At 38.7% G+C, this 144179-nt stretch overlaps 3 protein-coding genes across 3 annotated transcripts in view; 2 read left to right on the forward strand and 1 right to left on the reverse strand.

The window, feature by feature from the left end:
• The first annotated feature begins 10151 nt into the window (after positions 1-10151).
• On the forward strand, positions 10152-78626 carry SMCHD1 (structural maintenance of chromosomes flexible hinge domain containing 1). The gene is made up of 48 exons (XM_084213308.1): positions 10152-10417; positions 21529-21604; positions 22051-22212; positions 24771-24853; positions 24963-25093; positions 26641-26755; positions 26908-27027; positions 29912-30078; positions 32282-32375; positions 32625-32835; positions 33686-33803; positions 33891-34074; positions 34597-34794; positions 34878-34991; positions 35438-35544; positions 35722-35804; positions 35958-36071; positions 38339-38416; positions 38492-38611; positions 43906-44050; positions 44266-44362; positions 45955-46027; positions 47667-47806; positions 48782-48916; positions 49736-49963; positions 50652-50800; positions 51513-51601; positions 52727-52845; positions 53485-53652; positions 54702-54827; positions 56747-56826; positions 58131-58288; positions 59934-60049; positions 60434-60495; positions 62486-62573; positions 62979-63110; positions 64277-64426; positions 67784-67910; positions 68081-68200; positions 69470-69555; positions 70579-70701; positions 70912-71102; positions 71870-71979; positions 73334-73404; positions 74286-74457; positions 76340-76498; positions 77183-77306; positions 78305-78626. The coding sequence occupies exons 1-48, from the start codon at positions 10238-10240 to the stop codon at positions 78405-78407; spliced, it is 6096 nt and encodes a 2031-aa protein (XP_084069434.1). The 5' UTR covers positions 10152-10237; the 3' UTR covers positions 78408-78626.
• Positions 78627-97199: 18573 nt separating this feature from the next.
• EMILIN2 (elastin microfibril interfacer 2) lies at positions 97200-128017 on the forward strand. The gene is made up of 8 exons (XM_084220374.1): positions 97200-97377; positions 97475-97597; positions 111207-111382; positions 113142-115073; positions 120459-120782; positions 121359-121397; positions 126900-127037; positions 127604-128017. The coding sequence occupies exons 1-8, from the start codon at positions 97250-97252 to the stop codon at positions 127939-127941; spliced, it is 3198 nt and encodes a 1065-aa protein (XP_084076500.1). The 5' UTR covers positions 97200-97249; the 3' UTR covers positions 127942-128017.
• A 7715-nt stretch (positions 128018-135732) lies between these two features.
• Positions 135733-144179, reverse strand: part of LPIN2 (lipin 2) — a 43807-nt gene continuing 35360 nt past the window's right edge. The window contains exons 15-20 of the mRNA XM_084204246.1: positions 144136-144179; positions 143609-143695; positions 142110-142262; positions 140945-141059; positions 140159-140262; positions 135733-139843 (exon numbers count right to left, since the gene is read on the reverse strand). The exon at positions 144136-144179 is cut by the window's right edge and continues 105 nt beyond it. Of these exons, the coding sequence (XP_084060372.1) occupies positions 139699-139843; positions 140159-140262; positions 140945-141059; positions 142110-142262; positions 143609-143695; positions 144136-144179 (648 nt within the window). The 3' untranslated portion in view covers positions 135733-139698. The remainder of the gene's footprint in view (positions 139844-140158; positions 140263-140944; positions 141060-142109; positions 142263-143608; positions 143696-144135) is intronic.

Genomic DNA, 144179 nt, shown 5'->3' on the forward strand with positions numbered 1-144179 from the left:
ATTGGTCTCTATGTCAGTTAAGCTAAGCTGCCTTTAGAATCACCTAAAATTTGGATCTAGGTTATGTAAAACACTATGGGTCTGTGTGTTGTAATCTAACAGATCAACATCAGCCAATGTTTACTAGGTACTATGTCTTCACAATTAAAAATTGAGGGAATTTTTTAATCCTTGTTCAACCTGTTTTCACTGTGATATTGAAAGTCAGGCAATTATTTTTGATTTGTGTTCTGGAATATGGCTTCTAAGTTTAGGCAGTAGGCACTAGAACATAATTACTGCTCTTGGTTTTGGTTTTGTTTCTTTATTGGAATATAAAGTCTTAATGAGTGTACCACGGCACCTGTACATTTCAGTAGTACGAGTCATTTTTAAATGTTGGCTCTTGTATGGATACAATTGCCTCATTTAGTGCTAGTGTACATTTTGTACAGTTTAATGTGTCAATTTTTGTATTCTTACACTCAATAAAATTTCTTATGCCTGTTTCTGTAAAAGACTGATCCTTACTGCAAGTGTAGAAATATGACATAAAATCCCAATCATCTGACTTTCCTTGAGGAACTAGATAATCCTTTTAGCAGCGGATACTAATTCCCTGGCTCTCCTTCCTGTTGAATGTGCATTGTGTAGGGGAAAAATAAAATACAGAAACATCTTCATGTAAGTTTTAGAGGAATAAAAATTGCTTTAACATTTTTAAAAATAGATGGCTTTTTAAAAATTCTTAGGAACATAGGGCCAAGCTGCTTTAACAATGATTTATGTAGTGTCCTTTTGGCATTAATGTCACCAACCAGCCTTTTGCTATCTTCATATTACATAAGTATTTCCTTTGCATGACCACTCTTGCATTTGCTTTATTATTATTATTTAGCTATAAAAAATAACATGCTGTAGAAGCATGCTGGAAGTCTGTAGCTTTCTTTTCTCTAGGGCATGTTGTTTTTTCATATTTTGTTGTCAGAAACTCTCATCACCATCAAGAATGTGGTAGTTCTTTTTTTGGAGTATGTCTTGAGTACATCATGTAGATTCATTCAGGTTGGAAAGGGCTTCTAATTTCATTGAGTCCAACTGTTAATCCACACTGCCCAGTGCACTACTCAACCATGTCTCTGAGTGCCACATCCTCATGACTTATAAATGCCTCCAGGGCTGGTGATTCAACCGCTTCCTTGAGCAGCTGTGAAGAAACTTTTCCTAATAGCCAATTTAAACCTCCTCTGTTGCAACCTGTGCCTGCTCAGGCTTTAACTTTGCAGTGTCTTATATGAGGCTTCTGCAATGCTCTTCATTGATTTTGCCAACATAAAGCATGGCATGCCTATGCAAGCCTTTAGTTCTCTTAACTGGGTAACCATTTGTGCCCTGTGGTTCTGTAATACTTCCAATAGTTTGCCTGCTCTGGCCTTTTACGGGAGCTCTCATCCCTGCTCCAACTTATGTGATAGAATTTAAAAAACAGCTATTTTTTTTTTTAATGTTCTTTTTTGAAAGAGTAAGGAAGAAGAAAAATCAGTAGCTGAAGACATTCCCTTTTCACTAACAGGGGAAACTCCCTCAGTGCAATGCTCTGGTGAAAAAGGAAAATTCTGGTCTCTCATGCTAAATGACTGTAAAGCAACGGAGATTTTGTTAAGAAGGGTATTGCCTATTCATTGCTAATCTACAGGTTATTTGTTATGCAACTATTCTGAGCACTGCAAACAATCTGAAGAGACTATATATATAATCTTTCCATTCTTCTTTGGGGTGCACTTGTTTGTTTTAATACTGGAAACCTTAATGTGTCCTTTAGAGCCAGTTAACCTTCGTCTTTTGGCAGTAGTACAGAACAGGGAATTTACCTGTTTTTTCAATACTTCCTGTCTACAGATTTTTGGCTGTGAAAAGGTCCTGGTATGATGAAATCATGTATTATTGAGTCTTTTATGCTTGCAAAGCTCTCCACCATATAGGGCTATTGAATCTTCATGAAGATTTTACATTTTATGTGCTTGTTGGAAGTTTTGATAGTATTCATTCCTTTTTAAGAAATGGAAGAAGCACAGAAGACACAAAGGCCTCAGTGTCCCCCACTGGATGAGGGACTATCAATGTCTTAGCCAATATAATGGCTAAAGGTTGTGCACTGACATCTTCAGTCCTCTACCAGGAGATTTGCAGAGCCCAATCACTCAGCCTGAGGAAACTCTTGATTTTGCAGGTTTTTTGTTGTTTTTCTTTTTTTTTCTTGGTTTTGGTTTGGTTTTTTTTGTTTGTTTGTTTGTTTTTGGTGGTTTTTTTTTTTTTATAGGACTTGATCTGTTTACAGAATTTTTCTAGACATTAAAGACATCAGGTCTGTTGTCCACTACTGCCCACTGGAGAGTGGACCTTTTTTGAACCCTGGTTCATAAAGGTCTACCAGTCCCAGTATTTGCCTGAGGTAGACAGGATCACATTGTCTGCACTGTCCCTCCATTACAGAAGTTCTTATCGAGAGCTTCATGAGAACAGGGAGCCTTTGTGGTGTGTGGTCTGTATGTTGTTTTCCCTAGCACTTCATACATGAGACCACAGTTTTAATGGGCAGTGACCTGGTAAGCATTTTAGTCTCAAGAACCCTTTGCACAACGCAAAGATTTAAAAGGACATCTGTTACTCTAATTTCACCTCTAAAGAAACATTTATTGGTCTGGAAAGACTCCAAAGCAGAAGGAAAGGTGATGGAATGTGTATAAGTATTTTGAAACAAGTGAGATGTATGTAATTTTATTTCACTTTTCCTACCAGGATTCAGAATAGTATATGCCTTTGCATTGCTAGAAGTCATGTGGTTCTGAGAACACTGAGCACTAGCACAGTCATGCATGACAACTGGTATGCCCAGCTGAAAGGCATTCACTATTCTGCCTTGAAAAGAGCATCTGGAGTTACTAGTTCTAATTATCTGGAAGGTCTTGATTAGCAATGGAAATTACATTACATTTGAAATGCAGAGTGAACACCAAATAATGGGGTCTGCTTGACTACTGCTGGGTCGTGACCATCTTCTTCCCCCTCCCAAAGGTTAGGCCATCACTCGTAACAAAGTCATAAGGAAAGTTGCAGAGTTGAGTCATGTAAGACAAGAAAGGGAAAACAGTCACAGGTTGCAGGGTTCAGGTAAGTTTAGGTATTTTAAGAGAAAACCACTCACTTGAAAGATAAAGGATTGTAAAGGTATAAACAAGAAATCAAGGAATGACAACTCAGCATTAATGAGGATCTCTTCCAGCAATTGTTGCATGGTTTGATTCCGCAGAAGCTACTTCTCAGATTTTTTATTATGGGTTCTGAGAACATAAATACTTAGCCTAGAAGCTCCTTAAATACCTTTTGTCTTTTGTATGTGCTTGTATTGGGTTTGCATGGCCAGGTTTTGGCAGCAGGGGGACTACAGGGGTGGCTTCTGTGAGAAGCTGCTGGAGGATTCCTCCATCTCCAGCAGAGCCAATATCCAAAGCAGCTCCAAGATGGATGTGCCGCTGGCCAAGGCTGGGCCAATCAGAAATGGTGGCAACACCTCTGTGATAACATATTTAAAAAGAAAAAAGCAAAGGTTATTGTACAGCAGAAATTGTAGCCAGATAAGAGCATAGTGAGAATATGAGAGAGGAACAACCCTGTTAGCACCAAGGTCAATGGAAAAGGAGGGGAAGGAGGTGCTCCAGGTCTGAGATTCCTCTGCAGCCCAAGATGAGAACCATGCTGAAGCAGGCTGTCCTCCTGCAGCCCACAGCAATGCTGAGATCCACCTGCAGCCCATGGAAGAGACCAACACCAGGACAGGTAGATGCCCAAACAAGGCTGTGAACCCATGGGAAACCCATGCTGGAATAGGCTCCTGCCAGGGACCTGTGCAGAGAGGAGCCCACACCGGAGCAGGTTTCATGGTATGACTAGTGACTCTGTGGGGGGCCCACAATGGAGCAGGCTGTGCCTAAAGGACTGCACACTGTGAAAAGGCGACCTACATTCCAGCAGTTTGCAGAGAGCTGTTTCCTGTGGAAGGGACCCCACGCTGGAGCAGGGGAAGGACTCATCTTACTGATCAGCATCAGGAATAATGTGTGATGAACTGACTGTAACCCCCATTCCCTGTCTCCTTGTGCCACAGAAGGGAGGAGGTAGAGCTGGGAAGGAGAGACGTGTGGGGGGAAGGTGTTTTTAATGTTTATTTTACTTCTCATTTTACTTCTTACCTGCTCAGATTCAGTTAGTAATAAATTTAATTAATATCCCCAATTGGAGTGTCTTGTGCCCGTGGCTGTATTTGGTGAGTGATCTCTCCCTGGCCTTACCCCAGTCCATGAATTCATTGCATTTTCTCTCCCCTGCCCAGCTGCAGAGGGGAGTGAGAAACCGGCTTTGGTGGGGGCCTGGCATCCGGCCAGCGTCAACACACCACAGTGCTACAACAAAAACTGCATGATACATGCTTGAACAATTTCTGCATGGCAAAACACGCCCATAGTGACAATGGCAATGGTTACTGTGTGACTATCCCAAAATCTGGAGTACGAGGCAATACCATGCAGAGACGTATCACAAATAACTAAGCAGTCAACTGGGGTTGCCTGGGCTTTTTTGGAGTCCATGGTGCCACTGCTACTGGAGCTTGTGATAACATCACTCCTTGAAGGTTCAGGAGAAAGCAGCCAGAGGAAGGGAAAGGGTAAAAAGAAGAGCGTAAATAGGAGTGTTAAAAGCAAGCAAAGTAATAGGAAGAGAAAAAAGAGGAAGCACCCTTCCAAAAAAAAAAAAGGAAATACTAGTGACGCTCAGCTACAGAACACCTGGAAGATTCTCAGCTAAGACCACAGAACAACAATAGCAATTTGAATGGAAATGCATAGGGTCTTCCATATGAGGCAGGATTTTCTCAATGCAATGTATTTATCAAGTTTTCCTGTTTCTTGCACATTTTACAGGAGAGAATTATGTATTTGATCCCAGTCCTTTAAGAGTGTGATTGGAGGGATTTCTTTAGACATGATCTTAAAAATCATTGCATTCATAGCATCAACAGCGTTTTATTAGAACAGTAATGCTTGAAGACATGAATCTTATAGTGCAACAGCCTTTCCACAAATTAAAAATTGCTTTCACCCAATGTGCATTTGCCAGATACATGTTCTCATGTATTTGTTCGAGAATCATTCATGTTTCTCTGTCTATAGAGGAAGAAAGTTTTTAAGGTTTGGTACATCCTTATTAATTTAACTCTGGAACTCACAAGGTACAGTGGACTGCCATCAAACTTATTTCATGAACACTGAATATTTGGCTGCATTCATTTGCCCTTGTCAGAGGTGAATGAAAAGAGCTTCTTGCTGAGAGCAGCTTCTTGCTGAGCTTTTCAGAGAAGTTCCCTGCTATTGCTATGGTTTCCCTCAAATAGTCACATGACAATCCTAGGAGAGCTGACAGGATAAATACTACAAGTATCCATCTAGTGTGGTGTCCTCCTTACAAATATGTCTTTGGAAAATACTGCAAAACACTACAATGATCAGATATGGAATAACTTGTTTTCCAACTTAAACTCTTCTTACTCAATAATATTTGGACATTTTATTTTAAGACCAAAGTATATGATTTCTATGTCTCCTGGGAATAATTTCATTCTTAATTTTTCTAGTCCTTTATCTCTTTTCTATTCATAGAAAGAAAAATTGTTTTAAAACTCACTAATTATTCATTCTCATTACATATTTCAGAGCTCAATCCAATGTTTTATGAAGAGTAGATCTTCCTGTCAGTTCTGCACGTTTCTTAATGTAACTCCATGTTCCTCCTTGTTTTGTGATATATACTAGAAGGTCCTGATTATCTTTTCTGTTTTTATAGTTTTAACCATAATACTTTCTTAGTTTGAAAATCCCAGTGATCTTAGGCATTCTTTCCACAACTACTTATAGTCTATCTGTAATCATCAGAGCCTTTATTTCTACTGGATTTTAACGAGCATGCAACTTCATATTTTTCTTAATGAAGTACACAATGAACAGTGAGAATTTACATGAGTTTTACTCACAAAGCCCAGCTGACAGACTTAATTTGGATCACAGGAGATTGAACTAATGGTTTGTTGTCCCTCCCCCTTCTTCACCATCTCTCTCTCAGTTGCCTTCAATTTTTAAAATTTAATTTTATATTTTATCACATCAGTCAGGTATTTCAGAACCATGGACTGTGTTTACAGTCCTCTCAACTTGCCTAAGTGGATTGTGTTTCACAAATTTTGTCACTTTATTTGCTCACTAATTTTTGCCAAGTTACTGAGAAGCAAATAAAAAAAAATATTAGCTAGCACTTCAGTAACCCACTTCTCTATACCTATCTCAGTTTTCATGTTATGATGATTATTCATTGTTTTATTCTATGATTTGGTTTCTGTCTCAGATGATTTGGTTTTCTGAATAGTGATGCTATTGTTTCACACCTCAGTGGCTCAAATAATGATGTTCTTTTGTTTCACACCTCAGGGGTTCTCACTAAGGTATTTTTTCTAACAGGCCAGGTCAGGCCAGGTCAAAGGTTCACAGAGCTCTAAATCCAAGATGCCACCTCCTCTTACATATAAAACCTTTGTTACCTTAAGGAGGAACAGCATTTTTATTGGATCATTTGGAATTGGTAGCATTGCACCTACAAGGCATATGTAGGCAGTAGTATCCAGTATCACTCAATAGACTGTGCCACTGCAACAAGCTACTAGAGAGGCTGTGCACTTTCTTCTAGTTAAACTACAGCATTTTTCATTATGTGTATACAAAATATTTACTACCTAAAAATGTTCAGCGCTGGAACTTAGTTAATATTTGCTCTCAATTAAATATTTGCCATCAATAAAAAAAAGAAATCAGGCATTTAATTTATTTTTTGAACAAAAAAAAAAAATTAAGTACATGCAGGATATAACAATAAATACATCCTTGCACACATATACATAAAAAAAAAATTTCCTGAGCATCATCTGGAATATCAAATTGCAAGATGAACAAATTATTTGATACTCTACTGTTACTATTAATTTTGAAAAATAACATGATATCTGACCTTAGAATACAGTAGATGAATATAAATTTCTTTTTCAGGACAAAAAATTATTTTTCACAAGGATTAAAATGATTATTCAGTTGTTCAAGAACAAAATACTTCATACTGCAAAATGAAAACTTTGCAACTGCAGGTGCGCTTTAAACCAGCTTGGAGACAGGCTGAAGGGCGAGGAACTTATTTTCATGTAAATTAAGTGCCTACATTTCAGGTAGAAACATCCCCCCCACCTTGCAATATTCATTTTGAAACTAGATTAAATAGTTCATCAAGTTTTTTTCCCAAAGCACTTAGCATTCCAAAATGGAAGTGCTGTCTTAACTACACTGTAAAACTAAATTTTGTTTGATGAACTCATAAAGTAAAAAGGTTTGATACACTCTTCCAAATTTTATCAAGTCATCATTTAGAGGGGTTTAGACTCACAGCCTATATAAAAACTCTCAAGAGACCCTTTCTCCCTTAACTGCTCAGTACAAATGTTCTTCATTCTCACAAAACTCCACACTGCTCAGTTCCACTATGCAATTTGCTTTCTTGTAGTCTAACTGGGCCCAGAGAATGGTGGAGTTACATCCCGACGATGGCCAGTCACAAGCAGTGCTCTGCAGGGCTCGGGGCTGGGGCCTGTCCTGTTTAGTATCTTCACTGACAACCCTGGTGATCAAGCGAACCCTCAGCCACTTTGCACCAAGATGTGCAGGACTGTTGATCTGCTGGACAGGAAGAAGACTGCAGAGAGATCTGAACAGATCTGCAGAGAGATTGATGGGCTGAGGACAGTGGTCTGAGGTTCAACTAGGCTAAGTGCTGGATCCTGCCCTTGGGTCACAGCAACCCCAGGCAGTGCTAGAGGCTTGGGAAAGAGTCACTGGAAGGCTGCCCAGAGGAAGAGGACCTGGGGGTGCTGGTTGGCAGCAGCTGAACATGAGCCAGGGTGTGCCCAAGTGGCCAAGAAGGCCAAGGGCATCCTGGCCTGGGTCAGCAACAGTGTGGCCAGCAGGACAGTATACCCTGTACTGGGCACTGGCAAGGACACACCTCAAATCCTGTGATCTGTTTGGGCCCCTCACTACACAAAGGACATTGAGGTGCTGGAGCGTGTCCAGAGAAGGACAATGGAGCTGATGAAGGATCTGACACACAAATCTTATGAGAAACAGCAGAGGGTGCTGGGGTTGTTAAGCCTGGAGAAAAGGAGGCTCAGGGGAGGCCTTATCCCTCTCTCCAACCACCTGAAAGGAGGCTGGAGCCATGTGGTGGTCAGTCCCTTCTCCCAAAACACAAGTGGCAGGACAAGAGGATATAGCCTCAAGCTGTGCCAAGAGAGGTTGAGGCTGGACATCAAGATGACCTTGGAAGTGTTCAAAAGGCTAGATTTTTTTGTTCCTCATTTGTTACCTCTACTGACAAACCTCCCCTACATGCCATGATCAATCCTTTCCTCAAAACCAAGACTCCTTGGAACAGAAGCAGCTACACTTTTGTGAGGGTTGGATGAGTGGATAGCGGGGTAGATTGAAAAGTAGGGGACTGACAGATCCCAGAAGGTCATGCTCAGTGGCTTAGGAGGCCTATCATTAGTGTTGTCCCCCAAAACTGAATACTGGCTCCAGTACTGTTTAATTTGTCCATCAATGACTTGATGATGGATGAAGGGACAGAGGCCTCCTCAGCAAGTTAACTGGTAACACAAAGCTGGGAGGAGTGGCTGATACCTACCCCAGAGGGCTGTGCTGCCCTTCAGAAGGACCTCAAGAGGGTGGAGAAATGGACAAAGAACCTTCTGAAGTTCAACCAAGGTACACACAGGTTCTGGCATGGGAAGAATAACCCCCTGCACCAGCACAAGCTGGGGGTTGACCTGCTGAAAAGCAGCTCTGCAAAGAAGACCTGGTGGACAACAAGCTGTCCATGAGCCAGCAGGGCCCTTGTGGCCAAGAAGGCCAATGGAATCCTGGGGTACATTAGGAAGAGAGTATCGCTAACAGGTCAAGGAACGTGATCCTACTCCTCTATTCAAGCCCAATGGGGCCACAACTGGCGTTCTATGTCCACTTCTGGGCTCCTCAATACAAGATATGGAGCTCGGGCAGTGAATATAGTGGAGGGCAACAAAGACGATTGAGGGACTGGAGCACCTCTCTTACGAGGACAGATCTGGGCCTGTTCAGCCACAGGAAGAGACAAGTGAGAGACAGCCCAACCAATGTGTGCATGTATCTAAAGGGGAGTGCCAAGAGGATGGAGTCAGGCTCTCCTCGGTGGTCCCAAGCAGTAAGGCAAGAGGCAATGGGCAGAAACTGATGCACAGGAGGTTCCATCTGAACACGAGGAAGAACAGAAGGTGACTGTACAGTGGAACAGACTGCCCAGAGAGGTTGTGGAGTTTCTCCCACTGGAGACACTCAAGAACCATGTGGGCACAATTCTTTGCTCTGGGATGACCATGTTTGAGCACAGATTTGACCAGGTGACCCACTCTGGTCCCTTCCAACCTGACCGTTCTGAGATTCTGTTATTACGTAAAACAACGCTGTTGGGATCCGGACAGGTCGCTTTGTTTTACGGCAGACGAAGCGGGACTTCACACCCCTGGTCCCTCCCTGGCCGCTGCCCGGGCCGCGCCCGCCGGTGACAGGGCCGCGCCCGCCGGTCCCGCTCGCGCGGCGGGTCCCGCGCCACCGCTCGCGCCGCGCGCAACGGCCGGCGGGCGGCGAACGCGGGCGCAGCACGCGCTGCCATGGCCCAGCCCGCCTGCGCTTCCTGCGTCGACGATGACGATCCCGATCCCATTCCCGACCCCGCTCCTGCTCCACCCGGCGGCGGAAGTGGCACCACCGCCACTTCCGCACCACCGAAGTGTTACTTTTGTTTCCAGGCACTCCCCACCCGCCTGCCCGGCGCCCCCTCGCACCACTCCCCATGGCCAGCAACGCGGTCACCGCCGTCCCTCTCCTTTCCTCCCTCCCACCCTCTCTTTCCGGCCCTCCACGGCGCCTCCTTCCTCAGCTTCCGGGCCGGCTCCGCCTCCTCCTTCCCCTGCCAGGACGTATTTTGCCGGGCGGGGGCGCTAGCGGGCCCGGCAGCAGCAGCCGTCGCTGCCGCCATCGCTGCAGGACGGTTTCAGTCTCCTCAGCTCCCCAACATGGCAGCAGCGGCGGGAAGCGGCCGCTCACCTCGCAGGCCGGCGTTGCTGACCCCTCGCGGCAACGGAGACCGCACCGTGTTCCTCTTCGACCGGCGCCGGGAGCAGGCGGACCCGGACGAGAAAGTGCTCAGCTACGGCAAGGACAACTACCGCGCTTTCCGCAGCGCCGTCTGCCAGGTACGCGGCAGGGCGGGCGCGTCGGGCGCGGCGGTGGCGTTGTTTCACGAGTGAGCGTCCGTCTCTGAGGCGCTGGGGCTGGGGGGCGGCCGGGGCGGGGCGGGGGTGTCACAGCCTGCTCGGGAGCCGCCGCGCCCGCCGCCTACCCCCCAGCTTTGTTGCCGGGATAGGTGGGCCGCCATGGCGGAGAGCCCGCGGTCGCCCCGTCGCCGTCGCCTTTCTCTCGCAGCCCGAGAGGCCGGTGCGGGGCGGCGGCGGGAGCAGCCCCTGGCGGCGGGCGGGAAGGCAGCGGGTGTTCCCCGAGCGCCCCCGCGCGGGGAACGGCGGCGGCGGGCGCGGTGCCGCGCTCTGGAGGGCGTTTGTAGCTGACGCGGTGGTTAGTGTTCGGTCGCAGCGCCGGCTCGGAGGTCTCAAAGGTCTCTTCCAACCTAGATGGTTCTGTGACTCTGTTTCTGCTGTCCAAAGTGTTGGCGATGGGCGCCGTTTCCTGTCTGCAGCGGTGTCTGCCATTTAAATACCGTGTCTGGCGGCGCCTTTGCCCTGTCGCGTGTCCTTTCGTTTCTTTTCCCGTCGTAACGCGAAACGAAACTTACTCCGTCTTTGCAGTTTGAGAAGGTGGAGATTGTTTTCCTCGTACGAGCTGTTTCCAGTAGTTTGCTGGCGCTGCCAGTAGGCATCGCCCGTTTCTGTCATGGTTTCGTTTTCTGAGCGAGTGGTAAATGCTGTAAACCTCTTAGCTGCCAGCATGTTTTACCATGTGAAAAGCGCAGGAAAATGATCTCTGAATTTCTGTACTAATTTAGTCTGTTAAAAAAAATAATTTTAGTTTAATTACCCACTACAATTTGCACTTCGTTTTCTAGCATGTAAATTCTATTTTTTACATATAGATGGGATATAAATACCTGGTTTACATTTTAATAAATAAAATTATTTCTAATTTTTTTAAAAAATTATCGATTATCTATGAACAATATAAGTACTACCAAGTATCACTTTTATATGTAATATATCATGATGAAATATATAATTAATATAATTATACGTGGTGATAATAAATTATTATATATAAGATACAGGCAGAATATTTTTGAGGAAAAAATAACTAAATAAGTAGTGTATAAGTTGTTCTGTGTCTGGACAGTGTTTAATGTAATGGCTTCCTACTGTGATGGAAGCTTTGAGTTGCTAGTGTCAGCAGGGATAGCTGTCACCTGTGATTGCAGAGTTCTGTGTCCAAAATGGCATAGTCTTGGTCTTAAGGCAGAGTCATCTTCACTAGAAGTGTCCAAAAAAGGAGTAGAGGTGGCACTTTGTGATATGATATGGTTTAGAGAGTGTGAAGTCTCGGAAGACTTGCACTTTTTGATTCTGTACTCATAAATAAAGGAATTGTGGAGTGTTAGCACATTGCTTTGTCTGATCGGTGCCCGATAAAGAAATGAATGCTGTACAGTGTAACATTCTGAGAAGCTAGACGGTGGGGTGGGTTCATGACCTTCCAAGGGTTTGTATCTCCTGTTAGTAATTTATGAGTGTTACATAATTTTCTCCAAGAATTGTCTAAATTGATACAACTTCACCTAGCAAAAAGCTGCAAGAATACTAAGTATTTTCAGTAGTGAGGCAAATAAGTGCCGGATGAACCCACCCCTCTTTCTCTTAAATTTTGTAATTAATCAATGGGCTGAGTTTAACGCTAATTTACAATTTGTTCTAAAACGGAGTCTGTCTTTTTCTGTATTTTTTTACATATACTGCACACTGCAGTGATTTAATATTTCTGTGTGTCTTCATGGTGTTCAGTAGTTCACACAGCTTTTGGCATATTTGCAGTTTTATTAAGAACTAAGCCATCATCACCAGCTGTGACATTTTGGGTACAAACAGCTTCGGGGATTTTTTTTACCAGAGAAATGTATTGACGTTTTGAAGTCGGTACCTTCATGCTCTTAGGCAGACTTCTCGCATGGGCAGCAGAGCGTTTGAGAAGCCTGATTCTGCAAAGCAGACCTTGCTGTGTTTGATTGTGCTGCCTGTGAAAGTAAAATTTTCAAGTATAGTTTTTTTTGTATGTTTAATATCACAAGCCTTGTCACCAGTTCTGGTGGCTGTTTTGGATGTTAAGGATAATAGGGTCTGTGCTCTTACAAACTTATGCAGCAAGAACCTCAGCTGATTATTCTCTTAAAGAAATAATGTGTTTACCATCGGTGAGTGCAGCCAGAGGTGCCCCTGTCACTGCTAGTTTCGGTGTGGCCCTTTGCACTTTGGAGCTGCCATCATCTGATGTGTGGGGCATCTGACTCTGAAAGGATGCTGAGACAGATGGATTAGCATGACCTGTAAATGTTGGTACAATGAAAACTGGACAGGCAGAGGGTTGGGATGTTTGCTATCTCATGTCTCCCACTCCAACAATATTCAAGTTCTAGAACTTGTAGAAGAACATTGTGGCATCTCAGTGCTCCAAGAGCTTTGTAAATTATGTTACTCTGAGTGTTGTACTCCAAAGTTCTCAATTTCTGGCATCTTGAAAGTTGCAACTAATTACTTTTAGGATAAAGTGATGAGTGGGTTCACCGGCTTGGAACAGACTTTCCTAGGTTTGTGGTGCTGAAAACGGCTGGGAAGTGATGGAAGCTCAGGAAGAACAATTCTTTTGTTAAGCGGATTTTGAGTTGGTTCAGACTAAGGTGAAGTGGAATATTGTAGTGCTTTTAGACAATTAAAGCTGTTAAGCACTGTCAGGCTGCTTGATTGGGCAGATATTGAATATGCAGCAGTGTTGTTTCCACGGGTCTCCTGTCTGGCGGCTCAGCCTCAGTACAGGCTCAGCTTTCAATGGGCTTCGATTGGCAATTTGTCATGCATCTGAATGATGTGCCTGCAGCAGCAAAGGTGCTCCCACGTGGTCAGGCTGACAAGGATGCCAGAAATATTAAGCTGTTGGAACTATTTATGTTGTTAACATCTTCCTATGGCACAAGAGGATTCTTCTGGATAGAACTGGATGTGTAAGAGTCAAATCCTACCAAAAAAAAAAAAAAAAGAAATTAAACCAGATTGTGGTATGTGATGATCCTGATTTGAAAATATTAAGTACCTGAAGGTCTTCGGCTGCTACTTCTGAGGCTTAGGGGTTTTTTTCATAATGCAGAGAGAAGGTATTTTCTTGTTTGTGGAGCAAAATTGATGCAGCCACTTCAGAGGTTGATTTAGGAGCTTATGCATGTCATGTCTGTTGTCATATAAAATATTCCTCTATTATTACTAAAATATTCTTAATTTTTAAATTTTTGGGGTGTTTTTTTTTAAGCAAATATTTTTTTACTATCCCCTAAGCAGTTAATGAATGTCTGTGTAGTTGGAAGGGGCTTTATATATTGATAAATTAGCCTTTTATTCTCAATGTTGCAGGAGGGAAGATTTAGAGAAAAAAATCTTATAGGAGGATGGAGCTTATATAGTCTTCATTGTAGTGATGTCATCCTTGTAGTGATCAATCCTAAAGCAAAAACCTCTTAATTTAGAATAATGCTAGCTTGAGTATTTCATTTGTGCCCTGTGAAGCAGTCATATAATTTCAGTCTGCAGAACAATGAAGTTTTAAGGTGAATAAGGGGGTTAAATGCTGTGTTTTGCTTCCTCTTGGCTGTACTGTTTCCTCCTTTTTGTTGTCTTCTCTTAGGTCTGTGCCCCACTGCTTGTCCTGATTTTTTAGAGTATAATTCAAAAATACTTAGTAGCAATAAGCAAAATGTAGCTAAACTGTTGGCAGCTAATCTGAGGTTCCTTCCTCGCCTTATCCAGGTGCACAGTGGAGCTGGAACACTTCAGTTTGTTGCCGAGATGGCAGAAATCCTCCAGGCACTTAGGTCATGCTCCTTTGATAGCAGAAAGGTGTCTGTGCTGAAAACTGCACAGAAGTTTTGCCATGTGTAAAAGGATTTTTAAGAGGCTTTGAGGTGAACTACCAGTCTGAAGACAGTTAATGGTACTAAGATTAGGGTTACTACTTGTATAGGAACCAAACTCATTGGTAAACGCTTCCTTAGTTCTTCTGAAGCTTCTCCTCATTGTTGTGATCTCCCTGTGTAAAAAAAAGAAAGCATAGATCTGTAATCTGTATAAAAAGTAAATATCTGTAATTAAAGCAAATACTCAACAAGTATCACAATAAAACAAATTTTTTTGCTTTTGGTCTTTTGTCACTTCTTTTCTTGAGCTTCCCGTTGTATCCTAACCTGTCTATTTACTATTTAAATGGATGATTTTGCCAATCCACCCAAATATATTCCAGTGTCTCAATGAGCCAAGAGGCAGATAAGGATATTCATTCAGATGGTGTATGGAAAATAAGCATAGGTGTAATATCAAATCAAGACAAGAAATAAGTGAAAATTTTGGTAAATATTTGCTTACAATGCATAGTAAATAAAGTATAATCAAATTATTTGCAATCAAAGAAAAAATATTAGGGACTTCTGCAAGTTTGTATCACCAAAACATCGTTCAGATAAAGGCTTAATAGAGATATTTCCATTAATGATGAAATCAGTCCATCTTGCAAAAATTGTATTTCTGTATTTTAAGCCCTACATTTGTTTAGCAATTCTGTGTAACTAGAAACTAAAAATAGATGTATTTTAAACATGCTATGCATATGCAAAGCAAGTTTCTCCTTGATTTTTAAAGACACTGTTGGAAATACTGTAAGATCCAGCAATGCTGTAATTTTTTTTTTCCAACACTATCACACTGTATTTCAGACTTCACTGAAATTGTTACTGATGTTTTGATGGGAAGAAGGATGCAGTTTGCCTACCTCTGTGCACTTAAGTACAGCCTTGAATGTATCAGTTGATTTGGAAAACTGAGTGGCTTGTAGGTTCCTGGTCAAATTTGAGTGTTGACAACACAGTGAGATGAAGAGTATCTGTGGTCTTCAGGATTAGTTATCCAGGTGCAGTTGTTAGATGTGACTAAATATTTTTTGGTCTTGAAGAGTGGTTTCTGAATTCTTGTTCCTTTAACAAATGGTGCCATACAAAGTATTTTGGTAGGAGAAGCTGGCATGAAGTTATGTTCAAATTTTGGCTGATAGCTGCACTGAATATTTGTGATTGTGATTTTAGACCTGGTAGTTTGTGAAGGTCTTGTGGAAGTTACTGTCTAGACTCAGACTAGTAACATGCTCTTCGGAGAAATTCTGGGGTCCCAAGCTTCTTTCTGCTTCTAAAAGTTGCAAATCTTGAAAAGATGTCTGAGTTAACGCATCATTCTGGACAAATACACTTGTGACTTCTGTAGAGATCTTGTGTCATACCATTTGCCTCTTTGCTTTTTTTCTTTTTCCATCAAAATTGTGATAAAACTTTAAGACACCTCAAAAACCTATTCTATTACTGAATCTTGTGATACATAGCAATGTTTTAAGTGTTTCTGTTAAACTCTTAGTTCTTAACTTAGTTCTTAACTTCTAAACATCTTGTATTGATGACTTTTTGTAAATGTTTAGAAGAGTATCAACTGAACTTCTGAAAGTAGTGAAGCTTTTAAGTATGACAGATGACGAGGACCTTGAAGTTCTGCAAATGTTATCCTCTGTGATTTGTTCCTTAGATGGAGATGGTGCTGTCAATAAAGGATGGTTGGAAAATATTTTAGAGTGTTAGTGTTCATTGCTAGGTTTTGTCTGCAGATAGTCTCTAAAAACCATTTGACTAGAAGATAGGAGATCCTGTGTATTTCTGTAATATACAAATTTTTGCTTTTAGCTCTAAAAAATGCTTAGAAATAATTTCTACCTTTATTTTTAATTTCAGCTACTTTTCTAGAGACTTTTGGATTCCTCTTTCTGTTGGTGTCCAAAGATATTATGTATAAAGTTTGTGTTGTGACATTAGGGAAGCTTATTGAGATTATGATTAGTAATGACTGTTATCATCCTTGCCCTGCTATCATGAATGCTTAGTCCCAGGTCCTCCCTAAGACATCCTCAGCAAGTTGTCATTGTGTTGAGAACTGTCCTAGCAGTGGATTAGAAAAGTTTATTTGATTAGCATTCCTGTGAGGCATGTACAGTTGTTGTTATAAATTTCTGGCAAGGTCTCCACTTAATCTTTTTATATTTTAGTTTTCATATTTGCTACTTCTATTAATTACCTTAATGTTATATAGTTGTATGAATAATTGAGAGGGATGATACAAAAGACAGTTCTTTGCTTGAAAATCTGGGATTTGAGAATGAACTAGTTTCCCTTAAATGAGTACTATCATTTCATCCATTTGTTGATGTAAGACATTTCTCTCAATTTGGACTGATAAATCTTCACTAAGTGGGCTAATTAACTGATAAAATGCATGTCTTTCAGATGATAATTTGGTAAATGACATGAGATATTCAGTTAATCGATGCAAAATTACAGAAGGCTACAGGCTTCTCAGTGTTTGGATGTGGCTCTTAGGTTCATTTTTCCAGATTCCTGGACAAGATTTTGTAAAGATTTTTGCTGGATCAATTTGAAATACCGAAAAAGATATATTGCCTTTTGCCATGTTGGGTAGCTAAGTGTATAACTATGAAGAAGAGCATTGAAAATGGCCTTGTCAGATTTCTTTAACTAATACAGTTCAGGTTCCCCTTTAGAGGTTTGCATTGGCAGTACAGTTCTAGTAGTCAGAAAAAATACTTCTTGGCTGTGGAAGGTGACTCCATGGATGTTATGTTTCTGTTATCCTTTGGCTGCTTCACTAAGGCCTGCAGCCATTTATTCTTATTATTCTCATGTGCGGTCTGCTTGGATTGGTTACAGTAGGAGGATGCAGAATTTTAAGGGTACAGAAGTTACATATTGTAGGGAACAACTGTTTGTGTTGGAAAGGTTTGGATTCCAAAGGGTTAAACTTCTTTTCTGAAGATATTGTCGTTTTGGCTTCACTGTTCTACCTTGGTCATGTTGGAGAGTGTTCTATTCATTCAGTTTTAAAAGTCACCACCAGAAGGACCCGAGGAAACAGGCCAATGACTCTGTCCTTACAGCATGTTATTTCTCCTTCACTTACCGCCTCAAGCGTATTCATGTGACTGCAAGCTGTGGTGGTACACACACAAAGTTGAATATTTGCTCTTTGAACACCTTTTCCAAGGCAGATAGTAAATCCAGAGGCAAAATCTATGTTGACTTCATGTTGAGTGTTTTAGTTGGCTCAGTAGGCAGGTAAGACTTGCTGTGCATGTGTAGATCAAGTACCAGTAAAATTTTTGAGCTTTTGTGCTCATATGTGAAAGAGAAAAGAAACAGAGACCTGTTTGAAATGTAAGCTGCTGAGGAGTTATCTATGGTTTGAGGGGTTGTGTTTTTGTTTTGAGGTTTGTCAGGGTTTTTTTGGTTTATAAAGGAAACCTGTGACCGTAGCTGGTACATAAACTGAACCTTGCTTCTTGATTCAGATTTAGTTCACTCACACTTGTGTCATACCTGTAAAGTGCTCTGCTGAAAGCTTCTTGGGCATGTGACATTGTCTCAAGCTCCTTTAACATTATATAAATCTCATGTCTTAAACATCTACCAGTCGATTGAGAGCTATTAACTTTATTTATCATTAAACATAGGTGGTGCTCCAAACTGATCCTCCAGTTACAAGGAGGGCATTTTTCTTGTTTGTACAGGCAGCTTTCTTGTTTCTGTATCATTCCATGGGTTTAAGGACTGATTTCCTGCTGTGTGCAAAACAGGCTAAACTCAGGTTTTGCTTTTCTTAATTTAACTTATTGCCTGTTAACACAAAACTCCTGATGATTGATTGTGAAGGAAATTAATCACTTAGAGAAGTGATGCATTTCCTTCCCCTTTTCCAATACACCATTCTTTTCCCATTCCTAGTCTTAATTTATCCTTGTTCTCCCAATGCACATCTCATGGTCAATCCCAATTCCTTTGGTTAGGCAACAGGTGGTGTGAGACATCAGGGCATGTACAGGACTTTATTCTGCTGCTCTTACTGTTTGTTTTCCTGCTATGATGAATTGCCATAGGTCTCAGCTCCATGGGAGTAGGAGGACAGAGAGAGGAAATTCTGTGCCCTGATGTGGGTCCTCCATGGGGCTCAGCGCCTTTGGGACCCTCACTGCTCTGGTATGGAGAACATCCTCTCAATGGGTCTGTCCCTGGTGTTGTCTCCTGATGCATCTCCTCTGTTGCTTCTCTTTGGTCTCTTCTATTTCTTCCCTGATAAGTTATAGCGGAAGCACCATGTGCCCTTCTGGTGGGAATTTGTAGGAGGAGTGAGTTATATATTTGGATTTGAGAGCTATCTGGAGCTGGCTATATCTGTCTCAGGGCAATTGATTGCCTCTTCTTACACTGGTCACCCCTGCAGCTCTCTGACATCAAAGCCTGGCAACGTATGCTCAGCATGCTTCCAAGTGTGGTTTAGCAACTAATTTGGTTTTCAGTCAACGGCTATGGTTGTTTTCCCAGAATATTAAAATTTTGGTTTGTTCACATAATCTATACTTTTCAGGCTTTTGATGTAATTTTTCTCTTCTCTATGCACATTACAGTTCATCTTTGTACCATTTTAACTCTTGCATTTGCATGTAGCAATAGTACATAACCAACAGTTTACGGATCCTTGCCTTGTCATATGTCTGCCTTTTTTAGCTTGTGGATTTATTTGGAGTTTGTGTTGTTTTTTCCCCAACATCTCTTCTTTTGTACACAAAAAGATAAAAGCTTTCACTTTGTTGTTTGAATGCATTAACCTCCAAACATGCTGTCACACTGAATGTGCAGAGGCATTTCTGAGCATAGTGATTGTACTCTTGAAGATTTTGGTGACAGTGAAAGCTTCATCATGGTTGCATGTCTGGATTATCATAGAATAACTCACAGATTTATCATATGAATGTGTTTCTGGGTTGTCTCATGAATCTTATAAAATTGAATTGTGTGCATCATCAGTACTTATTTGGAAAAGGGCACCGTGCTGGGCTGAAAAAGACACGGCACTGAAACCGGAACTTCCTACCAACAGAAGATATCATGATATCTCTTACATGCACAAATCTTACTGAGAAATTAAACACTTGACCAAACATGGTCAGAACTGAATGAAAATCACCAACTGTACAAGTAAATTGCCCAGTATGTTCACTTCAATTCAGGAATGACCAACAGCTTCTCGTTCTGGAAATTAATACTGGCACAGGTGTGCAGCTGCTTCACTGCTACCTGGCATAGTGGGAAAAGACAGGGACTAGGATAACCAAGAATGTAGGAGAGAGGGAAGGAGGAAGTGAAACAAGTAAGTCTTATACAGAAGTGAAGCATTCAAACTGAGTAATCCCCAAAGTTTACAAAGGACATAGCCTGTCAAACCGTGGCATGGACAAGAAAAAACAGTAATCTGCAGTCCAGACTGCCAAACTTGGTTTGTGTACCTACTTGTGAAGTGGAAAAGGACCTGCTGTCATTGAACACTGAAGTGCTGGGTTCACCCAGGAAATTAAAGCATAGCCTGCCAGGCTGTTTGGGTTAGTTTAGTTGAGGCTCTCTGGTAGAGAACCAGAAGGATGAGGCTGTCCCTGCTTCCATAGCAGGCTGCTGTCTTGTACATGCACTAGCTGATCCTAACTTCTAGCTGCCTTAAAGTAAATACTGCACTCTTCATAAGGGTGTGAGAGCAGAAGAGCCTTTGGGAGACTGAGAAAACAAGGAAGCTGTAGTTATAGCTGGAGGGAAAGATGCTTGTCTGTGCTTTCAAATGTAGAACTCTACAGTTACTCTATATTAACCACTGACCTGAAACGGCACAGTAGGATGTCAGCTTTCTAAAATCCATATATTTTAATGCTTACTTTTCTTGCTCTGAGCAGTTTTATAGTTTTTGCTGTACAGATTTCCTGTACAATATGTGGAAATTTGTGTAATGTGACAGGTAAAATGGAAGTGATCTGAATTCAGAAGAGTTACAAAGTATTACTCTGGGTTCTTAAGTCTGAATGTCAGTCTTTGTGTCATCTGCATTTGTTTCACTTGCACCAAGTGAAACAAATACTATGTCAAGTACTATGAGAAGTTCAACATTTTTCCTAATTTTGCTGATGGATAATAACTGTAGCTTTAATGTGGTCACAGGGAGAAAGTAACTGAAATATGGAAAGTAGGCTCTTAATGAAACCATAAGTAGTGTTTAAAAATATTTTCATGAGTCTGAGTAATAGGGATGGAAAGAGAGATGTGGGAAATGATGAGGACAAGCTGCTGCAGAGAATGCTAGAGCTTCCTTCAGGGAAGAATCTGGCTAAAAGTGCGTAAGGTACCTGTCTGAATTGTCACTGTAAGACTGACTGGATTGATGGAGTTTCATGAGACCAGGGTTGATTTTTACTTGAGTTTCATAGACTGGAAAGGCAGGAGAAGGTACAGATATTTATTTTATTATTTTGGGAAAGAGATTAGTGTTGGACATCAGGCTGCAAAAATGAAAGTAAAAGTAGGAGCATTTAAATGCATGTAGAAAGCAGGATAAAAAGTCTAAAGCTACAGTAAACACATTCAAAAGAAGGCATCAAAGTGGCAAAGATTGTTTAGGTTCAGAAAAATAAACTTCAGTGTTTTAACAGTAAAGAATTTTTCTGAAAGAAATATTTATTGGTTTTTTAGATGTGTGATATAATTGAAGAACAAAGACTTTAATATCCAACATTAAGGAATATTAGGTTGGTTTGGTGACTCAGGAGTGCAGTCAAATATGGGACACCCTCTAGATCATAACTATTGTTGTTGTAGTTTCGCGGTCTTGTTCCTCTGCCCTCAAGGGGATTATCTATAAGACAGTTCTTCCTCCTTAAAATTCCTGTTGCTCACTAGAGCATATTTTCTTTTATGCAGGTAAAAGAACAAGCCACCCTAGTATGGACAGATTTGGCTAAATTGAGAAAACAAGCGATCCTAAGTTCAGCTGTGTTCTAAGAGATTATGTGATTACTCATCAGTAGCTTGTGACAAAGTAAATAGACAGTGCCTTTTTTTGTTTTAATGCATCTGAATAGTTTTTGAACTACTTAGTTATCATAACTAAATAACCTTCAATTTTTATAGGCATTTGGCATACCTTCTGATGAAACCTTTGTTATCACCACAACAAATAGGAAGGAAATTACAGAAGATAACTTCAGTAAGTATCTTAGATAGCAAAATAATTACAGTTATTTCTTCTATTGATCATAAAGGTTGCATGATAACTGTTTGTGCTCTGTGACATACAATAATTAACTGAAAGTACAGATCCTGTAATAGTTTGCCAAAAATTGTTTAAAAATTAGTTTCACAAACATGTTTTTGATGAGTTCGTATGATGACAGTTATGCTAAGTATCTTCTGCCACAAAGTCTGTAAATGATAGGAAAAAATGATATATACATAGCTGTCACCTGAGAAAACTTGCATTCTAAAGCTTGGAAATGTGAAAAGATATTAATTTAAATGTTGCTGTTAAATGCTGAACAGGCAACGCCTAGGACAATACACAGATTACCTGTGGCTAAGCCCGTGCTTGTTTTGAGAGCTGAAGTTGCCTGATGAGTGCTCTTCAACCTACTTTATATTTCATCTTCACTGCAGGAGAGCTTGTTCACGATGGAGTTACTTTATATCTGCTACAGTCAGTTGATCAAATGTTGCTTTTGGCAACCAAGGAGCGAATCGACTTTCTGCCCCACTATGACACACTTGTCAAAAGTGGCATGTACGAGTACTATGCCAGCGAGGGCCAAAATCCTTTGCGTAAGTATTGCAAAAGTAATCTTGTGTAAATGATGTTTATATGAATATAATGTGGTTATGAGCAATTCAACTTAAAATTATAGCTGCTAAAAAATAGTCTTAACTGTAAAAGAAAAATTAACTGTGTTCTTTATACAAATTTTTCTTTATTTATAGAGATACCTCCTCAAATACTTGTTCAAGAAGTTTGAGTATTTTAGAAGTAAAATAACTTTAGCCTGAATAATCTTGTGCATATCATTCAGACAGATCAGCATTTGTGTTACCAGGTTTTTGTCTCCTGTACTAAACTGTAGACTTTGTGCTTGAATTTCATGAACAGTTTTGTATGAGCTACTATAGAATGTTGTGTGCCCTCCCATCTGGGGTGCTACAGAGCTTAACTTGCCAACAAGAGCAAGTATTTCTTTTAAAAAATGCTGCTTTAATTAGTTTTTATCTAAGTGGTGCATGAAATATATAACCAGCATTTGTGTTGTTTTATTGAATAAATTACTTTCTGTTTATGTCTTCTCTGAAAATTCTGTCTGTGGCTGTGATTACCTTCTAAGTACTGTGTACCTCGTAGCTACAGCAGGTTAAAAATTGCACAGAAAAAAATGCAAAAACATTATCAAGAATCAAGCATGATACCATTTCTGTTGTTTTAAAACAATATTAAAAATGTTTATAAATAGCAGCTATTATTTTTAAGGACCAGTCTTTCCCCTTTCCTCTTTGTGCACATCATTTGTTCTGTGTCCCAGCAAAGGCACTGTTTTGGTTCAGGTTTGGTGGTACTGTTGAGTCAGTGGTACATCTATCCCTGTGCACAGGAATTGCTGCGTGGGCCACTCAGAGCAAGCATTCTGTGGAGATCTGCGCTTTACTCCTGCCAGCATGCAGTAGTGGACCTGTTGCTTTCCAACACGGAGAAAACGGAAAGGCCAAGCTGGGCTGGTCTGTAGCGACCACACCCTGGTGGAATTAGATTAAATAGGCAAGCCTAAAGTATTGTAAGGACTCTAAACCTTAGGAAAAGACCTTTCAGTTGTTAAAGGGTGTGGTGCATGGGACACCGGGAAACACCCTTGGGGATAAAGGAGTAGAAGAGTGCTTGCAGTTACTTAAATGACATTTAAGAGCGCAAGAACTATTGATTTCTATGTGGAAGAAATCAGAAAGGCAGGAGAATAGCATGGCTAAGTAAAGACCTCCTGGTCAAACTAAAACACAAGCGGAAATTGCACAGCTGGTGGAAGCAAGCTAGAGAATAATAGCAAGCTAGAGAATAATATAGCAATAATAACTAGCAAGCAAGCTAGAGAATAATATAGGGATATTGCCTGGGAATGTACGGATGAGATCAGGAACGCTAAGGTACAGCTGGAGCAAATTTGGCAAGGGATGTGAGGAGGGATAATAAGAGTTTTACAAATACATTAGAAAAGGATGACAAAAAAAAGGTTGCACCCTAAATAAATAAAATGTGAGGTGAGGAGGTCTAGGGGCAGCTGACATGGAGAAGACTGAAGTAGTAAACCAATGCCTAACCAATTCCGAGTGTTGATGAAGGACCATTATTCTTTGCTATGGAGTAGTAAATATGGATCACGTAACTGATGCTCAACTACTCTGTTTGTAATGAAGAAAATTGCAAAAAGTGCAGAACTGTTTTTGTACTTCAGTGAAAGTTTGAGGGGAAAATGTCATGTGCTTCAGTGTTGCTGTGTTCCACTAATACTCAAGGGTTTTCTTTTGCACGTCTGAAGTGTGTGGCCAGTGTAAATCACACTGTAGCATTCTGAAGAACTCTGCAAATTGTAGGGAATAAGGTTTCCTTTTTAGAGAGACTGGATGGAAATGTCTGTTCACTAAAGCTGGTTAGTCAGATTGAGTTAATCTGAATTTGATGTATTTTTTTCAGATTAAATGCAATTTTCCAGTAAACTTAGGTACTTTTACTTTAATTAGGTAAGTGCTCCAAGCATTAATGGTTAGAAATAACAAATTTGTGCAAGCAATTTGCCTGACTATTTCTGCAGTGTATTGTCATAGATCTTTCAGAAATTTAGTTGTATTTACCATTCACTGAAATCCTTCAACCATTTCTACAATTTTCCTTGTTTTTTATAAAAAATTAACATTGTAGCTTAGATGTTTCACAAAATTTCAGTTCAGGTTTCTTCAGTTCATTCTTCTATCACTTTATTTTAACAAGTCAAAGTCCATTTTTTATGTACTTTTGACTCACGTATGAATCATAAAAATTAATTTCTAATAGTGAAAGGGACAAATCTGTCTTTTGTTAAGGAGACAGTTTATCATTGTTCTTTCTAATAATTGTGATCTTACCATTAAGAGATATGAGAGATTCAGTGATGAAACAAATCATAAAGTACATGTAGAAAAGCTATTTTATTTTTTAAACAAGATATTATTTGATTTTGATTGTTCTGACAGGGTTTAGGTCTTGTCTGTGTTTAGGTAATGTGTTTTCCTAATTGTTGAAAGAAACTACTATAAGTGGGTGTCTGTTTTCTGAGCACTAATAGGGTTATTTTTGTCAATTTCTTTAGCATTTGCCCTTGCTGAATTGATTGACAATTCTCTGTCAGCTACCTCTCAAAATACTGGCATTCGGAGTATACAGATAAAATTGGTAAGATAAAAATACTTCAATGTTTTCAGATGTAGTTTGCATTATCCTTTTTTTTTTTTCCTGTTGCTCCTTGTTGATTTGTGCTGTTTGTTTGTCTTTCCCCAAACAGTTGTTTGATGATTCCCAAGGAAAACCAGCTGTTGCTGTGATTGATAATGGAAGTGGAATGACTTCTAAACAGCTTAACAACTGGGCTGTATATAGATTGTCAAAGTTTACAAGACAAGGTGACTTTGAAAGGTTAGCAAGTTCTGAATATTTCTACAACAATTAGCAAGCTCTGCTAATTGCTTTTATATGCTTTTAAGCATATGCTTAAAAGCATATAAAAATATGCTTTTAAGGCATAGCTGTATACCAACACTTAGCTAAACCTTGTCATTTTATGATTACATAAATAGACCCATACTTTTTCTAAGTAGGCAATATAGAAGCTTTATGACACAAAACTGCTCTTCTCTGATTGTGAAACACTGAATGCTTTTTTGTTCTTGAGACCTTTTCTAAACTGTCTTTTGCTTGCCTGCATACAATTCTGGTCATGCTATATCCTGCAGGGGATTTTTGTACTATGTTCATCTATTACCTGAAAACCTTTCAGTAGTGCATTAAATGATACATTCAATATCTGTTAAGCTACTGCAGTAACAGATAAACAGATCCATGGTTTTAGTTCAAATTTTCTTTTTTTTAAATTTCAATTTTAATTCTGTATAATGTATTATAAATTACACCTGGAGATGTCTATTTTTTGATGTAGGCTACGCTAAATAAATGTTTTGCATTTAAAGAAGAAAGTGGAGGTTCTATGGTGGGTTTTGCTACTTATATGAATTAACTTTATGGTTTTAAGTCCGTTCTCAAGAGATGTTCTACCTGCACAGCCAGACTTAATCCTAGTGTATAAAATTCCACAAAATCAGTTATGTACAGTTTTTGAGCTTTGGTCACATTTTAAATACCTTAAGCCTAGGATAATAAATGTGAAGATGATAATTACAGTCTCAGTCATAACTAATTTGTCATATGAGCAGGTAGTGTAAAAAGTAGTAGGGCTGTGGGAAGTGATAATATAGCTGGGGGAATTGAAAATATCTCCAAATAGAAAGTTAATGTCTTTTAAGCATCTGGAGATAAGTGCATAAAATGTGATTCTGGGTCATTTGTAAAGAAATTCACTGCTTTTTGAAATTGCTGTAGGCAAGTTTGGTAACAGAAATGTATAGTATTCCTAAAATGCAGATTTAAACTGTGGATTACTACCACTTAATGGAAACAGAGGTCTAAATTATAGTAGGATACCATCTACACCTTATTTTCATTTGGGACAGCTGTGATTTAAAAATAAATGCTTTCCTAAACTAGATAAGGCCATTCAAGGTGACTTAAAAAACATGGACTTTCACTGCTGATAGCATATGTTATCTCTCCCATTATTTCCCACTTTGACTTAAAAGTATTTTTATGAAAGGATGCTGTCAGAAAGATCAGGCTTGCTTTTTAAGCCATTTTCATTTAATAATATTTGATTTGTAAGAAGGGGCAGAAATGTTTTATGAGACGACTTAGGAAAATACTTACTCTGTCATCGTCCTTTTAAAAAGAGTACATCAAGAATTTCAGGCACGTATGTTTTAATCTTGCAGTTTTAAAAGGTATAAAGTTAAGGATTTTTTAACAAAATGCCAGGAGGAAGAATTTAATTGAAGCTTTAGATCGGAAATATCTTTGGGTTTTTAAATTACTTTTGTCTTGAAAAAATTTATTAAAGACACTCTTATTCTCAGTGATCACTCAGGATATGTACGCCCTTTGCCAGTGCCTCGTAGTTTAAATAGTGATATTTCATATTTTGGAGTTGGAGGCAAGCAAGCTGTGTTCTTCGTGGGACAGTCTGCCAGAGTAAGTCAATGTCTGACTTGAATTTTATTTTAGAACGTTGGCACATAATCAGATTGTTACTTCCTAACTTTTAATCACAGCATTAAGGTATTTTATTATGTTAATTTTAAGTCTTATTCTGATTTTAAATGCCTTTTCTTTAATAAAATCAGATGATAAGCAAACCTGCAGCATCTCAGGATGTTCATGAACTTGTCCTTTCTAAAGAGGATTTTGAAAAGAAGGAGAAAAACAAAGAAGCAATATATACTGGATTCATTCGAAACAGAAAGGTAAATAACCTTAAGATTCTCACATTTGTAATTGAAAGCCTTTTCCAGGTTAATGTGATTTAACTGTGTAATATTCCTGTACTACTTATCTGGGGATGTCTTCATCTTATTGGATCATTTGCACCCTGTAGTATAAAAGGACTGTGAGACACTAAAGATAATTTATGCCTTATTTTTATGTGATGCTTTTTCCTCTTTTCATTTAAGGTTAAATGACAGAAATGCATTATAGATTTACATGTCAGGTTAAGAAAAATGCTTAAAAATACTTTTCTAAGTACAGCAAATTTTTTTGTTGTGTATGAAACAAAATGAATTTTCTCTGAAGCAGTAAGGAATAAGTTAGGGAACCAAATTGTACTTCTTTAGAAACATGTTAAGACTAACCTGCACATGGGAGAAAAGTCCAGCCAGACCAGCAAAACCAATTGGTTTTAGAAATATTCATAAATATTGTAAAATAAATGAACTGTTTAGCTGAAAACTAAACTCAACAGTCCTGATGCTTTTCATGAAGACAAAGAGCCTAAGTAAAAAAGCTGTAAGATAAAGGAGGAAGACTGAAAAGAACTGTTCTTTGGACATTTTTGGGCAAGGAGGGAGAGGCAAAGATGTAGCTAAGGGTGCAGATGGGAGGAAAAATGGGTGGTGTGTGTTACAAGGTAGTCAGACATTGAGCCCGTATCGGTGGGTTATATCAGTGTTCTTGGTGTTTCGTATGGATGAGAAAGGAATAGTAGGTAATAAGGTTTTTATCATGCCAATTCTGGGTCAGTGAGTTGCAACAAAAAAAAAAAAATGAATTTCCAGTTTTGTTTTTATTCTCTCTACAATATCAGACTCAAAAAATAGAAACTGAAAATAAAAGCTGACAAAATCTGCTTTATTGTAAAGGGTACAAATGCTTTCCCTGCTTGATATTAAAGAGAAAGGTTGGATGATATAAAGTAGAAGACAAACTGGCAGGCATAAGTTGGAAGAAAGTAGCTGAATGAGATGCATAGGTATTACTAAAGAGTTCAAGAAGCTGGTACAATCGACTGTTTGAAAAGTTTCGGTAATAATATAAAATCAAAGTTATATTGACACTGTTAAAAATGCAAGTAGAGTTCTATTTAGAGTTAAAAGATAACTTGTAACTATCCAAGAGGGAGGAGATGATGTGAAAAGTAATAGAAGTGAAGTGTGAAGATAATAGAGGTTCCCCTAAAAGATTCCTAAAACTCAGGTTTAGGATTTTTTTTTGCAAATCATTGAAATACCTAGGCGAGTTCATTATATTGGTGTGAAGTAAAATGTGTGAATTCATCTTGCTAATGACTTGAAAAATGGTCTGCACTTCACATACATCAGCAAGAGAATACTGTGGCAGAAGTAGAAATTTTAAATTGATTAAGAGAAGAATAATTGAGCCTTTGAGCCATTCAGTTGGTGAAGGAAGTTACTTTTGCAAAGAAATCAAGATGTTATTAATATTAAACAGAAAGAACTTTAGAACAAGGCCCTAACACTGAAGAGAAGTGGTATTAATGGTATCCTTGCTGGTCATCTTTCCTTGATGGGTAATAGGCACCTGTCTTCACTGCAGTCACTTCTCTGGGCCATTGAATATTGCAAAGAGTAAAATAGTAATTGCAAAAGTAAATAGTAATTTTCTAGTTGAGATAGATCCTAGGAATGTAGGGGAAGGTCCCATGGTAGTTTGTCACCTGTAGTTGGAAGGCAGCCAAATAATTTGGGAGTGATATTTTGGAGGCTCTTTCAGTCTGTAAATTTCTTCTGTGCTGTAGAAAGCGGCGCTTGTTCAGCATCAGTGTGCAGCTTCTAGGTTTGTTAGATCACATGGAGATGAGGACCAAGCAGCTCTGGCTTTTCTTTATTATTGCCAATCCCATCACTAGCATCAAATAGTCCAGGCTATGCTGTGGGGAAGAAAAAGAGATGTAGTCTTCTTTGACAAAAAGTCTCAAAAATTGTTTAATTATCCTTTTAGCTAAGGAGAGCTCTTTGATTCCCTGGGGAAAGTAAGTCTTGATAGAACACCCTTAACTATTTCACCTAACTATGGTTAGGTAGGACATGTCTCCTTTCATGTCTTAGTGATGTGGGGTTTGTCTGCTTTCCTGCAAAATAAGGCATGTAGCTGCATTTACTACAACATATATTCTCAATTGTAGCAATTGTTTGCATTCACTAGAAAGATTTTAATCTGTATTTTAAAAATAGGGTTTTTTTCTGGATGTATCAAATGTAAGGGATTACTCACTGGTCCAGTGTGAAGCATGACATCAACCACTGTGTTTCTCTGCACTTTAGAAAACTGTCAAAAGAGCAAAATGCATCCCCTCAGGAAAAGACAATCAGTAGTTTCTGGAATCAAGAATCTCTCTAATGTAGAGTTAGACTACTTGACATTTCATCTGAAATTGAAGAGTCACCTTTTTTTTCTTTTATAACAAAAGTGTTTCTTCTGCTTCAGTTTCTGCTGTAGAAAGCAGCCTATCCCTTTAAAAGCCAATAACTTTTTTTGGCTTTTTTTTCTTAAAGAGGACTTAATGTCTTGCACGCTTAATGCTTCCTCTTGATGGATGAGAACATGGATATCACACAGTGCTACATTCAACATGATTAAATGCATTTTGAGGCGGCACACTTTAAGTGCTGTGATGAAAATGAGTTGAAAATGAACTGGATTAGTGATTTCCCATTCTCAGCTTGTTGACTTTAATTTGGAAACCTTTATTTTAAGCTTTAATCCTTTGTGATACTTAGCATCATGTGTTCTGTATTACTTTTCTGTTATGTTTTTTAATCCCTTTCAAGTTGATGGGAGTTCAGAAATTCAGTTTACATCCCTGCTCTTATTATTTTACTCTTTTTGTAGCCATCTGATTCTACTCACATCACAAGTGATGATGAAAGATTTCTTCATAATCTAATATTAGAAGAAAGGGATAAAGAGAGTTTCACAGCAGTTGTCATTACAGGTGTACAACCAGATCACATGCAGTACTTGAAAAACTACTTTCATCTTTGGACAAGGCAGCTGGCGTAAGTTGGTGATTTAAAAGATTTGATTTTAAAATGGGCTACTAACAAAGTCAAAGAATTATGAACTGCTTGGTTTTCGTACTTTGGCCTTATTCTTTTTCAGGCTGTTGATACTACAGTTAGCCTCCCTATCTAACCAATTTTACAGAAATTAACACAACTGAATGGGGCACCCCCAAAAAAAAATGTGACTAATTGATGACTGATACATAATTCACAATAATTTTTACATACATATCCATACATATCCACTGTAATTTTTAGTAGCCTATTAATTTAATGGTGTATTACTAATGTAAGAAGTTGTTTATCTAATTACTAATAACTTCATTAGTTACTTGCTCACAGCTGTGCTCCTAACCTTGGTACCTAGTTTTGTATTTACAGTTTTAGGGGATCTTTTGGTTGGTTGACTTTTTTAAACAACAATAAAAGAAAGTACTGCTCTTCATCCCAGTTTAAGAGGGAGAAGGATATATGACACTATCTGCTCTGTACTGTAATAATGTCATCAGTGGGCCTGCAGAGCCTGGAGATACCTGTGAATAGTTTGGGCTTGCCTGTTATGATGATGGATCCATCTGTGAATGTAAACTGAAAAACAAAGTTGTAGACCAATTTTGAAATCTGGCAAACTAGAGAACTTTGTTTTTGAACGATGATTTCATTTTTGTGATACCTATAATAATAGATGTACTTAAAAAGAGGATTAATATAAGAATTAGGTAATATCTTACTATGTGAAGTATCATTCAGTGTTGCACATAAAAACTTGTTCCTGAAACCATTTTTAACCTCATGAAAATATAGGGTGCCTCTACCTGCAGAAGATAATTTGGATCCCTCATTAGCTTCCAGGTGCTCCTCAAGCGAACACTCACACTTACGTGTGTGTTAGTTCTTTCCAGCCATCTCTTGAAGTGAAAGAGCTGCCTCTGAGGTGGAACCCAGGTGCAATTATTCAGATATGTGCCCTGTAGCTGTTACAGTAAAACCACTCATTTAGCCTTCCAGTGCTACACAGTCCTGTGTCACTCTTTCAGCTGTAATGGCCCTTTTCCCCTCAAACACCTCCCCGTTCCCTTCTGCCGTGCCCTTTGCCACACGTGCACGATACTAGTTTCATTCCGCTTTCATGCGCTGCAGCACAGCCCTCGTTAGTTTGGATGCTTTGAAGTGAGATGAACCCCTAAAATAACAATGTCTTAAGGCCCGGAGGCTGCCTTTTGAAGTCTGGAAGAAATGCACACAAAATACTAAACAATTTGGACATACCATAAAATCCTGAGTAATGAGACCAGGAGGAGCTTTTTTTTCTGGGAACCAGGATTTCTCTTTGGGAAACATTCAGTGCAGTGGAGGTCAAAGGCAAACAGCTATCAACTTCCAGGTGCATTTGACTTTAGTCATGCACTCAGTCCCTTGACTAGTACAATCTCATTTATTCTCCAAACCATCCCCCAGAGGTTTAAGGATTCAGTCTTTGAAGTTGGAAGAACTAGCTAGCTTGCTGAAAAGTTGAAGTAAATGGAGCTAAGTTCCTCAGTTTTCTCAAACTGCATATCTCTATGAAATGATTTAATCTATTTGACAACGTGGATTTTTGGAAGTTTCTTAAATGAGGAAAAATGCCAATTAGAAAGCAATGTTTACAACTGAAAAATTATTTCTATTATGCAGATCACATCCATGACTCCTACCTATATTCAAATTTACGTACTAATGTAACAATAGTGATTGCTTGTTACATATTTCTATTATTATTAGATGATTGATATAAAATGGGTATCAGAGACAAAGTGTGGAAAGATTTGTGGCTCTAGTTCTTTCTGATTTCCAGAGTGCAGAATAATTTACAGTAGTTTTTTTAGTTTACCCTTTGATGTAAAGGATCTGTAGCCATGTAACAATTGTATTTTTTTTCACTTACTCATTTTTTTCAAATTTGTTTCTAATTATTTTACCCAAAAATTGGTCCTAGTGTGATTGTGCATGACAGAGATGAGAAGAATGAAAAGGAGTCACTTCCTTTAGTAAATCTTTTTTATCAGATATATGTTGTCAAGGAGCTGATTTAACAGTGCAACAAAGCAGTTATATTTTAATAAAAATGCAAACTTTATTTAGATTTTTTTTTTAATTATAATGTGCAATTTTTAAATTTCACTTGCTCTTTTGGTTTTTTTTCTGATATGTATTTCAGACATATCTATCACTATTATATCCATGGACCAAAAGGAAATGAAGCTAATGCTGTAACAAAAGAGATAAGCCCTTTCAACAACATTGATATTCAGGTAAGGGATTTTATACATGTTAGTCGAAAGTCCGATTTGATGGCAACTTATTTTATATTGTGCCTGTGTCTCTGTAATCATGCATTTTAAAATACAACATTCAAGATGTGTATGTAGTTTAATTTTTTGAAGTAATTCTGTTTAGCATTGCAGTGTAGGAACTAACTCCTTTGCTAACAGTCATTCAAAGTGCTTATTACTGTAAGTCTTTTGCTCTAAGGAAAATCAACTTGTTTTCCTTTTTTCCAGATTTCAATGTTCGAAAAGGGAAAAGTACCAAAGATTGTCAATTTGAGGGAGATCAAAGATGACATGCAGACATTGTATATAAACACTTCAGCAGATAGTTTTGAGTTCAAGGCACATGTTGAAGAAGAAGGTATAGTTGAAGGCATCATCCGATACCATCCCTTCCTTTATGATAAAGAAACATACCCTGATGATCCATGTTTTCCATCAAGTAAGTGAAATGTTTTGCTGCTTGTCAGTCCTACATAGACAGTCCTACTACACTAAATATTTTAATGAAATAAAAATCAGAACAACTTTAAGTTGAAGTGCAAGTATTTCCTGATTTAGGTTGTGACAGAGCAGAAAAGTTTGCATTCTTTTGGATGAACAGATCTTGTGAATTGGCTGTTATGGCAATTCATTCCTGTAAACTTGATCTTTGGCATAACACCATCTGATTCCAAATTATAAACTCTTACGGAATGTACTCCAGTTGAAACTTTGCACTTTCTTGACTGCATCCTTGCTCCAACAAAGTAATAAAATATGAGCAGTTAATTCAAGAGATTTCAAGAGATACAGATTCAAGAGATTCTAGTATCGAAGTACTGCAAAGGGCAACATATAATCTGAAGTCTTTAGTTTAAAATTTGTTTTACTCAGTTGTGAGTTTTCATATGCTAGGGTTTTTAAAATCCTTTGTGCCTATTTTTTTTTTTTTGACAAAACAAATCTTGAGTTAATTGGTACAAGATTTCATGATAGTAGAAGAATATCAGTTGAAACAAAGGAAAGAGTAACACTCAAATTTTAAAGTTTCAAATTTGGTAATATTTAACTTCCATTTAGAATTTTTCTTTACCTTCCTTAGTTTTTCTGCTTACTATTTCTAAAACAGGAGGAAATAATGTAATATTGTATGTAATGAACTTGATATAATGTGCATTGCTACTGTGCTGAATGTAATAACAATAGTACTTCTTCATTAAGATTGCTATGGGTTTTGATATTATATTAGTTTTTTAAGGAAATATATTCAAGCACACTATCTTTCTTTTTTTTTTTTTTATCTTATCAAGGATTAAATGATGATGATGACGATGACTGTTTTTTAGTAGAAAAAGGTGCCAGAGGGAAAAGGCCTATTTTTGAATGTTTTTGGAATGGACGATTAATACCATACACAACTGTGGAAGAGTAAGTGGTGATGTGTTTGTACAGTCTCGTTCTATAACATAAACCTCTCTGTATGAAAAAGGATTGTAATGACTTTCTTCTTTTAAGTTTTGACTGGTGCGCTCCTCCAAAGAAGAGAGGATTGGCACCAATTGAATGCTACAACAGAATTTCTGGTGCATTGTTTACCAATGATAAGTTCCAGGTCAGCACAAACAAACTCACTTTCATGGACCTGGAGCTGAAGCTAAAGGATAAGAATACACTGTTCACAAGAATCTTCAATGGACAGGTAATTACTGCATTCTGTTAAGTGTTTCTTCTTGATGAAGTTCAGTGCATGTAATACAGAAACCTTTGCTCACTGATTATTTGTTCACATCTCTCTGCTTTAGTGAGTAGTAAAGCTGAATCTTTAAATCCGAAAAATTAAGAGTCAGTATTTTTCCTTTTATTTTCCTGAACAATTACTTTATTTAGTTGTTATATGACAGTTTTTGTGGGAAGACTCTCTTCCTAAAGGAATATGGCTGCTGGGGGAAGCACTTTTTTTTGACTTGAAGTGTAGCTTTCCTAGAATTTTTTAAAGTTTTCAAACTGAAGAATCCTTTCTTTTCTTTGTGTCTTTATTTCTGTTTCTGTGTTTCTTTCTTTTTCTTTTCTGTTTGTTCTTTTGCTTTTCTGTATGTCATTTTGGCTTTTGGTTTGAGTACAGTATCTCTGTACTCTTAAAATTGTTCAGGTTTCTGATGTGGTCAGAATCAATTTTTATAATACATTGTTAATATGTACTTATTTTGTAATCTCTTTATAGGAGCAGCGAATGAAAATTGACAGAGAATTTGCTCTGTGGCTCAAAGACTGTCATGAAAAATATGACAAACAGATAAAATTCACAGTCTTTAAAGGAATGACTGTGCGTACTGATGTATCATCCAAAAGAATGCAGAGCCCTTGGACAATGTATGCGGCAATAGAGTGGGATGGAAAAACATACAAAACTGGACAGCTGGTAAGCTAGTTAAACCCTATAAAAGGCAGATACTGTGCATTTGATGCAGGAGTAATGAATTAATTGGTGTCTTCTGCTTATAGGTGAAAACTACTAAGACTCATCCAATATTCTATGGAAGCATTGAGAAATTTTACTTGTATGGGGACCATGATGGGGATATATTTGCCACTGGGGGAGAGGTTCAAATTGCTTTGGTAAGAAAAAATACAGAAAGGATTCACACAGCTAGTGTGGTTATTAAATCTTTAAACATAATCCCTTGTCTCACCTGATTAAATTACTTTAAATAACAGTAAATTCCTTTAATGTAATTTTTTACAATCAGCAGTCTAGAAATACTCAACTTCAGCTTTGATGTGAATATATTAAAATTATTATTCATTATGAACAAGTTGGTTTATTAAGGTCTGTGTATGAAATAAAGTATCACAGTTAGTATCACTAGTATATTGTGCATCCATTTGTAACTCTTGGGATTTCAGCAAATTTCAAAACAGTGTCTTGTAGGTTCACCAGGTAATATTTTTAGCATATTGCATTATGTCTGTGTTGACTTGTTTAGTCCCTTGATTGGGAGGTCTTTCTCATCTGACATATTTAAAGTCTGGCCATTTATAACTGCATTGAATTTTTATTTCAGGAGCCACAGGCATTGTATGCTGAAACAAAAATTATTCCAATCTCAAAACTTGACAGAACAGTGTCTGACAAAGTCGTTAAAAAATACATAGAGGATGAAATGGCAAGGTAAGCACTAAGTAACAGTTACATAATTGTGGAGTTCCTAATTATAGTTTTTGTACTTAATCAGGAATCAAACAAAGTTCAGTTTTATTCCCAAATGGGAAAGCAGTCAGGTAAATTGCTCTTTATTTTAACTTACTGAAAAAATGTTCACCCCTTTTTTTTTTTTTTTTTTATTAGACTTCCTGACAAATTATCAGTAACATGGCCGGAAGGAGATGAGTTGTTACCAAATGAAACAAGACTTGCTGGTACACCAATAGGTGTGTTTTTTTTCTTCCAAACACTAAAGTATTAAATACCGATTTAAAAATATATTGTGCACCCTTGTTAAAAAGACAAGCATACAGAAATCTCTGATCACTTTTAATCCACAACATATTTTAAAAGACTGTCATTTTTCATTTTAAATTCAGGAGCATTAAGAATAGAAATTTTAAATAAAAAAGGAGAAGCAATGCAAAAACTTCCAGGTACAAGCCACGGAGGTTCAAAGAAACTTCTTGTTGAACTCAAAGTTATTTTGCACTGTGAGTATTTCATTATATTTAATTGTATTTTTATTATTTCTAAAGTGCATAATGGATAATATGGTATTTCATTGTATAATATATGTATATATTTAAAATACATATTAGAATTTGGTAAATGGATGTGGTAGTTAGACAATACTCCATCAGTGCATGTAGCATTTCAAAGCGACTTTTCATAAAATGACAACTGCCTCAATACCATGCGTTACTCCTGCATTTGATGCAGGAGTAATGAATTATATCTTAATGCTGTATTTTGATTACATCTTCTGTCACAAGTAAGGATGGCCTATCAATTCCAGCCTGTTCTACTTAACCTGGATAAAATGGATGATGTTTCTGTAGTTAGCGTAGCAATTTACATGAGATGTATAAAAGTGGGGATCAGACTTGTTTAGTATCTGACATAAATTCACTTCAGAATTTTTTTTAAAAATCAAGGTGTTTTTTTTTTATTTACTGTGGAGGACTGGTTTGTGGTTTCCATTTTGTGGGTGCTTCACTTGATGTTCTCACATTGCATTGTTAAGAATTGCGTTCTGTTGAAGGCAGCTGAAATCACTCAAGTTTTGTTTTGAATGCAGAATTAGAACACTGAATTCTCTGAAAACTCCAATTCTGCACATGTCAAACGTATTTGAAACTTGTAGAAACCTAACATCATCTTTCTTTCCATATACCATAGGAAAATCCAATTCCTTTATCTGTTAGGAGATGTAAAAATGGCTTTCTGAGCACTGAGCTTATTATAATGATACATGTCAAGGAAACCAAATGGTTTCCTAATCAAATCTTAGCTACAGTTCAGTGTACATGTCATGAGGCTACACATGGTATTTTAATGGCACTTGTTTATGGGAGCTGGCTGCTGTGCATGACCATTGTCCAGCATAGTGTACTGGGGCATAAAGAGGTTGGAATTGAACAAAAGCTGTTCATTTAATCTAGATTATCAAATTGTCCCCTATTAGCATGTGTGACAAACCAGTGTTTTCTAAGCTTAATAAGATATGGCATGCTGATGTCAGGAAGTATGGACTTGAGAGAGACCTGGTGTTTCTATTGTTCTGTTTTGTCAGGGTCATTCCTAGGGTCACTGAAAAGTCTGCCTTCAGACCTTTCATGTCCCCTGACCCATTTATTGATGGAAATTTGTACTTTTTACTGTTTCTATGGCTTCCTGTGTTAGCTTTTTTCTCTACTCAGCTGAAGAATCAGTAGTGTAATCCTCATATTCTTCACCAGAACAATGAATAAGTCCGATAAGTGATGATTGGGCATAGCACACCTAGCAAAACTCAAATCTTTAATTGTATAAATGAAAGAAATATGGTTACACCCATACAAAGGCCAAGAGCAAATATAATGTACAAAAAGTTTCTCTTCTCTTTTGAAGAGTGGAATACTTAGTGAACTGTAGTATGGGCTACCAAGAGACCCGAGCTATGAGAAACCTGCTCTTATTGTACAAGCTTCAGTTCACAATTAGGGTTTGAATTAGGGTAAGAGAATGATAAAGTCTCGTTGACAGCTCTTACTTTATCTTATGTATGCCATTTGGGGCAAGGACAGGGTCTTGAAACAGTTTTCCTTAGCTATAAAACAATATGTATTTCTACTGCATTTATTTTTATTCTGTGTAGTCTTATTGCAGTCACATTCAGTATTCTGAAGTGTGTTTTGGGGGAAAATAAAAAATATTAGTACCTCTTGACACTTCCAACAATAAATCTGACTTCTGTATTTATCTTAGGTTATAGAACCAGTCACTGAAACTGCCTCAGTGTTTCAGTGTGTTCTATTTTTGTATGTGTCTTAATTCTGCAGAGGTTTATAAAGACAGATAGTACAATTTGGAGCAAAACAGGACTTTTTTTTAATTTCAGTTATATTCTCTGTCAACTGCACATTTTTATCATTGCTCCCATTTAATTTTGCTGCAGTTATTTGTCAGTTTGATCCATTGCCAGCATGGAGTGCAGAGTGCTCATACTTACAGGGAGGGTACAACCAAAGAGCTAACAAAATTCAACTTTACAAACCTTTTACTTTTCAGTGCAATGTGCCTGAGACTAGCAAGTTTTGATTAAAATGGGATTAGACAGGGAACTCATTTGTTTAGCTGTGATCAAATTGTTTAGTTGTAAACCTGAATTGATAGTTAGATCCAGAAGTGATAGTAATAATAAGTGATATCAATACTTGAAAAAGTTAAGAATTATGGTGTAAAATTTAAATACATGAGCTAAGTGTTTACTTTGCAGCACCTACTGAGAATGAAGAAATCATTTCCCATATCAGTCAGCATGGAGGCAAGTGGCCATACTGGTTTAAAAAAATGGGTAAGTTGCATATTCAGTACCTTCAGTTTATTTATAATTTGTTTTCTTTCTAATTTTACTTTTATATCTGTTTAGAAAATCTTCAGAAACTTGGTAACTACTCCTTGAAACTGCAAGTAGTGTTGAATGAAAGTAATGCAGACACTTATGCAGGAAGGCCTCTGCCATCTAAAGTATTTAAATTTACTATTGTAGGTAAGAATTCCCATATTTTTTCCTACTTTTAGTTTTTCTATTCATAGTATATCAAAATTTGTCATGTCTTAGTTGAGATCTGGTTTTCTGTGCTGAAAAGTAACATTTGCATGTCAAATTTGAAGAATTTACAGGAAAAAATGTTTTTTGGTAGTAGGTTTTGATCTCATGTGTAATGTGTTGGCTCTGTAGCAGGCAGTTTTACATAAAAAATAAAGCTCCTTGATGTGAACTTTCCCAAATGTACTTAAAAAAACAAACTTAATTAGAATCCTCCTTTTTCCTCATGCCATTGACATAAATATTCTTCCATAAATCTAGTATTTGTTAGGCCAACTTTCATGCATGAACCACAGAAATGCATTAAAAAACTGGTTATACATTTAAAATAAACATATTGAGATTGAAGTCTTTTAATTAATTAAGTAAGGAAGAATCCTATGCAAAACTAAATTCTCTTTTGGTTGTAATGGATATGTCTCTTTACTGTAATGCTTACTAGAATACTTATTTCAGAAAGTGTTGGAGTGAAAGGAGAGGTGGTGAGGTAGCCTGGAAGTGTTTAGACTTTCTGGAACTTGATGATGGTGACAATCAATTATTGTTGAGTGTTTGTGGCTAAGAGAGCAGGGAAAGCCAAAAATTGGTGGGAGTCTGTTACTTACCACTCAGCTGGGATGCAGAGGCAAATTAAATACATAAACAGCTGAGAGAAGTGTCACAATCACTAGTCCTTGTTCTTGTGGGGGACTTCCCCTTTACCAGATGTGTGCTGCAAATATAACACAGCAGAGAGGAAATGCACTAGGAGGTTCCTAGAGTGTGTTGATGAGAACTTGCTGAGTTGACACAACTGGTGAGGGAGCCAGGTGGGGAGGGAGCCCCATCTCCTTTGTGACTTTCTCTTTGTGAAGAGAGAAGGACTGGTAGGTGCTTGGAGGCTGTCTTGAGCACATCGATCACAAAGTGGATGTTTACAGTGCTCACTGTTCTTGAAGTAAGGAGAATAGTTAGCAGAACTGTCACCTTGGGCTTCCAGAGAGCAGAATTTGGCCCGTTAGGTGAGTGGTTGATGTCCCACTGGAGGTAGTTCTGAAGGGCAGAGGAATCCAGAAAGGCTGGAAGAAGAGCAAAAAGGAAGTTCACAACCTGAACTTCAGAAGACTCTGGCCTCTTCAAAGATCTGCCTGTTAGAGTTCTATGGAAAGAGGCCCTGGACAGACTGGAGACCCAAGCCAGTTTGTTAGTATTCACTATCGCTTCCAAGCTCAAGTCTGGTTCGTCACAATGAATAGAAAGTCAGACAAAAATTTCCTGGATGCTTTCATGGGTGAACAAGGAGCTACTGGCAAAACTTAACACGAAGTATACAGAAGGTGGAAATGGGACCAAGTAACCAGGGAGGAATACAGACACTATCCAAGCATGCAGGGATGGGGTTAGAAAAGCCAAAGGCTAGTTGCAATTGAACATGGAATCACCAGCAAGTGATATCAAAGTCAAGAAGATAGACTTCTTTAAATACATAGGTGACAAAAGGATGGCTGAAATAAGCATGGGCCCACTGTTGAATGAGGCAGGGAACACAGGATGTGGAAAAGGCTGAGATCATGAAATCATCTGCCTTAGTATTTACTAGTAAGACAGACCTCAGGAATCCCAGACCCCAAAGACTGGTGGAAGGTCTGGGGAAAGAAAGATACACCCTTGGTAGAAGATGATCAGGCCAGGGAATACCTAAGCAAACTGTTGATACTTAAGTCCATGGGCCATGATGGGATGCACTCATGAGCCAGAGAGAGCTGGCTTATATCCTTATGAGGCCACTCACACTAATTGAAGAATCATGGCAATTGAGAGAACCACCTGATGTTTTGAGGGAAGCATCACTCCCATCTACAGAAATCAGGAGAAGGACATACAGAGCTACAGGCCAGTCAACTTCATCTCAGTTTGTGGGAAGGTGATGGAGCAGCTAATCCTGAAAACCATTTCCAGGTATGTGAAGGACAAGAAGATCACCAGGAGTAGTTAGCATGGATTCACCTTCTATGATGAAAGGACTAACTTAGTAGATGTTGTCTCCCTAGACTTCAGCAGGGTTCTCATCAGTAAGCTCCCATAAGATCCTTACAGAGAAGCTCATGAAGTTTGGACTGGGTGAACAGAGTGAGGTGAATTAGTGAACAGCAACAGCAATTAGTGGTGATCTGTTTAGTTGGAGGGCAGCAAGTCGGGGTTACCCTAGGGGTCAATACAGCGTTTGATCCTGCTCAATGTCTTCATTAATGATCTGGATAACAAGACAGAATGTACCTTTAGCAAGTCTTCCTGATAACACAAAACTGGGAAGAGTGCCTGGTACACCTGAGAATTTGCCACCATCCAGAGTGACCTCAACAGGCTGCAGAAATTGGCTGTCTGGAACTTTAGAAAACCCAGCATGAAGGGCAAAGTCCTGCACTTGCAGAAGGACAGCCCCTTACCTGCCATCCAGGTATCTGGAAAGCAGCAGGAAAGGACCTGGAAGTCCTGGTGGGTAGCAGGTGGACACAGACCAGCAATGTGCCCTCACAGGAACAAGCAGCAATAACCTCTTGGGCTGCATTAGAAGCAGATCAGGGGAGGTGATCCTTTCTCTCCACTAAGAATTGGTGAGGCTTGCTGGGGTACTGTGCCCAGAACTGGATACATTACATTACAACACAGAGACATGGATATACTGGAGAGAGTCTAGCACAAGCCCCTGAAGATGATGAAGGGACTGGATGAAGGTGCTGAGGCAGTGAAACAGTTTTCCCAGAGAAGTTGTGGTAGCCCCGTCCCTGGAAGTGTTCAAGGCCAGGTAGTATGGCAGTCTGAGCAACCTGAGCAAGTCTAGTGGAAGGTGTTGCTGTCCACAGCAGGGGGGGTTGGAACTGGATGATGTTTAAGGTCCTTTCCAACTCAAACCATTCTATGATTCCATGATCTCTTACCTGAAAAAAGTCTGGGGGAGCAGTGACTGCTTTGCTTGGAGATGACTCATGGGGGTCTTACCAATGTGTAAAAATAACTAAAGGGAGTGTAAAGAAGGTGGAGCCAGGCTTTTTCCAGTGGTGCTTAGTGACGAGACCAGAGCCAATGGGCACACACTGAAACACAGGAGGTTCTTTCCAAACATCAGGAAACGGGTTTTTCACTATAAAGGTGACACAGTGCTGGCTCAAGTTGCCCAAGAAGTTGTGGAGCTTCCTTTCTTGATGATATCAAAAGTTGTCGAAAGATGTTCCTGGGCAACTGACTCTAGATGGTCCCATTTGAGCCAGGGGCATTGGATAAGATGACCTCCAGAAAACCCTTCTGACCTCAGCCATTCTGTGAACTTTATCTACAAGAAGGACAGGAAGAGAGAAAGAAAAAAAAACCTAATTTCTTTGCATTTAATATTAAAATGGTTATTTTTGTCACAATTTTAGGAGGTACAGCTAACATCTGTTTTCAGAAGATCAAAGGGGGGGAAAAAAAATCAATGTTTTCTATTTCTTCCACAAAAGAGAGGCTTTGAATGCAAATTCTTGAGGCAGAAAATAGTTCTTTGTATGTAGCATATTCTTCTAAAAGTTTCTATGTATTGGCAGAGTAGAAAGAGGTATTCTTGTATAACAGTAAAGGAAAATAAATGTTTGGCATTGCTTGAAAAGAGTAGTTATCTAAACATATGTCTGAAAACATGCCATGGAAGGCTCAAGATATTTCTGTGCACTTATAAGTAAAGAAGAGAAAAAAAAAAAGTTGTTCTCTGAACAAAAATGAATCTTGCCTCCTCTTTTATCTCTTTATCAAAGTGAAAATAGGCTCTTATTATTTTCCAATAGCAGTGTGGCTTCCCCCAGTATGGCAGCATTCAGTTAAAGATTCCTTCAGCTATAACAACTGAAATGAACAAATCTCAATGGAAAGGAATAAAAGGAATAAAAATTTGAAAAACCAATTTAGCTAATAGTATGGTACTTTTAACACGTGGGATACCAAAATCAACTTTAGCTGTCTATTGCTGCTTTTTTATTTATTTAGAAAATAATTCAACATTGTCAATTTTTAAAGGTAGATATTTAAAGTCTTTATTTTTGCAACTGTGTTTTGTATTTTCTCAGAGGCACCCATAAAGCTTCACATTTGTTACTCCAAAATATTAACATTTGTGTTACCATTTATGATGTAGATTCTAGAAATCCAGAAAACTGAAATCCAGTCTAAACTGAAAAAGCATTTTTGGCTGAGAAACAAATTATTCTATTTCTCTAACAGAAGGTTGTCACTGAGCGTTTATAGTTGTCCTTGATAAGCTGAAAAATCACCATAAATGCTGGTTAAAACTGAGCTTCCTCAGTCAGTCTACAAGGTTTGTGGTTTTCGTTCAGACATGTTCTTTTGGCAGTTATTCTGCTGTTACTTTCTTAAATCACTTTACAGTTTTATCATTCACTTACGGTGATAAATAAAATTGTAGACACTGTAAGGTTGAGGTCTTTGTCTTGTTATAATCAGTAACTAATTTTGGCCAATACAAGGTATCTGTCGTCTCTTATGCAAAGAAAGCTCCCTGATAATAGACATCCCTAGGTTTTAAAAATAGTTGTTAACTTGAAATTTGAGTTTGAAATTGTTTGGTAGGATATTAATTTACCATTTAGTTCAGCATGCTTCACTTCTTTTTTCAAAGGTCACTTGGTCAAGACATTTGTTTCCACAAAATAGGATTCTTGATTTACGTGCTCCAGTTGATAGACACTCCACTTGTTACCACTGTCTGGTCTTGTTTGTTAGTGCCTAATTGGAGGCAGTGTAGTGGGGCCAGGTTTCACAGGAAAGGTACACCCACGTTTCTTTTTCTAATACTCATCATTATATATATTTATTTCTCAAATTTGAGGCAGTTGTAGAACAAAAATGTTCTGCTGCATGAATGATTTATTTTACCAGAATTTAAGCAATTAAATATTTAGGAAAAGCTGTCCACACAGAACTTTTTCACTTTCAGGTGCTGTATTGGTGTTTTGAATACTTAGGGAATTTTGACTATCCTGTTATGTTTCTATACTGTAGTTTCCTGCTGTTATATTTTAACTATTGTTTTTATTTTAGTGTAAATTAAAAAAAAGAACATAAGCATAACTTTGGTTGTAACAGTGTTCTGAACAGCCTGTTTACTTTGCATCTGAAAACCTCTTAATTGCAGCCTTCAAGAAATCAAGAAAAAGCCAAGGACCACTCATAATTCTTTCTAAAAATGTATTATTATTTTCTCTTAGAGGGCAAACCAGAGAAATTTTTGGTGGGTCTCTTGGAGCTTCCTTTTCGAATTGGAGTGCCTTTTAGTATTCCTTTGGAATTGCAGGATGAATTTGGTCATGCAACACACTCGACAAATCGCATTAGGCCAATTCTGGAAGCTAGGTAATTCAGCCAGCTTTTTTTTTTGCCCTTTCTTTATATGGCAATAATATAATAATACTTTAGGGTTTATCTGAATGATATACTGTGAATTTCTCACATAAATTAACTGATATTTTTGCTTTTATTTTCATAAGAATGTCTGAAAGTATCTTGTATATTAAAACACTGTGTTTGTTTTTAAACTGATTCTCTTGTGTTTTCTATCTATTTTCTAGTGGATTAACACTGAAGCATGAAGACATACCTGTGGCAACCAAGTGTGTCATTAAGGGTGTTATTGCTAAAGGCTGTGTAAACAGTTGCCAGGGCAAGGTAGGCCAATAAATTTAAACTTGAAGTAACATATTAAAAAAAAAAAAAAGACACAAAGTAAATAATTTTTGTGTAAAATGGATTGTCACATAGTTTTAGCTTAAGTTTGGTCTACATTAATGACTACAGATATTTCTTGGGATATTTTTTAATTATCTCTTAGTGCTCTACTTGGAGCACTTTGTATTTCTCATACCTGCACTCTTTTCACAGCTGATGGGACTGGAGCTAGAAGGACTGAGCAACACATGGATGTGTGGTAGAGTGCACCCAGCAACACTGGGTACTACTCTCCAAATCAGCTGTCTTAGTTTTACCTAGTGCTGAGATTGGTTTACGCCAAATTATCCTGGTGACTATTGCACTGCAAGATGGTAGGGAGCTAAAGAAGATGAAATCTTCCATTCTTAGTTCAGATGATGAGTAGTAACAGCTAATATGCAGGGTGTCTGCTCAAGCTTCTTTAATTGTTCCTGCTATTCTTGTTGCACTTACACAGTCATGCTTATCCACTTACGCACTTACATTGTCTAAATCCAAACTGTTACTGATGGATTCTCAGCACCTTGTCAAGCTTCTACTTTACTGTAAAACCCAAAATGTACATTCCATGCAAAAAAGATTTTTTTTCATAAAACAAATCTTAATGCTTTTGATAAATATAGATTTAAATATTTTTTAAATTATTTATTTATTTATTTAGGCATAGTTCACAGTATTTTAGCCAGGTCCCTATCCTTTCATTTAGTCTCATAGTCTAGCACAGTAAAGACAAAGCTAGGAGATGAGATACCCCATTTTACTGTTGATAGAGTTGCTTAGAAAATAGCAAGCAATGTTGCTGGTGGAAAGATGTATAAAGAGGAGAAAAGGCTTGTTGAAGATTAAAGGGTTTTCAGTGTAGTAAATTTGGTAGGCAAAGTTCAGAATTTAAGGTGAAAGGCAAGAAAATGACATAAAATGGAGTGGGTTATGAGAAATCAAGTGTATAGGAGCAAATGTGCCACACTTTAGCAAGAGATAAATTTGGTGAGGGCCAGGACCAAGAATCATTTAGGGAACTTGCAGTACAGAAGTAGTATTGTACCATAATAATTTTAAAAAATATTCTTATTACTATTTTTCATGATCTGATTTTAATGAGAAAATTGGTTTTAGTGATGCAGTTTGCAGCAGTTATTTTTCTTACATCCTTAAAGATAGATGGACGATGATAGTGGTGCCTTGCTAAGAAATAACAAACACAGAACTTGTAGACCTTTATTTTAAAACTACTTTTTTTTTTTAAACTGCTACATTTTTCCCCATTAAAACAGCCTTTAAGCAGGAAATGAAAAGTTACAACAGCTGCTTTTTGTAGTTTCAGAATCATGTAGTTTACCATACAAATCCTGAATTGAACATGTCTGCTTATAATAACATGGAAAAGAGTTTTCAGTACAGGGGGGGAAAAAAAATCTTTATTTTTTTGTAGCACTGCAAGACAATTTCTAGGGACTTCTGAAATTAACATATATACAAATTGATGCAGTTATGTGAAACTAATATATGGTTTTATTTAAGGTTAATAATTAAAATATTCTTTTCATTAGAACTTTAATCTGAAGATTACTCTTCCTGGTTTGAAACAAGATACACAAATCATAAAAATAAGATTGCAGCCAGGTAAGTATCCTTAAAATATTTAGTGAAATTCTGTTAAATTTTACTCTGATACTATTAATGAAAGCTTCTCCCAAGAAAGTAAAATATTTAATGAGGCATAAGAAAAGGATCCAGGTGATGACTAGAAAGGAAATAAAGCCAAGACCATCTCATTCTTGGCAGGAGTATCATTGTACACGCAGCCGAATCTTATCTACTATTCTAGGGGCTGGAATATTGGTCTGCTTATTTGAGACACATTTTTGTCTTTTAATTACTTTAAATCTTTTTCTAATCTAGCACCGTTGAACAAATGAGCTTCTTATCTTCTTGTTTTTCTTTAGCATTAAGACTTTTAACATGTACTAATCTGCATTGACCTGTTCTCCCTGCAGAAAACCTCTCATGAATGAATAAGTGCTTGTTCAGTTTCTTAACCGATGAAAGGGGGATGCTTTGGCAATTGAATTGTGTCTGAAATTTTAGTGTTACATGAGTTTATCATAATGCAAGACAGGAACATAGAGGTCTGTAAGGGCACTGCCCTTCCCAGAAATTTATGTTTTGTGCATGTCTTGATTTGGAGGATTCCCTTACTTGAGATCTATTATCCCTTATTACCTGGGTTTTTCTGGATTTGGGATAAAAAGTATAGTATGAAAGCTAAGTTTTGGCCTCCCAGATTACCAAACTTCAGGCTTGCCCATCTCATTTTGCAGAGATACTGTCTTCTACTTTGTAAGACCAACGATGCACAGTTTAGTCCATTATTCTTTATCCTTTGAGGAGGTAAGGGTTTATGTAGAAAACAGTGAAATGATTGGACTTGAGACAGACAGTGTTGTGTGTTGCTGTTGTTTATCTTGGACTGTTACCTTCATCCTTCATTTTGCTTTTGACAATGTAGAGATGCTTCACTGCCTCTTTCTTCTCACTTGAGTTATATCCTTGACTTTGTAAGCTGTTTTTTGATGAAGAAATAATAAAAGCTATTTCCGTCTTATTCTTCAACCAGTGAGTTTGAAATAGAAGATTTAATAAGTCATGCATAAAGGATGCTTCTGCAAAATTACCATCACTGTTCCTTCAGAACCTGTCTTTTAATAGTAATTTATTATTTCCTTCTCTTTTCAAAAACTGATAAAATAATTATGTGTTCCAGAAGATAGTCTTATCTGAATAGCTTCACTTTATTATCTAAGTAATGACAACAAAATTTTCTTTTGCATTTTTTGCATGCAGATTGTAGCTGTGATAGCTTTGGCAATTAATTGGATATCTCAACATTAATATTTTTGTGTTTATCATGTCACAAGAAAACTCAAAGTTTCTTTTTTGATGAATGTGAATCCATATAGCATGTAAACAAAATTATATCACGTGTTTACACTTTGTATATTCTGAATTTCACCATGTTTGTCTAAGGGTTCTCTACTAAAAGAATTCAAAAGGCTGGCAGATGATATGTGTTGAAGGACAGAAAGTCTAGAACTTTCCAGTACAAACTAACATATATACCTGAATTGTTTGAAATGGTTTGTTACCACAAATATCTTGGTAACTTGGCTTTAAAATCTCTAAGATAACAAAGACTTAAATTTTGTTTCTTAGAAGTTATCCAAAATATAACTATTGTTCTGCAATTGTGCATTTTTTACAGGCCCTCCTCGTCAATTGAAAGTAAAACCAGATTCAGAAATTCTAAAGATTGAAAATGGTACAGCTTTTCCCTTTCAGGTTGAAGTAGTAGATGAATCAGGAAATATAACAGCACAGCCAGAGCTGATTGTTCATTGTAAGGTAAACTGCATTTCATAATGTGCTATAAGGATTTTTATTCTTGCTTTTTAAAGGGCTGGAAGAAGAATCTGTGTTGGAATCTACATAGAATTTAATATCTTTAGCAATGCTTTTCAAGTTTCTACAGCTTGCTAGCCATAACTGTGACCTCTTATCTATTATAAGCCATATCATTATAAGCCGTAAGCTTTAGATTCAGTAGAACATGACCTTAGAAAAGGAAAATTATGTGAGGATGTATAGGTTCAATTTTAAGGCATTTTAGACCATATTTATCATATACAATATTAAAATTTATTCAGAAAAATAACTTCAGAAAGCTTACTCCTGGTATTTATAAGTTGAAAATTCAGTCTAGTGCCTAATAATAATATTAGAAATTATCATAAGCACCAATATAAGCTAAGAAGGGAGTGCGTATCTTGCTCTGACTTTAGGAGGTAAAAAAACTTCTCCTTTTGGCCATCTTTTTTTGACTCAAGAAAATTACTTTCCCAATTCTAGTGAAATCCAGCAAGGATATATAAAAGTGTTTTCCTGCTGCAAAATAGGCTGCATTCCATTTGCACTTTTATATCAGTACATGGTCTTCCTGTAGACTGGGTCTGCAGTGCTATGATGGCATGTTGAATGTAGTGTTTAAATTCCTTTAATGTGTGATGTTTAGTAAATCACTTCACAAGCTAATTGAATTTATTGCATAATGGCTGAAGAGTCCAATTATTGTGTGTTATTAAAGCAAGTGAATAGATAGTATACTTCATTTCTAGAATTTACTCCTTTCTCCCATGAACCTCTTATCGCAAAAAATACAGGTGTATTTCCAGTTGTCTTACAGTTGTTGGAAAACTGAAATATATTCATTTTTTCTGTAAATAATTTTATATATATTTGGACTTTGCAAATAATAATTTCTGAAATAATCTTAGTAGTTCTGTAAAAGAAACTTGATTTTTAATCTTACATTTTAAATAGTTTTTAGGTGCTTCAGACCTTCCTGTGTATTCTGTGGACTGCAGTAATGGAGGAACAAACATTTTAACTGGCCCAGTTATACATATACAGAATATCAAGAAAGACCAGATATTGAAAGCAAGGTTTGAAGTACTTGTAAGTATTGGTTGGAATGTTTGGATTAACAAAAGATTGAAAGGTTTATTATACCGTCTTGCTAGTATTTTTTGTGAATAAGCTTAGCTCTACCAGAGTTAGGGGTTTAGGTATCATAAACCTCATAATCAGGTGGCTATGCTTTTTTATCACTAGAAATCATAAAAAGGCAAAAAGTTTTTTCCATTTTTTCTTCACTTCTAACTCTATTTGTTAAATCCCTGAGGTGTTTCAGAAATATGCATGTTTTCTGGGATTTTTCTTCCCCTTTTTAATTCCTGGATTGTTTTCACAAATTGCCCTCATTGCATAAACATTTTAGTGTAAGAATAGGTATGGCAATCAATAGTTTTTTGTAGCATTTCAGTTTCAAAGCTCACCAAGTATAAATTTTTTTAAATGCTGTTGAACATTCTAGTTCTCTGGCAGTCAGGATCAGGAGAGTCACACTGCTGGAGAAAATAAGACTTGTGTGTGTTTTACTCTGGAAAAATGTATGGCAAGGTAAATAATATGAAAGGATACTTAGGATTGTGCGTAAAAAGTATTTTGTGAATTTTATAACCTACTGCTTCTGGAAGAGGAAACAAATCTAAACAGCTAGCATCAATTCTAGTATCTGTTAAAAGTTGCAAGTATATTGGCATATCTTTTTGGTTTACTTTTGACAAGTCAAGCTGATTTCATGTTTGGACACCTGGTCGTATCTGGTAATTCTGAGTAGAGCCATAGGCTATTATGGTGTTATGTGTATGCATATCTAAATTTAATATCTTAATTGTATATCTCTTTTTTTTTTTTTTTTTAACCCATGAATAGAATTGCAAAGAAGTGCCGCCAGTGGAAAAGATTATAAAACTTCTTCCTAGCAGTCATGTTGCAAGACTACAGGTCTTAAGTATGAATGGACAAAAAGCTCTTCAGATTAAACATCAGGATGAAATCAGTTGTGTTGCTGGCCAAGTCATGAATAAACTTATATTTCAGATGTATGATGAAGCAGAAAGAGAAATACCCATAACTGCCGCTGCTGCAGAAAAAATCAAGGCAAGTACTTTTGAGTAAACAGCAGCATAATATGGGGTAGAAAAACAAAGCTGATACCCTTAAAACCCATAAATATTGGACTACTAAGTAATATTCCTCAAAACTTATTAATAAAGATGGAAACTTAACTCTCCTTTCAATTATTTTTTAAAAATATTTTTTTATTAATTAAATGTCAAGTAATGCTTCATGGTAATATTATGAAAAGCAGGTTAGTATTTCCAGTGCTTCTCCTAAATGCATTAAATAATTATCACATAGTTATAATTCCTCAGATCCAGGGCCTTCCCAACATTTAGAAACTTTAAATAGGCATGTTTCCCGTGAAGGCTTGCTTGCCTATCTTATCCCCCTTGTTTTATGTGTATGTACTTATGTGGAGTCTAAAACAAACATGGAGATTCACCAAACATATGATACTTGTATCTTTTCCAACTCAAGTTCAGTGAGGGAAATCTAATGTATGTTTTGATCTGCTTGTGTTTTTTTCCAAGTAATTGACTGTATTTCAGCAGATAGCATTGGTTACTGCTGGAAAATGTCCAGGCTTTCCATTGAAAGCTGCTGTTGCCTTATGTTACATCAGCATATTTAGAATGGCTTCAAGATGTATTATGTAGCTAGTCATTTATAATTTAGCTTTTGATTAATTTTAGCTTTTGATCAATTTATAAAATTTTAATTTTAGGTCAACTGGACACCTAAAATTGATAGAGAGCTGTTGATGCAGGGATTATTACCTGATGTAAAAGTACCGACTTCAGTAAAAGATGCACGTTACTGTCTAATTACTTACCTTGATGAGCATGTGTCTTTGGAAAGTGCATTCACAGTCAGGTTTGTTCATTTGGTATATTTCTTTATTAACCATGTTGTTGGCATAGCATTGTAGATCTCATTACTTTGGAGTAAAACAAAAGTCTTTCTAGAGAAACTGAAATAATGAAAGCTGTTGGCAAATTAATAGGAGAATGTCAGCTTGGGAAATGGGAAGGGTTTGTGTAAATTTATTACACGTGAGAACATTACCTATGTGAAAGACTCCATTGTGATTACTGACTTGCATCCAGCCCTGTAATCACTTGTGTAAGTATACATACACTGAAGAAGACTATTGATTTTTTTCTAAAGTTGAAGTAAACTTTAGCTCACAGAATAAGGTGACTGAGGAGAAAAGAAATATCCCTGCGAAGTTAGTTCTTATCTGGTTTCTCAGTCAAAACTGACAGGCTGTAAATTGAACTTTAAAATTACCTGTTTATTGCTGTTAGTGTATTTAAGACTTGTATCTTATAAAGTTTATTAAGAGGAATCTCATTCTAAATTACTACAGTGTATTTCATGTGATTTTATTAGGTTAAAATTAATTCATTCACAGAACTCTGATGCCAGGGGTAATTTGCAGCAATTAGTCATTTCACAGGTCTGTTGCAGGAAACTAAAATACACTGCATGACAAAGCATTAAGATTCTTAAATATATTTATCATGCCTGCTATGATGTTATATTTACCTTTATGAGAGAAATAAGTCAATTTTCATCTACTCAGACCAGTTCCTGATGAACCCAAACACATTAAATGTAAACTAAAAGGCTCAAACACACTGCAGATGGGTGAAGAACTGCAGAGTGAAATCGGTAAGTTATTTGCATATTCTTCATTTTCTTCTAAGATATGTTTCTTTTTCTTGGCAGTTTGTTAAGACTGTTATATATACAGATGTCATCAAGAGTAAATTACCTTCAACTACTTTAATATGAAAAACAGGTTTCCATTCTCATTCACAGAAAGATGTTCAGACTTCTGAATTGCCATTTTACATTTCTCTGATAAAATTTGCCTCTTACTTTATACATCAGGACATTAATCACGCTCAGTTCAAATAGTTAATAAATTTTTGTTTAGTTCATGTTTTCTGAAATTTCAAAGGCCATAACTGCATTCAGACTATTGCCAAGGCATGAACTTCAGTGACATGCTTTGAGGTTAACTTTAATCTAAGAGGAAGACATGTTAGGGATCAGTCTTCTCATTCTGCTTTGGTTTCTGTATGTGGTTGCCATATGACATAGTGAGAAATTAAAAATCCTTTCAGTATTGGGGCATTAAAACCTAGGGTGTGAATGAAGAAGGCACACAGAACAAAAAAAGAAAAAAAACAAAGTTGAAAAAAGCTTTCAATGTTAAGATATTTTTTTCTTTTAACTTTTTGGTAAGAAATAATCTTTTTATTCAAAGAAGTGGGAAGCACAAATATGGGATATAACTAAATAGATACATTTAATTTATACCCACAAGACTGGGTGTTTTTATCAATGTATATAAAAACCCGAAGAGAGTGTAAAAAAGTTGGAGCCAGGCTTTTTCTAGGTGTGTTCAGAGACAGTAAATAGAGACAGTGGGCACCAAGTGAAACACGGGATGTTCCCCCTGAACATCAAGAAACACTTCTTCGCTGTGAGGGTGACAGCACTGACACAGATTGCCAAGAATTTGTGGAGTCTCCCTCCTTAGAGATACTCAGAAGCTGCCTGTCTGCAACTGGCTGAAGGTCGCCCTACTTGAGCAGGGGGTTTGTACCAGGTGACATCCAGAAATACTTTCCAACCTCTGCCTGTGATGTAGTGATAGTTATTTGAATTTTTTCTATATTGTGTCTATGTTGTGTACGTTTATATGTATGTTGTATAATAATTTATTAAAGCAGCTGCTGAAGTGGTCATTCTAATAATCATTTTAATCATCCTCATCTCTTTTAACAGATGTAATGATTACAGATCAGTTTGGAAATCAGGTTCAGACAGTGACATCTGCATGTGTAAATTCCCTAGGAGTTTCTGGGCCTGGACTTGATAAATCAAATTTGAAAGTAACTTGGCAGGTATTTATAAGATGTCATATAGTTTATTTCTTTGTGGCATTTTTTTGGTAATTGTCTTAATTCTGTTACACAGAACTGAACCAAAATTGTGGAAGTTAGTCAAATTACATTACATTAGTTGGTTGCTTAAAGCATTAAAATTTTATGATCCTGTTCTAAGGAGCACAGCTGCATCTGTTAAAAACCTTATCACTGCTGCAGCTATATAATATGGAGGCCAGTTCACTCTGTGCTTGAGTTAGGTGTGCTTTGTTTCTAGGTCATTGTTCTATATGTTTTCTTCTGTTTTGCTTTTAGTCTTATCTTCTGTGTTTTTTTATGTTGATACAGTTGATTTTAAGATCTTTTGAAGAACCTTGTAGAATGGACTAGTATCTATACCTTTTAAAATACACTGGATATAACCTGAAAAATAGGTTTCTGAGAAATTCTTGAGTTTGAAATGGGTCACTTCTTACTCATGAAGTTCATTTAAATTTAAGAGAAGGACTAGAACTTGTAGTTTAATTTTTAGTCCACTGTCTCACAGTAAAAATACCAAACAGTATTTATAGCATAAATGCTATATTGAAAAAATACTAATTAATTTTACTTTGCTTTATTTGTTCTTGATAAAATCTTCTCTTTGTTTCACAATAGGAAAGCACTCAAACAATGAAAGTAAAAGGTATTCGATACAAACCCTGTTTACTCGGAAGCAAAGAATTGTGCTTTGCTTGGCGTGAATTTTCTGACTTTATCAGAGTGAATTTAGTAGCAGGATCCCCAGCTAAATTGCAGCTTGTGGATTGGCCAGAGTTAGAAAAGGTAAGTTGAACAACTTTGCTTTGAAAAAAACAAACAACATGGTCTCTAGTCAGGTATTTTAATTCCATTTTTCATGCAATAGCTAGCTACATTAGGCTTTTAAAAGTAAACTTATTTTGGAGTAATCTAACTCGTATGTGTATGTTTACAACCTTAAGTACTGTAAACTTTATTCTGCCCCATTTGCCTTTCTACAGATAGTGTAACTTTTCCTTGATGCAGTAATTTTACTGTGGGCTGGATCCTGACACCCATCTTTCACTGCTGTTTTCCAAAGATACAATCCTTAGTGGTAGTAATGGCTGGCAGCTCATCTCTCTGTCTCTTACTGGGGTTTTTTGATGTTCAGGATGTAGGATGGCAGTCCCAGATTTACTTCAGTTTACAAGTGTTTACTGTCAGAAAGTAAACACTTAGAGACACTGGAGTACTGGAGTTAAAGGAAATGGCTGGAGATTTTTGGTGCTGTACATCTATTAGCCTTAGGTTTTAAAATTATTTTTCAGTTTTTACTTTGGCTATTCAAAGAACAGTGCTTAACTTCTTGCAGAAATCCGAATAGAAAATTGAAAGCAGAAAAAAGAAAATTGTCTGAGTACAGGACAGGAATCAAGATTGGTGTTTTGGGAAAATGGAGAAGGAGGTTACTGAAGAAAATGAAACAAAAGGTTCAGGGAGTCGCATAGCTATTTTTGTTCTCTAGGCAGCTGTTTAGGTACATCAGAAAATAAAACTTTTAGGCCATAGCTCTTGCTACAACGTGAACATTGATAAGTCCCTTCAGAATCATGTCCTTCCTTTTAGTCACATCAACATGAGTAACCCATGCCATTTAATTCAAGTAGTGCATTTTATTCTAAAAAGAGAATATAAACCAGCTCTAGAAATACATTCCTGCATACCATTCAATCGTTGTCTGGCTGTTCTGGGAGACAAATAGTATGGAAAAGGTGGACACTGTTGCTCTGGGGATTCCTGAACTGCTGTGAATGTCCAAGATATGTACAATTGAATATCATTTTAGTATCATGTATTTGTATCTCTTCCAGCCTGTTGCAGTGATTAATGGTAGAGAACTGAAGAGGCCCCTTATTGTTCAGTTGTGTGATCAGTGGGGAAATCCAACTCCTGAACCGAATGTCAAAATCAGCCTTACAAAGAGTAACAACTTAAAGGTAAGCATTGGCCTTATTAGGTGAACTTTGTTTAACACGAGTTTTGTTGTCATGTCTATGGTATGATAATTTTCAGGACATTTTTGGAAATGTTAATAAAAAATTGTGAGAGCACTAAAGAATAACTAATCTAGTATAAGAACTCTGACAACAAATATTATAAACTGGTCCCAGGACAAAAACCACAAATATAACAAAATTTGGATAGGACAGGGTTTGAGTACACTTCAAATACATTCCAGATATTCTACAAAACCTTTTTCCAAATTTTGCATGTACATCACACCACCACATCCCCCATGTTATCAGAGGTAATTTAGTGAATGATAGCAATGACAATGGTACAGTCTCAACTAGCAACCAAATAATTTTTATCTGGTGGTTCTTTGATTTTGATTCCTGAATGTATGTCTTACTGGTCTCTATGTAAAGCTGGTCAGCAGGTTTGGGCCCTACTTGATTATCCTGTGAAAAGCAGGATAAATGAAATTAAAGCAGGATAAATGAAATTAAAACAATGAGGATGCAAATCTAGCCCAGATTTAAGTGGTTATTGTCTGTTCCATAAGTGAGGTATGAGTATCAGATGGTTTTCACATCGATCTGTACAAAGGAAGGACTTTGACAGAATACTCCATTCATTAAAAATTTATTCCTGTGTTTGAACAAAAAAGGAAAGTCAAGCTGTCAAACATTCCTACCTGTCAGTACAGAGACTGTTATATTGAATATATATATTATCAATGCAGGATATATTCATCTGCCTCTGGACATAACATTTTTTCATTCAGGGTGGGTCCTGTTCCCTTTTTGTTCCTGCTTGCCATGCATTTGCGTTCCTCAGTTTTCTCAGAATAAGCAACAGCCAAGAACCTTCTTTTGCTGACTCTTCCAAAGCTGTGCCACAACCTTAGCTTTTGCCCAATTTAACTATGCTATTATTACTTTTTTTAATTGGATGTTTTGAAGTAGATTTCTTGATATCCTGAACATTTTTTTTCTTTTTTTCTCTCTTGCCATAGAAGCCTGCCTCACAGTTTGGGGATTTTTTTCTTTGCACCAACTACTGTTTTTATGGTGTCAGCTGACGCTCACTGTGGGTTCTATTTATGTTGTTCTTGAGAGAAGACACTACCTTGGCAGTAGCACTGCGTGATTGTGCTACCTGGTCAAAGAGATATTGTGATGGCATGCTGTGTCTTCTCAGATTTTTTGCCTTCTTCCAGGGAGCACCAGCAGCATGTCTTAGAGTCCCCATGTTCTTTAGCTTAGTGGGATGTGTCCAGGAGAAAGTGTTCTGAAAGCCAAGGTTGAACATTGTTATAAAGTGTTTATTGCATCATGCTCTGCGTTGGCATTTCCAATAAGTTGTATGCACAGTCTCCCAAAAGAGAAATGAGAAGATTTTGGGAATGGAAATTCTCATATAAGATATTCAGATAAGATATATTTCAGACCCTCTGTCTCCAAAGCCTGATACTATGCAGTTGCAGCATGTGTTCCCTGTACTCCTTTATCTTAGAGATCCAAAACTGAATAAGAACTGGAGTAACACTGTAACAAGCACTAAATAGTTTGTAGATAGTTTTTGGATCTGAAAATACACTCAGATTAACGTCTGCTATGGAGGATACGATAGCATCAGTAGCAATTTAAAATACAACATTTATAAAATATTTGAACATATTAATGAGGAAAAATATCCTAGTGCAGATGAAGTGATTGCTTTTAAAATCTGGTAGAGAATTTGAACCCTGTTCCTTAATATTGTCTTAATTAACAGTATATCTTTCCCTAACTTACAGTACAAATTTTAGCTACACCTCAAATTAACAGACAGTTTGCAGGCAAATGAGATAAGCATTTTATCCTAAGACTGTTTCGGTATCATTGAAAGATTTTTTTTTTTTTTTTGACAGCTTGTTCCTTCAAACCAGCAGCATAAAACAGATGACACTGGTAGGGCTAACCTGGGAGTTTTTAGCATTCACGCACCTAGGTAAGTAGTGAAAACCACTGGATTATGGGTTTCATAAAGTACTAGCAAGTATTAATCTAGAGCTAAGATTTACTATTCATATGCAGATGGATGGCCAGATAGTAAGTTCTAAAAATCTAAGTGCTGAACTAAACAAAACTCAGTAGCTGCTTCTTTTGATCTACTGAGAAGCTGATGCTGTAATTTTCTGAATCTTGTTTTATTGTGCTAGACATTGTTTTAAAGGATTAGGTAGAGTGTCCAAAGGAATTTTAAATAGATGTATTTCATTTTTCCTATTTACAATTCATCTGCTCAAGTTTCATTTCAGGCAGATATGTGTCCTGTGGCTCCTGCTTCTTCATCTTGTGCTTCTTCATGCTCACTTCATGTATAGTTTCCCTTACACACTTATGTCCTGTATGGCTTTTCAAATTCATCATTTCTGTATCTTCCTCATATTCACAGTTCTGCAACCCACTCCTCATATCCTGGGGTTTTGGGGTAAGACTGGGTTGGCTTTAGGTTATTTTGAAACTAGCAATAAGTGCTTGTTCTTTGTATTCAAATATGGAGGATTTGACTCATAATACTCATACATTTGGAAATCTAAACCAGCATTGTTTGAAAGGCTGTTGATGGTTCTCAGTGAGTTTATAGTGTCTGTGACTTGGTAGAAGGATAATGAGTATTAGTTATCAGTTTACTACTGGATGTTAGAAACAGGTGTGACATGATACTACTTACAGCATAATCAAAACTGGCTGGGAAGTACAGCCTCTGTGCAGATAAATACTGTATTCCCAGTTATATTTTTTAAAAGACTGGGAGTTTTGAAAAAACTTTAAAAAAATTAAACTTAAAATTTTAAGTTTTTAATTCTGTAAAGAAAACTGGTTATTTGATAGCATTGAAGATATTATGTACTTTCAGTGTACTATTCTACATGTGAATGCTACTTGGATTTCACTCTTTGGAAACATATCAAAGTGGAATGCTCCTCACCATTTTAACTACTTTCTGCTTTACTGTAGTCTCCTGCTTGAAGCTGTAGTTGCTAGTGTCTTACAGGTGATGAAACATGATCAAAATAATGAAATATTAACACAAAATTAAATTTTATAAGTTAATATCTTAAAAATAGCTTAAACTTGCGACTTATCTAACCCTGCATTAACAATTCCTTCCTTTTCTTCTCTTTACTACTACATTACTATATATTGTGTAGCATGCTTTCATGTACATTTTTCAGACTTGAAGCCAGTTGAAAATTGTGTTTTCAGAAGAGACTTTACATCTGTTTTTATGATTTCTGTATCTTGCAGGGGAGAGCACATTTTGCAGATTAAAGCCTCATACAACAAGGCCATATTAGATTGTCTTGTAATCACAATAAATGTCCTGCCTGATCCTGAGAAACCTATCTGCCTGAATGTTAAATATGACAAAAGTCCTTCTTTTCCAGCAGGAAGTACTTTTCCTGGTAAGTATATTAATTTTTGGTGGAAACCAATCACTCAAGAGCTTTGAAAACCTGTGGAAAACTGTCTTGGTGGTTTGCCTACTGTATTTGTTTTGTTTTGTTTTGTTTTGTTTTTCGGGTGTGTTTTCTCTGTTCTTTGTAACAGCTGTGTCTGAGATGTAACACTTGGACAGAAGAGATATATAGGTCATATTTGGAAAGCATTTCAAAAGACCTCTTATTTATTCCAAATTGCTCCTTTTATCCATCTATAAATGGTAAAACTACAGAATCTCTTTTCTGTCTTACTAAAATATGATCTGAGCTAGTTCATGTATGTTTTCACTCATCTCTTTCTCTGGAATAGTAGCAAAGAAAGTAGCTATGAAATTCTAGGCCAGCTGTGAGCCAAGACAAACCAAAAGTAATCAGCAGGAGGACAACACAAAATATTCTTTTCTCCTGCTGTATTCTCTCACAAAAGAGTTTGTTTCTTGGCTGTCATAACTTGATCAGCCAACATTTTTATGGGAAGAGGTTTTTGTTTTTTAAAATACTCCATACAATGTTATGACCTTGATTCAATTCACAAGGTATTTTGGTTTTTCCTGGAGGAATCATAAAAAGACAGAGTGGTTTGGGTTGGAAGGGATCTGTAAAATTATCTACCTCCAACCTCCCTGCCTAACAGACATTTTTCAAATGTAGTGTGTAGTGTAAATCAACCAAGTTTTTAGTTAAGAAAGATAATTAAACAGCTTCTTCAGGACAATATATATAGTATATATGACATTAAATTATTCAATAATAAATTCTGTATTAACAGCCTCATATTATTAAATAAATCAAATAACATCCTAATTATTTGATTCATTGTTGATCTCAGGTATACCTGAGGGCAGGCACTGTAATCTTGGAGGGGGGCATGCCTAAACTCTTCATGCTCATCAAATCATAGTCCTTCCTTAAAGTGCAAAATTCAGTCCTGCACAGTGCAAGTTCATTTACATGCATTAAATCCATTTGCTTTATTCACATTTTGAACTAGAAGAAGGGTAGCTTTGTTCTAGTCTGCATTCCATTTCCTTCAGATCACGGCACTTTCTATGGGACCTACAGGAAAAGTGAAATTTATCATACTGGGATATAAAATGGCAGGTACTTTGACTGCAAAACCAGTCAACAGTGTGAAATGTCTCCCTATAGCCTACATCTGACAGATACAACTGTGTGATCCTAGTCTGTAAGAAATAAAGCACTTGTGAAGGAAGAGGGGGATTTGGATTTCCTGTCCTTGGAGGAAGGAATCACCTACTCAACTGCTACTGGTACACATTCCTGAGAGCAAGAAGTAGCCTGGTGTGCTGTTTTGATAAGAATGATAATTTGAGAAAGGCAGACTTGAAATTATAGGATTTTTTTTAAAGCTGTCATAAAGTAGGTGTTTGGTTTTTCCTAAGGATTGTTACCTGGTCTAATTACAGGGATAAGGAGAGAAGTTTTTTCATACCTGATTAGAAATTCTTAATAGTTTTGGCTCTTTTTGAAATACGTGTTTTGTAAGTTTTTTTTCTCTTAAGTGTGAGGGAAACACAGAAATTAATGAAGTTTGAGCTGCTTAATTCTGAATAAAAATAATCTTCAAAACATGTTTTTCATCCTACAGATTTTATGGTTAGTGTTCTTTCTGAAGATGACACCATTATTAAAAATATTAATCCAGCACGGATTTCTATGAAAATGTGGGAAGCACAGAGCAGCCGGGTTAGGACACCAGTTGATGTAAGTCATCAAAATGCATTTTCAAAATGGCTATGAACATGCCAGCATAGGACAAAAAAAATATTACAGATCAACCCTACACGTTTATCAGTGTCTGTCCTGTTACAAGTTGTCAGATTGATCAAGCATCAGTACTACAGTAAGGACAAAAATGTTGCTGGTCAGCAGAAGCTACCTCATAGCAGGGAGAGTATTAGAAGTAGACACGTTGAATTTTGCTAAGAAAAGACTGTGAGAATTAAGAACATGAAATTATTGTCTAAAATACAGGCAGTGTCATTGATTCACTGTGGGCTATCAGTACTGCAAGTCATTAAGACTTGGTAGTGTATTGCAAGTTAAGTACTTTCAGTACATGGCATTAAATTTTTTGCATCTTTACAGGTTACAACGTTTAGCTGTAGTAAGGTGAAGGATGACAAGGAAGATGGCTTCTTCTACTTCAGGTATAACAGCATTTATTCTATAATTACTCATGGAACTTACTATACAAAATGCATAGTTTGAAATAGAAGAGTTTTATGTTTTGATAATAACAGTCCATCACAGAATTAGTATGATACAGAAGAGGTAAAAGATACTAGCAAGATGCATTGAGATGAAGATTGAATTCTTTCCTAGACACTTTTGACATTTGTATAATCTGAGAGTAGAGAAGAAAGGAGTAAAAGATAATACATTAGAATATGTTTTGAGAAATGCTAGTAATGAGGGAACTAAATCATCAGTTTGTAATTTATATGGTAACTTTCTTTAATTCTTTTCAATATTGCTTTAACTACTGTAGAATTGCAGGCTGGACAAAGCAGACTTAGGTCGTTTTTTACTACCTTTTCTAGCTGTGCATCAATTCTGAGCCATGACCTTGGTGCTGTTAGTAATCATTCCTTGGGCTACTTATTCAGAAATAGCGTCTTAGATGAAAGGTGGCAGAACTAGAGCTCATCATGAGCTGGTGCCTCACTGCCATGTTCTTTCTACATCTTTTTCTAGTAGACAATCTATAGAATTAGCTAAATAGTTATGGTACTGGCTATTGATTTAAGCTTTTGCCTCCTGGGAGTGGGCTTTTCTTGACATAGGTGCCTGTAGTTTACTAGTTGTCCACAAATGTCCAGAATTAAAGCTCCTGACCTTACTGAAAAATTTGAGAGTAGACACTGCCCATTGTAGAAAAGTATGTTTTACATGTTGCTGCCAGTGTCTGTGACATCACTGTCTATCAAGTGATTTTATTTCAAGTTTTCCTGTTCTTGGCACACTCTCAGATGATTTTCATCTATTTATTGCCAGACAGTAATACAGATGCCATTACACAGTCTTAAACATCTTCCATAGAAGTTGTGTAATTTCTTCTTTTTTTAAAGCCTGTGTCTGTCCAGCCATGAGATCCTTAGCTGATTATTTACTAATTAGTGTTTTAATGTATCCTGACAAGGGAGATGCTACTGTCAGTCTTAAGCTAAATAAAATGCAGAAAAGAATATTTACTTCTGTATGTGAAATCTAAAAAAGGAAAAGTCATGGTCTGTTCTAGAAATATTAAAGCTTTGGGATTACATTTTTTCCAAGCTAAGCATTCCAGGGAATCTTACATATTACTACTTCCCAAGCAAAATCAGAAGAAATAAATTACTTAATGTTGACAAAACACTTAAACTGCTGTATGATGAAAACAAGAATCATGAATCAATTCAAGAATGCCACATGTCATGTTTGGAGAAAGACCTGCATCTTGTCTGTTTGCATCTCTTCAAAAGTTTGTAAGCGCTTCTAAGTCACTGCTATCCCTTGCTGAATACTGCAGAGGTCCTCTGGATGCCATGTGGCCTTCCTTGCTGGGTGAAATTATAGCAGCAGAACCTCAGGTGTTTGGGCTTTTCTGAATGTTTTGGTGGTAGGAGTTCTTTGCCAGTGGTCTACACTCTGGAATGCTGTAAGGTAGAAGGAAAACTCTATTTCTCTCTCACTATACTCAGCCTTGACCAGTGATCCAAGTTACCCAGCTTTGTACAATCTGACCAAGGAGGGAATTAGATACTCTGATTTTATGAAAATTTTATTAAATTTGGAGAAAAATGGTTGTTGTTCCAGATCTAGACATGTCTATGTTTTGTTCTGGTAGCTTTATGAAAATTCTGAATGGGAAATTGAATGGTGTAGACTTGCAGATTTCTGAATAGGGCCATGACAAAATTCCTGTCATCTAGAAGAGACAAACTCTTGGAGGAGACTTCCCTCCTTCAAGCTTCCAAAAGCCTTACTCTAATTCTCAAGAAAGTTTGCTGGCCTTCTTGCTGAAGGAGGAGTATTATGCCTTAGTAGGGCTTTCTAACTAGTTTGGAGGACTACTCAGAGTTTGAATTGCTTGTGTACTTACATACTTGTGACTATAATATTGTCTCATGTTTGGGTTTTATTTTTGTTTCTTTTTAGGGATAAAGTGGTTCCAGAGAGAGCGGGCACTTACATGATCCAGTTTACCTTTGCAATGGATAAGACAAATATGCTCAACAGTGAACAGGTTTGTATCTATAAGTAATTGCAAGTAGCCAAGTAATACAGGATCACCTGGGTGAAGTGTTAGGATACTTTGTAGGTTCAGAATAGAAATACTTTCACTGACAAGTTTTGAAAAAAAATTATATTTTTATTTTTGATAGTTACTGATTTCAAACTGTTGATTTTCAAAATATGTTTTCATTAACTTCTATAACCAACAACTTGGCAGTATAACAGACGTGCATAATTTGCAACCTAGCAGAACTGCTTTATGGCTGTGCTAATTTATTTCAGTTCTGTCCATAAATTTCACATACATTTGTTTTAGTGTTTTTTGAGCAACCCAGGTGTGCAGGTGATTTGTAGTTAATTATATCAGTCTTTATTTTATTTTGTTTTGTTTCATTCTTCCTTCTTTTTCTGCTAGGTTATAATTGAAGTTGTACCTAATGACCCTGTACGCTTGTTACCTGATTCTTTACCAGCTACTCCAGCAGTTTCCAATGTTCGTGCTCTTACCAGCCGTACACTGGTCAAGGATTTATACCTCCATTTAATGGTAACTATACTTCCATACAAAATCATAATTAAGGAAATGTAGAAGACTGCTGAAACTATGTTGAATTTTGCTGTACAGCATTGCTACTGTTTCTTTGCAGATTCACTTCATTAAAAAAGATGTTAATCAGTGACTTTTCAGCATATGGCAGTTCCATCTTCTTTCATTTACATACGGATGACCAAAACTGAAATGTTTGGTCCTTGCTGTCAGTATCTCAATTGAAATCCATGTCTTGTTGCCACACCAAAAAATTGTTTCAAGAATAGATTCTAGTGGGAAAACACATGTACAGCAGATGTTTCTCTCCATGTTTTTTATTCCCAGGTACAGTTTCTCTTAGAAATCTTGTATTACCAAAAATAAGGTTTCTTGAACTTTTGAGTGTTCACAGGGATAAAAGGAAATCACTTACCAGCTACCACAATAGCAAAGCAGACTCAGCTTGTGAAAAAATAATTTAATTTAATTTCCAGTTAAAAAAGACATGTGTAATAAGAAAAAAAGACCAAAAAACTAAAGCAACACCTACTGCCCCAACCCTCCTAGGCTCAGCTTTGTTCCAGATTCCTGTACCCTCCCCCAAGCAGTGCAGGGGTATGGAGAATGGGGTCCACAGTCAACCTGTAACATCTCCTCAGCTCTTTTTGCTGCCAGTGCTTTTTCTTCAGTTTCCCTATTCTAGTGTGGGTCCCTTCGTGGGCCACAGTCCTTCATGAACTGCTCCACTGTGAGCAGTTGCCACAGGCTGCAGTCCAGTAATTAGCAGCCTGGTTTAGCATGGGGTCCTCCATAGGCTTCCATGCAGGTCCCTGCTCCACCGTGGTCCTTCATCGGCTACAGGGAAGTACCTGCTCCCATGCAGTTTCCCTGTGAGCTGCAGGGGAATTTCTGTTGCTCCTTTTTTTTGTTCCTTCTCTCACCCTCTGCTGTTTTCTCTTTTTTTTTTTCTTTCCCATTCTCACCTGCTTGTGCATTTCTGCCCATTCTTAAATATAAAGAAATACCATTTTGGCTCAGTTGGAGCACTGGCCATGCCCGGCCTCTCCTCACAGAGGCTGCCTCTGCAGAGACTGCTAGCACCTTGCCATATAAATCCATAGCAGTACAGGAATGGGTTATTTAGTTCAGTCCCAAACTAACTTTAATTTCTTTTTTACTCACAGGATGAATACAACAACCACACTGGACTTGATCTAGTTGGCAGAATAATAGCAAAAATTAAAAGCCCCAATGAAGAAGATATTGAGATCCCACAGTTTCAGGGGAAAGTCAATACAGTAGAGTTTCCATTGGAGAGTGGATCAGCTGAAATTGTAAGTGACTGAAATACACAGTTCCATGAACTCTGTGTCTAATGTTGCTTATATTTTCATGCAGTTTTAAAGTTCTCTTACACCTCATTGTGTTATGTGGAGATTTAGTTTATATTGTAGCTTTCCCTTAGAAAAAAATAGATACATTATTTCTTCTGTGTTTGGTTGCTGATTTTTAGAAAACCTGAAGGAAGGACATTCTTGATAAAGTTTATCCTTTCCAAGTGAGGGAAGTAAGTGTACAGGTACTTTCAATTAGCGACCAGGACATTCAGGAAAATCCAGGAAAAATATTTTCTTCATTTGAATTTCATGTGTGAATAACACTTAACCAGTTTGTAGTTAAACCATTAATATTACCAGTATTTATAATACTCTCAGGCTGTTATATCTTATGATCATTTAGACTGACTTCTTCATATATTTCTAATTAAATTTTGGTAGGCTCTCTTTACTTTTTGTCTAAGTAGTGGGCATATGTATACTTTGTAGAAAGGCATCCTACCCTCATTTGAAAAAGATAAAACTACCATTTTTCTTTATGCTTTGTTTCATTCATTAATGCACCTGGCTGTTAGAAATGCTTTCCTTATTTTGGTTTGAATCTCTGACATCACACATACTCTGAAAGTACTGCATATTGTAGTCGCATCACTGCAGTCACTTTCTTCAACAAATACAGACTGACTTTTTAAAACCTGTAAGTTCCATCTTTCACAGTTGCTATAAAATATGATACAAAGACAGTGTAAAATGTGCACATGCACAAAACCAGGAACTGTTCAAAACACACCAAAGAAAATCCAGCTGAATTTGGAGTTTCTTCTGAGTAGAATGGTCACAATCTCTGTCTACAATCTCAAGCCTACACTGAACTTCAGTCAATAGTATTTCTGTGGTGAAACAGTTTTATGTTGATTTTTGTTTTCAACTTGAAAAATCAGATAAGAATGGCAGAGCAAAACTATACCCCTACTTCATTTGGTTGTCACATATTTTAAAAGTCTGACTTCTACAGAAGTCTTCAAACAGTTAGAAGGAGGATAAAAGGAGGATCCAACTTTTTAAGGGCATTTTCTCAGCCACCTTTTCTAACTTGCTCTTTGGAAGCAGCTTTATGATAGACCAACCTCAGTGTGGGCCAAGTGTAGACAGACACTGCATAGTACTCCAAACAAATTCTCCAAATACATCTTGGAAATCACCACCATAAGACTACAGTAGGATCCTAAAATCTACAGGTCCTACATAGAAACCTCTTTATAATATACATTTTATTCAGTACATTGACTGCTTTTATGAAGCTACATTTGTGAAACAGCATAAGTTATTCTCAGTCAAGAACAGAAACATCTAGTTAACATGGCCAAATGTTATTAATGTGCCAGATTCTTGTCTACTCAAATATATACAGAAAAGTGACAAAATGTGTGTGAAAAACAATCTAGTAAAATAAAATGCAGAGACTGAATAGAGGTATCAGATAAAATTAATATACTGATTGATTTACAGTACACTCTTGGGTTTCTCTGGTTTCTGTACCATGTTTCAGGAGTAATTAACTGGTTTGTGAACACATTTTTCTGCAGGCAGGTGGGGTTAAGAAAAGGTGCAAAAGTATAGCTAAAGGATTGGCTAAAACCACTGGTCTAGCAAAACACTCTGCAATTCTTGTATTTACACCTGTGGTAATCAGGTGTAAATTGGACACCTTTTTATGGGTAACAATAACCCCATATACAACCTGTGACAGTTCAGATAAAATTACTGGATAATTTTAAAGACTCCTTGCTAATGCAGAAGTAAATTTTTTTTTGGTTTATCTCCATGTAGTAGCCTCCTGTTGCATAATTGCCTAAATTCTCCAGTTCCCTATCAGTGACAAAGCTAATCTATGTAGTAGAGGGGAGAGTGTGCTGAGTTTCAGGGTGTTTGGGGGGTTGTTTGTTTGTTTGGCTTGTTTTGCCCCCTCTTTTATTCTTTTTTTGTAAGCCAGTGGAGTGGTTTTTTTCTACTTAGGTATTCCTGGTTTGTTGGGAGATGGGGAGTTTTGTATGCTTATTTCTTTTTATTACTATGATCTGAAGAGATCCTGCTGCTTTTGGCAGTAACTTGTGTTCCCCAGTCATCCTTGGGGACTAATTGCATTTCAGTGAACCCAGTATCTTTTTCCCCTCTTCAGGTATTTTTCAGGCATCTGGTTTATAATGAGTTCACTGACTTCAAACTACTCACAAAACCTATGTGGAAAGGATTTGTTGGCTGTGATGCACTGTCCTTTTCACATGACTTGTAATGGGGAGGGGAAGGGACATACTCATGTTCTTCAAGTATTTTGAAATTGTTCCGTCTTGTTTGTAAAGACAGTTGTGTGCAATTAGCACAAATAATGAAAGTGGTAATGTGACATGTTTACCCTTAGTAACAAGTTCAGGAATACTAAACTTGTTTAATGAAGAAAAGCGTTAAGATTTTTGTTGGCATGTATTTTCTAAGGAAAATATATTTCCACTACAGACTTCTCCTGATGAAATACGGAGCTGCAGTATTTTTGAAAGCTCTGAAGACTATCTTTGAAGGTTATATATCTATATCTCTTCTTTTAGGCTGCAACCGCCTCTCCCTTGATTTAGCTAGTTGAGTAGCAATTTCTACATGTTGAAGGTGGAAACAGTATGAGTTTTATTATAAGAATTATTCATTTTTTGCACAATACCTTTCCCAAAGTAGCAGCGCATTTGGATAGTACCTTTGCTAATTTTATTTCTGTTTACCTTTATGGTTTTATAATATTTCTCGTGTTTATTAAGAAAGGCCTTTTCAATAAGGAATCGATAAGAAGTTAAAAGTTTATGACAGTGTTTGGATGTATATTGTTCATTCATTTGGGATTTGCTGTCTACTTCCATGGTAACAGCAGTAACTTTAGCTAAGCACTGGGAATAGTTTGTTTTTCCTTCTCTCTGTTTATGCTTTGGATCTTTCTTTTTAATGATCTGTTTGCATTTCACATACTGAATGAAGTACACCTGAGGATATCTTGCTTATGAGACAGTGCAGAGAATATTATTTCTGAGCGTATGTCTCTGAAATAAAATACATAGCCAAAAATACTAAGACCTTTTAAACAGGTAAAATGACGATCTTAATTCTTAAATAATAAAATAGCTACATCTTTGTATTTTACTTTTGTTTAATTGTTGTAAAAGGCTGTCTACTGTATAGATATCATGTGTTATGTGACTTACAAGATTCATATTTACACTTATGTAACTTACGAGATTTACATCTGAAGAATGTTTGTTCTGTGTGTAACCTCAAGCATGGGCATAAACTTATGTTTGCTTATTTTCACAGAATTTAGTGCTGGCTGAAGACAGTCCTGGAAGAGATAGCACTGAATATATTCTTGTCTTTGAGCCACATCTGCCAGCTTTGAAAAAACCTTTGGAACCATATTGTCTCTCATTTATGTTTTACAATGGTATGTTTCAAGTGCTGTAAAATACTTGCTTTTCCTTAGAATAATCTATTTTTAGATCCACAATATGTTTTTAGAACTACGTAATAGCTTAATAGATTTTTGCTAATGCTTAAAGCAATTAAGTATGTTACTGTGTTTTCCTTTAAAAGTGTATATGTTTATTTCTATAGATTCCAAGAAGCAGCAGCTGATGGCAACACTGACCAGGGAGAAAGACCAATTATCTAAGTCCATAGATCTTTACAGAAAGATGTTTGATACTACAAATCAGCTCGTAGCTGAAATGAAATGTAAGTTCAATCAAATATGTATATAATTTTTCTGTGAATTAAACTTCTCTTCTATAATGATTTTGAGAATATAGATAAGGGGAGCAAAATCAATATTGAAATCATGAGAGATAGTAATTAGAGGGTAGCAGAAGTATATGTCTTGCAGGGAAGTATCTAATTATTAAGCATTGGATGTTCCTACCTATAAAAGTCTTGATTTGATGTAGAATGTCTTATGTCAGAATTATCAAAAGGAGAAAAGAAACATTGAAGTTGGTGTTCTTTTTATCCATTACTGCCTTTTACTCCCATCTTTTCATGCATATACATCTGGAAATTCAACAGTTGTCTGAAAACAATTTGAGGAGAATAAACTATAAATAATCATATTTTTAAAAGTTAGTCTTATGTTTTCAAAATGTTACTTTTCCCCCTCACATTTGACCCTGTGTACATTATTCAGAAGTGTTGTGTCATTGTTTATGTTCTTCAGCAAATGTAATTCTTTATGAATGAAGGAAATGTTTTCTTTACTGTTTTTTTTTGTTTGAATCATCCTGCCTCTTGATCAAAAGGTTTGTATTAATAATTGCATTTTGAATTTTTATTTTAAATAATCACCAAGTGTAAATAAAGTGGACTGGCACAGAAGATGCTGTTGTTTCTTGTAATTTTAGTACTATATATTTCCATTATGAATGAAAAATCCTGAATTCCAGTGTGAAAGGCATAAAATCATTGTTTCATACATGCACATCTGTAGAGAGTAAGTTAGAGTACAGCATTACACTTTAAGTAATAAGATAATTTCAAATATAAACATGTTGTGAATAGAGGGTAGAAAGCAACTCACCTGTTTACTCATTTGTTCTTGAAATTAGTTCACATATGAGAGCTGAGGAAATACTGTCCAGAAAGTGGTGTCCTATATAACAGACAAAAGAAGACAAAAGAGCTACCACTCTTCTCTTCTGTCTTGCCAATTCACCAGCTGGAGAACCATTTATGATGATAACTGAGGATGAAAACTAAAACCAGCTAATGTTCTCAGACTGATATAAGGTCTAGGCCCCTTTGCTTCTTGAAGCTGAAGGTGTGGCATCTTCTGAAATTGTTTAGAAACTGGACAAAATTGTGAGATCTTTGTGGAAAAATGCTTATATTCTGTGCTGAAATTAAGTAGATGGGGTCAGTTGCACCTAGCATAATTCTGAAAAGTTGTAAGAAATTTTCTAAGTGTTCCATTGCTTCCTATCACTTCCTCACTCTCTTTTGATTTTGTTTCAGGTCAGGTTAAAGAAGCTGAAACACGAGAAGCTCTCCTGAGGAATGAACTGAAAAAGCATCAAATTGAATTACCACCGACAAACAGAGTATGACTTGATTCTTACTAAACCCCATTAACACGTCTAAAACTGATATCAATAATATGTCAATGCTAATATTGCTGAATCACACCTGTTACCAAAACAGTGAAAATTTAAACTGTAGAAAAATTTGTGAATCATTTTCAAACTTAAGATTTATTTTTTTTTACGTTATATTATGTTAGTGTAAGGATCTTTTAAAATACTGTTAAAGAGCTAACAAAAACCTTGTCTTTTATATCCCGGTCTTGTGTTTTCTGCTGATCATGTTTCTGCTAAGGTTACCAGTGTCACTGGTACTGCTAGATGTTACAGTAGGTTTTTGGGGGCTGGCAATATATATTGGATGTATTCTGGCATAAGTAGGAAAGCACTTTTTTTAAGAGAATTCAGAGAATTGCATGTTACTGCCACAGTTCATGTAAAAATAAGTTCGAAAATATTCAGGGCAATGTATCCCATTACTAATTTCCCTTAAAGATACAATTATGTTTTAAGAAACTTTTAAAAAGTTTTCAAACTACTGACATCTGGGGGAAGAAAACACCTATGCAAACAATTATCTTTAGATCAAATAAGACCAAGTTACAGTCATTAATCACAAATCAGTAGAATTAAATTGCAGTCACAGTACTGAAGTTCCCCCTGCTGGCTAAATTTTTCAAGCCTGGACAAAGTCACCTTCTGAAATGTTTTTTTTTTTTGTGCATTCATGATTGTGTCTTCCTGATGTTTTAAACTTTCCTCACTTTTGTCTCTAATCAAGCACTGATAGTTCTTTGTGAAATGCTCCTTGAAGTCCTTAAAAAATAAAAAAAGGGAAAAAAAGTAATTAGAAAGTTTGGTCACAATTGCAGTGAGTTTTCCCTTTGCTCTTCTCTGGGATTGTGCATGGTGGTCCCTTATACATTAAAAGTCTGTTTCAGGTTATTGAATGTTTATTGTTAGAAAGTTAATTGATGATAGATAACTACTTCTGCTGCTCAGTCCAATGGTGCATGCTTGCTGATTTTAAATTTTCATTCTCAGATTCAGTACGTGGATTCTCTTGTGAAAAAAAAGATGTTGGAACAAGAAGGAGTAATGAAGCAGCCAAGGAGAACTTGTACCCTCCCAAACTATCCAAAAGGCAACCAGGATATTCTAGGCAAGGTGAGTTTTTTTTGCAGGGAGCCTTCTAACGAGTTCTGTTCGTTCCACAAAGTGGTAGTGATGAAAACTTATCCGGTGACCAGCTCCCCTAACAGAGCCATCAACAGGGGAATTAAATGTCTGTCTGAAGTTGCAGGATTATTGTGATTACTATGAAAAGGGGACATCGTCTTGGTTTCTGTTTTGACTGTTGTAACTTCTATGGCACAGATTGCACATTTAGCTCAAATTGAGGATAATGAAGCAGCAAAAGTCATCTCTTGGCACCTGGCAAGTGACATGGACTGTGTAGTCACACTGACCACGGAAGCTGCTCGTTCTATCTTTGATGAAACTCAAGGTCGACAACAAGTGTTACCCCTTGATTCTATTTACAAGAAGACACTTCCAGATTGGAGCAGGTAGAGAAAAAACAATTAAAGTTCTGCATTTGCATTACATGCTGCTTCAACTCTTTTTTCTTGCCTAATTTGATTGTTAAATCTCAATTAAAGATTTGAAGTATAAAATTTCTGGGTTTATTATTATAGCAACAGTAATGCCACTTGAAGTGTTAGCTGAAATCTCAGCTTTACGTCTTTAACTGCTGTGTGATGTTCTTTATATAATAAAGTGTTTCTATTAAAGAAGATGATTTTTTTTTCTTCGTGTCTACATGTTTTCTAGAGCAGGAATTTATTTTAAATAATTATAGTGCTTCTAATCAGATTATAATTTTTAAAAATCCAGGTTCATAATACATTCCTAAAATCATCTGTAGTAATAGAAATTCATTTTGCTATTTCAGTTGCCTGAAAAATAAAGTACAGTATTTCTGCTCCTGAAAATCATTTGCCTGTGAAGGTGACTACTAATATAATAAGAATACCCTTTAGAAAAGATCTGATGTATAAATGCATTTATAATGTTCAGATTCTCAGTTTTCATAATACAGTGCATTAAAATTTGTCCATAAATTAGTCGTATAAATTTCTTGGAAATAATGTCTCATAACAAATCAGTATTTCACTAAAACATCTTTAATATAACTGGCATTTCAGATAATGGTGGAATCATTTATCTAATGTGGAAGTGTTAAGATGAATTCCATTCAGTTGGAGATTCCTGACTAGAATAAAGACTAATTGCTTTCTTTTCTTCTCCTTCGTTGTCCCCTTTCTTTAAACAGACCTTTACCTCACTTGAGAAATGGAAGAACCTTCTTCAGACCTATTGGAAATCCTGTATTTGCCAGAGATCTGTTAACATTTCCAGATAACATAGAGCATTGTCAAACAGGTAAATGATAAGAAAGAAATAATTAATAACTTATTTCTTTTAAAGAATGAAATACAGAAACATGACAAATGATAATCCCTTCAATAATCTTCACTGATATGTTTGCAAATACCAGAGTACATTCCTACTGAGTTCTGTTGGTAAAAATAGGAGGGCATTAGCATTAATTATTTTTAAACAAAAGTTGTGGAAATTTCAACCGTGACCACTTTCTTCTGCTTGTTATCTTAGTTTCATTTTGTCTACTTAGATGTGTGGCAGTTTTTTTCTTTTTTAAATTCTTGCAGCATTATCTTATCTTCAAGCTCTTTAGAGCAGGTACTGACTATCACAAGATTAATTTTATAATCTCATATTGCAGAAGTTACTCCTTTTGTTAGGATTTGTTTCTAGTTTGGTTCTTCTCAGGAATGTGAAATGCATAGATTTAAGTACATGAAGACTGAACTGTACATGACTGTGTATGTTATGCTTAAACAGCTTAATAGTTGTGAGAAATCTTTCCATTTTTATGTAGATTTTAGTTTAGGAAACTGTTGTCTTCTTGCTCTTTCTAACAATGTAGCAATCCCTACCTATTCCTACACTTTTTTTTTTTATAATGAGGTAGATCTGCTCCTTTATATAGAGAGTTGGCATCTGTAAGTTACTTCAGTAAGTTTTGCATTTTGTTTAATGACTTCCCACTATTGAAGTATTCCTCTCTACTGTTAATAAAGACCAATTTTTAACCCTGTGCATTTTCAGAAAGTTAGATATTGACAGACTTTTAACTATAAATTCTTCTTCATGCCTGTTGGGGGAATTGAAAAACCACATTGCATGACATGTCTTGTGCATGACTATGTTGTTAGATTTTGTATGGAACAGACTTTTATTAGCAGAAGAGTTAAGAGTTAACTCAGTTGGATCATTTGCCTGTGAATGTTTTTTTTTTCTTTGACAAACCATTGAATATGAAAAAAAATATTAAGAAACTGAGAGCAAAATTCAACATTCCAGGAAGATTTTTAAAAATATATAATTTATATAATTTCATGAAACTTAAGGTTTTATTATATGTCTTGATCAATGTAAAGTATCAAGAAAGTATTTTATTGAAAAATACACTCAATTATGCCAAAAGGCACTTAAATGTACTATTTTTTTCCCTTATGAAATCACTGATGAAAGCAGAAGATTGCATGTCTATCTCAACCTCAAGAGAATTCTGTTGAAACAAAAGTTATTTATATGCTGTTTCCCTTGCACTTATCTTAAAAGATGTAATAATGATGCCTCAGAATTGACTTTTCAAAACTCAAGTTATTTTGCTCCAGAGAAATTTCATAGTTCAAAAATTTATATTTTTCAGTGTTTGGTATGCTCTTGGGTGATACTATCATTATAGATAACTTGGATGCTGCCAACCACTACAGAAAAGAGGTTTGTTTCAATTTTTCTTTAAATTTTATGATACAGATATATTGCAGAATTACATATTTAATACATGAAAAACTTGGAGTAATTTCCTAGTTTAATGCTGTGTTAGCTGTAAGTGTGCTTACTGTCTGTGGGTCTCAAAGCACTTAACAGTGAATGAAATCTGTTATTGGCACTGACAAAATGACCTCCATTCAACAAATTCCATTATGTGAATGTTGCTATGGCACATGGTACCATGTTTCCAACGATAAGCGTCTTCAGTTCTACTGTGTTAGTATTAAGCACAGGTTCTTCTGTACTTTCCTAGTCACTCTGTGTCATAAAACACAGGAGTCTAAGGCACATGGTGAAATTTCAGGTCCACTTGACTAAAAACTTGATGTGCATTCTAGAAGCTTACTAGATGTCTTTGAAACCCATTCTATTTAGGTTTAATGGTACATGTTTTAGCAGGCAAGAATCTCTGAGGAAGTTCTGATACTGAGCACTTTTTCTTTCAGCTTATGAGTCTGTTAGAATCAAAATAATGATTGAGCATAAAAATGTAGAACTGTACTGATTGCCACTGCTTCCTAATATATGTTGATAATCAGCTTTTCCCAGTTACAGATCTATATTCTGCCTTCAGAGCTCTGGTAAAATGTGAGAATACAAACCCAAAAAAACTGGTCTTTCATAATTATTGACAATAATGCTTAATTTAAATACATTCATTCTATTGCTTGAAAGCAAAGTCATGATGTAATTTCATAAAATATTTTTTTCATAAGGGGACAAAGTTGCATTGCAGTTGAAAAATACAAAGGTTCACAACAGCATTGCTGAACACTTAGATTTTCTGTGGAGTTAGTAATTTAATATTGATTTTTATACCTGTGCAGGTTGTAAAAATTACACACTGCCCTACCTTGCTGACTAGGGAAGGAGACAGGATTCGCAGCAATGGAAAATTTGGAGGCCTGCAGAATAAAGCTCCTCCAATGGACAAACTCAGAGGAATGGTATTTGGAGCACCAATGCCAAAACTTTACTCTACTATCTCTGGACAGATAGGTGGGTTAATGAAGTCACAAACATACAAAACTTACAAAACTATATTGCTTGTCCTATGTTTTTTATTCTCTGATGTAATACAGAGAGGAAAACTTCAATTTAGCATACAATTATTTTAAGAAGTAGGAGCTGCACAGTGTTCTGATTATAAATTTGCCTTTTCATAAAAGTTTATAGCTATTACATTTCCTGAAATAAAAAATAATAATGAGACAATTCCCTTTATTCTTAGTCTTATCAAAGGAGCATAAGCAGTAATAATCATTCAAATAGCTGGCATGAGGAGCTTGAGCTGATTGAATTCTGGCATCACTGAGAAACAAGTTTTAGGTCTTTCTACTCTGGAAACACCATAATCAGTTTAGAATTTCTTATGTGCAAGTGAGCTCTATGAAACAGTGGTAGAAAAATTCATATTCTCAAGAGAGAATATCTCTTAAGTTACCCTATTTCTTAAGGGATCACTTCCATTTCTTTATGTGCTTGGATTCTTCATTTCAGAATAAAGATTAGAAATTAAGTTAGAAGATGCAGTTTCTAACATGTAACAACTGACCTGACTGATGAGTAAAACATTGAAAAGTCTTACTGACAAACAAGATTGTTCTGCAATACTTAATTTTAAAAAGAAAGGACATGAAGTTTATCCATGACAGTGCAATGGAGGGGTGTGGGGAGAGAACACCTATACCTATTAAAGTAGCCATATATATGAGCAAACTACTTAGCACTGACCAATTGAGTAGGGGGAAAAAAATAAGGACTAAAAAGATCTTTTCTCAGCATTTTAGTAAAAATATATTATGCCTAGGGAAAACACAGTAAGCATGTCAATCACAGACTAAAATACACTGGGTTTAGCACACTTTGTCTATCAGCATGTTTTCAATTGTTGAAATCAATTATTACCCAATACTAATTAAATTGAAATTTTCTATGTTTAGTACTGGAGCAATTGTGGTAGAAGAAAAGGGCATGTTTTAATTTCACTTAGAGAAGTACTAGACATTTAAAGGAAAATCATAGTAAAATTCCATTTATAGGACAGCATCTCATTACACAGGGCTTGTTTTGAACTTAATTTTACACATAGCATTAGTTCTGACATGCTCTTTTTCAAAGTTTGTAGGATAAAAGTTGCTTAATCTGTTATTACACTGGCAAGGTACTTGTAAAATAAGCTGTACTAAGAGTCTGCAGACTTTTGTCAGTCTGCAGCAGCTCTATGTGTGAGAGTTTTCACCCCATGACAAAGTTAAGGTCATTTAGTGTTCAGTTAAGTTTTGTGCAAGATACCGTATACTCACCTGAAAGTAAAATGAATGAGTCCAGGTTAATATGCTTGAACCCTTCCTTTATTACTTGACATATTTATTCAATGCCTGGACGTGGAAAAATTTTTTGTCTCGTATATTTAAAGAAGTGGGACAGAGTGAAACTCAGTAAATGTTCACTTGGTCCACAAGGTGGAATACAATTCAAGTCAGTAAAACAAGCTTCTGCTTTGTAGCACTGAAAACACAACATGCTACAAGCACTTAATGTCATCAGAGGTAGAGAATTTCACTTGGGGCACACAGGCAACAAGATGTGTACAGCAATACCAGTTTCCCACATCATTTTCAGAGCTTGCAGGTACTTCACTGTCATCTAAGATACAGACTCAAAAAGAATAGAGGAGTCAAAATATTGGATATGATTTTTTTATTTACAGTCATTTAAAGAACAGCCACTATAAGTTTGGATGGTTTTTTAAGTAGTGTTTCTGAAGTACATGTTTTCTTGTGGATTTACACATTGCCTAGGTTGTATTGGTAGCATTCTAAATCAAAATGGTCATTTACTTATTGTTCTGTGGTTTATTGTTTTATTTCTCAATTAGATCTTCTTCAGCAATACCGTGCAGCAGTGATTAAATTTGATAATGTGAATAAGGACCTGGAATTACATTTGCAGTCACTGAACACTCCAGAAATGCAAAAGAAAAAACAGGAACTTGCTGAACAAGAGAAAAGCCTCAAGCTAGTAAAACAAAAATTGGGTAGGTTATTGTACTATAATTTTGGTGTGCTATAGGAAGAGAACAGTTAACTGCAACCAGATGTATTCTGCTCTTACAAACTAAGAAGTTCAAACTATGAATTAAAATTGTTAACATTAATTAGCAGCTTAGAGATGTCACATTTTAAGGAAAGAATAGAAAAACTGTATGTAGTAGTATGATGCTGTGGATATTGCCTAGAGCAGCACTGCCCTGTATTGTGTTCAGATAATAAGAATGTGGTCATTCTGTATCTTGTCAACATGAAACTATGATCTCACTAATAAGAGATTATATAACTATTAGAGTGGCTTGGCCTGTGCTACAGAACATTGGCATGCTTTTTGAAATGACTGTGTAGTAAAGAGCTGAATTGCTTTTGCTAAGGAAACACAATCAAAACATTTTGCTATAAAAAGAAACACCCCAAAGTCTGCAAGGATTGTCTGAGTTACATTTTTTTTTTAATGTCAATATCAAATAATATTTGAAAAATAAATATTTACTCTGCAACAGTTATAAATAAATAGTTTAACTGTCATCTTTGAACTCTGTTTCAGGTATAATGTAACCATTAAATTATAACAATAGTGTCAAAGGTTTAACTCTATTGTTATAAGGCCCGTTTATAACCAACAAGTTTAATTTTTCTGTTATTGGTTCTTTCTTGCAACTTTTTCATAGGTATGACTCCTGCTTTATCAGATAAGGGTGCTGAATCGTTACTTCAGCCTATAATGTTCGATATATCGGACACCCCCATTCCTCCCAAAAGAATGAGAAGAGACACCGTGAAGAAATTGTATAGGTAAGTATTTTCTGAGTCTAGTCATTATTTGCCCATAATCTGAATTCAAAACAAAAACTAGTTTATTCTGCATATTTTTAAATTCATATTTGTATTTAATAAGCAACAATTAATAGAGTTTGCATAAAGCTGATTTTCAAGATAATTTTTAATTTCTTCTAAAAGTTTCTGCCTCATTTAAAAGTTAAATCTCATATAAAGATTTGCTTGCTAATTCTAATTCTGTTTCTCTTTATGAAGTGATCCTTATCTTTGTGCATTGCATTCCCCATATTTTCTGGTATATTCCACACTGTTACACCCAAAACTATTTAAGATGGCTTGATCTGTAAACTCTTTTAAGGTCTGCTGTCAAATACTGGATAGAGGAACACAGAAATAATTATTTTTATGTAATAGAATCATTCTTACACTATTTTTTTCTATGTAACTGTCTGAGGTGAACTGGTGGTAAAGTGTTTTACCCATATATCTGCTCCCATTCCTTCTGTGCTGATGAGCGCTTGAGCACGCACACACACACACACACATATGTTTGGGAGATCTGTCTAGCTGTATCTTTAAAGTGACATGAAACTGTCTTTGCCATTTCTCATGTCTCTCCTCATGACTACATCATTGTCTTTGCTGAACTACGGTAATTTTTCTGAGATTATTTAAATCTTGCCCAGTAGTGTTCTGTGAATCTCAGAACAAGTGTTCACTATATTGCTATGTCTCCTTATTTTTTATACATTTTACTATTTTAATTTTTATCTACATATAGAACTAAAGTGGTTGTGTAGTTAAACTGATATTAGTCTGTTGTTATTCTTCATTTTAACGAAATAAATACAGTAATAAAAAGCTGTGTACAAATATGGGGTTTATATTGTTTATACTTGTGGGAGCTCTATGCTATATATATATATTATATATATGTGTGTGTGTGTGTGTATGTATGTATGTATATAAAAGAAAAGCTTTGTTTATAAGCCACTGTGCTATGTCTTGTTTAGCTCAGAAGAATGGATCTCCTCTCCTGCAAAGCAGCAGCAACAGCAAGTGCTGCAGATGGCCCCTTCAGAACTTAATGGAACTCCACGGAAAAGAAAGGCGTAGACTGATCAGACTTGCTGGGGAAAGCTGTGTATTGAAAATGTGAATACATTCAGTAAAGGAAATACTTATGTGGTATTACCATTACTCTGAAGATTTTTATACTGATAGAAGATACAAATGTATTTCAGTTAGTAGGAACAAAAGTGTAAGTATTTAACATTGATAGCCCAATTTTTGTATAGTTAATTTTCATTTCTAAAAGCTTTCAGAGTTTTTATGTTCGTGTGTGAAAAAAAAGGTTTTAAATATATTCTTTTTTATTTATGACAATAAAAGATCTTTGCAATAAAACTGCTTCAGTACAAAGCACTGACAGTACAATCACTTGTGTTGAATAGATTGTATTATGAAATGAGATGCTTAATTTAAAAAGCATCCCAAGCTGTCTTGAGGAAGATAGTCAAAGGTCACTTTAAAGATCTGCATTGCAAAGATTTTAGTGATGAACAGGGCAGAAAAGGATCAGGTATGATTAAAGACAGAATTTCAGCCAGGGTCAGAGCAAGCAGCTGGAAACAGACTTGATTGAAAGAAAAAGATAGGGTAGGAGTAGGAAGCTAAATTTGAAAAGTATAATAATTAGTTGAAGCCCTGTGAATAACATAGGAGACAGTGTTCATGGGTGTGGTCATGTGGGTTCACATCTGCCTCAAAGAATTTCTGCCTCGAAGGGAATGTTGACACCAAATCTGAGAGTACTGATCTGTACTCTCAGCAACATGCATTTTATATACATACTCCTTTTCTGAAAAAGGACTTTAAACTTAAAAAGACATGGTGGTCTCCTGCTAGAAGTTTTAGAATGCTGATCACTGGTGCACATCTCTGTGACAGTTCTAATAAAATGAAATTTCACCAAATTAAGGAGAAATAAAGCAGTGTAATTTTTGGTTGAAGGTTTTCCAGAACTTCATGCTTTAAAGACAGGTTAAACATCAAATTATCCTGTTCTTAAAGAAAATAAATATATTCAGTATAACATGTAGCACCATCAAGAAACTAAGCTAGCCCTACCTCAGCTCTTTTTTCTATTTTTTTCTCCCTAAATTTAGACATCAAGACTTGAATCAGGTAGCCATCATGAAGGGTTTGCAATGTAATAATTTGTCCCACCACACCAAGTTACTTGATAGTACTTCTTTTAAATGCAATTATTTTAATTCTGACATCTGCCTAGCTTCAGCCTCCAGCCTGTGCATAACCTTGAATCTTATTGGATTAAATATGTATTCCTGCAGAAATTTAATCCAGAATTGGATTAAGTACATATTCCTGGAGAAATATGTGTTCCTGTTGGAATTCATCTCTTGCCTTTGGTAGCCAGTGTAGGCACTATTAGCATCATGTGATGTATCTCCCTGCTGGAAGAGGCAAACAGAAAATTAAGGATGGTTTCCAGCGTTGTGCAATAGCTATCAGAGATTTCAGGAAATTTCACCAGGGAACTTTGAGGATTTTCCAGCAGAGTGATGGCAAGTTACTACAGTGCAAGTCACTGCTTTGCAAAGCTGTTGAGGGCAGCTGATTTGGTCATGACCACAAATTGGAGCTCTGAAGGTAAGTGTCAATTTTTTTTCCTTTATCCACTCTGCAACAGAGCAGAGCAGGGACCTCAGCCATGCTGGGCACTGTGTGTTGTCCTCACTGATTTGATGAGGGGTTGGTGGGAATCCATGCAGGCAACTGGGAGAAAGTGGTTGTGGTTTTGGTCTGAGCCTGCTTTTCAGCTAGCACCCAGGGATGCAGGGACTGCCTGTCGGGTGAGTGGGGATGGACACCCCATGTAACCCAGGGAGGTGGTTGGATGACAAGTCCTTTCTGCCAAACCACACTTGTGATGTTACAGCCCCACCATCAGTATCATGGCCCTGACTCTACATCTCTACAATCCCAGTATCACCAGTACTTCTCTAGCCATGGGACTTTCTCTGCCTCCTCCAGGGCCAAAGTCCCCTTGTCAGCCAGAGCTGCAGTTCAGGGAAAGAGCAGTGAGAGGGAAGGAGGAAGGGATGATGCCCAGGGAGCAAAAGGGAGGTGGGGAATCACTGCAGGGTGTTGCTATGTTACTGCTACAGCAGTAGCCTGGATGAAAAACATGCATTCCAAATGTCCATTGAGATATTGTGTGACTGTAGCAGTGTAATTACTGGAAGTTTTCTGCTGAAGCCTCCAGAGTAGGTGCATATTTGATTAAGTTAGCATTATATTGCTATCCTGAACTCCATTTCAGCTAATCCTTTAAAGAGATTTGCAGTCACCATTGGTGAATGGTTCATTCTTCAGTTGGTCACAATGGGAAAAGAAAGGTAAGTTGCTTGCTTTTTAACAGCAAATATATCAGCTGTTCTAAAGACTTTTATTATAGTACGTTGCTCCAGCTATGGTAGTGTCATTGTGTGGATATTTAATAAAGCATTATTAAGGAGCTGTCATTAAAGCATTATCTGCCTTCATGCACCAACATTTTCTCCCAATAAATTCTGCTCCCAAATTGTTCTGTTTAGTGAGGGTTTTTTTAATACTTAGGAAACAAAATCCATTAAAGTCTCATTTCATCATGACACAGCAAGGATAGGCAACCGCCACAGACCAGATCTACAGTAAATTCCTTTTCACCTGCCAGAATGCAATACACCATAGGAGAAGCCCAAATCACTTTTTAAGTTTTCTTTTTTAAAAGTCAGTTTGCTTATTATCTAGGAAATAGAACATGTCTTACTGATGGTAGCAGTACCAGTATCAGTAAAAAGCAGCTGTTTGTCTCCCTTTCTGCCTGTGACTCCGACAGGGTGTATTCAGGGATTTTGACATTCCTGCCATACCAGATCATCTTCCCACAGGAACAGGCATCATTTCAGGTTCATAAAAAGTATGGACTTGTGGATGTGCATACACACGCCAAGTTATATATGTACATGTGTACATACAGTTCCTCTAGTCTATATTTCCATAGACAAGCTCTTCCACACCCACTGTGACTGTGGAAAAATTCCAAGAGAGCTACTGTGTTGACTGGATGTGCTTTAGGTGCTCCTATCCCCTATCTCTGCCTCTGTGGCATGTCTTCTGTGCTGTGAAATGGTTCTAAGAGCAGAGAAGCCCTAGCTTTAGCAATGAAAACTGACCTAGAAAAAGTACACATGTAAACTAATTGAATGCAATTTTATTTTAATCCAGCCTATATATAAAACTAAGGAAAATTTTCAGTTATTAGAGGCAAAAAAATATAGCACTTCCAATTTGTAAATACATAAATTCCACAAATTTTATAATATATGTTAATGGATTCTTACAACTCTTACTAGCTTTTATAGAACTCAGTATTTATGAGGGCTCTAAATAAATCCCCACTCACTATTTTGGGGGTTATTATTTTACAGTAGCTTTGCTCTTTATGGCTACACTATTTAGGCCCTGTGCATACCATCAAGCACAGGTGAACTTTGCAAGACAAATGGGGATGTTAAGACCTTCCTTCAAAAAATTGAAAATATTTTATACAACAGCAGAACTATGTGTTTCACTGTCTTACCTAGGAACAAATTATGAAAGTTTTTTTTTTTCATCGAATAACATAGGCCAAGAATCTTTGCCAAAGTCATATAGTATTCACCCTTTTTAGAAAATGAATGTTACTTTCTAGTTACTTTCTAGAAAAGACATTTAGTGAGCTCTCATTTCTTATTATTCACTCCCTCTTTATCCCTCGTCCTGCATCTTTGGTAAATCAATTAAACCATATCATGCAGCAAATATTGCAGTCAAGGCTGATTTCAAGAACAGAATTATTTTCCCTCAGTGTACTTAAAAGTTTCAAAGAATGATGAACCAAATAACTGCAGCAACCTCTGATTCATCATTTTTCACATGCACAGAGACAAAATAAATTGGTAGATTAAAAAGTTACTTAATAAAAAACTGAGCTATTGAATTAAAAGTTGCTGCTCCTTTGTTTAATGGAAAATGGGAATGATCCCAAAAACTTAAAAGTTAAATTTCCCCAGTAAACAGCTAGTGAAAACAAATGTTTCATATTAAATACAGCTCCTGCTTTTAGCCTGTTCTTATAAACAAAATATAGTAGAGAAATGAAATGGCAATGTCATAAAATTACTAGCTAAAGACTGCCTTACAAGAAAAGGGAAAGGTGGACTGTCATGTTCCTGCCCTTTCTTCCAGGAGCCTGTCTTTGTAACAAAGGGTCTCTCAGCATGTTCATGCTCCTGTGTGGTGGTATATTAACCTAAACTGACTGATTCAGAAGATGCAGATCAAAGGTCCAGCTCTGCTCTACAAACTGGAAGAGCTGGTTGAGCAAGAGGAAGATTCATGAGAGCCTGAGGAATGCAGTGAAAAGAATTCTTCTGAAACAATGGAGGAGGCCATTCTACAAGTTGCTCAAGACTTTCTTTTCTTCAGAAAAGAAACAAGAGTCCTGGGGCAATTCTAGGACAGAGACTGTCCTGGGAAAAGTGAGAAGGGATGGTTGGAAATCTTCTTCATACTAAAGACTTCTGGCAGATGCAGTCATGAGTAAATTTGGTAATGCATACCAGAGCTAACCCAGCAGTGATGGGAAGTCAAAGCAGAGCTGCTGAAGTGGGAGCACACTGAGGGCTGGGTCACACATGAGAGGCCTCACATGCTGAAATTGAGCCTGCTGCTGTTGCAGGTAATTTAGAGCTGCCTTCAGTGTAACAACTTCATCTTGCATCATTCATACCTGAACTGACCTGAGGCATACGACACAGCTGGTGGAGTCAAACTGCTGCAGGAGCATGATGAGAATGGGGACCAGTGAGATCAGTTAGTGAGTTGTGGTGTGTTGCTGTTGCAGTGTGGTGTTGCGCAGACATGTGCAAGCCTGCAATTAATCATGTCCTTCACTAGCATTTTAATCACCGTTTTGAAGTTTCTAAGTACAATCCAAGTGGAGAGCCCTTGGATGCCAAAGGCAGTTTGTTGTCATGCAGAGCTTGAAAGGAAAAGTCCCTCTGAAAGTGGGTGGTCAGACCAAGACTGATTTATCCAGTTGGTCTCTGGACGGTGATTATATCTACCTCCAGAACTGAGCCCTTCTAGGAGTCCATGTCAGAGCATCTGAACTGTACAAGATCTGACCATTCTTGTCCTCCTTTCTCTGGAAACAAACAAATTGGGAGGCCAGCCACACTGCTGGCAGAGTGCTGTACTTGTCTCACACTGCTCAAAGCCAAAAGGATCTTTACTTCTTCCTCTTAACTGTTCCTGGAATAAGCCTGTGATACTGGTAGTCTCTATCCTACCAATCTTTGACACCCTCCTGTGCCAAGATAAACAAGATTCAAAGATAAGCAAGAGTCCCCAGAAAACTCAAAATGGAAGAATGCGGGGTAGGGAAGGAAGCAATAAGAGCATAAGGAACCAGACATCTTTGGCTTTGAATTTTGGGAAATTTCACATCTCCCAAAAGGAGACTTGAGAGTTTGTTAGGCCTCTGTTGTTGGATGCTTCCAAGACTGAAGCAGTTTGGGATTAGACATGAACCAGCCATGCAGGCTACTGGCACATGACTTGAGAGTCACCAGGAGACTCAGAAGTGTGATAAGAGTTCTCTACAATTGGATGTTCCCTACAATTGGATGCTGATGGCACAGGGAAGATGAGCAGAAAGATGGAAACTTCTGGAGTTCCCATAAACAGAGTACCGGGTAAGTATGCAAGGAGTAGCAGGAGAGTTCACCGGTCTATCAGGAAAGATGGACACATCTATCAACCTAAGAGGGAGAGATTTATGGCAGATTAAGGATGGCCTCACCAGTGCAACTCTTAAAGCCTATTTCTGTTTCCACACTGACAGGCATGGATTCAGGATTCTAGTGAATACACATTACAAAACATCTTTACAGTGGACTTGAAACTTATGCCAAATACCCTGTTCCAGAAGATTTTATGGGTCACTTTTCCTCATCATTGTGATCAGGTAACTTCCCTGGGTTGATGAAAGGTTACGAAAACAGAATTAACTTTTAAAAAAGGTTTGGTGATAAAACATTTTTCTTGTGGGAAAGAAAGCACTCTGAATTTTTTAGGTTTTGTGTCATCCTTATGAGGTATTTTGTGGCTCTCAGAGCCATCTAATTCCCAGTTACTCAACCACCCACCGAATCACAGTGTGGGAATGTATTCTAGGCTATGCAGGCCCGAGTCATTTTTGATGTTAATATTTCTTAAGTATTAGTATTTTCTAGAAAAATAAGCAGGCTTGAATATACACAAATATACTTCATAAGCTTTACATTTAAAATGCCAAGTACACTGGAGAATAGTTGCTCCATATATATTGATACATTGGTTCTTAAATGCCATAAATGCATTTTAAATGTTTGTGTTGAATTTTTTCCCTGAACTGCTCTACTTTCTCTGATCTTTGAATTGTAATATATACCACTTCTGGTGTTAAGAAAGATTGGAAACATTATTTTAACCAAATGTGTTGAAGTGCAAATAACAAGTGAACTTTTGAACTCTCATGTGTTCTCTGAGGATCTGGAGAGGTCTCTGCCAGGAGAAAGAGCTGAACATGGATGTTTTGTTAGAATTTTGGCAAATAGAATTATCTGGAATTAGCATGGTTTATTCAGATTCCAGCTTATCACTTCAAACTAGATTTCTCTTAAATAAGAGTGACTCAGTTTCTCTTATGAAAGTTTCCTGTATGTAAGAGGGTAATAGCGACCCTGTGTCAAATGCATGATAGCATTATCAAAATAGAGGAATTTGGGGTCAAAGAGTTTGCTGGTTAGCTCTGTTGCCAAGACTGACTGTTCCAGATCCTTATAAAGACATGCTGACACATTGGTGTGATGTGTCAAGGACCTGATGATGTGGAACATTTTCCATAACACCACTTCAAATGCGAGCCTTTCCATTGTTGAAAAACTCTCCTTCATGTGCAGAGATTGTATGCAAAAAATAATAATAACAAATATGCCATTGGGGGGGATGGGGGCAGGGGGAAGGGGATGGGGCAAGAACTGGAAAGAAATTTGTGCTCCTTTTCCTGAGTTGGAACAGCATTCAGTGTTCTGCATAAAAATGTATTTTTTTGCTATACATTTATAATACAGTTGGAACTTTGGGAATCAGAAGGTTTAATAATTGTTATCTGGTTCTCTTGTTCTCAGTTTTCAGATGTTTCAAAATCACAGCTATCACTTTTAAGTCTGCTCTGTCTTTGGAATGTCTTTGCCACATTTTTTATGGACACTAACTGTATATCTGCCTCCACTCTTTCCAGTTCTTCTGATTCCTGGGAAAGCGGGAAATTTGTGAGAACATTCTTTAGGTTTTAGGCAATGCCAGTTATTGCTCTTGGAACGCTTTTGACAAAGCGACTACACAGAGAGATACAGAAGTCATAAAATCCTGTTCAAATTTTCACTTAGGTGAGAAATAAATAATGCCATCTCAGAATCCATAACATATAAAACTTTCATCTGTATTATTTCCCCTGTCAGCTTACCTTTTCAAAAACAACTGTCTTCTATACATAACATATATATTTATTAAAGGTTGAGAAATGTTTGTGGGTAGTAGATGTAAGCTTCTTCTCAAAAGAAAAAGGAAAACCAGACTCTCTAGTATGAAAAAAAGAGCTATCAGATTATTTTTGCCAAAGGATCTAAAACTCTTTGAACATGAAATGCTGGATGTCACTTCATAAGATTTTTTTTTCCTTCCTAAAATTCAGGTTGAGTCAGCTGTTATAAATTTCTCTAGGATGTAAAATAAAGATGATTAAATAGGATTCATTGCTGTAGGCAGAAAAGCAGTAGAGTTCTGTGTGAGCTGCCGGCTATTGTGTACTGCTGGACATGAAGCCATTGAATTTCCACCCTTGGAACACAACATTGTGGCTCTTCCAGTATCCATTTGTGTACATAATGGTGATGGCGAGTAAATTTGATCTGCTCATCATTGACTGTGAAAGTGTCAAAATCTGACTGCTTTGGATGGTATAACTCTCATTTAATGATCCGCCCCCAAAGTTAAGTTTTGATAACCAAATGCTTTCTCTCTATAATATAATATAATATAATATAATATAATATAATATAATATAATATAATATAATATAATATAATATAATATAATATAATATAATATAATATAATATAATATAATATAATATAATATAATATACATTTCAGAAAAATATCCAAGTTTAATATATCAGAAAAAGATCCAAGGTTCCAATAATGGCTAGAGAGGAGCAGCATATGGGTCTTATCTTTTTTAACAGTCTGATCCTCTACTACACTGGATAAAAGTCTTACTCATAGGCAGAAGCCATCAATCATTTAAATGTGTACAATTTTGACTGCTTCAAACATCTCTGTTTGCAACAGCAGCAGCAGGAACTCGCAGAGGCCCTGCACCTTCAAAAGGCCCAAGCCAACCTTGTCCTTAACAGTGGTGAGGTTTTGCTGTCAGTGTAAAATGTTTTGTAACCACTTTTTGCCAATTGAAAAACAGGACCAGACCCTAGAGACAGTCTGTAGAAAAGGATTGTCTTGTTCCCACCCCTGGATGTGTGTCCAACCTATGTTGCAACGTTTGGCTGTGGACTTCTGCTTTTTTTTTTCCCCTTTTTTTTTTTTTTTTTTTCCTTTTTGTGTGTTAACTGCCTGAAAACAAAAAAGTATATCCATGCAAAGGATCTAGGCTTGAATTTTAAGCTAGCTCCTCACATTAAAATTGCTAAAGCCTGGAAAAATTTATCAACATTTATGTGTCTCAGAAGAGTTTTGCAAGTCACCAAGAAATGAGTCAGACACAAAGAGCTGTCTGTAGGTTGAGGGGGTGACTAAAATGCAAATACTCAGTTACCACAGACAGAATTGAGGGGAAAGAAAGAGTCTCACACCAGTAACCTTATCCAGATATATGACTCTTACTAGAGAAAGCTTACCCACAAGGAAAGTGAAATAAAGTAATTGTAAAGTAAGGTTGATAAAAGAGTGAAGAACTCTGATTCCATAACTGGGTAAAAAATCAAAAAATAAATTAATTAAAGTTATTGTTGCCTTTCAACGTGCCACATAGCGAATAGTACCTTAAGGTAATCTGTGTTGCCAACTCCAGACAGCAACTCCAGAGGACTGCTGAAAGTCAGAAGCAGTTGGACAAAGACAGTGAATTACTGCAAAGCTCAAACAATAAAAAAAATAAATCAGGAGACTAACTTAAAAATCAGACTTGAAAATAATACCAATTTATGTACTTTTCTTTTTGTTTTTGAGTCTGTAGGACGGGTTTGAGTCAAATTTTCAAATTGCTCTCTGCAAAGGAATGCCAGAACTAACTTTTCTCTTGCAATACAATCTGAAGTGCTCAAATCATGCTGGAATTCCAGGAACTGGAACTTAAATGAAAAAGCAAAATGTAGATGCTGCAATACTAAAAAAAATGTAAGGACAAATGAAGCACAGTAGGTAGAGAAATTATTTTTTCTGCCTCAGTTTTTAAAGAGAACACTGATGTAACAAAATACGTCCTGTAATCTAACAATGATAAGTCATTCCTTCTCCATCGAGATTTCACTGTTGTAACTTGTAAAGTCCACTGAACTTAGCAGACCTCTCTAGGAATAAAGGTCTTGGGAGCATTCCCATTTTTTCAAGGGAAAAAGGACAACTCATGCATGAGGCAGTGAAGTTTTGGCTGTCTAAGGATACACTCAGTGAAGTGGCTCTTTGTGAGTTATCTAAATCTCTCTAGTTATACACAGCTGATATTTCTAGACATTTGGCTTAATGTTTCTGCTCTGGATATGGATGTCTTCTCCATGAAGGAGAACTGTCCCCATAATATGTGTTAATCTTCACAGTACACTATTTGCAGTGAAATTCCAGTGTAATAATTTACAGTGACTTCCCTGACCTCCAGTCAGGAAATGTCCTACTGTGCTTCAGGCAATTTATTTTCCCCTAGTGCAGTTTAAAAATATGTCTACAATCACAGCTTCTGAGATATTATTTCTCTATCAGTGACAAACTTCAGGTAACAGTAGGAATGAACTTACTAATTGAATGTTTGCCTTCAAGTGGAAAACTGTTCAAACTGAATGTGTAGACTGAGAAGAAGCAAGGCAGCTTCTTAAAGGTTGTTCTATTTCTCCAAAATCAAAACTAAAAGGAGCAAAATAGTAGCCAATGTATTTCTAAACAGCAATGACACATATAAGCTTTTAATTTCTTTCAGAAGGAGAAACACAAAGCGAAAGAAAAGACAAAAAACCCCCTCCTCTTTTTCTGCTTTCTTCCCACTCCCTCCTAACCTCAGCTGCCCCATGACACTTCGTGCGGGTGCTGTTATTACAGGAATACAGGGGTTTTCATCTGGCACAGTTAAAATAGGCTATCTCAGCATATGCACAATAACTTTTGCTGGCTTTAACACTGTTGATGTAATTGGAGTGGCAAAATTCCCTGTAGAGACCAGGCCTCATCACAAAGCTTGAGACTGTTACACTGAAGACAACAGAGTTCTAATTTTGTTCATATTTTCTAGCATCACTGACAGGTACCTATAAAACAACAGGATTCCTTCCCTAATAATTTCTCATCCTAGAGCAGCAATGACTCCCCCATGTTGTCTTCTGTAAATGGCTAAAGTGAAGAAAGAGAAAAGCCCAACATCAACAGGAGCAGAGAGTACCAACAATTCCTGACAGAGTTAATCCTAAAGTTTATATTTAATTTTAGCAGTTATTGAAAAAATACCTTAAAAACATTCTACAAGCCTGAAATCCTGTACTTGTTAAAGTAAAAGCAAATGCTGTAAATAATGCCAGATGCCCTGAACTGAGTCCATGACTGAATTCATTCTTGAAAATATGCTCCTATGCATAAATTCTTCATATCCTATGTTCACTGAAGTAAATTCTAAAACCATGAGTTCATTTTACCACTACTGCATACAGTCTTGTCCAGTGTAAGTATTACTGTCATTTGATCCACCAGTTCTCAGTCCCCCACACAGGGAACACACCAGCAACGTTCATCTTTAACCTCTTCTCCCCAGACCATCATCCCTGTAGCCACTGCTCTTCCAAGACCATATAAAACCACACCCTCTTTTGGCAAGAGATATTTCCTTTTAACAATAAAAGACAAATTCAAGAGGATACAAGTCCATGGTTGATCAAGAACACTCGTCTGTAAAGCCTGCAGCAGGAAGGATGCTGAACTGTAAGATATGTCTGAAAGAATCAGAGGAAATGGTGTCACCATCCTCACCAAGAGGTTTTGATCTCAGGTGGGAAAAGGAAATTCAAGACTAATCTGAACTCATCTCATAGACAACTTAAGGATACTGCTGAAACCTCTGAGATGTTCTAAATTCTAAATATTTACCAATTTACATAAATACTCAGTTAACTGAAGGATATTATGATACAGAATGGAAATGTCATGGTGAGTGAATTTAAATACTCCTCACTGTCTACCAGTTGTAATTAACTACACAGCTACTGCTCATTAGGAGGCATGTATTTAAACCTACCCAGTTTCTCCCAGTACTGGAAAGAAAAACTCAGCAAGGCCATTATCTGTGGAAAACCTTTCTGAACTTCCCTGTACTCCAAGGACTTTGCTGCCCAAGTAATGGAATTACTTTAAACTAGCATGTCTGAAAACAATATTTGGTGTTTTTAAATAAACTATTGATTGTTGCCTGAGATTTTCAAGATGAGGTGGCAGAATGAAGCAGAAAATGCACAGAGATGGTATCCAGTCATGTTATCCAGCAGAGGTTTGAAACAAATCTTGGGTGCTTAATTCCTAGTTTTCACAGAAGTGAGGGCTGTTGATTCCCATTGACATTGGTGGGAGTGAAGTACCTACCTACTTTGAGTATGTTGCCCTTGGCTCATTTAGATTTCTCAGCTGATCAAACCAGAGGACTGCTGTCACCAGTTTATTTATTTGCAGCCCTGAGAAATCCAACACACATGGTTTGCAGTCTGATTAATACACAGTTGGATACACAGTTAGGATACAATGCAAAACACTTATCAAGAATAATTCCATTGGAAAATCTGTAGAATAAAATAGGTAATTATAAAGTAATTTTTTGAATGTAAAATAAATAAGAATCAGATGAAATGTTGAGAAGGTTTCCTTAATTTTTTTTTTCATTGGGAAATAAGCCAGGAGTTATTTTTTCCAAGGGAGCAAGACTGATGTTGTGAATCACAGTATTAGGTCTTCCCGACATAAAGAATTTCCGCCTGTTGTTTTCAGCAAGAACTTCTTATTTTAATTTTCAGTGGATTGACTGCATTTTTAATCAATTCCTTTAAATAAACCACATCTATTATTCCTAAAATGAGATTATAATGTCTGCATAGAAACTTGATCCTGTTGTAGTTAGACTCAACATTCTTGCTTAGTTCAAACTCCAGGAACGTCAGTATGAAACTGACTGGTTAAACTGATAAACAAGGAATTCAAGCTACAGAATCATGTGATCTTCTATCAAGAGCAATGTAATTGTTTAAAAATCTGCTGACAACTTTGTCCCAAGCACTGCAAAGCCATGTGCCACTCCCTTGCTCTCCATTCCATCTCATCTTTAAAGAATCATGAAAGCAGAAATTTGTCACTTTCAATCAGAGAGCAGCATGTTGAGAAGGGCAGTGCATGCTGTGAAACTCTGAAAGCTGCCCTGTACCACAGGAGGAAAGGACTGCACAGTAATTAATGCCCTCAGTTTTTTTCTTTATTCTGAAATATTGCACTACCATCAAAAGTGAAACATCAAAATAAGTATGACAGCTCTTCATTTCACAAGAAGCAAGATTCAAATAAACTCTTTACAGCAAGGGCAAACAGTGCATAGTTTAAGGCTCAGCCTTTTAAATATTTCAGCAATTTGCCTGCATGTTTTAGAAGGCCCTGTGCACAGGTAGCAACTGTAGTTTTGTACAAACCAGCTTTGTCCTACTGTATGTGCACGTTAGAGAAGCAGTAGCTGTGGAAAGAACAAAAGAACATTGTGCATCTTTTCCCTTGAAGTCATCTGGCAATTTCACCAAATCAAAGACAAGCTGACACAAAAGTCTCTTCCCCCCTGCCTCCTCTACCCTCCCACCAACGTCCCATCTGCCAAGAAATGCCAATCTCCTCTGATTTTTTTCCAGTACTCATTAACTTCTTCGCCCCTTATACATGTGTCAGCCAGCCTCGGGCTGAAAGGTCTTGTGGAGCAATAAAATGTTTTCTTCTGACTGTCATCCCATATTGAATGTCCAGACTTGCTCTGCTCAGAAAACCATGGTAACCATATCAGTGGATGATATGTCAGTCAGTCCTCTCACATTATATAACAGGTAATATAAGAGAGCACTTACCTTTTGTATGGGAGGAGTGTAGACCTTAATCCCACTCCTTCTTTAGGTGTCACAACCATTCAGTATAAAGCAGTCAGGCTGTTCCACAAGTGTAGCATACTAGTGGTTTACCATGCTCCAGCACTCAGATAATTCTTTCAGGTGAATAAGGTAGTTTGATCTCTTCTGTCCTGCCTTGAAGCTTTGAACAGATGCAGTGGTGTGCTGAGAGCTTCTCCCAAAGAATAGTTTTTGTTTCTTTTGTTCTCCAGCCAAAACCATACCTGTGACAATAGAGAGCATCAGTTTCAACACAAACACTTGATGTGTGCCACAACCAGGCGATGTTTGGATTCTTCGTAATGCACCAATTTGTTTTTCTGTTTAAATAAATGAAATTAGCACAAATATTTTTCCCCAAAAAAGGAAATAACACCAGACAAGAAAGGCTGGAGTTGCCAGGTTGCCCACCCACACACTGAAACATCCTCAACACCACACTGTCAGTGCCTAGACAGACGAACATGGCACTTCAGTAAGGAGATGTGGCCAGGCACTGGTTGGAACCACATGGGCTATTTCTCTGCATACTCCAGAGCTCCCAGAATGGTCTCTGCTACGGACCTTTTGTTGTGGAATGAGCACAATCCTTGTGGTTGTTTAACTGTTATGGCTCTCCAAGGTGGCTCTCCAGTTAAGAGAAAACCAAAATACTCTGCTCTCCCTTCTCTCATTTATTTATTGATTTATTGTGGACTATGCTGCTTGGATTTTAAACTAAAGTGCTTATAAATAATAACTTTATTAACATCTGTTACTTACTTTTCACTTAGTCATTAATTTTCATTAAACATTCACAGCTAAAAATTTGTCTGGCAGACTTTAGTGAGGTGATTGAACATAAAAATTTAAAAATTGAAACCCATCGCTTCTTGTGATGAGGAATGCTTTTTTCAAGGAAATGGCAAACAAAGCTCACACTCTGATCCAAGAGTGGAAAAGTTGCTAAACACTCATCCTAGATTCAAATTTTGATTTTTATGTTCATGTTAAGATTACTATGTAATGACATATAGGCCAAGTGAATGGGACAGGGCTGTGTCATGTCTCTGCAAAACAGTATTCAAAACTCTCTTTCCCCAGTAGAGTACTTTTCCTGGTATATCCAAGCCAGCATGCGTCATACACCTCCATCTAAGCTTTCCTCTTTTAGCCTGCAGTTTCCTACAACTTCCTTTCAAATTTTTCTTTGTTCCCTAATGCCAGTTTCATCTTTCCAGAAGGACACTGTGACCTGCTTTGACTCATGGACAGAGTTAACACAGCACCAAATGTAAGCCCAGATTACTCACAGCTGCAGGCCTCACATCTGATGGCTGGTGAGAAGTACCTGAAAGACCTTTTGTGCCACAGACAATATTTCCTTTTTTTTATTAAAGAGAAGCATCAAGGCAGTACAAACACCTCTCTGAAAACCATTCACCTCAGGTTATTTTGGCAATGTTTTGAGACAGTGAACCTGAAAAAAAGGAACCCAGAATTCACAAAGCAATTTGTTGCTGAAATCTACGGAAAAGAAAAGCTGATGGATAAGGGATGTAAATTGCAGGGGAAACACCATTTCGACCCCAAACCCCACACCATTACAGATACCTTTCTCTCTTGAAGTTCTGCAGTTCCAAAAACTGGTAATGTTTTTGCAAATTATTCTGCCCACCTGCTCTGTGCACTTTTCTCTCTCTGGCACATGGCCCTTGTTGTTTCCCCATCATTATCCTCTTATGGAGTATACGAAAGTACAGTTGATCTTGGTGCTAGAAACACAGGCAGACTGCTTAGCAAAGAAACAAGAACTTTAAAACATTTCAAAGGATTTATGGACTCACGCTGAACTCTGTCTCCCAAGGATGTGAGTAGTGAGCTCTCCAGTCACTGAAGTTCTCCTCAGTGCACTCACAGACTACGTGCTCCATTTGTAGGGAGGGGTGGAGGGATGCTTTCCATGCACTGTAAGAATCATCTCTCTTGGGATTACTGTGAATTTTAGAGATGAGATGACATAGCACAGAAATACAAAATGTGAACATTTCTGTCTCCTTGGGAACATGATTAACCCTCATACTTACACTGTGAAATAAAACTAGTTACACCCACAGAAAAAATGCAGCCATGCACAGAGCTTGGACCACATCTGCAGCATGCACCTGAGCTGAAGATTCTCCAGGCAAAGCCCAGTTTCTGTACTGGTTACTGTTGAATCAGCTGATACCACACTGATAGGCCCAGTGGGAATATCAGAGGAGCTGAGGTCAACTCTATGCACCCATCCAAGTTCATCCCTTTCTCTGCAGCTCAACACTTCCAGCACAAGTCATCCTCTGCTGATATTCCTTACTGAGCCATCACGCAGCCACCCTAAAACTTCACTCTCTGCACCAGCACTTGTATTCAGGTTCCAACAGAGCTCTAGTTTCAGGGAGAAGATGGGACTGGTCCTGCAGGATTTTTTTTTCATTGTTATGGTTTATTTTAAATGAAACAAACTCGAAAATGCGATGTGCTTTGCAGTGGAAGAAGTCTTACATAGCCTTTTAAAGAAATGCTATGAAACCCTTGTTTCATAATATTTACAAAGTAGCTGATCCAGACAGTAAAGGGACAACCATATACCAGAAATCAGGAGAGATTTTCTTGCATAGTTCTTGAATGAACAAACATTGACAGAGTCCTGAAGTTGCAGAAAGCTCCTGACTTATTATCTGTCATAACCATGGGGTAAGGAGGGGCTCTAACAACTCTCCTTCTAATGGTGTCCCCATGTTACAATTGGTCAGGCAATTGACTCGAGTTCACAGGTAAGTTGGGTGCCCTCATGGCAAATCAGGTAACATCTGCTTTGTCTTCCTTCACCAAAATGTAAGCTCAGTGTTTAGCATATGGAAATATACTGTTGCTTCGTACTCATTTTGTTTAAATCAGTCTATTAATTTTTGTACTATGCTGTCATTCTCAAGACAGGCATGACCTCAGTCTTTCATTATTTAATGACTTTCCCTTTGTGGGACAATGTGCAGCTCTTCCATGTTGCTCATCCCTTTTGGAAAAAGACAAATTTCATGAGATCCTTGGCTGAGTAAGGACAAATTTCATGAGTTCCTTGGCTAAGTGAAGAAGGGGGAAAGGAAGAAAAAGCCTTCTTAATTGCTTTTTAGGAACTGAACTGACTTGCTCTCTACAGGCTTGGGAAACTCCAGATAATTTCTGCCAGCACAAATAATGAAAACCCAATTACATGCTTCCATGAATGCAAACAGTGGCACAGGAAATTGTCTAATCCTTGAGAAGGTTAAAGCATAATTTCTTAAGAGAGTGAGGTGTTATCCTCTTCAAAGCATCTACAGAGCATTAGAAGTGTTTCAAGTGAAATAGGACAGATTGAAGCAACATCTCATCTTTTTCCATTGCTATTTATTGCCAGGGAAGTGTTCCTACACATCTGTAATGGCACACATTTCTCTAGGGGACAGGAAGCTTTAGTGTATATTTCCAATGAAACAGTTTCTAAAAAACAGTCTGAATGCATCATTTTGACCTCAGCATTTAAAGCTTATTTATTTCCCTGCAGACTTGCAGAGTGAAGTTGTTGGGTGAGACTCCCAGTAAGACTGGCAGATGAAATTTGCCTGTTTCAGCAGGTCGGGGCAAATGATGAGGTCAGCAGGCTGCTGCCTACAGCAGAAGGAAGAGCCCTGCCCTGCTGCTGGCTCTGCCTGCATGTGAGAGCTAGGGAAGCCTGAGCAGCTGCTGTTGGCCATGGGAGGCCTCGGGAGCATGTGAGCAGGGCTGGGGCTGGTCAGGCTCAGCAGGAGCAGCCCGCACTGTTCCCAAATCTCCCACCCAAACTATTCTCCACCCAAAGATTGCTCTCTCCCTTCGCCTCCTTCCCGCTGGTGGGAGCAGCCTGCACTGGCCCAGCCTCCATGCTTTTGTTCAGCGTCGCTTCAGCCCAAAAATCCAACTCACAAAAGAGCAGGAGCTGAGGACGATAGAGGGACTTCCCTGTGGTCCTGCCCTCTGTTGGGCCCATTGCTGAAAAAGAGCAGGAGCTGAGGAGGAGAGAGGCACGTCCCTGTGGTCCTGTACTCAGTGGGATAGCCTCACATCGGCAGGCCACTCAGTCAAGGTGCCTTAATGCCGCTGGCTGGGCTACGGGGTGTACCCAGGAGCTGCATCAAAGCCGGATAGCTCAGCTCTGAGGGGGGCTAATCAGCCCAAGCTCTGGCAGTGCCCCCAGCCTATGCCTTAGCAAGCCTTTAGTGATATACAGCTCAGTGATTATCAGCTCATGAGTGATTTCAGCTCTTTAGGCTTGCTAGGCTTGGCTGGAGCACCCAGCAGGCACTCGGAAGACCGGGAAAGAGAGGAGAGCGCTGTATGAGGTTCCAAGACGATGTCTTTATTGGTCTTCTTCGTAGCTCTTCCACGGAGTGTCTCGAAGGGTCTCAGGGACAGCGGCTCCAACGAGCCGGGCAGAAACAGGGGTTTATATAGGGTTAGGGAGGATTGAGAATTGTCCAATGGTAAGGGTTAAAGGAAAGTGACCTATAGCTTTACAGAGAGATAAGTCAGGGTCCGAGAGCGGGAGAGAGGGGCTCCTTTTGTTCAGTCATCCTGACTCAGCATCCTGTTTCTGAACGCCAAGGCAGGTTCGCAGGGCCTGTGCCTGCTACAGTGCCTGAGATGGATTTTAACAGCCAAGTGAAGCTGAATGCCCATCTCTCACTTTGCCCAGTGAACACCTCTCCTGACAAATAAAGGCTTATTGTACATCCTTCGCTGAGGCAGTGGGTGAAATGAGCCGTCATCGGGCCACGAAAGGAGCACCACCACCTCACGGCACTGGCGTCAGGCGGGACCCCAGGGCTGCCACAAAGCACCAAACCAGCCTCAGCCTCCGCCGGCAGACACCGGGAGCTCAGCACGTCCTGAAGAGCACCGTGTCCCCTTCCCCGCTGTTCGCGGGCTGCCCTCTGCCCAGCAGCCCGGCTCCCCGGGAGCAGGGGGGCTCTTCCCCAGCGGCCCGGCCCTCTCCTCCCATCAGCTTTCCAGCGGGAAAAACTGTACGGGGGCTGTCGCCGGCCAGCTCGGGCAGGGGCCGGGGAGCGGGGGCTGCTCGAGGGCGCCCGGGCGCCACATGGGGCCGGGGGCTGCCGCAGGGCTCCTGCTCGGCCGGGGGCTGGAGCGGGGCGGGGGCCGGGGCCGGGGCCGGCAGGGCGGGCGGAGGGGAGCGGCGCCTTGACCGGAGGGGGGTGCGGAGCCGCCGTGGAGGGCGGAAACAGGGTGGGGGGATTTGCGTCAGTGAGGGAGCTGAGAGCGGGCGGGACGGACGGAGGGACAGACGGACGGAGGGAGCCGGCGGAGAGGCACCGGCCCGCTGCGCTCGCCCGCCGCCGCTGCCCGTCGCCCCATGGAGCTGTGCCCGGGGCCCGCGCCGCCCTCGGGATGGGCTCTGCCGCTCCTCTTCGCCCTGGGCGCCGCCGGGCTCAGCCACGGCACCCCGCACCTGCCGTACTCCCGGCCGGGCTCCCGCAGCAAGTGAGTACCGCCCGCCCCGGGGCGCGCTGCGGGACCGGCCGGGCCGGGCGGGCTGCGGAGCCCGGCGTGCCTGACCGACATTGTCCTTCTCCCCCAGGAACTGGTGCGCCTACATAGTGAACAAGAACGTGAGCTGCTCGGTGCTGGACGGGACGGAGAGCTACGTCCAGGCCCAGTACAAGTGCGCCTGGAACCAGTTCCCCTGCGAGCCCACCCTGGTGTAAGTAGCGCAAGGGGCGACCTCGGCGGGGAGAGCGCTTGGCCACCCATTGCCAAGCCCCGGCGGGGAGGCGCAGGGGGGCTCCCGGCACCCCAAAGGCTCAGGGCTGCGACAGGGGGTGCGGAGCGCCCCTGGTCCCCCCAGCGAGCCCCGAACAAAGCGCTCTCTCATTGCGGACATCGGGCTGCCGGAGCTAATTAGAGCCAGATTGAGTTGCTGCTCCGTGCTGCCGAGAAGGAGCTGCGCTGGCACACCTCGTCGGCTCGGGGAGGCGTGCAAGCGGGCGGAAAGCACGCGGGCTGCTTTCCATGGGCGGCTTTCCTGGAGCGCCGGCACCAGGACCGCACCTATGCGCTGCTGGGAGCGCACCTGGGCCGGAGCTGCCGGCGCACAGCCGCGCTCAAAACCGGTTTTATTGCTGCTCCGCGGTGCTGGATCGGCGCGTAAAGGGAGAGCCAGGAACGTGAGCCAGCGCCTTTACACTCTGTGTGTCCTTGTGTGTTATCCAGCAAGGGGAGCGGCCAGGGCAGATTTTATGGGGGGTAATATAAAGTTGCTTTTGGAAATCTGTGGAATGGCCACCTACAGCAAGGTGTGCTACAGCAGGCATTAGGGAACAGAGGGATCTCACCTGCTGGCTAATCACAGGGAAATCTCCTTTCCTCATTTTTCCACTTGAAAAGCAGTAATACTTACACATTTCTGTTTGAAATGTGTAAATATTACTGCTTTTACTCTAGGTGATATGCACTCTGTGAAACCATTTCAGCATCCCCAGGAAGTCACTGGAAAGACACCCATAGATTATCATAGGCTTAGACTTGGGCTGAGGTGATGATGAAGAGTGTTTTACAATAAAGCTACAGTAACTAGTTTTTATTTTGACATGAAACGGTGATGATGAGACAGATACTGCTAGATCCTGGGTACTACTGGAATAGAACTTCAGACACTGATGACGCTGCCACCCTGGGGTCCGTGACAATAGGTGTTGGGTGTTTGGCATTCAAATGTGCTGCTTTCTGTTTGTTTGGGTTGTTATTTTCGTTAAAAACCCAGCTTTTCTTTATATAAACACCAGAATTGGAGGGGAAAAAACAAAGCAGACAGCTGAGTAACACTGTCTTGTGTAACTTCCCTTGTTTCCCTTTGGAGTCTTGAACTGGCGATTTTGGACTTCTGACTGAGTTTGTGGATGTGTAATGGGGTGTGCCCTCTATCCCGAGAAGTCTCTGTAGTGGAGCTACAGAGGCATGAGGAGGGGTTGAAACTGAGCTCTTTAAACACATAAATCACCAAGCATTAAGATAAGGAATTTCAGAGGCGGTAAATTAAGACTTTCATGGACTATCTGCTAGTAGATAGTGAAGAAAGTGCAAAGGCTTCTAGCTCAGGAAATTCCTTCACTGAGAGTGTGAGATTATTGGCAGGAGTAACAAGGGGAAGCCCAGCTTGAGCAGGGGGCTGGACTGCACGACCTCCACTAGTCCCATCCCTTCCAGATTTCTCTGTGGTTCTCTGAAATGGCATTGTCTGTCCTTGTGCTTCTAAACATCTGGAGCTGGCTGCTGTCAGAGAGGGAATGTGGGGCTGAACAGACATTTGGTCTCACCAGATGTGTCCAGTCTCATGGGGTTTTTTTGTTCTTTTGAGAATGGAATTAGATGCTTATCATAAGACTTTGTTTCCTCTGTTTGACTTTCTTTGGTGAACATCACTGTTGTTTTCTTCATAACCATAATGGCAACTGCAAAACAATTCCTTGTTCTTAACATAAAATATTCCTTATTATTACCATAAAATATTTTTCTTCTGTCACAGCACCAGCTGACTAACACCAAGAGAAGGTGAAATATCAACGTCTTGAAATCTTATTGTGTTCAAAACTGTTTATAGGTTGTCATTTTATTTTTGCGTCTGTTGCATATACACTGTCAGTGACAGACTAAGAAAGGTGCTAATCCAAAAAGTTTGAAATACATGCCTCAAATCCTGCAAACTCCTAACTTGATTCCTGTGAAAAAGGTTGTTTAATTCAGAAGGAGTAGCTACCTGAATAACAAAATGTGTTTATATATGTTTGCTAGCTAATGTTCACAAAAATAGGAAAGAGCTGTAAAACAACAAAGAAATGACTGTGAGGACTTTGTGGAAATTATTCTCTTTTTTTCTCCTTTATACACTTGAACAGAGAACTTGACATGAGCTAAATAGCAGATATTCATGGGAATAAAGTACAGTCCCTGTGTAGTCTCCTCTTGATACCCATGGTTTATCTAAGAGCTCATTCAGCTGCAGACAGTGAGGGCAGTGAGATCCAAACCAAACAAAGGATTCCTTAACTGTATCATGGATGTGTGTGTTTTATTAGTACTTAAGTACAATAAGGTCTATTTTTTAATCTACTGTTGATTTATATTAGTTTAAGACTAGATTTAAAGAGCCCATCTAGTGTAGTCCAGGTTATGCATAGCAATTACTTAGATTGCAGTGTACAGGGGAGGATTTCACTGCCTTAAACTTGCAGTGTACTCCTGAGTTCCATGTGTTATTGACAGACGAGAGAGTGTGTGTTGCAGATATGGATAATAGTCAGCCCTGATTTGTCTTTGAATTTATTTTTTTTAAATAGAGAGATCTGGTGATTAAGCCTAAAATCATATGCATGCATGAACCCATTTTATCTGCCCTTTAGGCTCATTAAAATATAATTTGTCTGAAGACAAAAACCCTAAAGCCCCCTGTTGGAACGACTACACTTCCATGATTGTTAACTGTAAATTCACTCTGGCTGCAGAGTATATTTCCTGAAAGGTTAAGTTGAAATGCAGGAAATTATTGCACTTCTTTGTTTAACTGTTTTATGGGTACTTGGGCTCCATAGTGCATTTCCTTGCTGAAAAGTTGGTGAATACTTTGGCTGATTAAGGTGTCAGGGATGAATGTGAGTTGAAGTGTGGCTGCTTAAGAGATAGGAAGAGAGAGAGTAGAAAGAGCAGAAATGCCCTTTGAAGTATGAGAAGCTCCTGATTTATTTTTCTTAAAACTGTGCCTACCAAAGGAAAGAGAAACTTTGTTATTAGTGGGTCACTGGGCTGAAAGGTACAAAAATATTAGTGTTTATACTCACTAGAAAGAACTTGGATGTTTTGAAATTTAATACTGCTTCATAAATAATTGACCCCTCACTGCTTCTTTTGTCATGAATTTCCATTCCTAGCTTTCTTATGAATGGTTTGGTAACTTAATTAGCAATAACACCAACTTGTAACTAGTAGCATTATCTATTTCTAAAAGAAAAAACATGTTGCTTTTCTGGTTAGATCCTGCACACTCTTTAGGGTTGTGGCTTGTTTGGACATCCTCTGGTTGCTATAGCTGGTTCAGGGTAGGATGCTGTCATAGCAGTTGTTTGTTTTGCCCTTGTTCTGCAGAGTGTGTGGGTACACCTGGCTGTACCAGAGGTGCACCAGTTTATGGCCCAGTGCTTTGGGGAAAAGCTGTTTCCACTAGTAAGACTTTGATTTTAAAGTCTGAAGTGAACTGAAGTGGCTGAATGTTTTCTGGGATGTTTTCTGTTTCTGTTTTCTGGGATGTTTTCTGTTTCTGGATGTTTTATGTCTTTGCTACAGAACTGCAAACAGGACTTCCCCCTACAAGGTCATAAATTTAAAAACAAAATTGTCTTGGTAAGAACCTCTGGAGGTCATGCAATTCCCTCATAGCCCCCAGCTAACACCAGAACCAGCTTCAAACTTAGATAAGGTTGCTCAGAGACTTGAAAAAAGGATGTTTTATCAGATCTCCGAATTCATGTATCAGCCCCCATTAATTATGCTTAAGTGAGTAAAGATATTTGTGTGCTCAGGTCAGGTCATCTGTCTTTAGCCTGTGAGTTGTGAATTTCATGATTGAGTGTAAGCTTCTCATCTTAACACTAATAATACATGTGTACTAAGCAAGCCCATTATTTCATTTAGAAAATGACGCAGAAAATGATGAATGAAACAATAGGTAAATTAGCAAGACTCTCCAAAACTCTCACGGAGCAATATTTTCCAACTTCTTGTCATTTTATACTTTCAAATGATCATAAATAAGCCCAGTGCCAAACTAGCTTTGGCACTGAAAAAAAGCCCAAGCTTTTATTCATGGCCCAGAAGATTCAAAGCACAAGATTGAAATTACTTTGAGAATGTTATTAAAAGTTTTCTGCATTCATAAACATCAGAACAAATTACTACTTATAAGCAAAACACTGCTTTTAATCAGCAGTATTCTGCATTTATTAACTATATATTACAGGGTAAAAGTGGAAATTTTATGACTGAAAACCCTCACATGAGACATCCAGTTCAAGTTGAAGGGCTTCCTCCATCTGGCAGCCCCAGAATGACCAGGGTGGGGCACATCAGCCCCAGTCTAGGAACATAGAGGAAATCCCCATGTAGTTTTCAACCTTCCAACAGTCCCAATGTAGTTTTCTCTGAGAGTGTTCTGTTGCTAGAAATCAAGCATGCAGATCAGTGTCAGAGTGCTCAGCACCAGGCAGGAGCAAACCTCAGGTATACAAGTCAGCACAGATTGAGCCTGTGCTTGCCACTGGCTTCCAGCAATACATATCTCATAAAAAAAAAAACAAAAACCTTTCAGGATGCACAAAAACCTTGAAGGGAAAGCGAGAGCTGTTTCATGTTTCCCCTCCAAGTATCTATAAAGGTCTTCAGGACTCTCTTTCCAACTTTGTGTATTTTGTATGAAGCAGAATTTCTTTGTACAGGCTCCAGCTAGCTGACTACATAGGGAGGTTAGCCTAGGGGCTTGTGCATTGAAAACAGTAAGGAAACTTAAAAAACTAGAGTCTCCTGGAGTGCTTGTTTGAAAATCTTTGAGATCCTGCTGGGTGTGGTAAGTTTTCCTGGCTGTCTCCCCAAGCCTGAAATTGTGCATCTCTGTCTCCACACACTGAATGCAGCAGAGTCTTTCTTCTCTGTGAACTGGACAGAGAATTTTCATTTCACACATCATTTGAGTTTGTTGTAATAATGTAAAAAAAAAAAAAAAATCCCATGCTGCTCCTCACTTCACATTAATGTGATAACTCAAAGTTTCATTCTTTTCTGGTTTGAGAAATGTGTGACCTGGAGGTCTGGGGCCTCTTCTGTTAAGCACCAAACTGTTGCCAAAGCAATAAATTTTTATTTGCAGGGAGCTGCTGAGCCATTTAGGTGTATTTCATCATAAATCACCCAAATAATCAAGGAACATTTTGTACCATTAGACAGTGGGCAGTGCCACTTTTACACATTGGGAATATTATGACTCCCATCTGACTTCCTTTTTGTATTCACATCTCATCTTTCCCTTCTGGTTCACTTTTAACTTGGTGTCTTGGAAAGTAACAGCTCTCAAAACAATGCTCCATTTTATTCTCAAAGTTGGGGTCCCATTTAATCCCACAGGTTAGCTCTTGTCTTCCTGAAAGTATTGGTTATTTGTTTCATCTGGGTATATTTTCAAATAATCCCTCTGCAACAGCTCTTTCTAGAGCATTCTAGAAAACAGCTTATTTCATGGGCAGAGAAGCAGAAGAGATACTATTGAAGCTCAGTTTTTCAGCAGCAGTGCTCTGCATCCTCGCTTCATCTCTCCTCTCATGTAAGGTGAGAAGCTTGGTCCCTGCTGCTGGGAGAGGCAGGTGATGATGTTGTAAACATATAACCCGTTGCAAGTTGTTCCTGTTCCATCACTGAGCACATCACATTGCCACTCTCCAAAACTTCCCTGAAATCCTTTTGAAAGGGCTGTCTTTTCAGGGTTCTGCTATCCCATTCTGTTTAAGTGGGATTTTAATAGCTCACTGTTGGTCTGTCACCATGTATTTGACTGGCATTTCAGCAGTGTTAATCCCAAGACTGAAGCTGTGCTTTGAGCTTTGCCAGAGGCTGCCTCTGGCTTTGAGTTACTGAAATGCATCCTGTGTCCTTGTTTTGCTGCTCATAAAGAGAGGATGCCTACCTAGTGATAATTTATGAACATTAAGAGTATTAACATTTTAAACTTCTGTGCATTTCCTACTGGACTTTAGTGGTCAGCTTTTTGAAAATAAAATGCTTGGCAGCCAAGAGAGAGTTAGACAGATAGGCAGGTATTTATGATTGTGTGTGTGAAGATATATGTACAAGAAGAAGAAATCACTATTATGAGACAGGGGGTCGTATTTCAAAGTGTGTAGTCCCTTGGTTCTTTCTTCCCACAAAAACACATTTATCTCCCAAGAGAGAAAGTTGTCATTTGAATCTCATCTTATTTTGATAGAAGAATTCCAGCTGAGTGGCATAAAATCCACTGTATAAGTAGTGAACAATGGCACTTTTAGGGGACTTTGAAATGAAACCATCTGGTGTTGCCTGAGAATAGTTGAATGTTTTTGTCTTCTACCAGTTCCTGTAATCTTCTGTCCTTCTTGCTGAGGTAAACACAAGCTCTGCAGTAAAATTCAGCCAGATTCTCTCAGATGTATTGAAAGAGTGTTCAGTGTTGAAGACAACAAAGTACCAGAGACCAGGCTGTAGTGAGCTGATTGGGGCAGCATGGTTGGCTGATTCTTCCCTGGCACCACTAGATGAGATGATAGTTTTATTTAGGGATAGACAAATACAACTTTTTCCTTCCTTGCATGAAGGAGTAGTACAATCACCTGTGCCAGGTCTCTGCCCACTTAGCAATTTCTTCCAGAGGGCAGGCCATCTTCTCCCTTCATGCTTTCCAGGTAGCGTGAAGCCACCAAGTAAAAATAACCAATGGAAAAAAGTACTGAGTCTCTAAATGCTCATTCCTGTTTTATGAAACATTCAGTAAAATTACAGTGCCTTCATAGTCAGATACTAAAGCACTCTTTGCAGTGACCTGGATGGGTGATTTCTTGGGTTTGTTTACAGCAGGTAATTGGGTTCCTGTGGATGCAGATTGCTTTGACTCATTCCCGTGTTTTTCTTTAGTTTCTTCCCTGTTAATCCTCTCAGCCAGTAGCAGTTTTTTGTTCAGGATTTAGATCTGGTACAAATGTTGGCTATGCTATACATGACTGCAAAATTTATTAAGAACTCCCTTGTGGCCCTGTGCAAGCCTGGAGAAGCTGAATCTCCATGGTCATATGTACCAGTGATGCTTGTCATAGCTTAATACTTTCCACAGGAGTGCCTCAAAACTTTGTTTCTCCCAGCACAAAAAAAATTTAAAACACTCTCTTCTTGCTTTTCATTATATATATTATATTTTGATTATTACGTTATCCAAAGGCCTTTGAGGAACTTCAATCTAGATGGCTGTGAGTGGGCCAGGTGCTGGACTAGTGTCTAAGGTCAGTGGCATTTTTCTCAAGATTTAATTGCCCAGACTCCAATGCCTGTAAAGACATTTACTGACCTACTTTATATACATTTTGGAAAGAAAAAATGCCAGGTAAAGGAAAATTAGCAGTGTAAAGATAAGACTTGCTTAAGTCCATCTGTAAGAAGCAGCTTAGTGTCTCTAATGCCAGGTGGAAATGGAAGATTATTTTGGGATGCAATAGGATTCGTTTAAAATAGACTTTTGCTGCATTGTATAGTTGGGATTTATTACAGCCTTGATGGCTTGCTGTCACTCAACACCTAGACTTCTGTAGGTTTATCTATTTGCCTTAAAACATCTTTTTGCTGTTTGCTATAAATGCCTTAGGATAAATTCTTAGGAGAGACACATTTTCTCAAATTAAGCTCATCTGTGGGCTGAAACACAAGCTAGCTGCCGGTGCTGCTGCACAGGGACAAGGTAATCAAAGAACACAAAACAAAGGTGAGATTTGCTTCACCCTGACCCAAACTGTCTGCCCTGTATGCAGAGGGGTGAATCTGAGCGTGGAGCTTAGACGTGCAGTGATGGTGACACAGGTGCAAGTCAGTGTGTCCAGCACACTCTGTAGGTAATAGGATGTAAATGATGACTTTAGGGTGAGATGCAGCCCTGGTTTGACTGCTGGCTTTGTGGACTGCTGCTGGTGGCCTTCATGGAAATACAGACAAATAAAACCTATCCTTACCTACACACCAGGCACCTGAAATCCAGGGGAGTGCTGAAACTCACTGTGACAGACAACTGCTAAAATCTACAAAGATTTTGGTGGAACTAGGGTTTCTGCCACCGTTTGTAGGGAAAACAAATAAGCTTACATGTTTGGAAAGCAAGAAACATGGGATCAACTGGATCTAGTTCAGCGTTCGTGTAGTATAAACAGCCACTAAGGTATATTTTCAGCAAAAGTATTTTCAGCCTACAAAATAAAAAATATTTGGTCAAAATATGATTGCATTTAATTACATCTTCTAGGTCATGTTTTTGGGTGGTGTCTGTATGCCACTTCTGTGCTCCCATTGCAATATATTGGAGATTTGGATGACTGGGACTATATATCTATAGTATAACTGTATAATATAACTTCCAGATGATGCAACTTACAAAGAATGTGTTCTACATGCAATAAAAATGTTAAATAGTGTAGATTTGATATCTTCTATTTTATAAAGACAGAAATTTGCAGGCTGCTGAAGTCATGGGACTTGTTCCAATCACTACAGAATTTTGGACCAACCTTGAAGCTTTATGCTCAGAGTAAACATTTTGTACGCTGCTTATGTAGAAACATGCTGATTCTGTGGTCCCTTCCTCACAGTGAGGATGTGGTGGCACTTATCTCATTGCATTTCCCAAAAGGTTGAATGTTAATATCCAGTTACAGAGCTGAGCCATATGTTTTCCCACCAATTTCATCCAAATGTTTCTGATTTGTTTTATCGCTATTAGGTGACATTCCAAATATCAGTGTTAACTGTTTCCTTCTGTGGTTTAGCACCGTGAGAATACTGTAGCTCATTCCCCACTGAAAATGTCCAGCATTTGCAGCAAACATGGGTTTTTAATTAAGCATTTTCCTATGGAAGTACTTCTCTCTCAAAGAAGAGGAATATTTGAGTGCTGTTATCACCCTGTACGTCTTTATTTCAGCTGTGAAACACTTAAGATAATAAAAGTGGAGGATTGTATTAGCGTTCTGGGTGTGTTTTCTCATTTGATCAGCATGTTGAGTTCATGGTGAAGGTAGAAGACGTGGGTAGTTACAAGCCTGTTGCAGAAAAACTCCTAAAAAACAGTTGTTCTTATGTTCTCTGTTGCAATGAAAGATTAGAGACAGTTGATATTTAACCTTTATTCATGCCTTATGAAAGAATTATTTCAGTATTTAGCTCAATTCATCAAGAGATTATTACCATCATCTTGGACTTGAAGTCCACAGGACAAAGGAGTGACTAGGCACAGTAAATGCTGGTGTGTTATAAGCAACTTCTAACCACATAAGAAATTACTGTTTTTAAAAATAGTTTTCAAGAATACTTGTAAAAGTAATTGTGTTTATTAACACTTATTTGAATAGCAGAAATCCAAGTCAACCAGAGGAAGATTTGATGTTTTACTGGTTTTGAATTGCATTGCAGCATATAAAAGTGTGAAAGTGGAGCCTTAATTTTTAAGATACTTAGGAAACTTTTGTGGACCCTTTTGACAAAATTGCCTCACTAGATAGCTCTGTAAAGATTCACACCTGCCAGATAAACGATGAGAAACTTGATGTTACATTCCAACCATATATCTTTATAGAGAAGGAACATTTTGTCTGTCTGGCTACCTTGAGTACATTTTTTGTGTTTTGTATGTTTGTGATTGTGTATTTTAAGTTTGCTCTGACTATGAGTGAGTAGTTGGATTCAGAATACTGCAGATTTAAATAAAGACATGTTCTAATTTGTATATTGTGATAGTTCCCAGTCTTGTGTCTTTCACATGCATAGAATCACAAATTAGGGATGCAGTCCCTAGGAGAAAATTATGGTTTGTTTTGTTAGAATTGTAACCAACAACATAATTGTGTTCAGTGCTGTTAGACTGCTATATCCTAGCAAAATCCTGGAAGTCTCCAGCTCCTCCACTGAAATTCACTGAGTGAGCAAAGTTCTGACTTTAAAAAGTATTTGTATAATTGAGAAATCCTTGGGGCTGGGTGCATGCTGGTGGCTGCCATTTGTCAGTGCAGCTGGATGGTGCTGTCACAGTGACACCATTCCTTGCAACTTGCGCAACAGTTGTGCTTGAAGAACCTCGCTGGTAGAGAAGCTGTAGCAGCGAAACTTAGATTTTTAAGAAATTTTTATGTGACTGTGTTCAAATTAGGGAAGTACTAGTGGGAGTTCCTGTTTCCTAGCCTTACATGTCTAGTATTCCTGGAGGAAATGGGAGTAGCTGTGTGATTCATTCAGCTGGACTGGCAGTATAGAGAAGTAGCTCTTAGTAAGTAAATCCCAGCTGAATTTTTGAGCCATCCATGAGTATAGCTGTCTTCTTACCACAGTTCAAAGTGTGAATATGAAAGCTGTTCTAGATACAGATTTTGAAATGTTCTGATTCTAGCTTATTTTGGCTCTAGGAGAATTGTGATTTAGGATTCAGGTAAATCGGATTTGATGTACCATATCTGAAAACAAAAGAGTTCCGATTTGTGTTGTTTCAAACTTAAAAGAATTTTTTAGAAGTGGACTGTTTTTCAAATTTTTTTAAAAATTAAATCGTATTTAAGCATTTTATGCCTCTTAGGATCAGGAGGCTATAAAACAAAGAAGAGTGAGAATGTCAAACATGCCTGTTTTTCATTTTTAAGATGGAGTTTAGAAAAGTTTTTAATTTTTGACAGTGGAAAAATATTGTTTGATTTCTTTTTATTTTTTTCCATTCTTTTGTATTTTGTTGTTTCTTAATATTTTTCTGGCTGTTGAAGCTATCTGAAAGTGTCTATATGAATATGATGAATATGACTACAGAGGAGGTGTTAAAAGAGAAAATTGTCAGAAATGTGATGGAAAATCCTCACCGTGTAATTTGAGTGAAGAAGAGCACAATTTACATATAAGTAATTCTTACTCATTTTATAAAATTACTTTAAGCTGTATTCTTAAAACTTTGCTGGGAAAAGAGAGATTTGGCATTTGAAAACGACCAAAATACTGTATTTTTCAGGAAGGGGTTTGGCCCTGAAAGTAAAAAGAGGAACACACACAAAGCTAGGAGCAGTTAAGTGTTTTATGGAAATCATACAGAAGTATGTACAACCATTTCCGGCATGGGAAAACTGATCTGGAAGTTCAGAGTTTGCATTTCAGTAATGTGATGGCTGTGAGAGAGGTTGTAATGACTCTCAAAACCACTTCAAAACACTAAAGTATCTAGCTAATCCTGTTTCTCCTGACTCTAGCAGCTAGCTGGAAGGAAAGGATTCAAACCCAAATTATCTACAGAAGATGTGGTTTGATACTTTAGATAAGGGAGAAAGAAAAGGAAGTTCCTGGGTGGCCAGGATATTGTTCTCCCCAGTGGTGCCCTCTACTTTGCACTCTTCTATTTAATTTTTAAAGCACTTTACCATTGGGATTTCTGTACTTTGTAAACAGGATTCAGCAGATGTTTAAGTGAAAACTGTAGAAGAAACGATGAGCTGGAGTGAAGTCTACAGCTGTTTCATATATGGTGTTCAGAAGGAATAAAAGGATTGGAAACCCTCTCTAGTTTACGTGCTCCAAGTCGGAGTCTGAAAAGCTGACAGGCACAGCAAACCACTGCAGTTATGAGCAGCTCATGGACAGACATACAGCACAGACTGACCCTGCCTCCCTATGCAGATCCACAGAAAAACTGAATCCAGAGAGGCTTATTAGTACAAACTACTCTTGGCCCAGAAATTGTTGGGAAAAATATGATTGTCTCTAGTGAAAGTAGCTTTTACCCTTTAAATGGAAATCATAGACCAAATAACAATGCAAAACAACACCAAGTATTTCCCAAGTGCAGAAATTAGTCCATGTTGTGCCAGGATTGGGAAAGATACATTTGGAATAGAAACAAATTCATAATTAGTAGTTAATAATTTAAGAGCACCACTGCAAGTTTGTTAACCAGCTTACCAAAAAGTGACAGCAAATGGCTGTCAGATGGGGGACATTATATTAAGATTATATATCTGAAATATGCTGAATAAAATTGAATAAAATTTCAGCAACTATTTGCACGTATGGCAGGAGAAGCTTTGAAGAGTAGCAGTAAGCTCACTCTCACTCTGTGACTTCCAGTAGGAAATGTTTCACAGTCTGTAAGATTTACTGCTTTCTATTTGGTAGCTGATTACTAATTTATTTATTATTTTTTTACCGGTTAGGAATTTTGGATGTTAAAAGCATGCCATGTTCAATGAAATTGGTGACTTTTGTGTGATAGCATGGCTGCTATTTTGTCCTGAGTTCTCTCTGTCCCACGATACACTCCCTGTGAGCCCAGCCAGGCTATGTCTGAAACCTATTTCAGAGCTCTTGTAGATTCCTTTGCTGCTGTCCTGCATTTATTCTGCTGGTATTACTGTTTAGGGGCACCTCAGCTGTGAAATGAGCCTGCAAACTGTTCTAATCTGAAATAACCTGAAGGACAAAAGATCTGAAAAAGCCGTAGGGAAATTAGTAAATATGATGCTAGTTTAACTGAGAGAAAGGAATTCATGAGAGAAATTGGGATGACTTACTGTTTCTGTGTGTTCCAAGAATACCATTTTATAGAGCTCAGGTGGCAAATCCCTGTTTTACTCATTTTCCTCATCTCTCAGTCAAAAAAGAGCTGTACCCTAAATTGATTTAGTTTTTATCCAATAGCATAGGCTCTGCTTATGCTCTGCTGGGGCACCGCAGTGTCTGACTGCAGCTGAACATGTGGGATGTGTTTCAGGGGAAGATATGGAAGAAGTCTATGGTTAAAGAGACTTGCACAACCAGAATTAGTTTGTCATTTATTAACTTTTGTGTGGTTAATCAGGGAAGCTCAAGGTTGTATGTACATAATGAGTGTACAGGTTTGTCTGCCAGACCCTCTTCAACTTAACTGATGAAGTGGGGAAGAGTTGGTTTCTTCGTTGGTTGTAGTGTTTCATCTGATTCCTTCTTTCATGTCCTTGTCTGTCTCACACTTCTAGCATTTTGTCCTTCTCTGGAATATCCCTCCCAGCTTTGACTGTGCTGTACATATGGGTTCTGAGGAATGGGTTAAGTGGAGACTGTGGAAACCCAAATGGGGCAAAGCAGGCATAAACATTTTTTGATGTTCAGAAGAGCTCTTGTGGGGAGGGTTCCAGTGAAAAGTTAGAGGAAAAACATTTTGAATTTGTAGTCTAAGACACTGGTGGTCATGGATACTGTCAGTGGTGTCTGATGAGTTGTACCTTCACTTGCCACAACATTTTATCCCTCTACTCATACATGAAAGCCCCTGCTCCATGGCTCCCTATCATGACTGTGTTGAGTGGAGACAGCTTTAAAACCTAGACAGAAACATTAGTTCATTTGATGTTTAAAGCAGAAAATGAATAATGGCTGTAAGTATTTGATTTTCATTATAAAAAGTCCCAAAACCTATTTTAATTTTAACTTAAATCTAACTAGCAGCTTAGGTTATGGATTGTTTAAAATGCTCTCTGTTTTGGCAGATACCGAACGAGTTTCAGACCTCGGTACACAGTTGCATATAAGACAGTGACAGAGCTGGAATGGAGATGTTGTCCTGGCTACAAAGGGGAGGACTGCAGGGAAGGACCTGCAGAAAAGCCAAACACTGCTCGTCGTCCCACAACACCAGCGAGAGCTGCCGTGAAGAAAGGCACAGGTAACTTTTTGTCTGAATTTTGGTATGCACAGTCATGTCTGGTTTCTTGTTTTGTCTTCTAAGGATAAGAATCATTGTGGTTTCTACTGAACTCAGCTGCTGGCAGGTACAAAAGCCATGTGAAAAACTGTGCAGTGGGGAAATAATGGCCAGGCAATAGCAGTCCTGATACAGAGAATTTCCTGAAGGATAACAGAGGAAGGGACTGTAGAACACTGGCTGGAAATGCCAGCTGGCTACTCATGGTTCCAGAAAACCTTTGGGTTAAGACTGTGGGTTTTGTAAGAATTTACAGGGGCTTTTCTTGTGGTTTCTCCAATGTTCAGGAAAAAAAAAAGAATATTACTAAAATAGAAAAAAACCCTTATACTTATTTTAATGATAAAAAATCACGGGGGTTTTGCATAGGGTTCCTTGCAGTTTCACAATGTTTTGTTTGAGACTGTAAAGATATTACAGATTTACATTAGATTATGTACCTTGATAATGAGGAGTAAGGATAAGTGTGGATAAGCTTCTACTTCCAAAAAAATATTTTAAAGAATGACTGATGTTTATTTGTGTAAGATACTGTCTTCTGAAAGGGCAAGAAGGAATGCTGTTACTGCCATATTATGCCTTTTCTCCATTAAGAAAAAATGATAAACAGATGTTTCCTTCTGAAGGACTTTTTCAAACATAATTGGAGATTAGTGTCACATATAGCACTTAGTCAGATTTCCACATGTGTTTTCTGAGTGATGGAATCTATTGAATGACTGAATACATGGTTTCAAACTAGTCCCATAGATTATATACCTGCTTTAAAAATTATCTTTTTAAGTATTTTGTTAGCTGATCTAAAATATTAATTCCAAAAGATGATAATAAAACATGGTGATATTTGTATCCCTCTCCTCTCTTCTAGACAAAATTAAGAGTTGCTTTTGACTTTTCCTGCAGTTTATAATTTCTTGACCTCTGATAATGTTTGTTTTCTGGGTTTTTGTTCTGGATTTTCTGCAGTTGTTACACATTTTGTGTGAATCTGAACATCCAGATTTGTACGTGGCTTTGTAAATGAGGTCCTACTAATGACAAGATTCAGATTCATTAATTGATTTATGATAGATTACAGTTATAAATCTTCTCTTTCTGATTTTCATTCAATGATGATAACTTATTTTAATCTAACACACTTTTGAATGTGTTAATTTTACACTTTTATGTATGTTTTTATTGCCTACTTAAATATATGGCAAATTATTAGGTATTTGCGAAGCAAGTGTATAACTGGAGTGTCTTGCAGAACCCCATGTCATATATGGCATGTATATTTGGCTCCCAAGTCAGTAAAACACGGAAGCACAAACCCACTTCAGGCACATAAATGACTGCCACTGAAGTTTCCAGTGGGAATTCAGGGGAAAATTATTGTTACAGGAGAAGCAGTGGTTCCAAGGTGATGTGTATGGACCTGTATTGGCCTGTTGTATATGCCATAGCTTAGATCCATTGCTGGATAGGAAGAGTGCTTGCCAGTTTCTTTATGGCCACTGTATCTTGGCAGGAATTGGTCACTGTGCTAAAACTCTTTGTTCTGAGGGTTTTGATAACGTATTAATTATAAACAACTGAAAATAAGAACAGAAAAGACAACAAGCATTAGGCAGTTAAAACCATTATTTCATTTTAAAGAAAAGTGAAGTCAACTGCAGCTTATTAAAGCAGGTACCACTGGGAATATTTATATCCACATTTTGTTATTTCTGGGAAACAGATGCAGAACCAACAGAAGCGCCAGAGCCCCCACCATATGAGAAGAGAATGCAGTTTCTTGAGGACGAATTGTTTAGACTTACACGGTCTGTGATTGAACTCCAGTCCTCTGTGGCAGGTGTGAATGAAAACCTGAAGCTGACTGTACAAGAAGATGCTAGCAAGATGTTGGTCACTTGGCTGAACAACCTTTACGACCGCCCGGAGCCTGACAGTGCAGTTGGTGGTGAAACAGACACTATTCAGCTGCCAGGACTCAACAATAAAGATCAAAAAGACCCTTTTATTGATTTTGAAATGGAAGATATAAAAGCTGAGCTAGCTGAGGTCAAAGAAGCCTTGAAGATGAGGAATGATGAGCTGGAGGAGCTGAATGGAAAAGTAAAAGGCTATGAAGGACAATTAAAACAACTGCAGGAGGCAGCGCAAGGACCTACAATAACAATGCCCCGTGACAATATATATCAGGACTATATAGACTCAAAATTTGAGTCCCTCAGGCAAGAAATAATGGAAGGATTTGAGAAGAAAATGGCAGATCTGAAGAACTCCTGTGACTATAAACTAGAGGATATTCAGCAGCAGTACGATGACAGTGAAAATAACTGTGTAGGGATAATCAATCTTATAAGAGGAAAAGAGAATGACTTGAGGAAAGAAATAGATACTCTCCGCACCCAGATCCCATCAAACAACTCCAGCTGTTGCAAGAAGGGCGAGGGAAATTACTTTGACCAACAGATGAAAGATTTAGATACGAAGATTGACAGAATTGTGGAAGCACAGAGGATCTTGAATGTCAGAATAGATAATGAAATCATTCGATTGTCGACCCCAGATCTAGAAGACGTGTTGGCTGAGAGGCTGGAGGAGCTGGATGCAAGGATGAATATTACAGAACGAAACGCTGAAGAACACTGTTTTTATGTTGAGGAGTCTCTTCGCGGTGCTATCGCTGCTGAGGTGGATGAACTGAGAGACTTGTTCGACCAAAAGCTGCGGGCGCTGGAGGTCAGGCTAGGCGGGACTATTTTGGAGATTGCCAACACCACGGACCAGGATGGAATGTTTGTTAATCCCGGGCCTATCTTGCCCAGCGAGGCAGGATTTGCAAATGAGCAGTTGACAGCAGAGATGAATTTCGTGAAGGACAAGCTGCTGTCGCTTGAGCAGCTCTGTGGGCAGAAATGTCAGTCTGCACCGCGAGGTACGGAGGACCTTCAGAAACAGCTAGGAGATTGTAACGACAAGTACAATCACTTGCTTTTGAAAACAGACAATAATTCTGTTATCCTGCAGTCTCTAAATAGCTCTCTTAATGAGAAACTCAACTTAATGAAGGGTAACCAGCGTGACATCCAGAAAATGCAGAGAGACATACGTGTATTCCGATACAATCTAAATGCCGTTGATAAAGATATGAAAAATCTTCAAGATGGCCTGAGTAGCTGCAGGGAGCAGCTTCTGGGTGTCAATTCGACATGCAGAAAAACACAAAGAGGTGTCTTCCGAAAAATTGATCAAATGCAGAGGACATTTGCGAATCAAACTGCTCATTCCAGTGAGAATTGTTGTGGTGAAGTGAAAGACAGACTAGAACAGTTGAATGACCACGTCCTGAATGATCTTAGCAAGTGCAAAGAAAAGACCCAAGGGGTCCAGGAGGGTGTTTCAGATGTTGAGAGCAGAGTCTCACATATTGAAAAAGTCTGTGGCAAGCTGGACTCTGTTTCAGACAGCTTGCAGAATATAAAAGAGGGTCTGAATAAGCACGTGAGCAGCTTATGGAACTGCATCCGTGAAATGAACGGAACTCTAGCATCTCATTCCACTGATATTTCTGGCCTCAAAAACTCTGTCCAACAGTTTCATAGTCAGGTTTCCAAAATCACCAGAGACATTGAAGGCGTGCTGAAATCTCAGCCTGACACAAGTAAGTTTCTTGCTTATTTTTTTACTTTTTGCTTGTTTGTTTGTTTTTCAACTGGCTTTCCTTTCTGAAACTCTTAGAAAAGAACTAAACAAGGGAGGAAAAACTAAATATTACACAATTCCTACTTTATTTTTGCAGTGACTAATTTTGGCTTTTGCTGCAGAACACCAGAGAGTACTTTGAGTGCTTTTAAAAGTATCCTCCAAAAAGAAAAAAAAAAAGAAGAAGTCTTCATGTTTTTATGTTTACTTCGAGCTAGAATAAAGACAGTGGGAAAAGTAATGTTTTAGAATAGTGATTTTAAAGTGAGTTTTTTGTAATAAATGTCTGTATTATGCCAATTCATTTGATTTTATTTTTTTGCTTTGTTTTATTTTGTTGTTGAAGATTATTCTGTATTCCTCAGGGAAGATTGAAAAGCAAGTAGAGAAAAATGAAGTCAAATGAATTCAAATTTATGATAAGAAAGATTTCTTCTAAGTTGTGTTCTTAGCATGAGTTTATGCTTATAATTCACCACCAGCTCTTTGATCTAGAAGTTTCACAAACGAGCTCTGGCATATCTTGGCATGGCAGTATAAGACTTCTGCTTCATAGCTCTCCCAGAAGCTTGCATTCCCACAAGGTCATTGGCAGTACTTGGCACATTCCAGCTGGCAATGTTTTAGCACCTCAGCCAGTGCTGTTAATAGTCCAGCATGTTGGTGCAAATCTACCTGCACATTGTCTAAAGTTTGCCTTGGGGCAGCTGAGAGGATGGGGCACGTTCCCTTTGGCTCTGAGCGCTGGGAAATGGTAACCTCGGCGTGCTGGTGAGCCTTGCCAGGAAGGGTTAGAGACCTTGCCAAGTGCCACTCAGTTCCCTCTGCAGTTCTTGCTCCAAATTCCAGCAGTGGGTTGTTTTCCCGAGAGTTGAAGTTTACAGAAGGAAGCCGAGTTCCTGTTTTCCTGTTTCTCTTAGCATGACACAAAATCATAGGAATTGGAGACTGTTTTGAAAGTGTACTCTTCAGTTGGTTGATGCTTCTGGTTTTAATTCTGTGCACGTATGAGATAAATAAGAGGCCAGTTTCTGTGACTGGGTAAATTTAGAAGAGGTGCTGAGGGAAGAGCCTGTGCACTGATGCAGCTGATGGTGGTTGGGAGAGATCAGATGTGAGATTCTTGAGTGTCTTTCTGGAATGGCCAAGTTGTGCCTCATGGAGGGAAGAATATCCTTCTCACCCCAAGGCAGAGACTTGAAAACCTGCGATAGGTGTGTTTCTTTTGTTTAATTGTTTAAAACCAAATGCATAGCAGTACTTGACACAAAAATCCTTCTGAGGTGAGAGGCTTTCGTGTAAAATTAAAAAAAAAATATTTCTCTTAACTTTAAATGAGGAAGTGGAGTGAAGAAGGACTGCGAATTTCACATAATTCTTTTGCTGTAATTTTGACTTAAATTCTGCAGGGTTAGGACCTTTATCCCTAGATCTTGCAGAAGCATCCTAGCTGCCATTAAAATAGAACATGATGTATCTGTGTAATCCTGCTTCTCATCCATCTTGCCCAAGATTAACTAGCACTAGGGACCAACATTGGAGAAAGGCCCGAGATACATACAAGTAGTAATCTTTCCTCTGCTGTTTGAAGCAGGTGCTCAAGCAACCTCATGGGTTGCATTTATCAGCCCCTTTACAATGTATGAAAGCATTAAAAAGCCTCTGCACACCTGGGTTTCCATAAAATAATACCCTTTCAGGGCAGACCCCTCCATCCACCACTGGGTGTTAAAAGCCTGTGGAAGGAGGCTGCTGCTGGGTCTGGGGTGCAGGCACTCTGAGCATCCCTTGCTGCTCTGGGGTGCCTCTGAAGGATTCGCAAAGCACACACTGCAGTTCCCAAATGTTTCCAATTACAATAACACTGTCTGGCACGGCAGCCTGAGTAAGTTTTGATGGCAGGAGTTGCAGAAAGATTTTGGCAGAAGAGCCTTTTTTGGAAGTGATTTTGGGAACCCTGTTACGTGAGTTGGGGTATGACTTTAACTATTTTTACATTTGTGATCTCCAGCCTGGTCTGCCGTACCAGCATTATTTGACAGGAAGACCTGAACTTGGATCAGTGGAGAGTTTCTTGTGCACAATTTGCCAGCATATCGTAGCATTCAAATGATGTCATTTGACTTCAGAGGGGCCGAAACAGAAACGAGTTGTTGCTAATAAAGTTGTTGAGGGCAGTAAGGCAAGGATGTGCTGCAAGAAATAAAACATAAAATCTTACCAAGCAGTGTAAGTGTAGCAAAGTCAAATGACCTTCGTCTTAAAAATACGGCTGTATTATCTTCCATATTTTTTATTCAGGGGTTTCAAATGCCTCAATCCAAGCTAACAAGCCAGCTTAGCAAATGACTGTGTATCAGATACAAACCCAGAGACTGGAAATGTGTTTAATTTGTTGTAAGTCCCGGTGAAGATGTTGAAATGTCCTACAGCACACAAGGCAGTGGTGACAGCAGGCAGTAGTTTGCTCTAAGCGTTCAGGGAACCATGCATGATGTGCTCTCCAAGGTAAAAGGATCCAGCAGCTTTCCATCCACATTAAATGGTGCCTTCCCCCAGCTCCACGTCTGCTAGTCTAACTTATTCTCATTGCACTCTGTTTCTCTCTCTGTGGGTGAGTTTGCTCTCCAATGGCACAAGGCTGAGAGCCGTGCTAAAGTTGGCCTCTGTTAAAGTACTGCCTTTTTGTATAGATATCCATGAAGTTTTCCAGGAATCAAAAGTGGGGTCTTGCAGCCAGATACCGTGCTGGGAATGCAGTTTGCTTTGCTTACAGGTATTTGACCTGACCTGCAATTCCTGTGCTGGTTGTCTGTGTAGCAGGGTTTTGAAACCAACAGCAAAATGTTGTCTGATGAAGTGGCCTAAGAAACTGAATGTGTGCTCTGCATTACAGCATGGATAAAATGCAACGTAAAATTTTTAATGCTGTAGTGTGAATAGTCATACAGTCAATTCCTCTGGGCTCCCTGTGAGCTTGTGCACAGTGCTGCTTTCTAACAGAATTGTAAAATCCCCTTGGTGTCTATAACAAAATTCAAGTGAGGTCTTTCGGGCTTCTTGTGAGAGCAGTCACAGGTTCCTTTGCTCTCTAGTTAGCTTTATGTACTTAATTTCTGTGTGTTTTGGGGGCTGAGGAGAGCACCAGAGGATGCTGGTATGTGATGTGGTAACCACATTGTCACTCACAACAGTGGTGACAAGCAGAGCAGCAAGGATGCTGCTGCTTAGAACAGTGTTCCTGTCCCTGTGTAAGGATCTCAGCTCTGTCCTTGCCTTCCCAGATAGATGGGAAGATGATGGGAAGATCGTGTTCATGGCCTGCTCAGCAAAGTTCAGGCAGATCTCTACTCACACATATCTGATTGCTTCCACTTGAAATTGTGCTTTAGGCCAGTAATTCTGGATTTAGTGTTATGGAGATGGGACAATTCTGAAATATTGCAGCATTCCTGCTGCAGGCAAGGAAGCAGTTTGTTCAGGATATGGGATTTCAGCAGTTGATTGTTATTTGAAGGTCTAGAAAAACGAGCAGAGAAATGTATTCATTTTCCCACTGTCATCCCAAATAATTGTCTTAATGAGGCTTAGCATAATTGACTCAAAAAATGACAAGTGCATGCATCCCAAGGTAAAGTGCTTTGTCAATTTGTTTTTTCAATGAGGTTAATCTGAAGATTTTAGCTGAAGGTCTAAATCAATGCTTCTGTGGGCAAAAGTTGTCTTACAAAGCAAATAATTCCGTTAAAAAATTCATTTTGATACCTTGTGGACAGAGTTACTGAGTGAGCTTCAGCCCAGCTTTGTGGTGCATTGCCTCTATGAGTTTCAGTTCTCCTGATGGTTAAAAGTCAGCCAGCAAAGATCAGGGAGTTTTTTTCCTAGCAGCCATATCTAGCAAATGAATGCAGGTGGTGTGAGACTGCGACTTCAGGCAGCCTCCCAGTACTCCTGAAGGCTTATGTGGGCTTTTATGGGAGTGAAAACAAGAAATGAAATTCACAAGGGTGAAGTGCAGGTGTTGAGTAGGCACAGAACAGCTCCTGGGTTGCCAGTGATGCTGTCTGCCCCCCAGACACGTGCTGGAGACAATACCTGCACAAGTCTGTGGTAAGCTCGTCCCCAGATGTGCAGAGTAAGGCTCTCCTGGGCTCCCCAGACACACACCAGAGCCAGGGGAAACCAGATGGGCTTGCCCTAGCCACTGGTGAATTTGCCTCAGCTGATTTTGGACTGTACTGAATTGAAGTGTTTCATTGTGAGCACCATTTCGAGAGGTGGTCTCTGCTGGGGACCCTGGCAAGCATCTCTGGTATGTGACAAGTTGTATCAGATAAATTTTTAATGGGATGTTTGCCCCGTTTTCACAGAAACTCACATCCATCCCTGCACCTAAAGACATGTTCTAAAAATGCAACCAAAGTAACCTATGCTGAAGTTTAATTTAGCATGAAACTCTGTTTATTCTGTGCAAAAGTTGTCATTGCATGTGCTAAAACCTACACATTTGTAAATTTCTGCTCTTAGTGTAAGTGTAATTCAGCTTTACTCTTGGGAGGGCATTGCATCTAGAACTTCATTTTTATGGATTAACTAGAATTCCTATAAAGGGCTCAGAACTTGACCAGATACACAAGTGGAACCGTGTCAGTGCTGTTCAACCCTGATGTCATATGTGTTGGCTGCCTCGGTGGAAAAGTTTTTTAATGCTATCTCTTCGATTTAAATAATAAAGAATTTTCCGGTACATTATATCTTTGAGTTCTGCCATTATGGTCAGAAAATATTAGTCATGGAAGTGCTAGGATGTTTAAGTTTGTTGCTTTTTAAAGTAAGGGGAAAAGCCTCTTAAGTCACGTTCATTTAGTGATGTTTTTTGCTGTGGATAACTTTTTTTATGATCATGCTAGAGGGACAGCCTTGTGCTAGGAGTTGTGGGAGTAGAGAGTCGAAAGGAAATGCAGTGGGTGTCAGGGATTGAGGAGAACAGAAGCGAGAAGGGGGGGAGAGAGAGAGAGAGAGAGAGCACGGTCTGGAATGAAAGTACTGCTGGGAATGAGTGTGATGCTCTGCCTGCTTGGTGCAGAAAGGCCAAGCTGGTGTAACAATTGAATGAATGTTCACAGGTTGATTGCTGCTTGTCCTGTCCCCAGAAGGAGTGGAGTCTGTCGTACTTCAGGGCTGGAACGGCTTTTAGCCAGTGCAGTCCTGGGTGCAGGGAGCAGGTGGCCTCCAACTGATCCCTGTTTTATTTTGAAGCATTTATTATGCAAAACCATGCAAGCTTATGTTCTATTTTAGGCAAATAATTTCGTATGTTTCCTCCTCTTTCATCGTGTCAAAGGGCGACCAGAAGTACCGCAGCAGCCGCGGCCGCCCGTGCAGCCCCAGCCTGGCGTATCCCTGCTGCCATCACGGCCCAGGATGTTCCCCCCACGGCAGAGGATCCCCCTCCTCCCACCACAGCTGAGACCTCCTCCACGCCCAGCTCTGCCAGGGTCAGCAGTCGTGCCCCTTCTGCCCGGAACAACCGGCATCATCCTGGAGACGGGGGAGGCAGGACCTCCCGGCACGGTCCTGATGTCTGGGAGAGGGAGACTGGGAAGTGTGGATGGCCAGGCTGGCCAGAGCACCATGCCCATTGCTGAAGGGTATGCTGGAGCGCCAGGTGAGAGAGCCAGGCTGGTAGTGCATCACTCCTGAGTGCAATGGATGTGTCAGGTCTCGCTGGAGAGCTGACACCGAGATCTGCTGGGCTTTACCAGCCCCTTTTGGCCTTTCCTGGCCAACACCCCCGGAGGCTGTGTCTGTTGGGAATGGGTTTTCAGCGGAGATGATTTGTGAATGGGCCTCTGCAGCCTCCAGCTGGCTGCAGAAGTAGGGGAAACGCACTCAGTGCCAGTTTTGCTGCCTTTCCAAGGATGCACAAAGCATGAGGTCAACAGAGATGATGTAAAACCCCTGGTAACTACAGCAGTCTTTGCCACTAGGGAAACTTAATTTCTTTTTTTCTTTCCATAATGCTTGCGGTGGATTTAGTACATTGGAGTAATAACTGGGTTCTCTTTGCCATGACCACCCCAGTTTAACAAAAACTGAGCATTTCACAGGAGACACTACTTAATGGCTGTTTTGGTGGGTTGCTCTTCAGTAACCAGGGATGCTTTCTAGAGCACTGAGGTGATATTTGGTCATAATGTACTCTGCTGTGTACTGAGTCACACATATCACTTTTCCTTTGTAGGGTATCCAAAGCCATCTCCTTCTGCCACGGATTCACAAGGTAAGGCAGTTGTTTCCTAGAAATGTTTCACATGGGTTCTTAACGTTTATTTGAGTCCCTGGGAGGTGGCTGAGAGAAAAAAAAAGTGTGTTAATTTTTAGTATTTAAGTTTAGCATTGAGGAAAATCAAATCAAATTTTGCTAGACCTGAGCAGTAAAACATAACCTGTGTCTTTTGAAAACATGGGGGTGGGGAGAGGAGTCTACTTAATTCACTGTGTGTTTTTTAAATATGGATAATTTGTATTTTCTAGCTAATGTCAGTATGCACCTTTCTGTATGCCTTCTAAATGAGAAAAGAAATAGATATTTATGATGATTTTATTATTTCTTTAATAAAACATGAATAAGGCCCAAACTAAGATCTTGAATAACTTGCTGGCACCTTACCCTAGTGCATGAGGTTGTTCTCTTGGGAGAGCTTCTGGCTTTGTTACAGTCACCACGGCTCAAGTTCCTGACTTCAGCAAAAGCAGAAGTGCTGCCCCTGACAGCCGCTGACTAAAATGATTCAAAATGCAGTTTTCTCAGTTTGCTGGGGTGCTTTTTCAAAAAAAAAGTTAATATCACAATTTATTTAAGAATTTATATGATGAACAGGTATAAAATTTATGTGGGACATGCTGGTTGGCCTAGATAAATATGTTGATTGGGTGCTGCCAGCAATGCAGTCTCATACTCAAGATATTATCAAACCCTGGGGAATGGTATCCTTGATCAAAGTATTTCCACATCCCCTTCAAAAAAAAAGTTATTTCATCTAAATTTGTTTGAGGAAATATGGGCAATAGATGGAAGTAAAACATAAGGCCTTTATGGAATTAAAAAACCTACTGCCCCAGGATTTAGTTTGATGGCCATAACAAAATCACAAATACACTTCATCAAGAATGATCTGGGGACTGACAAAAAAAGAATTGTAAAGAGTTCGTGCTCTCATTGTGATATTTATACCTGCTAATTAAAATTCCATCATAGCCTTAAAGCAATCTTTTTGCATTTGAGGATTGTGGTGGTAAGAACAGGCAGCAAGAGATGAGGTTTCTGGAAAAGGATAAGAAGTAAAGAAACATTTGTTTATCTTGATGCCAGCAAAGCCAGTATAGATGTCTAGATTTCTGTGATAAATGGATTTCCTGGGGGTTTCTTCCCATTGCAATTTACAGAGAGCAGTGTTTTAATAAGTTTATGCTAAAACTGTGTGAAACAGTAGGTGGATGTTAGAAGTGTTGAAAAGGCAGGAGTGCGCCCATCTGCTTGGTGGAACATGTTGGTGGAACAGTTGCCTCCCTGGGATCCAGAGGGAGGTGGGTTTGACCAAGGAGTTCATTTTCCTGATCCATGCCACTGAATACCTATCTAAATACAAGATATTCCTGATGGTCTGTCCTTGAATCCCCAGTGTGCCCTGCAGACCTCAATGGCAGGAGCACATGGCCTTAAGCTGCACCAGGGGAGGATTAGGCTGGACATGAAGAAGAGTTTCTTCCCAGAAAGGGTGATTAGACTTGGGCATGGACTGCCCAGGGAGGTGGAGGCACCATCCCTGGAGGTGTTTAAGGATGTGGCACTCGGTGCCGTGGTTGGCACGGTGGTGTTCAGTCATAGGTTGGACTCAATGATCTCAGAGGTCTTTTCCAGTCCAGTTGAGTCTGTGATTCTAAGTGTCAGTGTCTGATGAGGAGAGAGCATTCTGGGACAGAATTCAGCAGTTAACAGTGCTGTGGAAATTAACAGCTGGTGAAGGGAAGATTTTTGGTTTATCAGAGGAGGAACTTACTGTGTAAATAAGGCATCAAGGAATCCTTACTCTCTCATTAGCTCTGGACAACTGCTTGTGATGTCTTTGGCAGTTTTTGCTCAGTGCATCTTGTAGTACTGAAATTCAAATTTGGAAGATGATCAGACCTTCTCGTACTATAATTGCTAATATAAGAAGCTTGTACTATTAAAATGGCCTTCTGAGTACTCTCATTTCTGTTTCTGAATAGCTTCTGTTATATAAAAACACTGCTCAGGAAGAAGGGCAGATTGAGGGCTCCAGTGCTCCAATTCTGTCTCCTGGGACTAAAGTAGCCCACTTTCGTGTTTTTCTTGAATGCTGAGGCATGATTTGCATCTTTTCAGTACCAGAGTATTTCTTGATTTTTTTTTTTTTTTTTTGATTCCTTAGCTATGTGTAAGGAACAGTAGGTAAGTGCTGGAGCAATATTCTCTTGCTGCAGTGTGAAAGGATGGAATTGTAAGAGCAGACAGATATTACTAACAGACTCAGCAGGAAAGTATGTGTGTCTTCATAATACACCAAGATATCATCCACATCAGAATCACTGTGACTTAGCAGAGCAGCTTCACTGAGCACTGGCTCATGAAAATTAGTGTGGTGCTGTGCTGCATGGCCAAGCCATAGGCAGGAGGAATGTTTCTGAAAATGAGATGTTAAGGTCAAATTGGAGTGTTTTAAAAAAATTAGGCAGGGAAGTGATAAATTGCTTGTATTTTTGTCCCATTTGCTCTAACTGAAATTACACACTTTGCCCTCATTTAGATTTAGGAGTACTGACCATCTGTGAGAGGAAATCTGGCAATCCTCCTTACTCCTGCTGTATCCAAAGGACTCATAAGTGCCTACTGACAAATGAATTATGTACTTAGTCTCTCTTCTGTGTCAATCTTAAAGAATCCTCATTCCAGTTGCTGAGCAATTGTCCACAGCACCTTCACATTGTTATTTTTTTATCCTTTCATCTTGATAGCAAATGCCTATGCTGTGTGCTGTTTTGTTTTGCTTAATGATCTTTTTCCTTTTCCTTCCTGGCCCTTGGGCTCTGTGGGAGGCATGAACTGTGCTTGGAACCAGGAGCACAGCTAGCAGATGGGTGGAAGTAGATGTAACCTGACAACGGCCACCCATGCATCTTCTGTGTTTTTGACTCAGAATGCATTACAGTAGCACAGATTGCCAAGAGCAGACTCACCTGCTCCTGCTAACCTGCATGTGTAATATCTCGAGTGAAACCTTCTTGAATGCATCTGAAGTCAAAAGAGCTTCTTCCTCCCCCAGAAAGGAGGGGAAAAACTGTGGTTGAAACTTTTGTGAAACGTTTTGTCTGACTAGCAGTTTCTTCATCAGAGCTGTGCCTGTGGCTCACAGCTTTAAAATGCTTTAGTTTTGTGGTTTTTTCTGGTGCTTATACTTCCTCAGTATTGACTGCTTAAGTGATAGTAAGTGTCCAAGGCTGGACCTTCCTTCAAGAATCCGAACTTTGATTTTTGCATGAAGAAAAGTGTTTGCAAGAGGGGATATGTAGAAGGTGGTGCAGCCCTCTGTAAGGTTCTGCAAAAGCACTGCTGAGGTGTTGGTAGGAATTGTGAAAACTTCAGATAGGCACAACTGCATCTAGAAGGCGGGAAGAGGGGAAGAGAGCACAGACACACTGCGTCTTTACTCTTGTGTGTCCTTATATCGCCCCCTGAACTGATCTACAGCATATTTAGACAGGTTTAAGATTTCTCCTGTGAATAGACACATATGGTGGGCTAAACTCAGCTGCAGATCTGGAGCAATTTCATCAGCTTAGCAACAAATAGTTACTTCTAATAACTATTCTAGCAATTAGTGAAGGAAAATCTTGAAGGAAGCTGTGGAGAGCGAGGGCAGGAGTCACTCCTTTATTCAGATGACACCAACCCAAACAGAGCTGTTGCTCCTCCAAAGCTGGCAGTGTTTCTGGGCAGGCGACATGTGGTTTGTTCCATTTTGCAGTGGAACAAGGGAAAGAAACAAGGTTTCTTCAAGGGAAAGAAACCTTTAAAGTGAGCCAACAATTTGAGGTGTGTTTTCAGTTAATTTCAGTCTCAAGGTAAGCTGAGAGTAGCTTTCTGTGTAAGTAGCATTGTGTTAAGGTGGTGGAGCTTTACAGAGGCTAAGTAACTAGGCTTCCTGCAATTAATTTTGGTCCTTTCAAATAACCTCATTTAGCTTGCAGGAGCACCTGCAGGCACAGGAGTAATGAAAAAGGGCTTCTGTCTATCTTCTGAGCTTGAGACAAAATGCTGAATAAGAAGATTTCCAAAGATACATGAGGCAGCTGGTTACCAGCCCCTGAGGGAAATCAGTGTAGTTATCGGCCAACTCTGAAGTTGCAGGCATGTCTTCCCCTTTGCCTTCCCCTCCCCACCCCCCAGGCTGAGTTATTCAGAAAAACAGTGGCTAGCAGAACATTTGTATATCCACATTTTAGATGAAGTCATGTGAATTTTTAAACTTCAATTTTTAAGCAATATCATCTGAATTAGACTGGATTTTAGGAAAAGTGATTTTACCCAGAGGGTGGTCAGTGACTGCAATGGGCTCCCCAGGGAAGTGATCACAGCACCAAGCCTGACAGAGTTCAAGAAGAGTTTGGACAGTGCTTTCAGGCACAAGGTGTGATTGTTGGGGTGTCCTGTGCAGGGCCAGGAGTTGGACTTAGGTGGTCCTTCTGGGTCCCTTTCAATTCAGGATTTGATGAATTTAGCATTTGTTGCTGATGGGCATCTCTGATTGAGAGGGAGAGGCCAAACATTAATTTTAAGGAAAGCAGAAGGAGCAGGGTGAAACAGCAGCTGTGGACTGCAACAAACAACAAACTTTATGGCATTTGTTGTTTAGCTACTTGCCCAGACAAAGCAGCAGGAGTTGACTCTAGCATTATGTACTGCCTTAAGGAAAATGTTTAAAGGGCAGGTATTTGGAATGGGACTAATAAGTGACTGAGCACTGAACACTTGATATTGTCAGTCTGTTAAAAGTAAAAATTCATCTTCATTGTCCAAATTGTATTTAATCTAACTCAGTCTAACAGCAGTGTTCATCTAGCAGCTGGATAGCCACTGTAAAGTACCTAAGTGTCTGTTGGATCTGCTGAGAAAAGAAGAAAAGATTGTCAAGTGAAAAGTCCCCCAAAAGAGAAGTGCTGGAGAGAGACAAAAGGTTCTCTTTGCATTAATATGGAAGTGTTATATGTTCTTATAGCCATTTTCAGTGGGCTTTGGCAGAGAAAGTGGGAGAGCTAAGCTGTGCACAGCTTCTCAACATGACAAAGAAAGGTGGCACAAACTATAATCTCTAGCATTCCTATGAACGTTGTGATAGTGATTCTGTCCTGAGAAAGGTCTTGGGCAGAAGCATTGTTGAATTGAAGGGTGGTAGGATTTCCACTGCCAGCATTTACTAGCCATGTACTGTTTCCTTAGAACAGAAAAAAAAAAAACAAACCCAAAACAAACTAAAAACCTGTGGCCAAGGCAGGAACTTTATGTTGCTCAGCACACTTTAAGGTGAGACACCTGGGGCCTGGGCTAGCAACATGTATTCTGCTAATTCTGGCATCCTGCAATTGATAGGATTAGTCCAAGTGGAGTATGTGCAGGAACAGACAGAGGATTATAAAGCATCCTAGGGACAGGGCTGTGTTACCATCCTGATGTGGTTCTGACTCGTGTTGTTACCCATTTCAGGACCTGCCACTGCTGCTGTGCCCTCTCTGGTGTCATTTTCTGCTGGGCTCACACAGAAGCCTTTCTCCAGCGATGTCGGCGTGGTTCACTTCAACAAAGTGCTTGTGAATGACGGGGACTATTATAACCCCAATACAGGTAACAGCCAGGAATGCACCCCAGACATGCTGGGCAGGCAGGAGCACGGGTTACCAGTGTTCCATGTTACCTCAGGCCTTGCTGGTACATGGAACAAACCAAGTCCATCCAAATTGGACACATGGGGGTAGAAGCTTCCTGTGGGTGTGGACAGGCACACGCTTTCATGGCTGGTTTTCCCTGACTCCCCAGCTCACCTCTGCATACACAGCTGGCTGCACTCCTCAGCCCACCTGAGCCAGCTGAGCCCAGGCAGCAGAGGTGAAATTCCTTACTCATCTACTTCACTGTGGCTGGGTCACCTGGAGGAGGAGAGGAGAGGGAGAGGTTCTCATAGTGCCTCTCCACGGTCCCTGACTGGGGGCTGCCTCCTTCCCAAGCACAGCGTGCCAGGCGTGCCTTCGCCTTCCCAGCTCTGACCCGCTGGTCGCCTGCCCCGGCTGACCTTGTTGTCTGTAGGAAGCAGAGGGTGACCCATGTGGCTTTATGTTTGCCATCGTGCTTGGGGCAGCGTGGTGTCCCTGTTTTCAGTGAGTGTGGTCAGCCCAGGCTGTCTCTGTTCTCAGGCATTTTCACGTCGCCGTACGAAGGGCGCTACCTGATCACGGCCGTGCTGGCCCCGGAGAGGGATGAGTACGTGGAAGCGGTGCTGTCCGTCTCCAACGCCAGCGTGGCTCAGCTCCACACTGCTGGCTACAGAAGGGAACTGCTGGAGTATCACAAACCCTACTCGGGGAAACAGACCTGTGGTGGTCCTGGGACGTTCCACCTCGTTCTTCACCTCAAAGCAGGAGACGAAGTCAACGTCGTCGTAACGGGAGGCAAACTGGCCTACACAGACTCTGACGAAATGTACTCCACGTTTAGCGGAGTTCTCCTTTATCCTTCCATTTCTCATGTTTAGGGTTTACCTTGAACAGGGGAGAAGGGTAAGATATTCAGAAGAAATTAAGTGTAATAAAATTCAAAGCTTTAATATATTCAGTTTATATATTTGATTTCAGTGATGGGTTTATAGTCTATATGGAAACATTTTCCTTGTCCCTTGTCAACAGAGGTAGCTACAAAAGACACATTTCTGTAGCTAAATTAAATCCTTCCCAAGCCCTTTACCTGTACAAGCAGAACAACTGTTTAAACAACAAGTATGTTCTCAATCGATACTTCTCCACTGTGCTCCTGCTATTCCCTAGTCAATTGCCTTTACAATCTTTTCCCTAGTTTTTCAAATTGTCCCTAGTAAATCAAAGTTTACATCTTTGCTGAAGTTTACAGTTGTGGTCAGCTATTTTCATGTTTTCAGTAAAGCAGAGCCAAGAAAGTGAAATTGTAGTGGATACGGTTGATGACTTTTTATTCCTTGTATTATTTAGTAATGTGCACTGGCATAATCAATTTGTTCAGTGCAATTGCAAACTGTGGTGGTGCAAAGCAAAATGATATTCACCTGCATTAGTTTTCTTTTTTGTCTTTAAGGGCCAAACACTGTGCTAGGAGACAAGGTGAGTAACTCAGTCAGGTGGAAGCAGCAGCACAGAGAGAAACTTGCCTCAGCTTTCCACTGGGAAGATGTGAATGCAAGGTGCAGTTGCTACTACTGAATGATTTAGAACAGTTATTGTCTGTTTATGGAGTAAAAAAAGATGATTGGTTATTCATGACACACTTGAGATTAAATCTTGCTGCTGGAAATTCATAAAACAGGTCAGAAAAATCAGACTCAACTTTGCTTAGCTAGAAAAGTGGTGATTTTGAAAAGTTTAAAAAATTTTACAGGGCCTGTTTCTGGCAGTGCAGCAATATTTGCATTAGAAGGGAAGTTTTTGTCTTTGGTGCATTGTAGAAGACGAATCAGAGAAAAATGGTTGATAAAGGAAAATAGTGGTATTAGTCAATATTGTCAAATGCACAGACCAACTCTCTGCCAGAGTTGTTGTGACAGCCTGCTGTGCTTTTGAGTGAGGCTTGTTTTAACACTCAGCATCTGTTTATATGGATAAAGCAGCCTTCTTAGCTTAAACATGTAAACACATTTGAGGCAGCAGTATTTTATTTTGCACACTAGCCACTTCTCAGTGGGGGTAATAAAAATGATGCTTTGGCTCTTAGGAGTTAGCATTTTGATCACTTCTGTGGCTGAAAAGAAATCCAGCCATGTTTAACTGAGAGCAGGACTGTATATTCATTTCTCACATGTACATATATTTGTCACCTGTACATTCTTTATATCAACCTACCTTTTTAGTAGTCTGTCCATGCCACATAGAGCTGTATTTATCACAGTGGTTTGTGTAGTGTATTTTCCTTATTACAAATGCAGAACAGCTGTTTGTAGCCTCAGAACAAACAATTTTTTTAGGTGAGGGAAGAACTCCCTGTGCTGTAAAGCAGTACATTGTATTTAGCTGAAGCTCTTCCCATCTGAGGAGATCAGATGAAGAGTTGTGCTTTTGTTACTTAGTTTTGGAACAGATACTCCCTAATAACTGTTTCCAGGCAATGAGTTGGGGCCTTCCCACAACAAACTATCACATCCTGGAAGCTGAACTGCTTTAAGAAAAGCAGGCAAAAAAAACTTTCTGTCCACAGAGGATTTCTGAGTCAGTCTTAGTTCATCTAGGGTTGCACTGGGGCAGTTGTGAGCACAGGAAGGAAACTGAGTGGAGTTTTAAAGCACCTGATTTGGGAAGATCTCTTGACACCTGATTTCCAGAAATGATGGTGTTAGAGATAAGCAGGAGCTGGGGCTGGCTGTGTTGGTAGGAGGAGGGCTGTTTCTGACAGAGCAGCTGTAGTCAGTAGCCAAAGATGCACAGTGAACTTGCACTGATGGAAGGAGCCACCTCTGTCTCATTTCCCTGCCGGTGGTTCTGGACCTGAGCATTACCATGCAGCCAGCAACCACACACCTGTTCAAGGGGGGCTCAGCTTGCTTTTGTCCTTTCTGTCCCATGCCTTCCTAGGGCTCAGAATGGTAGGGACAGACAGGAAGGGTTGTTTTCTGTGTTTTCAAAAGCCAAGCATATAATACACTTTTTCTTTGTTTTAAAAACATAATTTTTTGTGATGTACAAAAGCCAGAGAAGCACTTCTCCTTTCAGGATATTTTTCACTCTCCTCGAGAAAGCTGTGTTCTCTAAGAAGCTGGCTCCAGACTATGTATGACTCAAGATTATTGTTGCCTGTTCTAAAAATGACTCATGGAAACAAACAAAATGAGCTGAGTGCTTAGGGAGACCTAGCTGGCAAACACAACCTTATTGTTCCACCTCCCCCCAAGTGAGAAATTTTTAAGAATCAGCAGCACAAGTTCAGTGCTGAGAGTTGCAAATCAATTATTTAATTATTATCGATCATTTAATTATTACTTAACTGCTCCAGGAGATTCCTAAATCCAACCCACAGATCTTCACAAGCCCAGTTCTGCTAATGGGACGGGGCCATCTTCCACCAGAAAGTTTCCCTTTAGACCCAGGATCTGCTGCTGCCTGTGCTGGGACAGTGTAAGCACTCAGAATGCAGCGTAACTGATACTTGTACACTGCTGCAGGGCATTCCCTAAACTGGGTCACAGCAGGGCGCAATCCCAGCACCTTATTTTGAGGACACCTTTAGACTTTTGCTCTAGCTGTGTGGGTGGGTAAAGCTATGACCTTTCACAAGGAACCTCTATCTAAGATCCCCACCTTTGCTGAGAGGGATTTGACCCTTAATTTGCACTTCATGGTAATTGCTGTAATCAGCGGAGGTGGTTTTGTTCCTCCTAGTGAGGTTATTTTCCTGGAGCTTACAAGGTGGAATATTCACCCACCTGGGAAGACCACAGGGATGTAACCCATCAACAGGGGAAGGGAGAATGAAACCTGAGTTTGTCTCGGCTCCAGTCAGTGCTTGGATTAAATATTAATAATGCAAGAGCTGGAAGAGACTCGGGCACAAATGCATCCATAGGCCTGACAAGGGCTGGCTCCACACAGAGCAGCTCAGCTTCAAAGAAGGAGCCAGAGCTCTGCTCCAGAATTCCTGAGCCTGCTCACAGAGCATTTACATCTGGTGAGAATCAGCAGCAGCACATGGAAAGACCTGCACTGAAAGGAACATTTCTCACTGTGGGTTTATGACTTGACTGCCACATCCAGGAGAATCCACAAGCTCAAATAGGAAGCATCTGTTAACTGAGAAAACCTTAAAAAAAAAATCCAGTAGGTAGGAGCTCTAAGGTAGGACTGGTGCCTGTTTCACAGATCACAGTGCTACCTTTTAGACCTGCTTTGTGCATGAGAATTGCAAGACTCTTAGACAATACAATATCTGTTGGGCCAAGTGCTCTAATTTGACATCAAAAGAGGAAGAAACTCAGAAAGAAGAAACTCATCTTCTACCAGGCAAAGCTGTACAGGCAGGTGTGTGTCTGACAGTCCCTCAGCCAGGCACGAGGCCCTGTGGTTCCTCAGGGACTGCAAATATCCAAACCAGATAAGTCTGCAGGGCAGCATCACTTGTGAGACAGGTGAGTTCCCAGAGGCAGGGCTTTAGCAGCCAGAACATCTGAAGCCAAGCCAGCACGCTGACAGCCAGAGAGACTTGCCTCTGGCCAAACATGGCAAGAGTATCCTAAAACCCCAATGTGACATATAAATCAGTCATATCCCCAGGAAAGACTGCAGCAAAACAGGAATCCAAATTTTCACTGTAAAAAGTGTAAAAAAATTCTACCTCATTATTTTAATTTGCTATTAAGACCTCTGGAGACAGAAAAGGCATTTTTCTACTGTCCACTTTGAGAACACTCAAATGTATGAGGACTTTCTGTGGTATTCTATCACATTTCCTTTCAGGGTACACCAGGCTAGTTGCAGCTTTGTGCAGTGTCACTGAGACTCCAGTTGGTTTGGTGAAACCAGCTGGCCCAACAAGAAACCTTAAAAATAGTCAAGCAAGCTGTAGGTAGAAAGCATAAGAAAGCAACTTGAAACAACATGCCCATCACCACCCCATGAGGCTTTAAAATGTGCTGGGAATGCAAGGTAAAGAGCTCCCCAGCTACAATCAGGATATTCAAATCAGGCTTGAACTCTTTCCTGAGAATACAGCATGCATTTGGAAATGATTGCTTGCTGATTAGCTAAGTCCTTGTATTACAGCCCAGTAGTGGCTCTGGGTCTCTTTCACTTAAACTAGAAATGTATTTCTGGTCCCAGCTTGGAGATGGGAGGAATATGCACTCCACTGAGACTTGCTCAGCAGGTACAGGTCGGCTGCTGGTTGCTTCTGGATAATGGCAGAGTTCAAATCACCCAGCTACCAGGAACACCTGGGGGCAGTCTCCTGTCATCACAAGACAGACTTGTGCTCCAGCCAACATAACCTTTCTGCAATGTACCCTGCAGACTTGGGATGCAGAACAGCAGCTCTGCCAATTTTTTGTATATAGGAGATTTCAAACAACACCTTGTAACATGTTACTGCATAAGCAGGTTTTGGCATTTATTTCACTGTCTTGATTGTGAAAAAAGGAACATTTCTAACATTTTCCAGCAAAAAGAACAGTGCATTTCAAAGTATGCTTTAGGTGTGCATGTCTATACATATATTCATGCATATATAAAAATAATCTCAAAGGGGGAGAGAAATATCCAGGAACATGAAGAAACTGTGTGACAGAAAACAACTGCAGATATGTCCAAATAAAGCCTACCTCTTGTGTAATGCCTTGATGCTCTTTTGCTTTCCAGGGAATACAGCAGCACTGTAAGCAAAATTTTTTCTCTTCTCCACTCCCTTTAGAATTGCAGTTTCTGGCTTCTCAGTCAAGCTTGCATGTAGATTTAAAATGATTTTTCAGTGTCAAGCACTGTGTTACATAGACTTTATAGCACATAGAAGTTCTGCCAACACAGCTCTTGTCCATCTCAGTTGCTCAGTCACTGCCTGGTTCCTGGCAAAGATGGTATTTCAGTGGCAAGGGACCTACAACCATCACCTACTCCAAGTGCCTGACCAATTCAGTGCTGGACAAAAGCTAAAGCATGTTGGTCAAAGGCATTGTCCTCTGCCTTTAATGCCTCTGAAACACTGACAGGCCTGGGGATCCTGAGATGGCCCCTGCACTCCTCCAGCATGGCAGGGACAGAGCCCACAGGGGCAGGATCTGGCATCTGCAGGGCTGAGCCTGCCATGCTGCAGCGAGTCTGTGCCTGCCTCACAAGCAGATGGAGCAAGGGCTGTCCATGCCCGGGAGTGCTGAGCAGCTGCACAGCCCACTCCAGGGCTGCACTGCCCTCCATCCATCCTGCTGGCATGGGGTAGGTTTCCCAGTGACTGAGAGCACGGGCAGCCAGCCATTCCCATGGCCCTGGCAGGACCCCCTTCTTTGTGGTGTATCAAAACAGCTTGAAGTTCAAGAGCACGGGGAATCCAGGGTGGCTGCCTGGGAAAAGGAAACATCCAATACCATGTGGGGAGTGCACTGGCTGCCTTACATACAAGAGATTCCATAAACACTGTCGTTTGGGGATCTTTGGGGGCTGTTAGTTGTTTGGACTTTGTTTGTTCATTTTTACCAATCACTGACCTTTGCATTTGTCCTGGTTTTGGCTTGGATAGGGTTAAGTTTTGCAGCAGTGGTGAGCAACTGGATATGAGTTGTATGCTCTGCTGTTCCTATCACTGTTGTTACTGTTCCTTATTTCACTGCTGTTTCTAGTAAATGGTTCTTTTCTCAACCTGTGATCTTTAGCTCTGTGTGCCTCCAGCTGTCATTTCCAGCGCTCCATAGGGGAAGAGAGGGAGCTGGAGGAGGGGTGAGAAAGCTCGGTGGTCTGGGGTATTTCAGTAGGAATACCATTCCTGAACCCTGACAACACTGCAGAGCAGAGCTGCCCAGCGCTCCTATCCATCTAGATCTCTCTGTAAGGCCTTGTCCCTCCAGAGTGAACAGCATCTCCCAGTTTGGCATTGTCGGCAAACTTGCAAATGGTGCATTCAGCTCCTGCATCCAGCCCACTGATAAATATATTGAACAGAACTGGCCCTGGAACTGAGCCTTGAGGAGCACCACCAGGCAGCAGCAGTCCATTTCACCACAACCCTTTGAGCCCTGCCCTTCAGCCAGTTCTAGGCTGAGCAGCTCATGCTGTTGCTTGTGATCACTAGAGCATGTACACAGGAAGCATCATCAGAAGTGGGGAATGTAAGATTAGAGGCCAGCAAGGTAGGAAGGTAAATTAAAAAGAGAGGGCAGTGAAAGGTTGGCTAAAAGATACAACCAAGAAGAACACAAGGTGTACCAGTGCTCAAGTGTGACAGAAACACCAGTGTGGGTTTGATTAATTTAAGGCAAGGGAAAGGAGGAAAAGCTGCAAGGGACTGCTTAGGAAACACATTGCACAGGAGTGGCCACCCCAGCCAGACAGAAGACCCTGACAAACCCTTGCTGTGTCCAACAGTGAAAGCTCTGAGCGTACACAGCACAGGGGACATGTGCCCAGAAAACCCTGCTGAGCTGGCTCCCTGCTCAGCTCACCCCTGGCATGAGAGCTCAGCTGGCAACAAGAGGGAGCATGCACATACTTCCCACCACAACGGCGCAGGGCTGCAGGTCCCCAGTGCACCAACTGCATGACATAACTCCAGGAACAGTGTTCTGCTCCTGGAAACAGTGATTCTGTTCTTTACACATTGAAACCAGCTGCTCCAAGACAGAAAAACTGATCCACCAAGAACAAGACCAGCCTAGTAGGAGTGCATTACAGTAAGATGGACACAAGAGAAACAATGCCAGCTCAGAAAAGTTTTTTGCAACAGATTCAAACATTTGGCATGCATTGGGCACAGGACACACCACCCTTCTGTTGCTTGCACTGGCAAAGTCACTCACTGCAGCACCAAGGATGCAGTGGGACCCAGGTGTGGAGGATGGGCAGTGAGCAGACTGATGGGAGGAATGAGTGCAGCGTGTCAGCAGAGTCATGGGGGAAACCTGGCAGGAACACAGGAGGTGATAAAACACCAGCAGTAACACCAAAGACACCACAGAAGGACCAGAAGGCACAGCATCACTGACCTTTTCATGCAGATCCATCATAACTGACTGAACAGTCAGGTTTTCTATGTAGGCTGCTAGTTGGTTGCATTTACCAAGAGCAGCAAGAGACCAGGAAAATTAATTTCTACTGAAAGCTTGAGGCCCCTTTTCCAAAACTGCCTCACAGTATTTGCTTCAAGCCATTTAACAACTGCTATGGAAGATAATACTCTTTGCCTTGAAAGGGAAAAGTTAACTTTGATTGAAATAGGATAAAACTCCAAATTAGGGCAGATTTACAAGAGCTCAAACTGCATGTACAACTTTTTCTTCAAGGCAGCTTGTACATTCCCAAGTCGTGCCTCTGTTACCTGATATTTTACATTACCAAGTACATGTTTGCTTTTCATTGTAGTTGTAACCCAGTATTGGTACTGGCACAGAAGTTAAGCTTGATGACAGCAATTTTTTATTAGCTGTATAAATACTCTGAAAAAAAGTAAATCAAGCCCCAAAGAGAGCAAATATACTGTATCCTGAGAAGACCAACTTGAAATCTATGTTGAGCAAAACCACAATTTTAATAGCCCCACGTTTAGTCATCCAGCAGTACAATAAAGGAATTACCAAATACAAAGTAAAGAGAAATTTCACTTTAAGTCTGTTTTTATTGTGATAACATTGTTCCGAACACCAATAAACATTGCACTGAAGTGTGGGTTGCTGTACCCAAGACAGTCCAGTCTTAACAAAAACCACTGTATTGGTATGATCACAGATTTGACATTTTAAACACACTACCTTATTAGTGATTGGGTTGCTTAATAATCAAGTATTCCACATCTTCAAGATAAAAATGAAACAAATGACTGAAGAGAGTTTTCCCACTCTCAAAATAAGCCAACATTTTAACTTTCATCTGGAAGTAATTAACACTGTAAAAAAGTCCCAAACAATTCCTTTCTATTTAGCAAATTTTAACTCTGGAAATTAAAATTTCTTCAGGCAAAAGTGACACTTTAAAGGCATCTCAAATTCTCTGTGATGTTTCACAAGGAATTTGCATTACAGTCATTTAAACAACTCATAAATATGACAGCATTTTCTAGAAGACTTGCATGAAATATTAACATGAAATCTCATCTCTTTTGCGTTTACCATAAACGGATTCAGAGTTTGCTTCAGAAGTCCCATAATGGAGTTGACACAAGTGTTAAAACTTTTCCAGTTGAAAAGAAAAAAAAAGGGTTTTGGAAGGCATATACTGATGACAGAAAGTTAAGAAGACATGAGCCAGGATTGCACATGCACTTGTACAGTGTTGGGAATGAAAGCCCAGTCTTCTGAAGTACAAACATGCTTGGTACAGTAAATAAATTTTAAAAAATTAAATCCAGAAATGCATACCCTTTAAACTGCTCATCTTTAAATCATTATAGAAACAGCTAATGTCCAAGTCACTGACAAGTTTTGAATTGCAATGTTCCTTATTTACTCCCAGACAGGTGTCATTGACTGAGCCTTTGAGGGGTTCCAACGCTTAGAGGATCTGCATCTTCAACAACACAGTCTTAACAGGGGTGTGCGTGTGCCCACAGCCAGGCACACTTAGAAATTCCTCTTTCACAGAAAGAATGATGTAGCTTGCGCTAATTTTACACCGGTATAGCACAACTTGTTCTCAAACATTCGTTTCAGGCCACTTCTCTCCACTACGGTAACAAAGGTCAAGCTAACACATAATTCTTATTTACCCCCTCCACATGAATGTTGTGGCACAAGCCCACAGCTTGATAGCAGAGATGTCTGCTCTAGAGTCAGTAAAGTGCCCAGCAGCCCCAAGAACACAGGTACACAATGACAGGCCCCATATTCTGTCCCTAAATGGGGTTAACAAACAATCTGAAAAGCTTCAAATACAAGCCAGAGTTAGAAAAATCAACCCCCCTGCCCTACTCGTATCAGAAAGACTCAGCAACATTTACATTTTATCAAAAAACAAATATCAAACTGTAGCTGTTACAGAGAAAAACAAATCTGTTTTTTTAATTAAGCAACCTTTTGGACACTCTTACAATGCAAAGTGACATGCTAGCAGAATGAGGAGCTCTCAACAAAACTCACACAACCCCCATTTTCATACCAGCTGAACGTACATGTATTTGGAGATATACCTGATACTATTTTCCCACACTTCTCATTTACTCAAGTCCCCACCTTGAAATCCACAGCTTATCTTTATGACAGTCTGAAAAGTTGAAGGGAATTGAAGGAAAAAAAAAAGTGAAAAAAGAATATTAACCCAAAAAGACACAGCCAAACCATGGTAACAATCTGTCCCATTTGGGAACCAATCATGGTTTCATGAAGTGCTTTTATTTTTAGAAAAGCTGTGCAATACCAGGGCTACCAAGAGTAGACTTAAGCATGGTAAAGCAAATTTTGACAGCCACAAAAAGACTGTTTTAGGAAAGGCTGCTTCACTTCCTTTATGCAAAATAGAATCTTTAGATATAATATTTAATCTTGTAATTAAAATACTTTATTATGTTGGATTCTTATTTATCCATTTAAAGTATTTAAGTGACTTAAAAGCTCAAATCACATTGATATTCAAAGCACTTGGTGATCATGAAAATTTTAGTTACTAATGAAATCAAAGGGATAAAAAGTAAGAAAAAGGAAAAAATATATGGAATGATGTTTGCAAGCTTTTGACATTGAAAAAAAAACCAAGAAAAAAGCAGTAAAATATCCTGAGAGTTTAATCCTGTGGAAGGATTCAGCTCTCTACTTAAAGACTGAGTAGAATGGTGACCAAGAACCACAGAAGTTATTGTTCTCACAGTACAAAAATGAGGATGCCTTTCAATTCACTGACATGCATGACACACCGTGACAGGTAAGTTTTTTATCCCACTCTCCTTCTCCTGCTCTGAAAGAGATTCCAGGTTGATTTTGCTTGCCTCCACTCATTATCCAGTGTTTTATGAATACAGGAATACACTAGAATTTTATCATTGGGGGGGGAAGTAATTTCATTTATACAGTGATTTAGAAATGCTCCCCCTTCCCCCAAGCAGTTCACCAATTGTCCAAAGTGAGCTGATGTTACATCAGAACTGAGGGTTAAGACAGCCGGACAATGGAGAAAAAAATACTCCTGGAGGGGTGTAAAATCCTCTAAATGTATGCTTTTGCAGGTAGTAAAAACAAGTGATCTGGTGTTTAAATGACTGTAGTCCTTAAACCCTTTGGGCTGGTGGAATGATATATTCTCATATAGTTTGTCCAAAAGAAGTTAAATGCACTAATTCAACTTAAAAAGCAGCCACCTTTGCCTTCAAGTACTTTTGGAGAAAGAACAATTAGCTGCTTTTATAGCTGATAAACACCAGAACTGGAATGTAATTTGTTCACAGGCTCTGACTGGAATCTGAGGAATGACCAACATGATGTTTGCAAATAACCCAAAACTTCTTAAAAAGAAAAAAAAAAAAAGGAAAAAAAAAAAAAGGAAAAAAAAGTTTTATTCTGCTCTGCAGCATTTAACCATTCTCACAGCTGGAACCTCACTACTGGGTTGCATTTTCTTCCAGCTACTGAAAACCTGCAATACAGAACTCTGGAAAGACCTGCAGTAGGCAATTAAAAAATTAAATACATAATTATTTTTTAGTATTGCAATTCCCTGAATATAATCTATACATACATTTTACTGGCCTACACAGCATACACACACATACACTTTATATCTGTGCTGAAAAAGGAAATAAAAATGCCAGTTCCCCAACTCTTACAGAAATGTTCCAAGATTTTTCTTGATGAAAATTTAACATGACACAGCACAGCCTGAAAACAACAAAAGCCATACAAGTGTCTGAAGACAACTTTCATTTTAACAGGCTCATGAAATAGTTTTAACATTGTGTGTAAAAAAAAAAAAAAAAGTAATAAGCAGAGTTAGTTCGAGTGTGATTTGTACAAGCCCAGTCTTGTACATGTAACAAAAGGCATATTTACATTTAAAGAGGAATTTTATGTCTTCAGAATCTGCCAGGCTGGCAAGGTCTGGACATTTTCTGTATTCTAGCTGAGAAAAGAGCACAGTGGTCTTAGGCTCTGGCTCCTTTCAAAAAATGGCCTAAATGCCCATCTGAACATTAAACCACGTTTTTCATTAATAGGTCTGACATTCTATTTGGCAGTTTCCATACACTTTTTGGCTTCATTTTAGAAAATATACTTAAGACAACTTAAAAAGAATAATCTATGTTTACAATAAGGTCTGTATTGATGAAAATGCAAAGTCATATTTTACCTCAGTATTTAGTTGCCCTGAAGCACTTGGGTACCATGACCATCAATGACAGGCCAATCTCAAGTGCCATACAACAGGTATACAATAACAAACAATAAACAAACAAACACAAAACCCAACACACCCTCCCACAAAAATAATAGACAGTAGCTTTGCATTTTCTTTGTTTTAAACCAATGAAATTAAAGTGATTTCTTTAGTAAGACTTACGGTACCAATATATAAATTAGCATCCTCATTAAGAAAGTTCTTCACATTTAAACTGAAGTTGAGTAGCTCAATATGAAATTCCATCTCCTTGTGAGAAGTACTTTTCAGGCCAGGTCATCCATGTTAAGGTCAGGAAGAGGCTCTCTCCAGTAGCAAAAAGAGCTGAATTCTGGGCACGGAAATGCAGAACTCTGTTCCTTATTAATCAGTGGGAACACATATTCCACAAGCTCGCTTAGTCTGTAATACCTGTATTAAAGGAGAAGAAAGACCATTATTTAACAGTCTAGTTATACTGTTCAGCTGTAGCCAAAAGCAGCTTTAGAAGTCCAGACCAGAAAGTTCTAGTCAAATAAGGCCCCACTGCCACAAAAGTGATTTTCAACTCTATTTTTCTAATTTTCTTTTTGAGAAAAGTTTAATTCAAGTATCAAAAGCTGTAAGTCCCCAGCAAATAAGGTTTTCCACATTTCACATGTAAAAGGAGATCACAGTCATAAATGCAATTATTTTACAATCCCATTTCTAAATTTTCTTTAGCTGAAATAACAAAAATGGTCTTACGAAGATTTGTTTCCCTTTGTCTGTTCTTGGATCAGTTCACCCTTTGGATTCACAGTAAATATTCTGCAGTTTGGAACTCCCACTTGCATGTAGGCATATACATCCTGCAAAAGCACCAATACAAGTACATGCTTCAACATTTTCTTATTGAATGTGGTAACAAGCAATTTATCAAAGGAATGAGAAAACCTGATCCAAAAAGGCTACAGTAAAACTGCCCCTTAAAAAAAAGTCCTCAAACAACAGTAAAAAAAACCCAACCCCCAAAATATACATACATTATAAAAAAATATTCCCCCTGCCCCCAAACACTTAATTCTTGTGCCCAAGCCTAGGACCACAAACATGCACAAAGTCTACACCACACCACTCCCTATGACAATATTCTTCTTACAATACCCCTCTTTCTCTCACTTAATTACAGAAGTACTGAACTGCAGAGAAAACACAGGAACTGTACCACCAGAAAAGGGATTCAAGACAGTAAAGCACTGACTTAACGTCCTTAGGTCACAAAGCAGCCAAAAATACTTTAAAAGAATTCAGAAAGGTGACACAGGTTTATTAAACTGAGAATCCTAATGCATCTTTGCAACCTTTCTCATATCAGCAGTTGTAGCAACTTTTACTTAAGGTATCTGCATGTGGCTTTTCCCGATTAAACCCATAAAAGCAGCAGTGTCCCATTTCCATATTCAAATTTTCATAAACACAAAAAGAAAAGCCTGTTTGTTTTGCTTCTCAAGTACATGCATTTTAACCATTCAGTTAGAAAGGAGCACTTACATTGGGCCTGTTTCCAAAAGCAGCATAGAAAGGCTGTTTACTGGGAGCAAACAAATTCTTGATATCATTCAAACATTCGATTTTGAACTTTTCAGGCTTCTTTTCTATGACTTCCCTAAAATCAAATTTCAACAGTCAAATTCTAAATCATTATTTGATAGAAGGTATCCTCCTTTCCCCATTTATCTGGTATTTATAGTCTCATTGCTTCCTGTTGCTAGCACTGGTAGTTATAGAGACAGCACTAAGTAGCTCTCCAAGAACAATACAAGAAATAATCAAACACGTCTTTTCCAACACCTACAGTAAAAAAAACCAGATGAATACTGTGCATAGCCTAAGTCTAAATGGGAATGGAATTCCCAGCTGTGAATGCAGCTGTGAACTGCTTTTTTGTAGCTGGCTATCTGAATCAGAAGATCTAATCAAGTACACATAAGTGTACTTGTTACAGCTCCTATCTCTGACAAAAGTGTGTAAAGCCCATTACATTAATGGAAGTTGCTGTCATTCCTACCCGTGACAAAATAAAAAACAAATAAACATAAAAGCCCAACAAAACTTACACAGACAAAATCCCCTCCACAAACAACCAACCCCAAACACCTGTCCCTTATTAGCTCCTCCCATCAAGAAGAGGCAGACTATGGCTGGTCCAAAAATCAACTCAGTTGAACCATTCCTAAACTCCATACTTTTTTTTTAAGCAGCTGTATATGGAGCAATCCCAACAACACCAGATCATTTTCACATGACAGCCTATATTCCCCAGATTTTTTTTTCTTTTCTCTCTATCTTGTGTAGTAAAAGTGCACTGCAAACCTTGAAGATATGCTTGAAAAAGACAAAAATGTACTGATATAAACAGAACCTAAGAGTCATCAGTCATGGACTAGAGGAATAAAGAGAAGGAGAAAATGAGTTGTTCTTGGACTGGTATGTTGTGTTTTGTAGCCACTTCTAACATGCCCACAGGAACAGAAGTATACAAGTGAAATTCAGACAAAACAAGTGTCTTTAAATGATCACTAGAGGGACATCAGGTCTCAGTAGCAAATATAGTCCAGAGTGGAACATTTCATTACAGCTGTAATGCCAAATATTTTTAATCCTCTCTTTCTCTGAAATGGGGAGGGAACTGATACAAGAAATCCCACATGCTTACCTATGAAAGGCAGAAAACAAACTGCTGGGGGACAGCATGAGAGGTCCCCTGGGAAGAATTGTTCCTTTGTCATTCACCCAGTGCAGGTATCCTCTGGTGATATCTGCCATCCCAATGGCACGGGCAGAACAGTACAGGAACTTGTAGCCATTTCTAGAAAATAAATTACCAACTTAGTTCATATTCCTGCTAAAGTTTCTTTCCAAAGGTAAGTACACAATTATAGCAATGTCCAGTTTAGGTACTGGATTGCTGCAGAGCTCTGCACACACACAAGGAAAAGACTTTTCTATTGTTAAAAGAATCTGCAAGGCATGTAGTAGTTTAAATACACAACTTCATCAAAACTGAGAAACAGGAAGTGCAAACAGAATAGGGATGGTAAAAGTCAGAGGACACAATTAGGTAGACTAGACAGTGTTTAAATAAGTGCCACACTGGTTTTATTCAGCTTCTTTCAGCCCAGCTGTAGGATGACAGCAATTATTTAAATTATCTGCATCACATAATAATGGGTGCCAGATCTGTCTTTTTCACATTGTTGGCAGATCTTGCAGCGCAGAGTGAACGATGGATAACAACAAGCATTCATTAAGCCCCTAAATGCATCCTGCAGACTTTGTATGTTCATCTGTTACACAGATTTGTATACAGTTACTGCGTACACAAAAGGCTTGAGTGTTTATGTGCATTTTCAAAGAGTTGATTCAATTTGGCAAATAATTCCAAAACTGCTCTCCTGTTATGCACTGAATAAACAAAAACACCCACCCCAAGCCACCCAAACAAAACCCAACAAAACAGTAACATTCATGTTATCTCCCATGAAGCACAAGGGGCCACATGAAGGCCAACAGTACATTCTAAGACCCCAAATATTTTTGTAGAAAGAAAGACTGCTAAAAAACAAAGACAAAAAGTTGATTATTTTAATTTAATCCTGAAGTTTCTAAAAGTAGATCATCCTCAGTTGGCAAGTATTATTTCTGGCATCACTGTATTTGAAATAAGTTGTTCCACAACATAAAATCTAACCTATGGAGCATTCACCTGGCTTTGGAAGCAGACCCATTAAACCAGAAAACACTAATGCATTGGAAGGACACCATTTAGTTTAAAATTAACGCCATGTGATATTTCTGAAAGACTTAGTGACCAACCTGAGTTGGTGGAAAATAGACATGCGTGTCTGAGAAACTATTTCTATTATGGTTCTCTTTTGTAGTCATAAAAATATTACACACAGTTTTTAAAAGCTACAAGGCAGGACAAAACGTCTGAGAAGGAAGCTAGTAAAAGTGGTGGCTTGCATTCCTATAAAAGTATACATCTGTGGAAAAAACTTAGTCTCATTTGTGTATGACACAAGTTGCCCCCTTCCCAGCATTTTGACCAGCACATTTTAATAAACTGAGTAATTTTTAACAACTATCCAATTACTTATACATTAATTCCCATATTCCAGAATATCCTACTTGTTTCATAGATTGCATACTCACTCGTTTATGGAATGATAGAGTTTTGCAATGCCCTGATGAGTCCAGTCCTTGCCAAACTGAGGGAGGATGTGCCCCAAAGCATCAGACCTAAAAGGAGAATCAAAGGTACCTGACACGTGGTATATGAGTTTTGTTAAAGACAACCACTAATAAAGATACAATTAAGAAAGAATATTTACAGAAATATTTCTGAAGGTCCTAACTATTTAAAAAGAGAATTAATACAGAGAATTAGTAGGGTCATACAATACAAGTCAGTTTCCAAGTTAACCTGTGGCTGCTAAACCTGGGGAAGTCTAATATCACATGATAAATGTTATCATCTCGGCATTATTCTTTTAAAATACATTTTATAGTTTGCTTTAAAGGCAAGTACAAATTAAAATTAAAAGCAATGTTATTAACAAACATCCTTTAATAGTGGTCTTAAATAAAGTTTCTTTACCTTGTTTTGAAAAGCAGTATCAATAAAGCAAGATTAAAAAAAAAAAAAAAACCAAAGAAAGAAAATATCCTAAAATACTTACTTGGTTATTGTTCCATCAATGTCTGATATTATGATTTTATCATT

Source organism: Fringilla coelebs, assembly GCF_963513975.1.
Source record: "Fringilla coelebs genome assembly, chromosome: 1".
NCBI lineage: Eukaryota > Metazoa > Chordata > Aves > Passeriformes > Fringillidae > Fringilla > Fringilla coelebs.

Excerpts from the sequence above, each read along its gene's own strand:
- EMILIN2 (XM_084220374.1), top strand. The coding sequence starts at position 97,250 with ATGGAGCTGTGCCCGGGGCCCGCGCCGCCCTCGGGATGGGCTCTGCCG. Across the intron at positions 97,378-97,474 it reads CGGCCGGGCTCCCGCAGCAA|GAACTGGTGCGCCTACATAG; the intron begins GTGAGTACCGCC and ends CTTCTCCCCCAG. Across the intron at positions 127,038-127,603 it reads CTATTATAACCCCAATACAG|GCATTTTCACGTCGCCGTAC; the intron begins GTAACAGCCAGG and ends CTCTGTTCTCAG.
- SMCHD1 (XM_084213308.1), top strand. The coding sequence starts at position 10,238 with ATGGCAGCAGCGGCGGGAAGCGGCCGCTCACCTCGCAGGCCGGCGTTG. Across the intron at positions 30,079-32,281 it reads CTTTGGACAAGGCAGCTGGC|ACATATCTATCACTATTATA; the intron begins GTAAGTTGGTGA and ends TATGTATTTCAG. Across the intron at positions 76,499-77,182 it reads GCTAGTAAAACAAAAATTGG|GTATGACTCCTGCTTTATCA; the intron begins GTAGGTTATTGT and ends ACTTTTTCATAG.